The sequence below is a fragment of the Rhinoderma darwinii genome, chromosome 3 (assembly GCF_050947455.1).
Source record: "Rhinoderma darwinii isolate aRhiDar2 chromosome 3, aRhiDar2.hap1, whole genome shotgun sequence".
Lineage (NCBI taxonomy): Eukaryota > Metazoa > Chordata > Amphibia > Anura > Rhinodermatidae > Rhinoderma > Rhinoderma darwinii.
The window spans coordinates 188,420,402-188,542,297 of record NC_134689.1 but is presented as its reverse complement, the minus strand read 5'-3'; the positions used below and the strand labels follow the sequence as shown (position 1 = coordinate 188,542,297).

The 121,896-nt window shown below is 42.3% G+C and overlaps 1 protein-coding gene across 1 annotated transcript; it reads left to right on the top strand.

Annotated features, from left to right (window-relative positions):
* Window positions 1-2,021: 2,021 nt before the first annotated feature.
* Window positions 2,022-81,151, top strand: SLC13A1 (solute carrier family 13 member 1). Its single transcript, XM_075855053.1, has 16 exons — window positions 2,022-2,123; window positions 18,569-18,697; window positions 24,490-24,626; window positions 25,622-25,809; window positions 26,443-26,494; window positions 26,588-26,633; window positions 28,850-28,906; window positions 45,712-45,860; window positions 50,129-50,248; window positions 52,940-53,038; window positions 53,140-53,241; window positions 55,627-55,730; window positions 68,860-68,969; window positions 71,246-71,407; window positions 71,576-71,713; window positions 80,981-81,151. The coding sequence occupies exons 1-16, from the start codon at window positions 2,022-2,024 to the stop codon at window positions 81,149-81,151; spliced, it is 1,866 nt and encodes a 621-aa protein (XP_075711168.1).
* Window positions 81,152-121,896: the final 40,745 nt, after the last annotated feature.

Sequence of the window (121,896 nt, the reverse complement as noted above, 5' to 3'; positions counted from 1 at the left end):
GTCAGTGCGGAATACCCATGGAAAATCTGCAACAAATCCACCATGTCTGAATGTGGCTTAGAAAGTTACGTAGCTTTTCATTATTCAATGATTAAGCTTTCTTTACATTAGATTAAAAAACGACCGCAAGCATGTATACCCAGAAAATGTTTTACACATTGCAAAGTATAAGTCAGGAGAAAAAAAATGCTACTCATTGGAAATCACAATGCATAGAAAGTTATGATTTAACAAGCAAATTTTGGTTCTACCATAACACTCTATGGGTATCCACAGAAGATTGGGCGCTGATTGGCGAGTGTCCCGGAGTTCGGCCCTCACCGCTCTAGCATTAATAGGCCATCAATGTTATTGAAACCCCTTAATGCCTAGTATTTCTGACTCCGATAGTCTAGGGTGATATATATATATAATTTATTTTGATGTTGGTCTAGGATGGGTATAGGTTAATAAATGAAGTCTAGGGCTTCCTAGTCACAGAAATTTGAACCAAGCACCCCCAAAGATACATACCGTTGCGATCTTTAGCACATGTACGCAGCTGGCAGCATATTAAACTGCAATGTTACCTTATTGCTACCACCTAGAAACAGTACAATTCAAATACCAATGTATTGCACTATTTGTCTAAAAACACAACAGCGGTCTCACAATACAGAATATACACTTTGACTGGGACAATAAACCTATCAAACTGTAACGCAGGTGTCCTCAAGGGAACTCAGTGCCTGACTTACAAACTGTAATGAAGAATATGAAGAGTTTGCAACAAGTTTCTTCTTTGTTAAGTTATTGTCAATTCTCTCCGTTCCTAGATTTGACTTCCTATTAGGGAGTCTAATATCTTATTCCATTTAAATACGGCAGGCATATTCAACACAAGGGAATGGAATGAAAGTATCTTCACTGCACACATGAACAGAAGAACCTGGTAGTCCTAAACTATACCAACGTCTTTGTTATATTGACAGCAATTCGTTTTCATTCTTATCATCATTAATAATCCCACGGCGGCACAATGAGTTTTGTACAGTTCAATACAACTAAACAATAGGGGCCTCCATGTGCCGCCACACAATGCACTGTAGGGCGCCATATGTACAGAGTTGTCTCCTCTAAAAACAATGCTCTGAGGGGAGAAAGTTCTGTACCTATGGAATGTGGTGGAGCATGTCACAATTTTTTTCTGTCGAATTTGCAGAGAATCCAAAAGAAAAAAAAACTATGACTTAAACCACAAAAATGGGTATGTATAAGGCAAAGGACGTAACTGTCAAAAAATGACCATATGAGTATACGAAGAAAATTTATATTTATTAAATAAAGCACACTACACAAAAGTTAAAAACCTATGTATGCCTCCATATGAAATACACTTGTACGTGCACCATATTACGGCTTAATATTACTCAGAGGCTCAGATAGGCGTAACAAAGCTCAATGAAGGGAATGTATATTGAATTATTCGACTTGGATCGGATCCTGTCAGAACAAAGCAGGGAAACTTTTCCTAAAGGTTTTATTTGGGAAAGGATTCCATCCTTTGCCCTAATAGATCTGATCCATTCTTGGCACTTAAATACCCCTCCCGCACTGAACCGTGTTATGGCCGGTTATTTGCAGCTTTAATTATATGATAGGCAGGTTTAGGAGTGAGGGAATATAAAGCTGACATGGTATCCACCTTAATGGCTGTTTCCTTTTTTGGCTTCTCTTTTTACAATAGATAAATGATATATAAAGTCATTGCAATCTACTGACTAATCTTCTTACTGCAATGTTTGATTAACAGAAAAGTCTGTGGAAAGTCTGTAGCTGTTATTTTCAATTATTTCTCATTTGATCAATACTCAAATTCCTGCAGTAAAACAATAAAACTTTATTAGTAACTAGGTCTGAGAAATGCCTGAGAGTGGTTAAAGGTGATTCCGTAGAGAAACATTAATCAAGTTTGTCTATTTAAAGGTCATCTAAGTTTTTTTTGTGTTCATCAAGGTAAGCAGAACCGGCACACCAGTACAATGCGGCTTCTTCTCAGTTACATATGGATGTACCGCAGGCTTCTACTGATTGTGGTAACCCCGCTACTTCTTTTACCCTTACCTCTCATCATAAAAACAAAAGTAAGTAGTGCTCTCTGTCCACACTCATTACTGCTATTTCCCTTTACAATCTGATATACCGTAGTGTGTCCGATGTGAAAGAAATGTATCATTGCTTAGTAGTACAATATAAGACTTATATTATTTCATAGACATTTTACATTTCATTAAAATGTCCCAACGTAGGAGGATCTTTATACACTGTAGTCTGCAATTTATAGTAAACTGTCCACACTGTCTGTAGGTATTAGATTCTTCGAAAATCACATAACTAGCTTTCCCTAAAGTAATGTAATCATTAGGATTGTTCCCATTAGTGGGATTTCAAGTTTCAGACAATTCTTGAAGATCTGTCAGTAACACCTATACTGATGGATTTGCAGGGCAAGCAAGAGGAATTTAGCTGAATGTCCTGCAGTGAAAGGCAGCACATCTTATTATAACATTAGATCAAGATCTACTACATATATATATATATATATATATATATATATATATATATATTTCCCACATATAATTCAGCTCTTAAAGGGATATTCCCATCTAAGACATTTATGGCATATACAGCTCTGGGACCTGTACTTATCTCCAGAACATGGGGCTCCACTTTAGGCCCTATTCACACTGTACAATATTTGATGCATACATCTTCTCCATTTAGGGTCAATTCATGGTTTTGGCTTAATAAAAAAAAAAGAACATAGTGTAAGGATCCATGAACACAGCAGTGCATTACAGGTACATTTGGCGTTGTATGGTGCCTCCACGAGGTACTGGACTCTGCCCTAAAAGCAATTCTTCTAGGAAAGAATAGCTCCATAAAATGGCATGCAATTGAGCATGTCACAGGTTTTTCCCTAGTGGGTTCTTGTGGAATCTGAAAGATAAAAACCCATGTGTGCCTCTGTGTAAAATTGGAAGTACACCGGGTACAGTATGGGCCCAGAGCACTATGGGTGCAGTATTCCAGATCTGCGCAACAAAGATCCATAATATAACTATGTGCATGAGTTAGGCTGAGGGCACTTCAGTCTAATGTTCTATTTTGCTTCATTACATTTCTTATTCTCCTATATGATGCTATTGCACTAAGATTTAGAAAACATAAAAGTCTGTAAACCTGGTTCCTAATGGCTTCATCTACCGACTTCTTCATATTTTGTAATAAATGAATGGATTTTATTATGATATATATTGAGCAGATTGTGCACACCTTTGTTGAATGGTTCCATAACTGAAATTTTAGATGAATCATATTTAGCTTCATCACAAAACTTAATGTGCGTTATATTTTCTCACATTCTTTGTACTAAGTGGTACAATCATGGCTTTTGTTCTGTGGAAATTTACTTTATTATACATATGATAATGGAGCATATATTAAAGCCTTCACTGCCTTTAAAATAGTGAAGCTGTATGGGCTTACGTTCACTGCCATTTTTGTTGACTAAAAACAAAATCAAGATGAATCCATGAAGTGGGTTTTAAAAACGCCCTGTAGAGAAAAACAGATTCATCTATAACAGTTACTGATTAACAAAATAGCAGTGTTTTGCATTCTATTTTCCAATCAGTCACCATTATCTTTAATGGGATGGAAAACTTGTATTTTGCATGGCACATATTCTGATATTGCCAACTGATGCCATTTTTTGATCAACAGTCCACTTAATTTACATTGGAAAGAAGTCTAAGGGCAGGTTCAGACGTGGCAGAGTTTTTCCGCTGCAAATGTGGGTTCAGATTTGGGGCAATTACGCAAAGAATCTGCACCAACATTTGCATATTTGACAGGTAATTCAGATGTTGCGGATGTCACAGCAGACTTGCCACAGATTTCAGTTTTTGCATTGCAAAGGCTGAAATACGCAGTGAAATTCCGCTTCTTCTCCGCAACAGTCAGTGCATGCTACGGAGGGAAAATTCCGCACCGCAGCCTATGGTGCGCAGCGGAGTTTTCCGCAACGTCTGAACTAACTTGCCTAAAAATGTATAGAAACAAATGTAAAAAACGGCCACTGGAGAATTCCACTGCGGACTGCCGCAGCGGAATTCCACAGCAATTCCGCCACGTTTGAACCTGCTCTAAGGCTGGGTTCACACACCCTATTTATGGACGTAATTCTGGTGTTTTAACCTCGAATTACGTCCAAAAATATGGCTCCAATGCGCCGGCAAACATCTGCCCTTTTATTTGAATGGGTTTTATAATGTTTTTGTGCCTGTCACTTTTTGGGACGTAATTGGAGCCGTTTTCAATTGACTCCATAGAAAAACAGCTCCAATTACGTCCGTAATTGACGCTCCGAAAAACGCCTGCACATGCCATTACATCTGAAATTCCAGAGCTGTTTTCTCCAGAAAACAGCTCCGTAATTTCAGCCGTATCGGACGCCTCTGTGTGAACATACCCTAAGTGTGAATCTTGCTTTATTGTAAACAGTTTAAAAACTAAACTAAGGAAATGCCTCTGAAACTTTCTGTCAATGGTCAAAGGTACATCTCAGTAAGATCTTGACAACTCATAATGAAAAAAAAAAGCAAAACTGTAAGCATTATTGTTTATAAAGTAACCAAGGTCATGGTTATTAATACGCTAAGTCCCATGACAAGTATCAAAAAAATTAATCACCCTACAAATATAAAGTGGAACCTTTAGAGCAGAGTATAAAACACAAAGAAAGAAGTAAACATGTCTCTTGTTCTCTTTTGAGTGAGCAGTCTGCCTGAGACATGCAGGGTAGCTACGGCCCAAGAAGAAGCATACACATAATTTATGGTCAACTTCCATCAAAGACAGTATTTCCTGTATCTCGGTCGAGAGGCTATTTCGAGCGAGCATAGATTATCTGTTTACTCAGACGTGAAAAGCCTTCCCAATCCTGTACAATATCTTCACAGGAAGTAGCTGCTTGCTTGTGAGAAAGCGTTATTCTCAAGGCAAAATATTCCCACCGTATTTCTTCTTTTGCTTGTTATATCGCAACCAATTTATTTTCATTGCTCAGATGCATGGGTCGTTTATTGTTTATGGAATGTTTGCATTGGGGACAGTCATATTGTGTTACACCCAGCACTAGGGGATCCGATTTATTCGGAAACCTGTGCTTTATTTGGGGATTGTACTACTGGTGTGCCCTGGATATATGTTGATTCCAGACAAAATATCGTAACAAACACCGAGATATATGCATCATAATGACTCAGTGTTTTTTGTTTAATACATTTTTTAATAATCACGGTGGGGCTTATGTCACAGTGGTGTGTTACCCCTGTTTTTAACAAGTTACTATTAAAAGGTATTTTTTACTCAATTGTTACTTCAGTGAACCTTATAATTTCTTTCATATTGTGGGAGCACAATTAAATTTTTATCAAACTATACAGTGAAATCTCAGATGCATCTCACAGCATTACCAATAGCTCTTACTACCCCGATGACGCCATTTTCTCATGGCGAAATAAGTCAGGAAGCTAATGGCTTGTTTATATTTTAACAATTTTTTATCACATTGAGGTTTAGTAGTAGGGTTTCAATTAATATCAGAGCAGCAGGAGCTTAGTGTAATTGTACTGGAGTGAGTTTGAGCTCAGCTCGTCTCCTCTCTTTATTGGCGCAGTGCCAGAGCAGGGATGCAGAGCAGCGCTAGGTGTACAGACCTAGAGTAGCAATTTAGGGGCTTATCCACACGTAACTGATTTGCTGCAGAAAATTTATGCACAATTTTTGCTAAAACTACCAACATTCCGCTGCGGAAAAACCGCACCATTTCCTGTGTTTTTTTACTGCAGAAACTGGTGTGGATTTTGCTGCGTTTTTTTTCAATGATGGGAGATGGTGATAGCTAATCTGAAAAACGCAGGAATTCAGTCCACTCTCCGCCGCAGGAATTGACATGCTGCGGAACAAAAAATACGCATCGCAGGTGAATTTCAGAACTAACATTTTATGCAGCGTGTGGATGACATTTGCTCATTCATACCCACTTTCCTGCTACTGTATTCTGCTGCGTATTTTCCGTCTGCAATTTCGGACAAAAAATATGCAGCAATTCGGTTATGTGTGGACAAGCCCTAGCAGTCTTCATAGACAGTCAATCAAATACAGTCTAAGGCCTCATGCACACAAACTTATTTTTTTCCTCCCGTAAAAATACTGGCGTAAATACGGGTCCTTGGTCACACGTATTCGACCTGTGTTGCACCAGTATTTACGGACCCGTGCACGTAAATACGGGTCCGGTGCCACCAGTATTCCACCCGTATTTACACTGCAAAATTGCACTGCACTAATCGGCAGCCCCTTCTCTCTATCAGCGCAGGATAGAGAGAAGGGGCAACCCTTTCCGTAGTAAAAGTAAAAGAAATTCATACTTACCCGGGCGTTGTCTTGGTGACGCGTCCCTCTTTCGACATCCAGCCCGACCTCCCTGGATGACGCGGCAGTCCATGTAACCGCTGCAGCCTGTGATTGGCTGCAGCGGTCACATGGGCTGAAACGTCATCACGGGAGGCCGGACTGGAGGAAGAAGCAGAGAGTTCTGGGTAAGTATGAACTTCTTTTTTTTTTTACATGTTGATCTATATAGTGATCGGTAGTCACTGTTCAGGGTGCTGAAAGAGTTACTGCCGATTGTTTAACTCTTTCAGCACCCTGGATAGTGACTATCCCCTGACGTCGCCTAGCAACGCTCCCGTAATTACGGGTGCACACACGTAGTCACCCGTAGTTACGGGAGCCCCATAGACTTCAATGGGCCTGCCCGTGACGTTATTACAGCCTGAAATAGGACATGTTCTATATTTTTCAACGGCACGGGCACCTTCCCGTAAGCATACGGGGAGGTACCCGTGGCCAATAGAAGTCTATGGGCCCGTAGTTATGGGCCGTAATTACGGGCGTTTTTACGTTCGTGTTTATGGGGCCTAAGGGCCTGTTCACATCATGTATGAGCCTCCTGTCAGATGGATACGTCGGGAATATTGTTCGATTTATACCTCTGATGGAAGGCTCCGACATATTCCATTATATAGGCATACAGTGGCATACATCGCCCATGTTAAAAAAATATATATATACCGCGCGGAATGCCTCTGCCTAGAAAATCTTAGTAGATTACTCTTCGCTATCTGGGAAACAAATTCATACCAACGAGACGGAGGCTAAAAGGAAACCCTTTTTGGCCTCAAGTAAATGGAGCCCTATGGATACGTTGCACAATATCTAGTGCTGAGGATTAAGCTCCTTTTATTTAAGCCTCCAAAGCCTCTATCTGCAATCCCCTTTTTAATATACATGTTATAGCACATTATATTTTTACAGCATATATTGTTTTAATATTAGGATAAATAAACGTTAAGTTTTAACAAATTAATAAGCCACAATTAGTAGGAGTTTTTTTTGTATTGGATTAACATAACATTAGTTATACATATTTTTTAAAATTTAAAATTAAGCAACTTTGCAAATAGACTTTAAAGGCAACCTGTCACCAGCATTTCACCTATTAAACCAGCAATACCTGGTTGTATAGGGTGAAAAATCATTTCTATATAACCCATAATTGTCTTCTTAGTCGGCTCTGTAGCTTTAGTATTCAACTTTTTAGTGTTTCCACACTGTATGCTAATGAGCAGGAGAGTCAAATCTTTGTTTGAGGAGAGTCATATCTTCATTCCTCAATTCTTTCTGAGTTTACCCGCCTGCTAACTTTTGATTGTCAGCTCCTCGTCTCCCCCCAGCACACTAAATCCTGCGCTTGTGCATTGATGTCCTCTTCTGGTGTGTGCGCACAAAGGGACACCGGATTATTACGATAAAAGGCACAAAATGTTTGCAGACCGTTATTTACAGTCGGAGGAGGGGTTTAGGAGAGGGGATAATGGCAATGAACTTTTTATAGCAGAGGCCAGTGAGGGATAAGTAAAGTTCAATAGGTGAAATGCTGGTCCCTTTAATAAACATTTACTGCCATTTCACCTCTATAATTGCTATGCAGACCTCTGCTTCTCCATGGTAACAGACAACAAACAAACCCTGTGTAGTCTGAACTTGCAGTCATGTTCGCTTCATTTGCACCCTTCACCTTGTTAAAATAACACATATATGTTAAGAAGAAGTAGGGTACAGATAGAAGGGAGTATGACTGCAAGATCAGACTATAGTCTGTTGTAGTCTGTTACTGTATGTCTTCATTATATTAATATAACAAAACGAATGCAAATGATATAGTACTGCAGATTATATGTATATGCCAGCCTTAGGAAATGTTGCAGTATTATTGACATTGTCCATGAACGATGTTGCTTTTATGTACTTTTCTGTGATTTTCCATTCTAAACCACAGAATATCAGTCCTAAATATATGCTGTCCACTGAGTGCATTAAACTTTCATATTGCTTATCGTTTTTAAATCTTTTATGCAAATAGAAGCAGACAAAAAACAGTCTCATATATTTGTCCTCTGTGTACAAGTGCTGGATTTATTAGAGCCTTATTGTTGCCAGGCGACTAGACACAATGCAATGCTATGGCCAACTTGCAGCTTCCATCAGTGTCAAATTTCCTCTCAGCATTTAACAGGAAGCTACTTAAAAATGAACATTTCATTGTAGCCTATTCTTACATCATGAATGCCTAAACAAGATTAGCTGCCTAATGAAAATGTTAATCTCTTAATCTCCTAATAAATAAATTGTTTAATACAAGTAGGCTGGTGGGTACCGCCATCCATGGCTATGAAGAACCTAACAGAGTACATTTCCTATTTGTGAAATATGAGATGTAGGTTATAAGCTATATACATTTGTATATCAAAATTATCAGCTAAATTTGACTCATGCCCTTAAAATTACAAGAGCATTTTGTTAAAGGAGATGGCCGCTGTCACTCTTTCTGCTGCCATCTTTATCAGTATTGTCCTTCTTGTCCTTTCTGTGCTAGTTGGAATGGATCCTTTTTTTCCCAACCGGCTGGACCTCAGCTGAGGGACACTGACGTAAATACTTTGGATCACACTGCGGTCTGCGTCGTACGACTGCCGACGATTCGATCACCATAGAACTGCACGCAGATGTTGTTGAAAGCAGATAGATAAAAAATAATTTTTTCAAATTAGGTTAGCTGTTTTTAATTGGTGTTAAACCTTAAATAAAAATGTGCTACCCATTTGAACTTCGAGTGTATAAGCAGACAGTATAATACAACACTACACCGTGTACATGTGTTACCTGTCCACGCTTATCCGCCTAACTTCGTTCATGGTAGAACACAATGTACACAAGAATAAATAAAAAACAGTTTGGGACTGGCTCGCCAATGTAAAAGGTTGTGTGCTATTTGTAGAGTTCTGTCACTAACTATGACTCACTCCATTTGTACTAGGCTTTCTAGGGTTATGCCTCGTTTCCCTATTTTTTTTTTTCTTGTATACCAGCTTTCTATTACCTTACTTACTCTGTGTATGTGTCCGCAGTGATTCATGACACAATGGTATAGTAAATAAAACTAACACTAATCACACTAGATATAAAACACATTACGTTGCAGAACGTATAAACACGGTATAGCATCATATTTAACAACTATATGAATAGTACATGTGGCCCAATATATTAACAATACATTAATAATACCAATACAATACCCTTCTATACTATTACCCACCCATGTCCCTACATATACATATATACACATATTTTCTAATAGGCTGTAGTCATACAACCTAACAAAGAGTCCACCACTAGCTGAGGGCTAAATAATTAGATTATACAAATTTACCTTTATTCCAGCCTTTTAAACAATCATTAACTACCTGCTAGTATCTATTCTTGATATCTACCAAATGTATGGAGTATCTTAGTCCTTAAAGTGTAACTAGACATTACATAGTGTCCAAGAACTTAGACCTCCACCGATCGCTAAAATGAAGCGACAGAAGTGCTCAGTGCCATTTCATTTCTGATCAGCTTTCCCCGTAAATCCGCGCCAGCGGTGTACGGGTTCAAGAGAAAGTTAGCCTGTACATTGCTGGCTCAGCTTTCCGAGAAAAGCTGATCAGAAATGAAACGGCACATTGCTCACCTGATCAATTCTGCCACTTCGTTTTAGCGATCACTGGGGGTTTCAGTGCTTGGACCCCAATTGATCAAAACCTCTGACACCAAAGTTCATTTTTTATATGTTATGTCATAGATTATCACCAAAGTTCATTTGTTATATGTAATCACATAGATTAGCACCAAAGTGCCAATTGTTATATTATTTAGTACATCAAGCACAGCTGTGTGCATTTTAATATATTTATATCCACATTTTAAGGATTGATTTGGGTTGTTTGACTCTATTCCATGTTTCAAGAAGATGCAAGATCCTATCTAACAGTCTTTATTTGATTTACATGAGAAATAATTTCTCATATAATGTTCACATTCTTTCGGACAAAAGATTTGTTATATATTATTCATATATAAAATAATGTTAATAATATATAAGAAATCTTTTGTCTGAAAGAATGTGAACATTACATGAGAAATTCTTTGTCTCATCTAAATCAAATAGAGGCTATTGGATATGATCTTGCATCTTCTTAAAACAAGGAATAGGGTCAAATAACCCAAATCCTTCCTTAAAATTAGGATATAAATCTATAAAAATTAACACAACTGTGCTTGATATGTTAAATAATATAACAACTGTGACTTTGGTGCTAATCTAAGAGATAACATATAATAAATGAACTTTGGTGTTAATAGAGGAAATACCATATAATAAATGAACATCATAAGAGGAAATAGAGTTTTGCATTAATTTGCTAATGCCCTTGAGTACTTTTGAATAATGTAGTGCATAGTGATCTGGAAGAAGTATAGTCTAACTAAGAGATGAGGATGCATTGTTATGACAATCTTTCTCCCCTAAAATATGCAACTAAGCCGCTAATTGTTGTGGCCGATCATGTGATTGATGACACTGGCACAATAAGATGCAATGAACATGTATTATTCGCTGGGATTGGCTCCGCCGGTCACTTGATTGGTGACGAAGCGTAAAGGTGGTCACCTGATCAGTAACGTGGCGATGAGGCAGCCAACTTCATTTGGCAGAAAGGCGGTCACCTGATCAGTGACGCGGCGGTGAGTTAGCCTATGAAAGTTTGAGTGGGTCGTGAGTTGGAGGTTAGAAAAGGAAATGCCGAGTGGGCTATAGGCGCCATTCTCATTAACCATCTATCCCCTAAAGACGCTGCTATATGCAGCAATACGGGTAGGGAGGCTGGAATGTGAATGCACATTTTAAATGAGAAATCATGTTAGACTGCTGCTTGTGAAATAAGGTTTAATATACAGTGTAGTAGTTGTAAAAGATTTGCCTGACACAGCTTCTGTGTCGATGCCCGTGGTTAATGAGTCTGCATCTGCTCCCAGGTCTGATAGAGTGACTCGATCTGCTACCACTCAGGCTGGTAGGCTGAGGAGTGGGAGAACCTATCACAGTCTGGCCAGACGGAGCTAGCTCCCGCCCTCGGTCTATTTATACCATCATTTCCTGCTCTTCCTTTGCTTGTGATTCTGTCTTGTTTCCTGGCTCTGCTGTTCCTGCTAGTCTATTGACCTCTGCTTCAAATTGACCCTGTCTTTACTGACTACGCTCCTGCTCTGCGCTTGGTAGCTCGTACACTCCTGGTTTGACTCGGCTCGTTCACTACTCTTGTTGCTCACGCTGTTGCCGTGGGCAACTGCCCCATTTCCCTTAGCTTCTGTGTATCCTTGTCTGTTTGTCTGTCGTGCACATACTGAGCAAAGGGACCATCGCCCAGTTGTACGCCGTCGCCTAGGATGGGTCGTGCAAGTAGGCAGGGACTGAGTGGCGGGTAGATTAGGGCTCACCTGTCTGTCTCCCTACCCCGTCATTACATAATCACAGGCCCATGTACCTTTTCTACCCTGGTTCCTACTACTATGGACCCCCTTGAGACCATGGCTCAGAAAATGCAGGGTCTCTCCCTACAGGTCCAAGCCCTGGCTCAGAGGTGCGACCAGCGTTATGCTAACCAGCTAGTGCCCTCCACCTCACCTCTTGAACCCCATCTCAAGTTGCCTGACCGGTTCTCAGGGGACCGGAAGACTTTTTTCTCCTTTCGGGAGAGTTGTGGACTCTATTTCCATCTAAGGCCCCACTCCTCAGGTTCTGAGAGCCAGCGAGTGGGTATAATTGTCTCCTGGATCCAGGACGGCCCCCAAGAATGGGCCTTCTCCTTGGCTCCTGACGCCCCTGAACTTTCCTCTGTTGACCTTGTTTTTTCCGCTTTCGGGCTCATCTATGACGAGACTGACAAGACTGCCTTTGCCGAGAGTCAGCTGGTGACCTTACGTCAGGGTAAAAGACCCGTTGAAGAGTACTGTTCTGACTTTAGGAAGTGGTGTGTAGCTTCTCGCTGGCTGCCTTGAGGTGCCAGTTTAGAATGGGTCTGTCGAACACCCTGAAAGACCTGTTAGTTAGCTATCCCTCTTCTGACTCACTAGATCAGGTTATGGCTTTTGCGGTACGTCTTGACCGACATCTCAGGGAACGAAGACTTGAACGTTTTTGTACCTTCTCCTCTGGCTCCCCCATGATGGCTCCCGAGGTTCCGTTGCTTCGTTCTTCCAAGGAAAACTCGGATGAACCAATGCAACTCGGGGCCTCCGTGTCTCCCCAACAACGTAGAGAGCTCCGCAGGAAGAATGGTCTCTGCTTCTACTGTGGGGATGACAAGCATCAAGTGAACAACTGTCCAAGGCGTAAGAATAAGCAGCCGGAAAACTTCCGCGCCTAAGTGACCATCGGGGAGGTCGCTTGGGCGCACAGGTATTTCCCGTAAATATGAAACCTAATAAGATCTTGCTTCCCTTTCAGGTCTCTTTTGAGGGTAGGTCTGCCACCGGCAGTGCCTTCGTGGATTCAGGGTCTTCTGCTAATATTATGTCTGTGGAATTTGCTATGTCTCTAGCTATGCCATTGATTGATTTGCCTAAACCTGTCCCGGTAGTGGGTATCGACTCCATTCCACTTGCTAATGGTTATTTTACGCAGCATACCCCTGTTTTTGAACTCATTGTTGGCTCCATTCATTTGGAGCAGTGTTCTGTACTGGTGATGCAGGGAAAATCGTCCGATTTGGTTTTAGGCTTTCCCTGGTTGCAGATGCATAATCCCACGTTTAACTGGAGTACTGGGGATCTTACTAAATGGGGTAATGAATGCATGATGTCCTGTTTTTCTGTTCATTTTATTTCTCTCCCTGAGGAGGTGAACACTATACCTGAGTTTATTCAGGACTTCGCTGATGTTTTTTCTAAAAAGGCCTCCGAAGTGTTACCTCCTCATAGAGAATACGATTGCACAATCGATTTGGTACCAGGGGCTAAGCTCCCTAAGGGTAGGATATTTAATCTCTCTTGTCCCGAACGTAAGGCCATGAGAGAATATATCCAGGAAAGCCTGGCCAAGGGTTACATTCGTCCCTCTACTTCGCCAGTAGGTGCTGGCTTCTTCTTCGTAGGGAAGAAGGATGGTGGTCTTAGGCCATGCATCGATTACCGAAACATGAATAAGGTCACTGTAAGGAACCAGTATCCCCTTCCTTTGATTCCTGATCTCTTCAATCAGGTTCAGGGAGCCAAATGGTTCTCTAAGTTTGATCTTCGGGGGGCTTATAACCTTATCAGAGTCAGAGAAGGGGATAAGTGGAAGACTGCGTTTAACACGCCCGAAGGTCATTTCGAATACCTCGTCATGCCCTTTGGGTTGTGTAATGTTCCCGCGGTCTTCCAGAATTTCATAAATTAGATTTTAAGAGACTACCTGGGGGTATTTCTTGTAGTGTACCTTGATGACATACTTGTGTTTTGCAAGGACTGGTCCTCCCACATTGAGTATGTCAGGAAGGTGCTCCAGGCCCTTTGGGAAAACAAACTCTTTGATAAATCTGAAAAATGTGTGTTTGGGGTGCAGGAGATAGCATTTTTGGGTCAAATCCTCACTCCTAATGAATTCCGCATGGACCCTGCCAAGTTTCAGGCTGTGGCTGAATGGGTCGAACCGGCCTCCCTGAAGGCGTTACAGTGCTTCCTGGGGTTTGCTAATTATTACAGGAGATTTATTGCTAACTTCTAGGTCATCGCTAAGCCTCTTACGGATCTTACTCGCAAAGGTGCTGATCTCCTCCACTGGCCTCCGGAGGCGGTCCAGGCTTTTGAGATCCATAAAAAGTGTTTTATCTCTGCCCCAGTGCTAATTCAGCCTAACCAAATGGAGCCATTCATCGTGGAGGTTGACGCCTCCGAGGTGGGAGTGGGTGCTGTCTTGTCCCAGGGTACCAGGTCCCTCACCCATCTCAGTCCCTGTGTCCTACTTCTCCAGGAAGTTCTCGCCCACTGAGGGTAACTATGACGTGGGCAACCGCAAACTCTTAGCCATTAAATTGGCATTTGAAGAGTGGCGCCACTTCTTGGAGGGGGCTAGGCACCAGGTAACGGTCCTTACCAACCACAAGAATCTGATCTTCCTAGAATCTGCCCGGAGGCTAAACCCGAGACAAGCTCGATGGGCGTTGTTTTTTTACTAGATTTAACTTTGTGGTCACCTATAGGGCTGGGTCTAAAAATATTAAAGCTGATGCACTGTCGCGTAGCTTCATGGCCAGCCCTCCTTCGGAGGAAGATCCTGCTTGTGTTTTGCCCCTAGGTATAATAATATCCTCTGTTGATTCTGACTTAGTCTCCGAAATTGCGGCCGATCAAGGTTCAGCTCCCGGGAACCTTCCTGAGAACAAGCTGTTTGTTCCCCTGCAATTCCGGCTAAGGGTACTCAGGGAAAATCACGACTCTGCACTATCTGGCCATCCATGCATCCTGGCTACCAAGCACCTCATTGCTATAAACTATTGGTGGCCTGGGTTGCCTAAAGACGATAAGGCCTACGTCGCCGCTTGTGAAATTTGTGCTAGGTCCAAGACTTCCAGTTCCCGACCAGCGGGCTTACTATGTTCTTTGCCCATTCCCCAGAGACCTTGGACCCATATCTCCATGGATTTTATCACCGATCTGCCTCCATCTCAAGGCAAGTCGGTGGTGTGGGTTGTAGTAGACCGCTTCAGTAAGATGTGTCACTTTGTGCCCCTCAAGAAACTACCCAATGCCAAGACATTAGCTACCTTGTTTGTCAAACACATCCTGCGTCTCCATGGGGTCCCTGTCAATATTGTTTCTGACAGAGGGGTACAATTTGTTTCATTGTTTTGGAGAGCATTCTGTTAAAAGTTGGAGATTGATCTGTCCTTCTCCTCGGCCTTCCGTCCTGAAACTAATGGCCAAACTGAGAGGACTAATCAGTCTCTAGAACAATATTTAAGGTGTTTTATCTCTGACTGTCAATAGGATTGGGTCTCCTTCATTCCCCTTGCCGAATTTTCCTTTAATAACCGGGTCAGTAACTCGTCAGGGGGAACTGTGCACAGTCTGGGCCCAGGTTCAGAAGAACCTAGAGGCGTCCCAGAGCATACAAAAGACTCAGGCAGATAGAATACGTTCTGCTAACCCTTTGTTTGTGGTCAGGGATCTGGTGTGGCGGTCTTCAAAAAATGTGCGCCTTAAGGTTCCATCCCAAAAATTTGCTCCCCGGTTTATAGGGCCGTACAAGGTCATTGAGGTCCTTAAGCCTGTCTCCTGTTACCCCGTCTTTTCAAATACACGACGTGTTTCCTGCCTCCCTCCTGAAACGCTGCTCCCCGTCCTTGGTTACCTCGAGGAAACCTCCGGTCCCTGTTCTCACCCCTGAAGGGGTAGAATTCGAGGTGGCCACGATTGTGGACAGCAGGATGCTCCAAGGCTCCCTCCAGTACCTGGTTCATTGGAGAGGATACGGGCCTGAGAAGAGGACTTGGGTACCCGCCCGGGATGTTCACGCTGGGGTATTGCTTAGGAGGTTCCATCTTCGGTTCCCCAATAAGCCATGTCCACCTAGGAATGGTCCAGTGGCCCCTTATATAAGGGGGGCTACTGTAAGGGATTTGCCTGACACAGCTTCTGTGTCGACGCCCGTGGTTAATCAGTCTGCACCTGCTCCTAGGTCTGATAGAGTGTCTCGATCTGCTACCACTCAGGCTGGTAGGCTGAGGAGTGGGAGAACCTATCACAGTCTGGCCAGACAGAGCTAGCTCGCGCCCTCGGTCTATTTATACCTTCATTTCCTGCTCTTCCTTTGTCTGTGATTCTGTCTTGTTTCCTGGTTCTGCTATTCCTGCTAGTCTAATGACCTCTGCTTCAAATTTACCCTGGCTTTACTGACTACGCTCCTGCTCTGCGCTTGGTACCTCGTACACTCCTGGTTTGACTCGGCTCGTTCACTACTCTTGTTGCTCACGGTGTTGCCGTGGGCAACTGCCCCATTTCCCTTAGCTTCTGTGTACCCTTGTCTGTCGTGCACATACTGAGCGTAGGGACCGTCGCCCAGTTGTACGCCGTCGCCTAGGACGGGTCATGCAAGTACGCAGGGACTTAGTGGTGGGTAGATTAGGGCTCATCTGTCTGTCTCCCTACCCCTTCATTACAGTTGTAGTGCGGGAGTAAGGGCTATGAGCTCAGCTTTTCTCCTGCAAGGTTCTGTATTGTATTCCTTTAAGGAGGGAGGATATTTAGTACTACGATATTTCATACATTTGGTAGATACGAAGAATAGATACAAGTAGATAGTCCATGGATGTCTTTTAATCACGAGCATGTTATCTATGATAAATTGACATAAAGAAATTTATACCTTTTAAAAAGATTAAATAAAGGTTACATTTTATAATTAAATAATTTAGCCCCCAGCCAGTAGTCGGGTCTTTATTGGGTTGTATGACTACAGCCTATTAGAAAATATTAGTATATATTTATGTACATCCCCTGAGTGACTAGACACAATTTACGAACTTGTTTGGATATGTATACATATAATATACTCACACTTACTTGTGACCCTCCCCCAGCTGGCATTACTGTCACTTTAACATAAAGGGGAACAGAGGTATATAGCTGTGAATGTGTAAAAAGACTGGTGCAAGGGGAAACTCACTTCTGGGACCATACCTGTGAGTCCTTCTCTTTAGTGCTGGGGGTCTCAGCTGTTAAGACTGCCAGCGCTCAACTCAACTAACTGAGTGCACCAGCGCTGGGCTTTATAAGCACAGCGGGTGTACTCGTTCCCGAGCCAGGTGCAGGCACAATAGTGAGATCCTCTGCTCCCCTTTACTGGTAAAACTGGAAAGGATAGCTGGCAGGAGGCACATCATTCTGAAACTAGAGAAGTATGCAACAATCCGGGATTCAGAGGGCGTGTTCTCACATACTCCTTCATCTTTAGCTCTATAATGGATGGGAGCCGCGGGCGGCAGGATGATACAACTGTAATAATAAGAGGGCATGGCTTATGACCTCAGTAAAACAGCGCTGAACTGCATATAAAGACAAATGAGTTAGTTTTATAAAATAATGCTGATAATGCACTCCTGCTAATTTTCCTAAAGCGACAAACCCCTTTAAGTGAGATGATTTCATTGTATGGACCACGAGCTGTGGAAGATTACTAGCATCTAATCCTCTCCATGTCATTGTATGATAATTGTTATATTCCTTCTGCATATATAAATTAATATTGGTTATACTTTACAAAAGTCACAAAGGCCTATTTGCCACATAAGAATATAGCAGTTTTATAAATGGCACATGGTAGGTGCAGGGTCCTGTTACAGATTTTGCATTGGGACCCTAGAGCTTGACGTTATGTCTCTACTTAGGCCTGTGGGCAGCTAATATTTTTACATTATCAAAATTCCTTCCTTTAAAGCAATGGGCAGCATTTACTAAGGCTGTGTATTTTGCACCAGTCAAATTAGAGAGTGTAGCTGGCGGTGGCTTAATAAATGGGGCACATTTTGTGCCTTTGAACCGGCTAAAAAAAACTTTCTACGCTTGTTATGAGCAGATGCAGATTTGTGCCAAAAATGTGCACCATTTTCCTTTAATCCATTTAATAAATGTGGCCTTAACTATGTCTCCTGGGAGACCACGCACACTTTTGTAGTTACTTTTCAAATCTGGCGAAGAAAAGTTATAAAAAAATGGTGCAAATTTGTTGCAAGTTTAGATGTAACATTTATTAAAGTCACATTATACACAAAACTGGCATCACACTGCCCACATTGATAAAAATGGGGCCGTGGGTTTTCATTGTGTGCTAAGGTAACGTAAAGTGAAACGCATGAACTAATTGGGGAGCCTGAAAATGAGCAGTTAAACACAATGGAAGATGAACCGTGCTGTATAAAATAAAGAACTGTGAAAAGTTATGGAACTGACAGAGTAACCCTGATGTAAAAAAATCAAGCTCCACCTGCATATTTTATGGTTCTAACCTGCATTTTTGGTGTTTTTCTGTTTGCAGGAAGCAGAATGTGCATATGTACTCTTCATAGTAGCTGTGTTCTGGCTGTCGGAAGCTTTGCCTCTTTCAGTGACTGCCTTTATTCCAGCTTTAATGTTTCCACTGTTTGGGATCCTACCATCTAAAACAGTAAGTGCAGAACCCATTGTGTTGGTCCTTCCGTCTATGTGTTGATTTTGCTCAGAGTGATCTGCACAGTCTGTCAGAGCGATGTATCTTGGAACCACCAGAGAAGATCATTTTGTGGGTCCACCATACAGTTATACAGAATATTTACATTTCTCTCTTTACCATACACTTTGAAATTGTATGCATAGGATTATTAGACTATATTTAATATAACCTAAAACAAGTGATAAATCCCAGCAGCAAGTAATATGCTCAACTGACAGCCTTAGAAGCTTGTCCTGTGCTGGATCTCATCTGCCCTATAGTCATGTTCCAGCCTAGGTCCATCAGAGGATCCTTTGGTGAGCCAGTCTGACCAAATGCATGCACATTTATACCTTATCTAAACAATGCAATGCAAAAAATAAAATTGCCCATATATTAGTAAATCGGAAGTTAAAGCAATAGCTAAAGTTTGGCAATTACTTTGTTTTACCTGCAAAAGATGTTGGCTTGTTTCCATTTTTACAGGGCATATTTCTGAAAAGCAACAGTAAGTGCCGCCATAATGGTTGGCACTTTAAATTAGTTTCTTAGAAAATGATGACCAATTGTCATTTTGTATCTATGTTCAAGCAATAACAAAGTGACATTTTGTCATCAGTTTCGGAGACGCTAATTGAAAGTGACAACCAATATAGCATCACTTCCTGGCTCTGTCCTTGTCTCATGAAGTTATATGTTGGCATTGATATCCTACAAGCCTGAAGTCAGATGATGGTATTCTCACTGCTGTACATAAATTGCATCCTGTCTTGGTGATGGTTTCCCTTGGGGGTTCCCATAAAATTGTTGCTATAATGGAAGAATGTGCACAGAAGAAGGGTACATTTTCACCATTGGACTAATGAGAAATGATAGCCACAGTTGGCCTAAGGTACTGGTCAGATAAAAAGTTGGGGGTCAGGGCAGGTGCATATTGTAGGCTGTGCTATTGTTCAATGGCTTTTGTTGTCTTATATCATGCTGCAGCAAGTTATCAGAGTCAAGATAAACTTGGCTATATCTGTAATTTAACAACAGCTCAGTGATACCCATGTGGAATCAAATTCTTTTTTTATTTAACTGATTTTAATTATATGCTAGAAACATAAATATTTGTTTCCGCAGATCTCTCTTTGCCCTTTTTGGTGTTCACATTGTCACTGTAAAATAAGTTCTGACGTCACTGAATATGAAAGCTTTTACAATGGTTTAATGGTTTAAAGCAGGGGACTCAAATTCGGCCGGGTAAATGGACATTACTATAATAATACCGCTAGGTTTAAACGTAACGGAAATTTGCGCGTTTACTACACGTGCTTATTTTAATAATGCAGTTTTCCAGTTCAAGTGATGCTAAATGCAGTCTGGCGGCTCAGTTGGCAGCGTTTGGCAGACACAAGAATGTCAAGATTGGGAAGCCCCTTCTTAAATAGTGCCACAATGCCTAGATATTGTCACAGTGCCCTCTGTAGACATTCCCACAGTGCCCTCTGTAGATACTGCCAAAGTGCCCTCTGTAGATACTGCCACTGTGCCCTCTGTAGATACTGTCACCCCCCATAGATAATACCACACACCTCCTAGATAATACCACAGTGCCCTCTATAGACAATGCCACAGTTTCCCCTATAGGTACTGCCACACTGCCCTCTGTAGATATTGCCACGGTGCGCTCTGTAGATACTGCCATAGTGCCCTCTGTAGATACTGCCACCCCCATAGATAATACAACACCCCTCCTAGATAATGCCACAGTGCCCTCTATAGACACTGCCGCACTGCCCTCTGTAGATACTGCCACAGTGTCCTCTATAGATATTGCCACACTTCCCTCTGTAAATAATGCCACAGTGCCCTCTGTAGATACTGCCACAGTGCCCCTCTGTAGATAATGCCACAGTGCCCCTCTGTAGATAATGCCACAGTGCCCTCTGTAGATACTGCCACAGTATCCCTCTGTAGATAATGCCACAGTGCCCTCTGTAGATAGTGCCACACCCCCTTGAAGATAGCGCCACCCCCCTGTAGATAGCGCTACCCCCCATAGATAGCAAATGTACAAGATCACGTCACTTAGGTTAACGGTGAAATAATAAGAATTTTATTTTGCAATCCACTTATTATAAATGTTTTCGGCCCACATAGGCCTTTGTCAGATACACATATGGCATTGATATACAAAACAAAACAAAACAAAACAAAAATAATATAATAGTACAACATCCATAATATAATTGATATTATGGATGTTGTTGTACTATTATATTCTTTTTGTTTTGTATAGAATTATCTGACAAAGGCCTATGTGGGCTGAAAACATTTATATTAAGTGGATTGCAAAATAAAATTCTTATTATTTGACCATTAACCTAAGTGCTGAGTTCTTGTGCATTTACTATTAAGGAGTGGAGTCCTACTTGAGCACCACCGTATACCAGAGTGCCGTACATTCCCTAGATAACCCCAAAGATAGCGCCATTGGGACTCACTCTAGAAGTGGAATCCCCAGCCAGAGCATGGGCCGGTGATTCCGCTCCTAGAGGGAACCCCTGATGTTACTGTCCATATATGGGACATATATATATATATATATATATATATATATATATATATATATATATATATATAGAGGAGCTCCCTCTTCTTCTCTGCTCTGAACTAATGCTGAAGCAGGGAGCTGACGATTCCTTACTTCAGCATTTGGTTCGACTGTATCTGCGTCCTGAGGACACAGATACAGTTCACAGCGGTACATACCCAGCTTGCCATCAGATACATCCCTAGCAGCTTAGTTAATACAGTGGGACAGCTAGTTTTTCTTATATCAGAATATTACATAGCAACTTGTGTAGAGATGACGCGCTCTGTGCAGACAGTAAGCTATCAAGGAAGGCTGAGAGATTGGACTTGTTTTCCCAGCACATCCCACAGATGCTTGATCGGATATAGAACTGGGAAATTTGGAGACCAAGTCAACACCTTGAACTCTTTGTCATGTTCCTCAAACTATTCCTGGAGAATTATTTCAGTATGGCAGGGAACATTATCCTGCTGGAAGAGTCCAATGCCGATAGGGAATACAATTGCCATCAAGGGGTGTACTTTGTCTGCAACAATGATTAAGTAGGTGGTACATATCAAAGTAACATCCACATGAATACCAAGACCCAAGGTTTTCCAACAGAACAATGCCCAGAGAACATGGTGCCATTTCTCCACCAGGTAAGCGACACACATGTACCCACAGGGGCATTGCTAGGGTCATAAAAGATATGGGGCACAAGCCGCATGACATATGCCCTCCTTGATAGATAGACAGATAGATGATAGATAGACAGATAGACAGACAGACAGACAGACAGACAGACAGACAGACAGACAGACAGATAGATAGATAGATAGATTCAAACAAGATATCGTATGTGGGTGCCAGCCCGCCCAGGTCAGGGCTAATAGACCTGCTGCAATGAGATCCAAAAATCTGGCTGCACAGCAAAGTAGAAAAAGGTGCTTTATTGGTCCATAGAAAACACGACGTTTCAGCTCAATGCAGGAGCCCTGTTGATAGTGACACACAGCCCACACCCCTGTATATTGCCACACCCCCTGTATAGTGCCACACAGCCCTTCCCTGTATAGTGCCACACAGCCCTCCTCCTGTATAGTGCCTCACAGCCCTCCCTAGTAGATAGTGCCACACAGCCCCCCCTGGTAGCTAGCACCACACAGCCACCCCCCCCCAGTAGGTAGCGCCACACAGCCACCCACCTGTTTTAGATCCCCCAAAATAAATAAATTGTACTTATCTAGCCCAATTCTTGCGACGGGCGGAGCGCTCCACCACCTCTAGACAGAACCTTTTTGTAGGCCAGCGTGATGCAGTGACTTTGTCACGCCGGTCTGCGCAGGGACTCCGCCGAACATGGCCTGCAGCCTAAAGTATTAAATTCTATATACGTACTGAGGACACAGATACAATTCAATGTAGCTGTCACTAGCACCGGAGCCACCGGGCATGAGGGGGACTGTGCCGCCCGGCCCATTAATGTTATGTGCCGGGCGACGCGGGCCCCCTCATGCTGCAGGCCTCGTTGCAGCCGCTATGGCTGCTATAGTGGGCAGGGGGCCCTGAGAGGATGGGGGCCCTGGGCAATTGCCCAGTTTGCCCCCCCTTAATGCTGGCCCTGGCTGGAGATCCGGGACACTAGGCAAAAAAATCCAGCGCATGAGCCCCGAGTACCTGGTGCTAACGACGTCCCTGCACACACCGAGCTATCCACATGATGCAAAAGAATATGTAATTCATTGGACCAAGCATCTTTCTTCCTTTTCTCTATGGTTCAGTTCTGATGCTCACGTACCCATGGTAGACGCTTTCAGCAATGGACAGTGGTTAGACTTGCTGTTTTAGAGATGCTCTGACCCAGTCATCTAGCATCACAAAAAGTTGCTCAGATCATTACACTTGCCCATTTTTTCTTGTTTCCATCACATCAACATCAAGAACTGACTGTTCACTTGCTGCATTATATATCCCACCCCGTGACAGGCACCACTGTATCAAGATAATCAATGTTATTTACTTCATCTGTCAGGGGTTTTAGAGTGGGTTCACACTGTGCATTTTGGTTGCATTTTTGAGTGGGCATTTTTTGTTTTGGTTGCCTAAATCTTATTGAGAAACATGGGAGTTCATCTACCCAAAAAAAAATGCATGCTAAAAACTAAACAAAAACGCAGTGTAAACCCATCCTAAATGTTATGGCTGATCAGCTAATAAAACTATTTTGAGCCTTACTTTATGAATATATAGCACTGTGATGTTTTTGAGCTCTCCATGATGTATTAAAGAGACTCTGTCACCACATTATAAGTGCCCTATCTCCTACATAAGGAGATGGGCACTGTAATGTAGGTGACAGTAATGCTTTTTATTTAAAAAAATGATCTATTTTCACAACGTTAGGAGCGATTCTGTGTCAGGATTGTCAGGATTCTGAGTACACATGACGTCCAGGCTGGATTTCATGTGTATTCATTATCAGGACACTAGTAATGTTAGGGCTTGTGTATGAGGCTGCACATAGCGATATATCTATATCGCTAGTGCAGTGTAAATGAATGAAGAGGAGTGCATGATGCCGATTGGTCAGCGTCATGCACTCCTCTGTACAACGCCCACTTGGTCGAAAGTAAAAGTACGCCCACTTGGGCATTAAGAAAGCTCATTAGCATAAACCAAAATCGCTCCTAACGTTGTGAAAAAAGATCGTTTTTTAAAATAAAAAGCATTACTGTCACCTACATTATAGCGCCGATCTCCTTATGTAGGAGACAGGGCACTTATAATGTGGTGACAGAGTCTCATTAACTAGACATAAACATGTTTCCACTACTGAGAAGCAACAATGTCAGTTGTAGGCAGTAAGCACAGGTGTAATATTATCTGCTAGGATATCATATTCTAGACATATGATAGAAGTTAGGTATTGGGATAAATTAGCCTTACATATATTGGAAATTCCAACACATACTTAAATGGCCAAGTGTACAGTATATCTAAAGGGTCCTTTAGCAACAAAATAGACCATACTGCAAAAACTGTGAGCTGTCACCACAAGGAAAACGGTGACCAGATGATTTAGAAATATGACACACCATGCAACAGTTTCTTTGTGATCCCTTAAAAATTGTCATACTGAATCAGATCTAAAATAGATACATGTCAAGTGTACATGAAGATCATTTTCTATATATCTTGTCTTCAGATTGCGTCTACATATTTTAAAGATTTTCATCTCTTGCTGACGGGGGTGATTTGTTTGGCAACCTCAATAGAAAAATGGAATTTACACAAAAGAATTGCCTTAAGGATGGTGATGCTGGTGGGAGTAAATCCTGCATGGTATGTTTTACACAGTTATTGTAGATAATAGGAGTGACATAACTGTACTCAACTATATATATATATATATATATATATATATATATATATATTGTTCAAAAAACAGGCAGCACTCCGTAGTAAATGTGAATAAAGTGGGTACTTTTATTGCCCCCTTGTGCAATATATATGACTATATATATATATATATATATATATATATATATAAATATAGCGCAAACATAGAATGGTGACAGCACCCTGCGACACTAATGCCACCTAAACCACTAAATATAAATAAATATGCACTAAAGCTAAATCTACTTACAAATAGGGAGGTTCTTAGTGCACATTTTGATCAAAAAGTGTTAGCCCACCTGCCACGACAAGGCGACCTCTGTAAGGTGGGAACCTACGCTGCACATACACCCAGAACTGGGACTAAGCCTACATATATACCTGGGGATGGTAGGATCCAGCATTGAACTGATTAAAATCACCCAGGGCAGAATGGGAGAAGTGCAAGAACAACAAGTGGAGGCAGTCACTAACCCCACATATATGGATCACATAAACACAACAAAAAGTTGAACAGCACATTCCAACTAAATGATACAAAATGTATGCAGGTGCAAGAACACCCATGTCTGCAGTCATGGGTGTTCTTGCACCTGCATACATTTTGTATCATTTAGTTGGAATGTGCTGTTCAACTTTTTGTTGTGTTTATGTGATCTATATATAAATATATATATATATATATATATATATATATAAAAATATATATATATAGAGATAGATATATAGATATATAGATATATATATATATATATATATATATATAGGGGATATATTATTTGCTAGGTGCATTGGAAAGTGTTTACTACTCTCTTGTAATAACTCGATTATCTATTATTTCATTAGAACAGGTTAATGCACACTTTCTGTATGTAAGTTTGAATATATGAAAAGGACGGTAAATCATTTTTATTTTAAACTTGTGTTCTCATCTATAGGTTAATGCTCGGATTTATGTTCAGCACTGGCTTCCTTTCTATGTGGCTTAGCAACACCTCCACAGCTGCTATGGTGATGCCAATAGTGGAAGCTGTAGCTCAGCAAATCATTAATGCCGAGGCTGAGGTTGATGCCATGCAAATTAATTCATCAGACGGCATTCACAATGAAGTATTTGAACTTGACGGTACATACGATTTCCCACTTAGATAAGACCAAGGTGCATTTATTGTCATTATGTTGCATCTCAATCAGTCTATTTCTTTCTTTCTCACTATACTGAAAGACTTTTCAACGCTTTCCTTCTATGGCTCTAAAATCTCAGTTTTAGGCCTTATTCACACTAACGTAATTTACGTCGCACGGACCTATGTTAGGACTGTCCGTGAATTTCACGCAGCGTGTGGCCGCTGCGTAAAACTCACGACATGTCCTATACTTGGCCGTTTTTCGTGCAGCACACACCCATTGAAGTAAATGAATGAAAAAATAAAAGCACCTCCTGCTTTTATGTTTGTAAACATAAAAACAGAGTGTCATAACGATGCCATATGCGCGAAAATCACGCAGGCAAGCACCAAATACTGATGCCACACGAAGCTGCTACGCATGCAAAAGGCACACGCTCGCGTGAATAAGGCCTTAGGCTGATGTTTAGAATGTGATGATCACAGCATTCACTGTCCACTGATTTAATTTAATTTCTGAGGCACCATTGATAAATACCAATCAACAACGTTTCCTGTTCCTGTTAAAGAACTAAAGAAACACCTCTTACTATTCAATTCACAATGTTATCCTTTGTGTTGATGACTTACAGAAAACCACACCGAAATGGATACAAAATGTGATCCAGAGAAACACGTTAATGGGTAAGGGTCCGAATTTTACAGCTCCTAGTACCTGTCGGCTACTTTTTACTTCTGTCCAATACAGCTTATATTCATAGTAAATATTTCTTACAGGTACAATAATGGGAGAGTGACAATATACAACAATGAAAAATGTACGGTGAGTTTGTCTTTCCAGACTAATTCATTTTTCAGAAAGTATTACTGAAAACTTATAACACTGGACAGGCGGTGTGCAAGTGTTTCTCTCTTATTGTTGTATGGTTTCGGGTATGTTCACACGACTTATTTTCATAAACGCCCTGAAAAACGGCTGAAAAAGTGGAAGCTGAACGTCTCCAAACATCTGCCCCTTGATTTCAATGGGAAAAACGGTGTTTCGTTTCAACAGGTATGTTCACACGCTAAAGTAAAAACGGCTGTAAAATACAGAGATGTTTTCAAGGGAAAACAGCCTCTGATTTTCAGTCATTTTTTAAGAATCAAACGTTTTTTGATACGTTTTCTTGCGGCTGTTTTTGGAGCTCTTTTTCTATTGACACAATGAAAAACGGCTCCAAAAACAGCTCAAGAAGTGACATGCACTTCTTTTTACAGGGTGTTTTTTACGCACCGTTTATTCAAACAGCAGCGTAAAATTACGCCCCTTTGGAACGAAACGCTGTTTTTCCCATTGAAATCAAACATACTTACCCTCACAGCGAGTTGCCATGGTTTTGCAATGCTGTTTTCGGCCACGTAGCAAGTACTGGTGAAGCTCATAAAAATCATGTGCTTTACCTGTACTTGCTGTGCAGCCAAAAACCACAAAGCTAATTTTTGAATAGACTCTTCATGGTTGCATGATTATGCAGGTAAACAGCATTATTGGGGCTTGTCCACACGTAGCATAACTGCTGCGTATTTTCCATCCGGAATTGCGAACGGAAAATACGCAGTAGAATACACTAGCATTTCAGAGGAGATATCTCCATCTCCCAGCATTGAGAAAAACGCAGCAAAATACGCACCATTTTCGGCAGTCAAAAACGTATGTAATGGTGAGTTTTTGCTGCAACGGAATGTCTGCTACTTTCAACGGAATTGCTGCAGAAATTTTCTACAGCAATTCCGTTACGTGTAAAACCGTGTAGCCATTTTTCAGCTCTGACTAGGACGCCTGGTGGCCGCTATGTGGTGCTGTATACCGAGTCACACATATTAGACTTAGGGCATGTTCACACGTGGCAGAATTTTTCCGCTGCAAATGTTGGTGCAGATTTGGGGCAATTACGCAACGAATCTACACCAACATTTGCATATTTGACAGGTAATTCAGACGTTGCAGATATCACAGCGGACTTGCCACAGATTTCAGTTTTTGCATTGCAAGGCTGAAATCAGCAGTGAAATTCCGCTTCTTGTCCGCAACAGTCAGTGCATGCTGAGCACTGATAATTCTGCACCTCAGCCTATGGTCCGCAGCAGAGTTTTCTGCAACGTCTGAACTAACTTGCCTAAAAATGTATTGAAACAAATGTAAAAAACGGCTGCTGCAGAAATCCACTGCAGACTGTCCGCAGCGGAATTCCACAGCAATTCCGCCACGTCTGGCCGGGCGCTTAGGGTATGTTCACACGTCTTGACAAATTACGTCTGAAATTACGGAGCTGTTTTCAGGCGAAAACAGCTCCTGAATTTCAGAAGTTTTTGCAAGTACTCGCGTTTTTCGCGGCGTCCATTACGGACGTAATTGGAGCTGTTTTTCAATGGAGTCAATGAAAAACGGCTCCAAAAACATCCAAAGAAGTGACATGCACTTCCTTGACGCGGGCGTCTTTTTACGCGCCTTCTTTTGACAACGACGCGTAAAATTACACCTCGTCTGAACAGAACATCGTAAAACCCATTGCAAGCAATGGGCAGATGTTTGCAGGCGTAATGGAGCCGTTTTTTTCAGGCGTAATTCGAGGCCGTGTGATCATACCCTTAGGTGTGGGGGTCATTAGTAACTTATCTACAGGCATAGAGCGCTGCAAGCACAGAGCAGGCAGACTCAATCTCTACGCATTATACCACCCAGCCTGCCTACAGTTCTCAGCTAATTCTTCCTATGAGCTATGAGAAATAATACAGTACTTTATGACTTGGGAGAACATATATTACTATAGTATTAGATTTACATTTATAAACTGCAAACATGATAACTGACTTATATAAATATCATTTGACTTTATTTATACCCTGGCATATTAATCCTCTTTAAAGGGGGTTTTTGAGCAAAAAAAAAAAAAAGCCACTGAAAATTTATCAAAATGCTGTGTGTGAATCCAGACTAAATCTGTTAAAAATTCATAAGACCATATAAAAAATAAACAATTGTTTTCCTTTAACCAGGCTGATGAAGAACATCAAGGTGATACCTGCAGTCAGCAAGAAAAAGAGATACAAGAGGTTAGAACTATGTTTCACTATAATGCTATGTTCACACGCTTAACAAAAAACGGCTGAAAATACGGCGCTGTTGTCAAGGGAAAACAGCCCCTGATTTTCAGCCATTTTTTAAGCAAACTAGCGTTTTTTTCGGACGTTTTTGGAGCTGTTTTTCTATTGAGTGAATGAAAAACGACTCCAAAAACGGCTCAAGAAGTGACATACACTCTTTTTTACAAGGCTTTTTTTTTTTTTACGCGGCCGTTTTTGGAAACGGTCACATAAAAAATGCCCCGTGGGAACGGAGCGCCATTTTTCCCATTGAAATCAATGGGCACATGTTTGGAGGTGTACAGCCGCCGCATTTTTAGCCATTTTTCGGGCTGTTTACAGCCCGTAAAACGGCTGAAAATAGCCCGTGTGAACATACCCTAAAGGTAATTTTTGGAGAGAATTCCCCAACTTATGCTGTCCTAGGATACATGGGAAAATTTTTATAAATGGAAGCCGCAACACAGATGGGAACAGAGCCTTACTGATCTGTACTTAAAAGGGGTTAGCCAGTTTATGAAAAAAATAGCTGCCACATGCCATAAAATGAAAAGTTATCACACTTACTAATAGCATGCGTTATGAAATTATTCTTTCCTTGGCAATCTGTAACCTGATCTATGGGGCAGGGACACATGAAAAGAATAGGAGTGGCTGTAATGTGTGGGTTGGGGATCTATAGAATTTTTTTCAAGAGGCTAAAGTTTTTTAATGTAGAGGCGTAATTTGAAGCTCCTTGGCCTCAATGCAAAATCTGTACCAGGGCTCCCGCACCTACCATGTGCTATTTATAATACTGATGTCCTCTTATGTGGCAGTGGGGCCTTTGGGTCAATGAAAAACGGCTCCAAAAACGGCTCAAGAAGTGACATGCACTTCTTTTTCAAAATGGCTGCGTAAAAAAATGGCATGTCGGAACAGAACGCAGTTTTTCCCATTAAAATCAATGGGTAGATGTTAGAAAGTAAGCCGTGTGAACATACCCTAAGGCTTTATTCAGACGAACGGGAAAAACAGCGTGATTCGCGCATTAGCTGTCAAAAGGATGAATGAAAACAGAAAAGCACCACGTGCTTTTCTGTTTACAAACATCCAAATGGAGTGTCATAATGATGGCGGCTGCGCGAAAAGCATGCAGCCGCGCATCATATGTTGCTGCCCCACGGAGCTGTTAAGTGGTATTTGCGCACGCAAAATGCCACGTTTTTGCGTGCGCAAAAACGCCACGTTCGTGTGAATCCAGCCTAAGGGGTGTACTTTTTAACCTCTTCTCGACGTATGACATATATTTACATCATAGCTGGGTAGGCTAAACCAGCTTCATAAAACGTAGGTATCGACTGTATAAGGGCTTGTCTACACGTACCGGAATTGCTGCGTACTCTCTTTCCAGAATTTCAGATGGAAAATATGCAGCAGAATACAGTAGCAGCAAAGTGGGTGAGATTTAACAAATCTCATCCACACGCTGCGTAAAATTACTGACCAGAAATTGACCTGCGGTGCGTATTTTTCGTACCGCAGCATGTAAATTCCTGCTGCGGAAAGTGGACTGAATTGCTGCGTTTTTCAGAGGAGATGTCACCATCCCCCAACATTGATAAAAACACAGCAAATTCCGCACCATTTTCTGCAGTTAAAAACGCAGGATATGGTGCGGTTTTTCCGCAGTGGAATTTATGCTATTTTCTGAAGAATTGCTGCAGAAAGTTTCTGCAGCAATTCTTTTACATGTGGACAAGCCCTTATACAGCTGACACTTCAATGTATCAAGCGGGCTTTGGCTTGTTTTAACCCCTTAGATGCTGGGGTCAAAAACAGGGCTTAATAGGAGACTGTCAGAATAGTACATTACTATTGCAGTATATACTACAATCGCTGATTCAAGTCCCCTAGAGGAATAAAAGAGTAAAATAACGGGCTTTTTAAAAAAATATAAAAAAATAACGCATTTTAAACGCCAGAATCACTGATTTTTAGTCACCTCATCTTCCACAATTTTTTTTATTTAAAAAGTGATCAAAAACTCCTATGTACCCCAAAATGGTAGCATTAAATACTACAGCTCGTCATGCAAAAAAATAAGTTCTCACACCGCTCAATCGACGGATAAATAAAAAAGTTATGGCTCTCAGAATATGGCAACACAAAAGAAATAATTTCCTCGTAAAAGTATAAAAACTATATAAGTTTGGTTTCGACGTAATGGTATTGACACACAGAATAAAGTTAACATGTTGTTTACATTGCTCGATGAACAAAAAAAATCATGACATTTTTCATCCCAGAATGAAAGGCAAAGTTGTTCCAAAAAGTAGAACATAACATTCTACCTGAAAAAAAAAGCTGTCTTAGTTGTCCTGACCCATTCCCGACATCCGCTTCCCTTAATCCCTTCCCGACATCCGCCGTATATGCAACACCTGACACTTCAGTGTAACTAGCAGGATTCCGCTCCAGTGACCCTTTAGATGCAGCGGTCAAATGCGACTTCTTCATCTTGAGAAAGGTTCAGGTGTGAACCGAAACGTTGCTCATTCTTGCACCTGGTGGTGAATAAACCAACATCTCCCCAACGCTGAAGTCCTGGTGCTGTTACTTGTTCTTTTGTTTTTGGTATTCTAACCTAAGGAGTTGATTCGTCCTTCTACTGGTAACGTGCACATGGCCTGATGTTCAGTCTGCATTGAGTGCTGTGTTTTCCTCTACTCTCTCTATATATATATATATATATATATATATATATATATATACACGGCTTTAGTGATTTAAAACTTTTCAATTGACTTTAATTACATCTTTTTTAATTTTTAAGGTCCAGTCAAAAGTAAAAAAAAATAATTATCAAACTCGATTTGAAAGTTGTTTGGAATCACTAAAAACATTGATTTATTAAAAACATTTGTTCAAAAGTGTACATAGCCTTTTAGATATAACATGAACAAAATCAACATAAACATAAAAGGTACTAGTCTGATGTAAACTGGTAAAGTATATTTTTTATTTAAATTTGGAATTTGGATTCCAACGGCTTTTTTTTTCCATAATGATAAAAAAAAATCAATAATCAACTTTAGACAAAATTTAGCTTTCCCTGTAGTACATCTAACATCTAAAGTAACAATGCACCATCCAGCAAGCATAACTAGACATAGCAAAACTAGATTTAAATATAAAGAGCAATGCATAGATATATCATATTATTTGTATGTAGTCTAATCAATAAATATACAACAGATCACACCGTCAGTTGAGGCCACTAGAAAACCCTGTGTCCAGATGTAAAAGTCTACCTGTTTAGAACATGACACTTCCAATCTCCACCTCTATTGGAGATTGTTGTCCAGTCCCTAAAATTGATGACCTATCCTCACGAGCGCTGCTTCCACTTCATTCCCCACCTGCTCATACTGTTAATCGTCGTCACACTTGTAGCGACGGTTCACAGTACTACAGCCGTCTCGCATAAGGAGCGCTGTGGCCCCTTTAAAACAGCTGATCGGCGGGGGTCCCGGAAGTTGGACCTCGACCGATCAGATATTGCTGGCCTATCCTGAGGATAGACCATCAATTGTTAGGGACTGGAAAACCCCTTTAACCCTTTCCAAACCTGAAAAACAAAAGCCTTCTAGGCCACCATTATGTACGTCTATGAATCGATTAGCGGCACCTGACACATTGGTAAGTTTCTTATTAATATCTGAAATATGCTCAGATATTCAAACCTTCAGCTTTCTAAAGCATTTGGTGTAGTAAATGGAATAAATTACAAGATTGGAATTGCAATTTATGAACGAGTTGATTCTAAAACTGAAACCCCCACAGGGGGACTCAAAGGTGCCTCTTTTCATTGCATTGGCACATATTACAACTGATGCCTCCTCACCTGAAAAATCCACATTGTGATAAGCAGATGTTGCCCTTGGTACTTCTCTGAAAGAAACTGGGGGAAAGCATATGCTATTGTTTTTTTTGGGTTTATGATATGAAACTCATCTCTGTAAATTCCATTGTGTTATAATATTTTATTATTTTGCCATTATAATGTTAAAAGACTTTTTGGTTCCTCTTTGTCCTGTTCCTATCTGCCGGACATTACAGACTAACTTGTCATTGGGCGCACATTAAAAATATCTTATTTTTATATTTTACAAATTCTGCTGCTGATTGGGTTAAAAAAGTGGAGTACATGATGTATGCCAAATGTATTATGTGTTTTAGACTTTTCAGTGGGTGTGGCTAAGTGAAATTGTTAAATGTGACAAATTTATTAAAGACGGGGATAAAATGTTGGTGTTAATGTATAGCAGCCATGAGGTGGCATAATTTATAAATTGGGCACATTTTTGTGTCATTTTATTCCAACTTGTAAATTCAAATACACTACATTATCGATAAATCTCCCCCAAATGGCCCAATTCTTCTAACCCAGAAAATACGTTTTAAGTGTTTTTCAGCATTATTTGTAAATGTATAGATAGCCTATTTACTTGTGTCCTTTAACTCCAACTATCATTAAGAGAAGATTAACCCCTTTGTTTTTGGGTATATGATAGAAGTGAACTATGTAGGTCCTGCTTTGCTTTGCTAAGGTTAAATTTCAAAATGAAATTCTATTACCCTGGATGTTCACAGCTAATCATTAATATCCCAGAAGTAGAAGCATTGTTATACAACTGTAATCATTACATGATTCCTGCCACTTTGATCAGTAATAAGGGCACCCACATCATAAACTTGATACCATTTGACCAGCAGCAACAGCCAGCGACAGTAGACGTATGCAATTATTTTGTTCTCATATATGAGCATGCAATTTATGGAGCTGGTTAATAAAAGGTTAATGTGCAAAGTCCATTGACATATTCCTGTGTATCAGGATGTATGAAAACCAATGAAATGTCTTTTGTACTCTAATGTCTCTTCAAAAGTGAGAGTATCTGTGTATTCTCTAATCACAGTAAAACACTAGGTCTATATTCACATGCAGCAGATTTGTTGCAGAAATGTATGCCACTGTCTAATTTATTTGAATGGATTTTGCAGAAATATAAAGGAATGCCTTATAAGCATGTTCTACTGGATCCAATTCTGGTTTTGGGTTTAAAAAATGCATGCAAAATCTTCAGCAAATTTAAACTGTGGGAACAAGGCGTTCCCCTAAATTACTAGCTGAAAACACGCAAGCACTCTAGGGTCAACTATAGGGATTTCATTTCCTCCTCAGCTGCCCTGACAGAATGTAAGTGTTTGTTTACATGTGGCATTCTCTTATTTGTTTGTTTTTTTTACAAATTTCGGTAATAGTAAATGGAATATATATATATGTATATATATTTATACAAGGCCGGCCATAGAGGTGTGCGACCTGTGCGAGTGCACAGGGCACTGCACCCTCCCAGCATGTAAGGGGCGCCACTGGGCTCTGCCTCTGCTCTTAGTTACATGCACGGAGGAAACAAGAGCAGAGGCAGAGAAAAGGTGGAAGCTCCGCCCACAGCCCTGCTTGCAAGAAACCTGTGAGCAAGTGAGCATGTGTATATATGTGTGCGTGTTTATATGTGCCTGTGTGAATAAAGGTACCAGAGTGTGTTATCTGTGGTGTTACATAGGACTGCAGATAACATCCACTACATTATCTGTACTCAGAGAGTTATTACTGTGTGTTATCTGTGGTGTTGCATAGGACTGCAAGTAACATCCAATACATTATCTGCACTCAGAGAGTTATCACTATGTGTTATCTGTGGTGTTACATAGGACTGCAGGTAACATCCACTACATTATTTGTACTCAGAGTTATCACTGTGTTATCTGTGGTGTTACATAGGACTGCAGCTAACACTACTACATTATCTGTACTCAGAGAGTTATCATTTTGTGTTATCTGTGGTGTTACATAGGACCAGGGTCAGACTGGCCCATCAGAGCCAAAGGATCCTTCGGTGGGCCCAGGCTCTAACACAATAATGGGCCTTATAAGTCCAGCAGAAGACAACCCCATTTGGAGGTGACTTTGGAGCAATAACTTGCCACTAGTGTCTATTTCTCATGAGTTGATTCAGAAATAACCTATTAGACCTTATTGATGATATGTCCTTTGTGTACAATGATAACAACAAGGACTATGATTAAATAGAAAGTAGACGTGTTCTATATAGATGGAGGGTGGGCCCTCCAATCATATCCTCTGATGGGCCCAATGAACCCCAGTCCGACGCTGCATAGGACTGCATGTAACATCCACTACATTATTTGTACTCAGAGAGTTATCACTGTGTGTTATCTGTAGTGTTACATAGGACTGCAGGTAACATAACTACATTATCTGTACTGTGTATATATGTGCCTGTGTGGGTATATATGGGTCTGTATGTGTACAGCGCTCTACTAAATTCACCTTTTCTTTATTATTATTCTATTTTATAGGAATTTGCATTATCATCCAGCATTCTATTCTGTGAGCTAATCAATTTAGAGAATTTTCTCTTCTTAAAATGATACTGATTGAATCATACAGTACTTTATCCTGTAAATACATCTACAGAGCTGTCAGTTTTGATACGTGCTGTTTTGTTTATAGCTCCCCCTGCATTTAGTAGTGTTGTACACAGGCTCTGACATGCACAATAGAAACTTAATAACCGGTTTGCGCATGCGCAAAAGCATAGTGCGGTGTTATGCGTTCCAGTGACGTATTGCCGATACTGCGCCATCTTGGACATGCGCAGTGGATGTCTATCGACACCAATATGATGTTGTTATGTTATTCATAAAAGCAAGGTAAGTTACATTTGTATAAATTAATTATGGTTATTGGCATCTGCACCAGCCTAATTAGTCAATTTATCACCATTTACAATACAATGATTGTTCTCTATGTGATATTGTGATATTAAGTTTTAAAGTTCATGGTTGAATTAACATGCATTGATTTTAGGTACTTTTCTGTACTTTCACATCTTTTTACAACACATGTTTTGATGTATTTGAGTCGTCAATTATTATGTATACTAATTGCTGTATGTACCTCCTATACAGTGAAGGAAATAAGTATTTGATCCCTTGCTGATTTTGTAAGTTTGCCCACTGTCAAAGACATGAACAGTCTAGAATTTTTAGGCTAGGTTAATTTTACTAGTGAGAGATAGATTATATAAAATAAAAAAAAGAAAATCACTTAGTCAAAATTATATATATTTATTTGCATGGTGCACAGAGAAATAAGTATTTGATCCCCTACCAACCATTAAGAGTTCAGCCTCCTCCAGACCAGTTACACGCTCCAAATCAACTTGGTGCCTGCATTAAAGACAGCTGTCTTATATGGTCACCTGTATAAAAGACTCCTGTCCACAGACTCAATTAATCAGTCTGACTCTAACCTCTACAACATGGGCAAGACCAAAGAGCTTTCTAAGGATGTCAGGGACAAGATCATAGACCTGCACAAGGCTGGAATGGGCTACAAAACCATAAGTAAGACGCTGGGTGAGAAGGAGACAACTGTTGGTGCAATAGTAAGAAAATGGAAGACATACAAAATGACTGTCAATCGACATCGATCTGGGGCTCCATGCAAAATCTCACCTCGTGGGGTATCCTTGATCCTGAGGAAGGTGAGAGCTCAGCCGAAAACTACACGGGGGGAACTTGTTAATGATCTCAAGGCAGCTGGGACCACAGTCACCAAGAAAACCATTGGTAACACATTACGCCGTAATGGATTAAAATCCTGCAGTGCCCGCAAGGCCCCCCTGCTCAAGAAGGCACATGTACAGGCCCGTCTGAAGTTTGCAAATGAACATCTGGATGATTCTGAGAGTGATTGGGAGAAGGTGCTGTGGTTAGATGAGACTAAAATTGGGCTCTTTGGCATTAACTTTACTCGCCGTGTTTGGAGGAAGAGAAATGCTGCCTATGACCCAAAGAACACCGTCCCCACTGTCAAGCATGGAGGTGGAAACATTATGTTTTGGGGGTGTTTCTCTGCTAAGGGCACAGGACTACTTCACCGCATCAATGGGAGAATGGATGGAGCCATGTACCGTCAAATCCTGAGTGACAACCTCCTTCCCTCCACCAGGACATTAAAAATGGCTCGTGGCTGGGTCTTCCAGCACGACAATGACCCGAAACATACAGCCAAGGCAACAAAGGAGTGGCTCAAAAAGAAGCACATTAAGGTCATGGAGTGGCCTAGCCAGTCTCCAGACCTTAATCCCATCGAAAACTTATGGAGGGAGCTGAAGATCCGAGTTGCCAAGCGACAGCCTCGAAATCTTAATGATTTACAGATGATCTGCAAAGAGGAGTGGGCCAAAATTCCATCTAACATGTGTGCAAACCTCATCATCAACTACACAAAACGTCTGACTGCTGTGCTTGCCAACAAGGGTTTTGCCACCAAGTATTAAGTCCTGTTTGCCAAAGGGATCAAATACTTATTTCTCTGTGCACAATGCAAAAAAATATATATAATTTTGACAATGTGATTTTCTGTTTTTTTTAAAATATAATCTATCTCTCACTGGTCAAATTAACCTAGCCTAAAAATTCTAGACTGTTCATATCTTTGACAGTGGGCAAACTTACAAAATCAGCAAGGGATCAAATACTTATTTCCTTCACTGTATATACCTTGCACTTTGCGCTTTGTAATTGCTTGAGATAGGTTTCGATGTGAGCCAAAACTTCGCTCACTTTGTGGTGAACAAACCAACACCTCTCCTTTTGGATCTGAAGTCCTGGTGCTGTTACTTGGTTCTATATTTTTCTTATCCATTACATGTCAAGGAATGGATTCATCCTTTTGCTGTAACATGCACAAGGCCTGATTTACAGTCTCTTGCGAGTGCTGAGTTTGTCTATTTTTAATCTACATATATATATATATATATATATATATATATATATATATATATATATATATATATAATGTTTTTATTTGAAATAATAATTTTCTCCTTCAAACTTTGCTTTCGTCAAAGAATGCTCAATTTGCAGCAATTACAGCATTGCAGACCTTTGGCATTCTAGCTGTTAATTTGCTGAGGTAATCGGGAGAAATTTCACCCCATGCTTCCAGAAGGCCCTCCCACAAGTTGGATTGCCTCTTCACTGTAGACATTGACACTGGCGTTTTGCGGGTACTATTTAATGAAGCTACTCTGGTTAGAGCCTGTGTGTGCTGTCCTCTGAAGGGAGTAGTACACACCGTTGTAGGAAATCTTCAGTTTCATGGCAATTTCTCGCATGGAATAGCCTTCATTTCTAAGAACAATAATAGACTGTCGAGTTTCACATGAAAGCTCTCTTTTTCTAGCCATTTGGAGAGTTTAATCGAACCCACAAATGTAATGCTCTAGATTCTCAACCAGCTCAAAGGAAGGTCAGTTTTATAGCTCCTCTAAACAGCAAAACTGTTTACAGCGGTGCTAACATAATTGCACAAGGGTTTTCAAGTGTTTTCTAATCATCCATTAGCCTTCTAACACAGTTAGCAAACACAATGTACCATTAGAACACTGGAGTGCTGGTTGCTGGAAATGGGCCTCTATACACCTATGTAGATATTGCATTAAAAAACAGACGTTTGCAGCTAGAATAGTCATTTAGCACATTAACAATGTATAGAGTGTATTTCTGATTAATTAAATTTTATCTTCATTGAAAAAAACTGTGCTTTTCTTTCAAAAATAAGGACATTTCTAAGTGACCCTAAACTTTTGAACGGTAGTGTATATATATATATATATTAGTCCTCAATGAATTAGAATATCATCAAAAAGTTCATTTATTTCAGTAATTCAATTCAAAAAGTGAAACTCATATATAATATAGAATCATTACACACAGAGTGATCTATTTCTAGCATTTTTTTTATTTTAATGTTGATGACTATGGCTGACAGTTAATGAAAACCCAAAATTTAGTCTCTCAGAAAATTAGAATATTGGGTAAAAGTTCAAGATTATAGACTCATGGTGTCACACTCTAATCAGAGAATCAACACAAAACACCTGCAAAGGTTTCCTAAGCCTTTATATGGACTGGTCTGTTGCTCAGTGGTCCAACGTCCTGTTTTCAAATGAAAGTAAATTTTGCATTTGATTTGGAAATCAAGGTCCCAGAATCTGGAGGAAGAGTGGAAAGGCGTCAATCCAAGTTGCTTGAGGTCCAATGTGAAGTTTCCACAGTCAGTGATGGTTTGGGGAGCCATGTCATCTGCTGGTGTTGGCCCACTGTGTTATATCAAGTCCAGAGTCAACGCAGCCGTCTACCAGGAAATTTTACAGCACTTCATGCTTCCCTCTGCTGACAAGCTTTATGGAGATGCTAATTTCATTTTCCAGCAGGACTTGGCACCTGCCCACTCTGCCAAAAGTACCAATACCTGGTTTAATAACCACAGTATTATTGCTGGATTGGCCAGCAAACTCACCTGACCTAAACCCCATAGAGAATCTATAGGGTAATGTCAAGAGGAAGAAGAGAGACACCAGAGCCAACAATGCAGACAAGCTGAAGGCCGCTATCAAAGCAACCTGGGCTTCCATAATACCTCAGCAGTGCTGATCGCCTCCAAGCCACGCCGCATTGATGCAGTAATTCTTGGTTTTCATTAACTGTTAGCCACAATCATCAACATTAAAATAAAGAAATTCTGGAAATAGATCACTCTGTGTGTAATGAATCTATATAATATTTGAGTTTCACTTTTTAAATTGAAATACTGAAATAAATTAACTTTTTGATGATATTCTAATTCATTGAGAAGGACTAGTATGCATATATACATATATATATATATATATATATATATATATATATATATATATATATATACACAGTAAAACAGCAAATGTGAATATACCCTTGAGAAAACTGTTACAAAAATGGTAAAATTATTAGTATACATAAAGGAACAGATAGATTAGGAAATGTTTGCCAGTATTCTAGCGAAAAAAAATTAAACGTTTTGGTTCAAATGTGCAAAAATTGGCAACTTTTTGGGTTTTTATGAGGCTCTCCCCACTTTTCTAAAAAGTCAGTGGGAGTAGCGGGGCCATCCAGGCCCTGACAAATTTACTATACGTTACAGCAAAAATTGGCGTAAATAGCAGAAATCTACGCCAGCTCATAGTTTTAGTAGATATCATTTTGTAGCACACAGACAGTCCAAGATGTGCAAATTTTATTAAGAGGCATGCGCATGTGCATTTTACTTCAGCGAGTTCCTGTTTAAGACTAGCGTATGGTACGCCAGTTTTGGTAAATTACCCCCATTATGTGTGCATTGAGATGGTAGGTATACTTCAAATTAGTTGTACAGCATGTCACGGTTTGTGGGTATGTGGACCCACTAGGCCGTAGCGGGGAGGCAGCTGGCAACGCAACAGAGCACCGAAACAATACTTAGTCCCGTGCTAGGGTACCTGAATAGTCCAGACAGTGGCCGAGGCTTTAGCATGGATGGAGGTGGGTGCAGCAGGTTACGCCAGACATGGCGGATGACAGCAGGTGCAGTAGGTTGTGCCAGACGTGGCGGATAACACTGGACGTGGCGGATAACACTGGACGTGGCGGATGACACTGGACGTGGCAGATGACACTGGACATGGCAGATGACACGACTCCAACACTAACAGGCTCAGGAACAAGGATACAGCACGGGATACAGGATACAGGTAGCAAGGCACGGGTAACAACAGGAACAGGATAACACTAAGGGACCATTTGCAAGACTGACATGGGAATACTAACAACGCTCAGGCAATGAGTAAAGGGGCAGAGCCCTTTTTATAGTCCAGGGTGATCTGGGAGCAATCAGTCAAATCTAAAACATGTGTGTGCTCTGGCCCATTAGGGCCGGGAATGAGCTCGAGCGCGCACCCTAGTGGTCACTGCAGGACAGGATGGCCGCATGTGCTGGCAACTCTGGGACGTCTGCAGGATGATAGGAGTCTGCGGACGTTACACAGTACTTTTAGGCCTCTTGAATATAAGTCTCTTGAGCTAGAGGCATAGCTAGCAGGGGGTCTGTTGGCCCCGGGCCACTGAGATGGGGGCCCAGGACCCTCTCTAGTGGTGCCATGTCTCGGTTTCAACTGTATTTGAGTCCTAAGGATTCACAGCTCCAGCATTCACTATGCAATGCCACCTGTGAGCAGACAGACAGGCACGATGTAGTGATGTCATCGCAACTGTCTACGCCGAGCCACACACTGCACATACCGGAGGAGCAGAGGGATCTCCTCCACTCGTCGTGGGAATGGGGATAAGTGAGTATTTTATTTTTTTTAGGCACTAAGGGGGCATTATACTGGATACGGGGCAATATACCGTATAGAGGCAGCTATTGAGGCATGAAATTGTGTGGGAACACTACGGGGCATGATACTGTGTGGGAAGCACTATGAGGGCATAATACTGTGTGGAAGGCACTATGGGGGCATAATACTGTGTTGGGACAGCTATAGGGGCATTATACTGTGTATGAGTAGGAGATAAATTGTTGCTATTTTTATTTTTATATTTTTTCTGTAATAAGTCACAGTGTTTCCTACCCTCACTTATACTAATGACTCTATCTAGGGTCCATTGGGGATATTCTCGGTCCCTTAAACAACAACATATTTTGTTGGTTTCGTCCTTATACACCTGTTCAGATGAGCAATTTATTTTTGCCCTAAGTTTCTCTCCAATTAAATCTCCCCTAGATAGTATGATCATGATGGCATGATCTGCCATGCAAATCATGGGCAAAGAGCCCATGAATCTGACTTATGTTGGGTGCACGAGTCGCCCACTTAAAGCTAGTATCAGAGAACTCCTCAATGGAGCTACTAACCACGGGGTAAAAAATCCTTCCAATGCATCCAGACGACATTTTTTTCTTTATGCATCAGAGGAATACTAGCAGTTTTCAGGGATTGAGAGGATTAACAAACCAGTGCACGACGGTGATCACAGGAGAGCTTTATTAAACCTTGAGGAATACTGGATTCTCATGTTAAATACTATAGTCCCCAATGGTCTTAATGTAAGAAATTATCTTATTATGAACTATTGAATTTATCGTATATATTTTGTATTTTTTTTTAAAGATTTAACAAGTGTGTTGTTTTTCATGTTTTTATCTTTTCTATGATTGTGTGCACCGGTTTATGTAATTTTTACATTTTGCCTGTTTGTACCTGCTGGCTATTGCAATAAAGAAGAATACTTCTCTATTCCACAAGGAGTGCTGATCCTTTTCCTCCTGAAAATAACTTTCAGCTCACTGAAGGATTAGTGGCACTAACAACTGTTTAGCTTATATTCTGTATTAGATATTTTCCTAGAGGAAGCCATAGAACGGTTATTTATGTCTAAAAGGGTTAATTCTCTGAGTGCTAATAATGAAGGTGTTTAGTTCTATTTTTATGAACGTAATAAGAAGCAGATTACATGTTTATGTACTCATCTTATCAATTACTAATTGCACTTTATTTCCTTAAATAACTTACATAGACAAAGTCCATATATGAGTCATTGAACTTTATGAACTTATACAAGTTAACTTACTCGGAGGCAGATTATTGTTTTAGTACTATTACATAAAATTTCACTGTATAGTTTGATAGAAATTTAATTGTGCTCCCACAATATGAAAGAAATTATAAGGTTCACTGAAGTAACAATTGAGTAAAAAATACCTTTTAATAGTAACTTGTTAAAAACAGGGGTAACACACCACTGTGACATAAGCCCCACCGTGATTATTAAAAAATGTATTAAACAAAAAACACTGAGTCATTATGATGCATATATCTCGGTGTTTGTAACGATATTTTGTCTGGAATCAGCATATATCCAGGGCACACCAGTAGTACAATCCCCAAATAAAGCACAGGTGTCCGAATAAATCGGATCTCCTAGTGCTGGGTGTAACACAATATGACTGTCCCCAATGCAAACTTTCCATAAACAATAAACGACCCTACGCGTTTCAGATACTCATCCTCAGGGGTCCGTATCTTGGTAACTCTGGCCTCTTCACCAGCGATAGTGATATTCAACAGCAGATATTCTGCTGTGCGTCACGGCAAGATGCACGTATCGATGTCAATGTGAGGTAGTCCACTTGCGGTGGGTAACTGTCCCGCAAGATATACTTACAAAATTAATTATCGTTTTGCGCTTACCTTCCTCTTGCTTGGCAGTCCGGGCGACACGTCCTTGGCTTCTACTGCGCCTGCGCGTTCGGTATGATGCGGTCGATGATGACCCCTGGCTGTCAGCTGACGGCGGGGGGTCACATGGGCAGGTGTCACGAATCGAGAGGGTGTTGTGATTGGTCAGTTCAGGTATCGCCGCCAAATACGAGGGGTGGAGTTTAGGTGTTTATAGTAACCCAGCGCCTGCAATGAAGTATGCCGTTGACATCGATACGTGCATCTTGCCGTGACGCACAGCAGAATATCTGCTGTTGAATATCACTATCGCTGGTGAAGAGGCCAGAGTTACCAAGATACGGACCCCTGAGGATGAGTATCTGAAACGCGTAGGGTCGTTTATTGTTTATGGAAAGTTTGCATTGGGGACAGTCATATTGTGTTACACCCAGCACTAGGAGATCCGATTTATTCGGACACCTGTGCTTTATTTGGGGATTGTACTACTGGTGTGCCCTGGATATATGCTGATTCCAGACAAAATATCGTTACAAACACCGAGATATATGCATCATAATGACTCAGTGTTTTTGGTTTAATACATTTTTTAATAATCACGGTGGGGCTTATGTCACAGTGGTGTGTTACCCCTGTTTTTAACAAGTTACTATTAAAAGGTATTTTTTACTCAATTGTTACTTCAGTGAACCAGTACTATTACATAACAATGAACTTTATGCTATATATATATATATATATATATATATATATATATATATATGTATATATTTCACAGGCACAGGCCAGCACAAATATAGCATAGCATTTTTTTTAACAGGGACACGAATCAATTAGCTGATGATTATTTTGTTGCAATGTAAGGCGTCATGCACACGACCGCACATTTGCGGATGTATACTATTCGAAATTGCGGAGCATTAATTGCGGATAGTTTAAAACACATGTTAACGAATGGGCCAATGCACACGACCATGGTTTCCACGGTCCGTGCATTGCCCGGAGCCAGGACCGCCAAAAAAAATAGGACATATCATTATATGGTCTGCATTTGCGATCCGGTCTCATTGAAATCAATGCACATTTTGTGTGTGCACGGTCCGTGATTGCGGACGGCCCACAGATGACACTCCACGGCCCGTCTGTGCCGTTATCACGGATGGTGCACACAGCCACGGCCGTTTGCATGAGGCCTTACAGAACTGCCTCAAAAAGTGTCCGTCAGGCTGATGAGACGTTACCTTTGTGAGGCTGCAAACAGCGATGACATGCTGCTTGGTGCCGTTTTTATTTTGATTGTTAATGGCCACGTGGTTTTTTAAGTAAAACTGCTGTTTACGTGCAAAATTGTGTGACCATAAATGAATAGACTTCCATGGCCACACGATTTTCACGTGGCCATTAAGGGTATGTTCACACACCCTATTTACGGACGTAATTCGTGCGTTTTAGCCCCGAATTACGTCTGAAAATACGGCTCCAAAGCGGCAGTAAACATCTGGCCATTCATTTGAATGGGCTTTACGATGTTCTGTGCCGACGGTCATTTTTTTTACGCGCCGCTGTCAAAAGACGGCGCGTAAAAAAGTCGCCCGCGTCAAAGAAGTGCCTGTCACTTTTTGAGACGTATTTGGAGCCGTTTTCCCTTGACTCCATGGAAAAACAGCTCCAATTACGTCCGTAATGGACGCAGCGAAAAGCGCCTGCACTTGCCATTACGTCTGAAATTGCGGAGCTGTTTTCTCCTGAAAACAGCTCCGTGATTTCAGCCGTTACGGACGTGTACGTGCAAACATACCCTTACAATCAACTTGAAAACCACAGCAACATGCTGTTTGGTGCGGTTTTCGCCCACACCCTGGCTGCTATGTGAGACCGTGCCCTCAGATTCCCGGAAACTAAAAAGAAGCAGAGTGTTACATTTACATTATAGAACATCAGATGTGTTTCTTAAGCTGTTAGCATTCTGTCCTAAGTATCTTTGGTACTACATGTGTAAAACTGTCGACCAAAGCCTTCTTTCAGTAGCATTGTCAGTAAGAAAAAAAAAGATTCCGCCACGGTGCAGTGTAAAGTCTGTAATGTATTCAGAATTGTATTTTTTGGCGTTGAAATAATTTAAAAACAAAAGTTGCTACTACTACTGAGGTACTCCTTGTCCATTATAATAAGAGACCTTGTTCATAGCCATAACAAAAAGGTGTTTGGCTGATAGTTCATACTAAGGCCTCATTCACTCCATTGTGTTTTATGTCCATATTAATACCTTAATATTCGGAAGGTCATGAATACAGGGCCAATGTTAGTCAATGTAACTGTTCACAAGGCCGTATTTTCCATGTTCATATTTCAAATATTAATCAATCACATTCCATCATTGTCCAGATTGGCACTGTATTTTCTCCACAAAAATCAATGGAGCCTGAACAAATATATATATATGTACACTTTGATCCATGTTTATGTCTGAATATGTATGTCCAATGTTGGCAGAGCATAGTTCCATGCAGTATGATTTTTAGTATAAATTGGTAATGCATAAAATATCATTAACTAAAGCACATATTGCAATTTTTTTTTGTTATGTTGCAGATTCAGCCAACTTCAGAAAAAAGATACAGAACTAAAAGGGACCACATGATGTACAAAGCAATGGGTTTGTGCATCGCATATTCATCAACAATCGGAGGACTTACCACCATTACTGGAACATCGACTAACTTGATTTTTGCTGAACAATTTCAAACGTAAGCCCAGTTTTATTTACCTGATCTTTAGTCCATAGGTTAAAAAGCATAATAATGAATTAAGAGATAATATTAGATAATAATTAAGTGGAAACAAGGAAAAACTTAGCTTGCAGCATAAATGCACTGAAATAGAAAGGAATGTTGCATTGGGGGACCTCCTTTCTACAATGAGGCAGATTTATCAAAGTATTGACACCAGTTTTCTGCTGTAAATACTTGAAAAATGTGACATTTTGGCCAAATGGCATCCGCACGAATGCATCTCTCACTCTATATCTCTCTCTCGCTCTCTCCATATCTCTCGCTGTCCATATTTATATATATATATATCTGTCTATACATACTGTATATATCTATATCTACAGCATGGATATCTATACACATCTGTATATATATATATATATGTATAGATATCTATCTCACTATATACGGATGTAGCCATCTTTATCTTGGCTTTGATAACTTGCTGCAGCGTAATATCACAAAACAAAAGCCTTTGAATAGTCATTGAAAAAGTCAAGATAAAAGATCTTGCCACTGTGTATTTAATGTGTTAATAGTCATGATAAAGACGGCTTCATCTGTATATAGAAGCCTCTGCACTACATTTTTCAACATGTACAATGGTATATAAAAAAGTAGATGGGGCACAGGGCGTACCCCTGCTGATTAAAGTGCCGATTGCTGCACAGGGGAAAGATACTGGTGCTTCACCAGGAAAGTGTGCTATTATTAATAAATCTCCCTCATTTCATTTTTTTATAAAGTGTCCTAGCATGCACACTGTAAAAGGGGGTGGAGTAACAGCGGAGCTCACTGGCTAGTGTCACCCACTATTACTGCCTCCTTTATATCAGGGTCACCGTTTTCCTGTATTAGGCTGGGTTCACACTGAGTTTTTTGCAGGCAGAAAATCTGCCTCAAAATTCCATTTGGAATATTGAGGCAGATTTTGCTCTGCCTGCACGCCGATTTTTGCGGCATTTTTTGCTGCGTTTTTCGACCGCGGGCAAAAAACGCAGCAAAATACGCTTTCTCTGCCTCCGCCTCCCATTGAAGTTAATGGAAGGCATTTTCGGCCGTTTTTGTAGCGTTTTTTGACGCGCTTTCCTTAACGTTAGTCTACTTGTTTTGCTACTAATTAAGGGAATACAATTGCATAGTAGAAATAAAGGTAATATTTATTAATACAAAATAATCCCACCTAGATAAAATACAACAAAGACAGTAAATAATCCCAGAATAGTATCAGTGTATCCCAATACACATAACTTAATATGTATTGAATACACTAACACTACACGTGGTACAATATAAACATGGTGTTACAATCCTAATCTATACCGCCACCCACTTACCTAAACATACATATAAGTTACATTACAATACACACACGTTTACTATTTCTGTCCCGCTCCCTCCTAGATATAACTGTCCCTGTACAATAAGGGTTAACAAGGGATGTGGAGGATAAAGGGTTACCAGGGGATAATCAGATAAAGGGTTAACAATGGGAATGTGAAGGCAGGTGGGAAAGGGTTAACCAGGGATGTGTAGGTAGGTTAGAAAGGGTTACCAGGGGATGTGAACAGAAGGTCGTTGGTGGAGGGTGAGGTCCCACTGGAGAGGTGAGCTCAGTTGGTTGTGTGGGAGGCAGAACTCAGCTGAGGTGAGCTGGACATTGGTGGAGTGGTGAGGGCAAGACCCAACTTCGCTCCGAGTGTACCGACGCAGGGCTATTTAAACCCTGCCGGTACGCTCGTAGTGGGGCAAGTGGCACTCGCCCCTGCTAACATGGGTCAGCGCGTTGATATGACATCACCGGCCGACCCATGAGCGAAGGAGCGGTGCCGGGCGCGCGAGAGTGCCCGCGCGCGTGGGAAGTTTAAAATGCAAAGCAGTATCTCCTGTCTCCATCGCTTCCAAGCAAAGCAGGACAATAACTAACTGTCCTGCTTTGTTATGAAGCCGTTGCTTATGACCAGGGCTGCGTCTCTGCAGCCCTGGCTCATGAGACATTACATACACTATATAAATATATATATATATATATCCATATATATATTAGGGGACAATTTCCTTTACAAGCCCCCTGTTGTCTGGGACTCGACAATGCAATTTAGGGAAGTGTTTGTGGGGTTGCATTTACCCCCCTCAACCTCCCTGGTTACTGGTAATTGTCTGAGATGGAAGGTAGTATATTATTGGACCTAGGTACTTGACATCACTCATCTCCTCAAGGCCACCTTCCCGCCAGTCCTTAGACTTAGGAGTCTAGTGTCCACAGTCGAAATAAAATCTCACAGTCCATGGAAAGAATGGCATGCTTGAGAAAGGCCCCATGGAGTAGGGCTGAAACGTCGCATGTGGTGAATGAACCCACTTTTTCCACTAACTTAGGACTGCTGTCTCGTATTTTGGAGGATTTGAGGTATACATATATATTAGGGGACTCTTCCCTTTACACACACAAATGTATGTGCTTTAAAAATATGTTCTGAATTATTATATTTTAAATTTAGTTAAAATAAAAGTTAGATGAAAAGCAGTACAACATATTTAGACATTTATATATGAATAGTCTTAAAGCGACTTTTGAGTATAAGCTGTCATATGTGTGTACATAAGGAATAACACTATTTTGGGCAATTATATGACTTGTATGTGGCATTATGTAGCAGTTTTCCCCTCTGCAGGATCTAATTCTCAGTTGTCTCAAAGATAGTGGGCAGAGCCTAACTGCTATCATGTCTGCTATACACTGCACACATAAAAAAAAGGAGCATCCTGCTCTCCTATCGCTATTATATATATATATAGAAGCTGCAGCAGCATAGCGGACATTATACAGCAATAATGAGTCGTGTAGCTGAGAATCCAGCACTGGGGTGAGATTTACATCTTACCAGCAGCATCTCTGTGTGTTTCTGCTCCTACTTCCTCTACCTGCTCATCCCTCCCTCCTCCATAGACTTTCATGCAGCGTGTCTGTGTGACACACACTCTCTCTCTCTCTGCTCCCTTCTCCTGCTTCCCCCTCCATAGAAAGTTATAGCAGGCAGGGAAGAGACAAACCCCCACCTTCTGTAGCCCATCTGTAACCAGGGACAGCCAATGCTTGACAACCGGAGGTTGACATCAAATTGCAGGAAGGGAGACAACTAGCAGCAGTTTCTTCACAGAGAATTCGCATGGATAAAACATCTCCATTTTAACAGTAAATAAATTACAAAATAGTTTTATATCAGATATACTATTAGACTAGCATAAGTTGTTTGAAAGGTTAGTGTCCATATAAAGTCGCTCCAGCAGGGGAAGATTGGGACTTTAAAGTGGCCCTGGAAAAAAATCTAAAAGTGGCTTTATGTTGTAGGCGGGTTCAAGAAGCCGAATCGCGGCTCCCTTCTCTTCTGCATTATAAAGCAACTGAATACTTTTAGTGGGGCAGCTAGGACACTTATCCAAGGGCCCCCTAAGCTCTGGGCACTAAACCTATACCTCCCAACTTTTCAAAAATAGAGAGAGGGAAAAATCGGCATGCACAGCGCACCACAGAAATCAATTTTCTATTAAGCTACGCCTCTAGACCCACCCAAATGTCTCACATGATTCTTGGAGAAATACAACTTCCAGCATGCCCTGAAGGTCTGCTGCTTTAAGGGGAATGATGAAAGTTGTAGTTTCCAAAAGGAATAAATAAAGGGCTACAGGTACTGTACCTCAGATTGGCTGCGTACAAGCTTAGCCACCTCTCTACTGACTTCTATGGGAACAGCGGCTGGCTGTAATTGGGAATCACAGGACCCTCTTTTTCCCGATAGCTGAGAGTCTCAGGGGTAGAACTCACAACTATCAAGCATTTATGCCCCATAGGTTATGCCATACATGTTTCTGATGGGAATACCTCTATAATTAGTACTACTCCACTCTTTGCACCTCTGGTACTGGTGCTGGTTACCAAGGAACCAGTGTAACCTGAAGAGATCACCTCCCTGTGCCTGACACATTAGTTCCTTCTCCGACAATGCATGGGAATTCTATATTGTGAGAGGAGGCGTAGGGATCTGGGACAGTATTGGAGTTAAGCCCAATTAGACGCCCCATTCGGTGGCTTTTTGACTCGACTGTAATTTCTTCTGGTAGAACCAACGAGCGATTCGCCACTGGGCTCCAGTGATCAAGACATAATAAGGACGTATACCATACTTCAATCCAAAAACTTTTTGTTACACATAATGTGTTTTCTATGTGGATTTCTCTTTTAGGCGCTATCCGCAAAGCACAGAGATTAATTTTGGAACATGGTTTCTTCTCTGCATTCCAATCACCATCATTTTGATGATACTTTCATGGTTATGGCTCCAATGGCTCTTCTTGGGATTCAAGTAAGGATAACATTTTCATTTGGTGAAGAAAATTCTTAGTTTAATTAACTTCCTACAAAATTTATCATAGCATGTGTATGTACAGAAATAATTCATTAGCCCTACAGGAGATTGAGACCTACTGTATGTGAGAGAATATATTCTCACTTTAGCACTGTAGAATAGGTTGATGCGATATAAATAACATAATATAATATAGCACTACAAGTATAAATGAGACATAGTAATGTAACCCTTACAGTATATTATAGAACTCACAGAAAAGGTCTGCAGCCCTGGGATGGCGTTTCATTCCATGTGACCGCTGCAGCCTGTGATTGGCTGGATTGGGATGAAACGTTATCCCAGGAGGCCGTCCTGGAGGAGGAAACACAGACTTCTGGGTAAGTATATATTTTTTTCTGAATTGTGCTTTTTACGGCGGAATCGCAGCGATTCCGTGGAAAAAATGCAACTTCTGCTATTAGTTGTGGGTTTTACTTCCCCAGTGAATTCAATGGGGAAATCGCGCAACAAATATGCAGCGATTACGCAAATACTATTGACATGCTGCAGATGAAAAAACCTGAAATTATTTTTAACGTGTTTTATAATTCAGCAGCGTAAAATATGCTTTGTATGAACTACACAGCATATTTCCCATTGAAAGGTGAATTTCGGAGAGTAATACCAGCATTTTACACCATGAAATAAACCTGAAAATGTGCAGTCTGGCCTTAGGGTATGTTCACACGTAGCATATACGCTGTCTGCAGGGCCGATTCTAGCTTTTTTGCTGCCTGAGGCAAACATTTAAATGGCAACCCCCCACCCATCCTGTTCTATATCACTAACAGCCTCACAAATAAAAAAAAAATCATACCACCAATCATCTCGCTGCAGATCATACAGTGAATACATTACTGATTAGAGGCAGAATAAAAATTTACATTAAGTGACTCACCGGTGACGTCTCAGATTCTAGTTATTCTTTTTCTCTTTTCTTCTCCATCCGGTCCAGACCTCTATGATGACTTCTACCGGCCACAGCCCATTTCAGCAGTTTTCCGCTCAGCTGTCCTCAGCTTCTCACTTTTCAAACATTTCTGCACCTATAAACAAAGATACAATTCTTATGGTGCCAGACACAACGCCCCCAAATATAATAGCACAATATACTGCACCTCTAATTATAATAGTACCATACACTGTGTTTCACCCTGTCGATAGTGCCCCACATAGAGCCCCCTGTAGACAGTGCCCCACATAGAGCCCCCAGTAGATACTGCCCCCCAAAGTGCCCCTGTAGATAGCCCCCTGTGTATAGTGCTCCACATATAGCCCCCTCCCCTGTACATAGTGCTGCACATATAGCCCCCTGTAGAAGGTGCTCCTCATATAGTCCCTACATACAGCCCTACCCTCTGTATATAGTGCAGCAAATATAGCCCCCAAATACAGCCCTATCCCCTGTAGATAGTGCTGCACATATAGCCCCCACATACAGCCCTACCCACTGTAGATAGTGCTGCAAATATAGCCCCCCACATACAGCCCTAGCCCCCTGTAGATAGTGCTGCACATATAGCCCCCTCACATACAGCCCTACCCCCTGTAGATAGTGCTGCAGATATGGCCCCCCCACATACAGCTCTACCCTCTGTAGATATTGTTGCACATATAGCCCCCACATATCTGTATCTGAGTCCTATAGACGCAGGTACAATTATAGTGCAGGAGGGGGTGGCGGCGGCTGGTTTCAGTGGCGCCGCCGCTTGCTCAGAGAGGTAGCAGGGCGCCAAATGAGGCAAGATGCTGATCTTGCCTCATGGACGGTGCGGCCCTGGCTGTCTGGATTTGCGGATAAAAACATCTGCAGCGTATTACTGTAGTAGCAAAAGTGGATTTAAACAAATCAACAAATTTGCTGCAATAGCACTACACATTCGCAGAAAATTACGCAGGTTAAAAAAACTAAAAATTCTATACTCATCTCTCACATTGCTGCCATAGCAGCGTGTCCCTTCTCTTCCGGCTGCTCTGTGGCCAGGCTGCTCCCTGGGATGTCGTTTCATCACATGTGACTCATGCAGCTAATCACGGGCTGCAGCAGTCACATGTGATTAAATGTCATCGCAAGGGCTGTCTGGACATAGAGCAACCTTATGGCCGAATATACAAGTCAAATTAAAGCACCATTTGGTGTGAATATTTGGCCGGATTTTCCTGCGTGTTCTGGATCAGATACGCTGCTGATTATTTTAATAATTATCATTTTATATAATTATTATAATTATTTAATTCATTTTTATTAATTATGTCACTTTGCATTAGTTTTTCAATCAGTTCTTTTGGGACCCTGTAAAAAAAAATCCTGGCTAAAGTGATGCAAACCAATATATTTTTGCATCAGTTTGCATCTCATACAAATTCATGGGATGCATTTCTTTATATTTTATTGATGGTAAGAGCAAGTTCTACTCAAATTTCTCCTAATAAAGGTAATAAAGACCCTTTTGCTGCTATAATTTTCAAAGTATGTATGTGTATTTTTGCAAACTCTTTCACAGGCTTGAATAGGTGTTGAACATGTGTATATTTTTTTATATAATGCAGTTTATAATTATCCTTTGGGAGATAAGAAAAAAACAAGCTAGTACTCTACTTGAGAAAAATATATACAACATTTTTGGTTTTTTTGTTCTATTTAAGCTTTAGAGAGATGTTTAAATGCGGCAAAGCAAAAACAGAAAGAGAAATTGCTTCTGTAAAAGTCATCTTGGACGAATACAAAAAACTTGGCCCCGTGAGGTATGATATAAAATAGATATATACTCTGTATAATTTGCTGTTTGGTAAAATATGAAGAATATCAAGAACCAAGAATACAAAGTACATGTTGTTTTATCTAGCTATCAAGAAATTATGACCTTCATCCTTTTTCTTCTTATGGCTCTACTGTGGTTTACAAGAGACCCTGGATTTATACCTGGGTGGTCTACACTATTTCCTCAGTAAGTATTTGCCTTTTCTACCTACTAGTTTATTTCAGTATATTCCTTATACAAAAAATATGTCCACACAAAACATTTGTACATTTATACAATAAAATATATAAATAAATTGTTTGTATACACAGCTCTCCCTCAAGTTCCAATATCAATTTATGTCTGAGACAATTAATGTTGAAAAATTGTAACTTGAGACCATACATTTTTAGGAAAATAGCACTTGATTCCGAAGCCCCAAAAACGTCAACTCAGAGCTATACAAAATGAAGATTAACCCCTTAATGACCGCCGATACGTCTTTTTACGGCGGTCATTAGTGGGCTTTATTCTAGAGCGCCGCTATTCTACATCGCTGCTGTAGAATAAAGTAAACAGAGCAGGGAGCCGTGAAATCTCCCTGCTCTCAGCTGCCAGAGGCAGCTGAGGGCTGGGGGCGTCCCTGCTCTGCCGGGTGAGATCGATATTAGTATCGATCTCACCCGTTTAACCCTTCAGATGCGGTGCACAATAGCGAGCACCGCATCTGAATGGTTTTGGAGAGAGGGAGGGAGCTCCCTCTCATCTCGCTGACACCCGGCGATAAAATCGCCGAGTGTCTGTGTCTTCTATGGCAGCCGGGGGTCTAATAAAGACCCCCAGGTCTGCCTGGAGCGAATGCCTGCTAGATCATGCCGCAGGCATGACCTAGCAGATGCCTGTCCGTTTTAAACGGACAGGCAGTAATACACTGCAATACAAAAGTATTGCAGTGTATTATAATAGCGATCGGAGGATAGGGAAGTCCCCTAGTGGGACTAGTAAAAAAGTAAAAAAGTTTAATAAAGTTAATTAAAAAAAAAAGTGAAACAAAAAAAATGAAAAACCCACTTTTTCCCCTTACAAAATGCTTTACTATTAAAAAAAACTACAATAAAGCAAAAAAGTTACACATATTTGGTATCGCCGCGTCCGTAACGACCCCGACTATAAAGCTGTTACATTATTTAACCCGCACTGTGAACGCCGTAAAAAATAAAATAAAAAACAATGGAAAAATTGCTGTTTTCTGTTAATCCTGACTTTAAAAAAATGTGATAAAAAGTGATCAAAAAGTCGCATCTACTCTCAAATGGTACCAATAAAAACTGCAAGTCGTCCCGCAAAAAACAAGACCTTATACAGCTATGCCGACGCAAAAATAAAAAAGTTACAGCTCTTCGAATGTGACAATGGAAAAATTTAAAAAATGGCTTGGACATTAGGGCTCAGAATGCAAGCAGGGGGAAGGGGTTAAAGAAAAAATATGCAGATAACTAATAAGGATAAAACATGTAATTACATACTGTATGAAAGTTAGAAAGAGCTGCAGGAAGCTGGTGAATAACTTTCTATGTTGAGACAGCAGCTTCTTAAGGGTATGTTCACACGGCCAAATTTCTGTCGTATACGAGCCGTATTATGCCTCGTTTTACGTCTGAAAATACGGCTCCAATACGTCGGCAAACATCTGCCCATTCATTTGAATGGGTTTGCCGACGTACAGTGCAGACGACCTGTTATTTACGCGTCGTCGTTTGACAGCTGTCAAACGACGACGCGTAAAAATACAGCCTAGTCAAAAGAAGTGCAGGACACTTCTTTCAGACGTTTTTGGAGCTGTTTTCTCATAGACTCCAATGAAAACAGCTCCAAAAACGGACGTAAAAAACGCCGCGAAAAATGCGAGTTGGTAAAAAAACGTCTGAAAAGCAGGGTCTGTTTTCCCTTGAAAACAGCTCTGGATTTTCAGACGTTTTTGTGGACTACGTGTGAACATACCCTAAGGGCTCTGTACAGTACACAAAGCATAAAGATAAAATGTAGCCACCCTCACTTGGTGTCCAAAGGAACAGCTGGTTGAGACCAGTACAGTACATGTAACATACAGGCGCTGCTACCCAGCATAAAAACACATGCACTACAATAATACAGCATCCACTGATTGCCTCTCCTTGCCCCAATGTGATGTCCTGATTGACTATGGCAAGCATTTTAGTTCCGCAAGAAGAAAAACCTCTGCCCCTAAGAGTTCAATCTTCCATCAGATTTATCTAGTTCTGAAACATTGACCCATGTTAGACCCCTTTCCCACGATTTTCGGAAGATCCGCTCTCATGTACATCTTTTTTCATAAAAGAGTATTGGATCTCGACAAAAGTATACATTGCCTAAAAGTGTGGATACATTCCCTAAAATTTCAGTGGGAATATTTTCCCTTGTGCTGAAATCCGATCCTCTATTTAATTAAAAAAAAGAGGTGTGGGAAAGCAAATCCTCCGAACATGATGTGAAACGGGCCTAACTAACTAAATGTTTTATGTTTTTATAGCATTGTAGATGTCCAGAGCCTTTTATAATCTTTATTTCTAGGTACATGGGCTATGCTACTGATTCAACAGCTGCTTTGCTTTTGGGAATGCTTTTCTTTATCATCCCTGCATATCCGTGGAAAAGAGAGACTGCTGGCAAAATCAGTTGAGTATTCTCTATAAAATTTATAGACAAAATGCTTTGGACAAATGCTTGACAAAGATCCCATAGAGACGGATCGAAACGTTGCCCGCCTGGGGTGAATAAACACACCACTTTTTTTCACCAATTTCCTTGGAGTGCTGCCTCTTCATTTTTTTGGATTTTATATATATATAGAGAAAGATGTAGAGCGCAGTAACGGCACCAGGACTTCAAGGTAGATGAAAGCAAAAGTGGATTTATTTCACCTCAACACAGCAACGTTTCGGTTCAACAGGAACCTTTCTCAAGCCAGATGGCTTGAGAAAGGTTCCTGTTGAACCGAAACGTTGCTGTGTTGAGGTGAAATAAATCCACTTTTGCTTTCATCTACCTTGAAGTCCTGGTGCCGTTACTGCGCTCTACATCTTTCTCTATTGGATTTTGGGGAATTGATTCACCCCCAGGTAACGAGCACATGGCCTGATTTGTTGTAGCATTGGAGTGCTGTGTTCATCCACCCTGGACTGTATATATATATATATATATATATATATATATATATATATATATATACAGTGAAGGAAATAAGTATTTGATCCCTTGCTGATTTTGTAAGTTTGCTCACTGTCAAAGACATGAACAGTCTAGAATTTTTAGGCTAGGTTAATTTTACCAGTGAGAGATAGATTATATAAAAAAAAAAAAAAAACAGAAAATCACATTGCCAAAATTATATATATTTATTTTCATTGTGCACAGAGAAATAAGTATTTGATCCCTTTGGAAAACAAGACTTAATACTTGGTGGCAAAACCCTTGTTGGCAAGCACAGCAGTCAGACGGTTTTTGTAGTTGATGATGAGGTTTGCACACATGTTAGATGGAATTTTGGACCACTCCTCTTTGCAGATCATCAGTAAATCATTAAGATTTCGAGGCTGTCCCTTGGCAACTCGGATCTTCAGCTCCCTCCATAAGTTTTCGATGGGATTAAAGTCTGGAGACTGGCTAGGCCTCTCCATGACCTCAATGTGCTTCTTTTTGAGCCACTCCTTTGTTGCCTTGGCTGTATGTTTCGGGTCATTGTCGTGCTGGAAGACCCAGCCACGAGCCATTTTTAATGTCCTGGTGGAGGGAAGGAGGTTGTCACTCAGGATTTGACGGTACATGGCTCCATCCATTCTCCCATTGATGCGGTGAAGTAGTCCTGTGCCCTTAGCAGAGAAACACCCCCAAAACATAATGTTTCCAGCTCCATGCTTGACAGTGGGGACGGTGTTCTTTGGGTCATAGGCAGCATTTCTCTTCCTCCAAACACGGCGAGTTGAGTTAATGCTAAAGAGCTAAATTTTAGTCTCATCTGACCACAGCACCTTCTCCCAATCACTCTCAGAATCATCCAGATGTGCATTTGCAAACTTCAGACGGGCCTGTACATGTGCCTTCTTGAGCAGGGGGACCTTGCGGGCACTGCAGGATTTTAATCCATTACGGCGTAATGTGTTACCAATGGTTTTCTTGGTGACTGTGGTCCCAGCTGCCTTGAGATCATTAACAAGTTCCCCCCATGTAGTTTTCGGCTGAGCTCTCACCTTCCTCAGGATCAAGGATACCCCACGAGGTGAGATTTTGCATGGAGCCTGTGACGATCGCCGATCTCAGGTCACGTCACAGGGGTGAACTACACTACTGAGTTTATTAATTTACCTCATAAATCCACGCCCACCTACTCTAGATGACAGGATTATGCTAAATTACTCCCGTAGTTTCCAACACCCCAATAATTTATACCACAGTATGCTACCACCACCTATACTTATCTAGGCAATAGGGGCCTAAGTCTCTATGTTCCCTTAACACCAGTTCCTATAACACAGGTTATCTAAATTGCACCTAAAATACAGGTAACGTTCCTCACCTTCGGAAGATTAAGTTCTGTAAGACTACAAGGAAGAGACTTATAAATATTTCAGATTTAATACACAATAGTGCAGTGCAATACATAAAATAGTTGTCAGAATAAAAGATAAAAAATATACATACAGTTACAATGCAATCAAACAGTTTATGAAAATAAAAGGGATAAAAGAAACAGAACAAAACCTTACTGATGTACAGCGGCGATATCCTGGCTGTGGGGACAGCTGAAAATATGGGCAGTCACTCCAACCGAGATATGGATCCCCAACGACTGACACTGACCCTCACTTCTCATGGCATTTTAAACCCAGTTTTTTCCCTCCAGTTCACTGGCTGGTGATGTCACTGAGAGGAGGCTGTTCATATGATAATGAAGGGTACTCCTCCCATTACACAGTTGTATTTCTATAGAGAAACATATAAGTGGTCATGTGTCCTTGCAGGAATCCCCTAGAAATATAATATTACCTGCATTCACCTGTGCAGACATTTACCAACCAGGGCATATCAAACACCACTATAATAGGCCCATGTTTTTAGCCAATAGCCAATCCCAGGTAGTTCCTCTGAGTGTAGGGATCTGAATTTGACATATATATGAGGGCTATTTTCCCTGATCATAACTAGCTATGTGGGTCATTACAAATATAAATTATGACGGGGTTTGCCTTGATGTATCATACTTTCTTTGAACACCATGCCATTCTCCCATGTTTCTCCTGGTCCACAGACAGACACACCACAGGCAACCATTTGCATAGCTTTAGATGTTTGGTCAGGATGTTTGGTCAGCCCTAGTGACAAATCCTTAATCAGCACATCTCGCACCTTGGTGAGGAAAGAGCCAATTAAACATTTGTCAGACAGTGGACATCCTTTGATGGCCAAAGATCTGCATTTCCTATGCAAATCAGATGTATCTTCTGTGTCAGAGGGAGTTATGAAATTACCTCCTAGTAACCTACTTTTGATTCTCTTACCTATAACACCACACCTCCCCCCTTAAGACATGGCATGGGATCATTGATATAGCCATCAATATCCCAAGCCGATCTCCGCAGCTTCCCCCTGGCGCGATAACCCATCTGCGTTGCCATGCTCACTGCCCTTTTTGTGCTGGATAGTGAAATCATATTGTTGCAAGGCTAAACTCCATCTCAGCAGCTTCCCGTTATCACCTGCTACCCTGTGCAACCAACTAAGTGGGTTGTGGTCGGTCACTACGGTAAATCTGCGCCCATAGAGGTATGCCTGTAATTTCTGCAAGGCCCATACAATGGCCAAACATTCCTTCTCTACAGTGGCATACGCAACCTCCCTCGGTAGAAGCTTTCTGCTCAAATACATTATTGGATGTTCATGCCCTTCTGGATTTACCTGGCTGAGCACTGCGCCTAGCCCATAGGCGCTGGCGTCAGTCTGCACCACAAACTTACGAGTGAAATCCGGGCTTTGCAAGACTGGGGAGCTAGCAAGGGCAGCTTTTAAAGCTGACAGAGAACTCTCGCAGTCGGCAGTCCAATTAACTATTTGAGGCTGTTTCTTCTTTGTGAGGTCTGTCAAAGGTTTTGCTAGGGAACTATAGTTAGGAACAAACTTTCTATAGTATCCTGCGGTCCCCAAAAAGGACATAACCTGTTTTTTGGTCTTAGGAGTGGGCCAGGCAGAAATTGCATCAACCTTTCCTGGCTCTGGCTTTAGTGTCCCTCCACCCACCTTGTGCCCGAGGTACTGCACTTCGGTCATGCCGATTTGACACTTTCCAGGCTTGATGGTCAGTCCTGCATCCTGGATACGCCTGAGCACCTGTGACAGGTGGGTCAGGTGATCCTCCCAGGTCTGACTGAATACAGCAATGTCATCCAGGTAAGCGACAGCAAACCCTTCAAACTTCTCTAACAGCTTGTTCACCAAGCGCTGGAATGTGGCAGGAGCATTTTTCATACCAAAGGGCATTACCTTGGACTCATATAGTCCAAAGGGGGTGATGAAAGCGGACCTCTCCTGCGCTTCCACGGACATAGGGATTTGCCAATACCCCCGACTTAAATCCATAATTGTTAGGTACCGGGCACCGGCTAGCTGATCCAAAAGCTCATCTATGCGGGGCATTGGATACGCATCAAACACAGTGATGGTATTCAACTTCCTGTAGTCCACGCAAAATCGTGTTGTCTTGTCCTTTTTGGGGACAAGCACTACAGGTGATGCCCAGGCACTTTGAGACTCCTGGATCACGCCCAGCCCTAACATTTCCTCTATTTCTTTCTTCATGTCAGCCCTCACTTCTAGGGAAACTCTATAAGCTGCTTGCCTAACAGGTTGGTGATTCCCCGTGTCTACATGGTGAGTTGCTAGCGGAGTTCTCCCAGGTCTCCCTGTAAAAGTGGCAAGGAAGGGGTTAAGTACCTCCTGCAGCTGGAACTTCTGACCCTCAGACAGCTGTGAATTGACTACGGCATCCTCAATGGATCCTATCTCCTTTGCGGAAGCCACTAAATCCAGCAGTGTTTCACTTTCTCCCTCCTCTGGCAAACTGCAGACTGGCAGAGCGCACATATCCCGGTCATAATGCGCCTTGATCATATTCACATGAAAAACTTTGTGTTTCTTGCGAACATGATCGATCGTGACTACGTAGTCCACATCGTTGAGGCGTTGATGAATTGGATATGGGCCTTCCCATGCCGCCTGGAGTTTGTTTTGGGTCATAGGGACCAGTACCCATACCTTCTGACCCACCGCATACACTCTCTCTCGGGCATTCCTATCATACCACCTCTTCTGACTTGCCTGTGCCTGCACCATGTTCTCATGTACTAGGCCTGTCAGTTCCTGCATCCTCTCTCTGAATTTCAAGACATAATCTATCACAGAGACCTCTGGTGTAACCAATTCTCCCTCCCATGCTTCTTTCATGAGATCTAGGGGTCCCCGTACCCTCCTTCCATACAGGAGCTCAAAGGGTGAGAAACCGGTTGATGCCTGCGGTACCTCTCTGTAAGCAAATAGCAGGTGCGGGAGATAACGCTCCCAGTCTCGCCCTTGGGACGCCACAAGCATTCGTAGCATCTGCTTGAGGGTCCCGTTAAACCTTTCACACAGACCATTAGTCTGAGGATGGTAAGGGCTGGCCACCAGGTGTTGCACCTGTATTTTCTTACAGAGGCACTGCATCAAATTTGACATAAACTGGGTCCCCTGATCTGTGAGCATCTCCCTGGGAAATCCTACACGGGAAAATATGGTCAGAAGGGCGTCTGCTACCTTATCAGCCCTGATGGAGGATAATGCTATGGCTTCTGGGTAACGTGTGGCATAATCCACTACCGTCAGGATAAAGCGCTTTCCAGAACTGCTGGGTATGGCCAAGGGCCCTACCAGATCCACAGCAATCCGTCGAAAAGGCTCATCAATTATGGGCAAAGGAATGAGGGGGGCCCGGTGCACAGGTCCCGACTTCCCCATCCTTTGGCACACATTACAGGAACGGCAGTAATCTGTCACATCATTCCCCAGGCCAGGCCAGTAAAAGTTGTGTTTTAGGCGACTCTTAGTCTTACTTATCCCTAGGTGACCAGCTAGTGGTATTTCATGAGCCACCCGCAGGAGTTGTTCCCTGAACTGACGTGGCACCACTAGTTGCCTGTCTTTTAATACATCCTGCTGGGGGTCAGTGGAAATACTTTGTCTATACAGTCTCCCCTGGTCCCAGGTTATTTTTTCAGTGTCCCCCTCCTCTGGGGTCCGATCAGCCAGCTGTCGCAGCTTCTGCAGACTATCGTCAGTGTGTAGGGCCGTCTGAAACAACTGACATTCTGCGTCTGTACTGGCTGATAGCAACACATTCTGACTAACTTCTGCCGCTGGCTGCGGGCTGTCAGCTGTCCCCACTTCCTCTGCAGCAGACACAGTAGGGGGCCCAGAACCCAGGTTTGTGTTACAGGCACCCTGACTGCGCGTCACAGGAGAAATGGACACAACCTTCTCCCCGTCTTGGTGAACTGGTGTGTGTGTGCATGTGACAGGGATTTCATGCATGTTTATGACGTTTCCCGCTACTAAATCTACACACAAATCATTATCTGACGCTATACAATCACCTACATCATTGCTAGTTATACAGTCTATATCCAATGCATTGTTAGATGAGTCTAGGCTATCACTAAGCACAGTAACATTATGTAAGTCTATAACATTGCTGGACACAGGGTCATCACATTCCATAGTATTGACAGTTTCATTATTATCATATACTACCTGCGGTGACACACATGGGGCAGCAAGTACGCTAGAGTCCTCCTCAAGGTCTGAAGAAATATATCTGGAGACTAAACGTCCCAGATCGGTTCCTAGTAACACATTAGTGGGGATTTTATCCGTCACTCCCACATCCATCATCCCTCTTCCCGCCCCCCAATCCAGGTAAACTCGTGCCATGGGTAAGGCCGGGATCAGACCACCAACTCCAGAAACAGTTAGAGTTTTTCCTGGGATAATGTCTTCTGAAGAAACAAGCTCTGGGTGGACAAGAGTCATTTCGGCACCAGTGTCCCTCAGTCCCATGGTAACCGTCTTGCCCACAGTGACCGCTTGTAAATTGTCACAAGATGCCCTCTCCCTCCCACCCACAAACAAAACTGCTGGGGACAAAATAGATGGTTTGGGCAAAGGGGTAGTTTTCCTCTTCTCTGGGCAAGCAGTGCTGATATGCCCCACTTGGTTGCATCCAAAACACCTGCGATTATCAACAGCAGGCCTGGGAAGTGGGGCAGGGGCAACACCTCCTGGTGATCTGCGAGTAGGGGCAAAAGTGTTAATAGGGGGCTTTCCCCCTTTCCAGCCTGGAACAGCAGGCTTTCGCGCCTCTGGCGCTCTGTTGGCGGCATATACATCCGCTATCTGGGCAGCTTTATCCAGGGTCTTGGGCTCACGGTCCAAAATAAACTGTCGTACTTCCATAGGACAGGTGTGGAGAAACTGGTCCATGATCATCAGATCCTCCAAATCTTCAAAAGTGTTGACAGCTAATCCCTGCGTCCACTGCCTGAAGTGGATCTTTAGTCCATCGGCCAGGTCTGAGTAACTGTCAGTACCCGTGCGCTGCAAAGCCCGAAATCGTTTCCTGTATACATCTGGGGTGAGGTTAAATCGTTGGATTAAGGCCTTTTTAATAGCCTCATAATCTTGATCGATAGTTGTGGGCAGGGCTGCAAACACCTCCAGAGCTTTGCCTTTCAGCCCTGGAGTCAGATACTTAGCCCAGTCTGCAGGTGGCAGTTGGAATTGTCGGCAGACCTTTTCAAAACCTTTTAGATAAACATCCAGATCGCCGTCTTTCTCCATGACAGGGAAACGCTCTAGACGGGGTTTAAGGTTTACGGTGTCCGTGGGCTCACCCTGAGGTGAGGATGAAGCACTTGGCAGCTGCATTTGGGTCAACTTGAGCTGGTACTCCCGCTCTGCCTGGCGTTCTGCATACTCTCGCTCCGCTTGACGTTCCGCAAACTCTGCTTGGCGTTGTGCAGCTTCTCGCTCTGCTTGGCGCTCTTGCATCACCAGTTGCATCCGCATATTCGGATCACAGTTGCCAATCTGCTGGAGGATTAGAGAAAGAGAAGACTCCATACCGTTTTGAGACCTGGTACTGCTGGTACTGCCATGCCCAGCCAGTTCCTGACTGGAGTCTCCTGTCCGTTCCTCTGAAGCTGAAGTTTCCTGCTCTGGTCCCTCGGAATGGTGGAGCTGTGTATCATCTGCCACCAACGCTAGGATCAGATCCGCTTTACTTTTGTTCATTCCGTCCAGCCTTCTCTCCTCACAGAGGACTAGCAGTTCATCTTTCCTCTTATTTCTATACACCTCTGCCATCTTATCAGTGGTTTTTTCAAAATAAAAGAAAGAAAAGAAAAAACAAGAAGGGGAAGGGAAACTGTTTTGCACGTGTGTATGTTAGCTGACAAATAGTATGCACTGAGTTCTTCCTTGTGGACTGTTGTATTATTTTCAAAGATACTCCAGCCCTTAAGTGTAAAGGTTAATTTCTTAAACAAAACACTTAACGTCTTTAACAGTGTAAATGACAATAACACTATCCCACCGCTGTGCCACCAATCTGTGACGATCGCCGATCTCAGGTCACGTCACAGGGGTGAACTACACTACTGAGTTTATTAATTTACCTCATAAATCCACGCCCACCTACTCTAGATGACAGGATTATGCTAAATTACTCCCGTAGTTTCCAACACCCCAATAATTTATACCACAGTATGCTACCACCACCTATACTTATCTAGGCAATAGGGGCCTAAGTCTCTATGTTCCCTTAACACCAGTTCCTATAACACAGGTTATCTAAATTGCACCTAAAATACAGGTAACGTTCCTCACCTTCGGAAGATTAAGTTCTGTAAGACTACAAGGAAGAGACTTATAAATATTTCAGATTTAATACACAATAGTGCAGTGCAATACATAAAATAGTTGTCAGAATAAAAGATAAAAAATATACATACAGTTACAATGCAATCAAACAGTTTATGAAAATAAAAGGGATAAAAGAAACAGAACAAAACCTTACTGATGTACAGCGGCGATATCCTGGCTGTGGGGACAGCTGAAAATATGGGCAGTCACTCCAACCGAGATATGGATCCCCAACGACTGACACTGACCCTCACTTCTCATGGCATTTTAAACCCAGTTTTTTCCCTCCAGTTCACTGGCTGGTGATGTCACTGAGAGGAGGCTGTTCATATGATAATGAAGGGTACTCCTCCCATTACACAGTTGTATTTCTATAGAGAAACATATAAGTGGTCATGTGTCCTTGCAGGAATCCCCTAGAAATATAATATTACCTGCATTCACCTGTGCAGACATTTACCAACCAGGGCATATCAAACACCACTATAATAGGCCCATGTTTTTAGCCAATAGCCAATCCCAGGTAGTTCCTCTGAGTGTAGGGATCTGAATTTGACATATATATGAGGGCTATTTTCCCTGATCATAACTAGCTATGTGGGTCATTACAAATATAAATTATGACGGGGTTTGCCTTGATGTATCATACTTTCTTTGAACACCATGCCATTCTCCCATGTTTCTCCTGGTCCACAGACAGACACACCACAGGCAACCATTTGCATAGCTTTAGATGTTTGGTCAGGATGTTTGGTCAGCCCTAGTGACAAATCCTTAATCAGCACATCTCGCACCTTGGTGAGGAAAGAGCCAATTAAACATTTGTCAGACAGTGGACATCCTTTGATGGCCAAAGATCTGCATTTCCTATGCAAATCAGATGTATCTTCTGTGTCAGAGGGAGTTATGAAATTACCTCCTAGTAACCTACTTTTGATTCTCTTACCTATAACACCACAGAGCCCCAGATCGATGTAGATTGATAGTCATTTTGTATGTCTTCCATTTTCTTACTATTGCGCCAACAGTTGTCTCCTTCTCACCCAGCGTCTTACTTATGGTTTGTAGCCCATTCCAGCCTTGTGCAGGTCTATGATCTTGTCCCTGACATCCTTAGAAAGCTCTTTGGTATTGCCCATGTTGTAGAGGTTAGAGTCAGACTGATTAATTGAGTCTGTCGACAGGAGTCTTTTATACAGGTGACCATTTAAGACAGCTGTCTTTAATGCAGGCACCAAGTTGATTTGGAGCGTGTAACTGGTCTGGAGGAGGCTCAACTCTTAATGGTTGGTAGGGGATCAAATACTTATTACTCTGTGAGCAATGCAAATAAATATATATAATTTTGACTATTTGATTTTTTTTATTTTTTTTTAATATAATCTATCTCTCACTGGTAAAATTAACCTAGCCTAAAAATTCTAGACTGTTCATGACTTTGACAGTTGGCAAACTTACAAAATCAGCAAGGGATCAAATACTTATTTCCTTCACTGTATATATCTTTAAATAATATAATTTGTAGCAATTTCCAAAGCAAATAGAAGGAAAATTATGTTCATGGTGTTGGTTATCTGGTTCCTGTGTTAGAAACCATGCACCATTAATATATTGCAGTGATTTTTGTTAAATAGAACTGAAAAAACTTTGCAATAAACTTTATTTGCATATTTTGTCCTCAAGCTGAGATATAACGCTAGAAGGATGTGTTTGTTTACACACAAATCTTTGTTTATGCAGCAACCCCGATATTGAGCTGATCGCCAGGGGTTTGGATGCTATTATTGCCAGGTGAACCTGCCAGTGACTACACATGTAATAGATGGACACACTTTTTTTTTTTTGCATTATTTAATCCCTAGTGAAGTCAATAGAGAAAATTGCACAAAACACAAACATACCATGACATGGAAACTGAATTTCTTTGTATCCTATTGTGTAAATGGAAATTCTTGAAATCTTTTTCACTACTAGAACACTTTTGAATACAGTGGCCAATACCTGGGAAAGCTAGCAAATCGTAATTTACCCTTAAATGCTACTGTATGTACAACTTCACAACCACATTTTTTTATTGTCTCAATGCATCGAGGGGCAGCATTGTCTGGTTTTATTAAGAACATTAAAAGGTTGCGAAAGTGAGTAATTTTATACGTAGCTTGGCACAGGGGTGTGAGTACATAGAGAAAAAAGAGTTTGCAAATGGATGAGGGAATTTGAAATGGTCTAACACTTCTCTGATTAAGGTCCAGTCCACCCTGTCAAACGCTTTCTCCACATCTATGCCTAAGAGGACAATTTGTTTCTTGTGATGTTTGGCGATTTGTAACACATGTAAAATGCGCATGGAGTTGTCTTTACCTTTCCTCTTTGAAATAAAACCAACTTGTTCAGGGTTAGTTAGTGCGGGTATGAGATCTCATAATGTCTGAGCTGGTAGGTTTGTAAACATTTTGAGCTACAACAAATATTCTCTATAAATGGAACCTGGCTAAATTTTAGGATATATTTTAGTTAAAAAAACGTTCATACCACAAATCCAACTTCCCTTTCCAATGACCTGCATCATCGATCACCATCTTGGCATTAAAATTAGCTCCAATTGGAATGACATATATGTAAACCACTTCTCCCCAAAACAAAATCTATTATAGACTCGTGATCAGCCCCTTGAGACACTTCCGATCCGTTTATCTTCTTTCTTCCTCCAACTTCAGAGAATCTCTGGTTTGACAAAAAACGCTGCAAAAGTTTTACCATACTCACGAAACACAAACATCAAGGTTTAATAGGCTTCCTTAGCATCTATATCATAAACTACACAAATTGTAGAGTGGGATCGCACAGATCCCAATAAATGCTCGGTTTATTTATAAGAAAACATTTCACCTGTCCCACTTTGTTTGCTCCTGTGGAAGCTCCAATCCTAAATGACATTAACAAAGCCAGTTCAGAATATGGGAACCTCTTAGAGACAAACTAAGTCACACCTCTTCATCTATCATGAAAGTAGCAGATTTCTTTGAAATGCATTTCCCTAAAAACTCCCTCTAATTTCCTAGACACACCAACATGGGTTCTCAATTAATTTCTTCTTTTTATGACCATAGCTCCATCTGACTCAAGTATACGAGAGATGACAAACATGGAGAAACGGATAACATGAATAACCCCTTAAGACACTTGTTAGCCGCGGTCTACAAACACTTCCAATTGCAAAGTCCTCAAGATAAAACACCTTTTATTTCCCGCTGGGTAGAAGATCTTAATATTTCCTTTGCTAAAACAGAAATAACAAAGCTATCTACATTTTTCCATTGTCTCTCCTGTTATACCAGTCTTCAGGAAAAATCATACAAGATAATTTCCAGGTGGTATTTTACACCTGTCAGACTTATCTCATGCTGGATATTTTCAAGAGAGCCTGGTACATATATTCATATATAGTGGAACTGCTCTGTGATTTCTACATTTTGAACTGATGTTTTTGAATTTAATCATAAAAATCTGCTCCTTATCCCAAAACCCAACCCCCATAATGATTTAACTTAACCTAAAAATACAAGGCATCCCTAAGAACTAGAGCAATCAATTTAGATTTCATCCATATTAGGATTAGATTGTGTATCAGAGTCACAGAGGAGCCGCTCTCACCCGAACTGTCAGTCTAGCTCACTGACGGATTCGACTTACGGTGTTCTTCAGCTAAATTATTTCTAAATGTATAATACAAAAGTGTTTGTAAACAACATCTACATACATTACAATAAAAAAAATTGTCAACAAAGGTTTCCATGATACTGTCACATTCCTGAGGAAAATTAACTTAGTTAAGATCTCATTGATTTCATTTCTATTCTAGCATCATACCTGTATTACCAGATTATATATTTTTCATATTTTGATCTCAGACCATACCAACTCCTGTTGGCCTAGTACCTGTTGCGCTGCCCCTATGACATCCGATTAATACAGATTTTGGTTCCCCTTGACTCCAACCCCGTTCAATAAAAAGACAAATAAAAAAATAAAAAATCCCTATTGTTTTGTGTCTACAGCTCTTACGCAGACCAATGCATCTCCATGGTAACAGACCACAAACCCTGTGCAGTCCAGGGGCGTAGCTGGTGGAGGTACCATGGCACTTTGCCTTGATCAGGGTTAGGGCAACAATCTGAATCTTTACCCTGAGTGAAGGAAAGCCTAGCTATGGCTCCGGTGTAGTCTTTGTAGTCATACTACTTTCCACATGTCCCCCTACTGCTTAGTAATGTGCATTCGGTAGGTTGGCACTAAGCAGGGGACAGATGGAAAGGAGTATGGCTATTCAAAAGAGAGAATAGACTATCAGCTCACCAAGCCCAGCTTCACAAATTGTTAGTACTTTCACAGATGCGCCAAAGGTATTGAATCCAAGTTCACAGTACAAGACTGTCCAGCACTCTGTTACAAAAATACAAACTTCTATTGTTCAATCCAATCCCAACATAAAATAGACAATATATATATAATCATAGCATCACTGCAGAAGTATGACAGTAGGATACGGCTACACAAGGTTTGTTTGTGGTCTGTTACCACGGTGAACCTTAGATCTGCATGTGTGTAGGATGCAAAATAATAGGACATATTTAATTAAGACTACTTGCAAATTTGCTTAATTTTATTTTATTTTATAATAATTGGAACAATGAGTAAAAACTGTCTGGAAGGGTGGACATAAAGAAAAGTTAAAAAAAAAGCTCTTAAGGGATATCTAAGCAAACACTATTACAAATGTTTTACTTCTTTTTCTCATAGATACTTTTGATTATGCCCCACTGATTACATGGAAGGAATTTCAAGCATGCATGCCTTGGGATATTGCAATTCTTGTTGGTGGCGGATTTGCACTGGCTGAAGGATGTGAGGTAAAGAAAACAGAACAATCTCTTTTAATTATGTCATAATTTTATTTAAAAAAAAATAAACAGCACAAACCCGCACTTCATAAGTGATTGCACATGTACAGGAAAGGATTGAGTCATCACAGAGTGCAAGCTGATCATCACAACTACTTGGTATATTCACCTACATGGCCCAAATCTCACCTTGATCCACCATATTAGGCTAAAATATTGGGTGATATGACCAGCATTAAAATAGCATTTTCCATTGTACTAAGGATAAACATTGTTCAAGAACTACATAATAAACTGTTATGGCTCATGTTCATGGCCATAATAGTATAGAGGATGGAGGTTTCTGTACCTCTGTGTGACGCGATCCGTAAAAAAAAAAATTGTGGAGTTTTTGTAGACAGTGTGTGCCACTATATGAAAAAAAAAATGGTGCTATGCTCCAATGTATGTCATATTGGCGTTGATTTTTTTTCCCCATAGAAGTCAGTAGAGACTGAAAAATTGCATACAGATTCAAACATAATCCTACGAGTACCGTATGAGTACAATTTATCTCACCCTAATCTACTAACAAGAAGTACTAGACTTCTTAACGTTAGAATGAAAAAAGCCTGATATGGGGATTAGGGTCCTTTTACACCGGCCAATTTCAGCCTTAAAAACGAGAGCTGGTCAATGAGACAGCTCATTGATCGGCGCTCATTTACACCTTTCACAAGGAGCTATGATCATTAATGTATGGGGATTGTTACTGCGGACGCTCGTGTGCCCGAACATTGACCCATGTAAAAGGGCCTTAAAGAGGCTCTGTCACCAGATTGTGCAACCCCTATCTGCTATTGCAGCAGATCGGCGCTGCAATGTAGATTACAGTAACGTTTTTATTTTTAAAAAACGAGCATTTTTGGCCAAGTTATGACCATTTTCGTATTTATGCAAATGAGGCTTGCAAAAGTACAACTGGGCGTGTTGAAAAGTAAAAGTACAACTGGGCGTGTATTATGTGTGTACATCGGGGCGTGTTTACTACTTTTACTAGCTGGGCTTTCTGAAGAGAAGTATCATCCACTTCTCTTCAGAACGCCCAGCTTCTGGCAGTGCAGATCTGTGACGTCACTCACAGGTCCTGCATCGTGTCGGCACCAGAGGCTACAGTTGATTCTGCAGCAGCATCAGCGTTTGCAGGTAAGTAGCTACATCGACTTACCTGCAAACGCCGATGCTGCTGCAGAATCATCTGTAGCCTCTGGTGCCGACACGATGCAGGACCTGTGAGTGACGTCACAGATCTGCACTGCCAGAAGCTGGGCGTTCTGAAGAGAAGTGGATGATACTTCTCTTCAGAAAGCCCAGCTAGTAAAAGAAGTAAAAACGCCCCGATGTACGCACATAATACACGCCCAGTTGTACTTTTACTTTTCAACACGCCCAGTTGTACTTTTGCAAGCCTCATTTGCATAAATACGAAAATGGTCATAACTTGGCCAAAAATGCTCGTTTTTTAAAAATAAAAACGTTACTGTAATCTACATTGCAGCGCCTATCTGCTGCAATAGCAGATAGGGGTTGCAAAATCTGGTGACAGAGCCTCTTTAAGTCTTAGCAGACACGGTTTCAATGATTTATTTGAACTGGTTGATTAAGAAGTTCCTACTAACATCATAGTTAAAACAATGATAAAAAAAATTAACTTCAGCCTTTAGTATACAGCAAGCAGATATGTTCATTTTAGTGGTGGCTGCAGGCAGGTAGCATGTTATGTTTTAAATCTATATTTATGCAGGGAATTTGGAGTTTAAAAGTATTATAAGCTATAAAGATATATTAAGAAATAAATTAGCACATCATTTTGATCCTAATTAGATTTAAAAAAAAAAATAACATTCAGTGGTAGACATTCAATCACTACACATAAAGGGGCACATTTATAACAATTGTTCCTTATTATTTTGCAATATTTTGTTATTTTTGCTACTATGGACGAAATAAGTATGTTGATGAAATGGCAAATTGAAACTTTTTATGTGTGACTCAAAATAAATCTGAAAAGTATTCCAAGCTGGCGTTTACACTTTATGGCAGCTCCAGTTACAATGGAAAACTTTAGTGTAAAGTCATGTGTGGGCCTTCTTTAACATTTTGGGAGATTTACAGTATAAAATAGTATAAGTTAAAAAAATAAAAAAGTGTTTAAAAATAAAGTGATAACGATGTGAGAAAAAGGTTATAGCAATAAAAGCAGTACATACCATATATATAATGCATGATTTGTGCCCGATTTTCAGGTCTCTGGACTGTCTCAGTGGATAGGGAACAAGATGACTCCACTTGGCTCACTCCCTATATGGATTGTTGTGCTCATTGCTTGTATAATTGTGACCTCCGTGACTGAAGTAGCCAGCAATCCTGCAACAATCACAATATTCCTACCTATATTAGCACCACTGGTGAGTATCTCAACCCATATTTCAACTTTATTTACAGTGGTATAGAATTAATTACAGTGAAATTATACATGCTTCATGTGGAAGAGTTATTCACGTAACAGAAATCTGTGTCATAGGAACAAAATTATTAATGTAATCTTAATGTTTTCTTTTTTTGTCTTTGCACAGGCTGAAGCAATATATGTGAATCCACTGTATATACTCATCCCCACAACTCTTTGCACCTCTTTCGCCTTCCTTCTTCCAGTAGCAAATCCACCAAATGCTATTGTCTTTTCTTATGGCCATCTGCAGGTCATAGACATGGTGAGTAGATATTCCACTGTGGTGTACATGTTGTGTTAAATGAAGCAGTAACCATGAAGTGGATATAAAAAGTCTACACATCCCTGTTAAAATGACAGTTTTTGTCATTTAACAAGGTCAGAACTTTTTCCACCTTTAATGTGACCCATAATCTGTACAATTCCATTGAAAAACAAACTGAAATCTTTTCGGGTGAGAAAAATAAAAACAAAAAACAAAAATAATCTGGTTGCATAAATATGCACACCCTTAAACTAATACTTTGTTGAATTACGCTATGACTTTGACAGCATTCTGTCTTTTTGGATGGAAATCTATCAGCATGACGCATCTTGACTTGGCAATTGTTGCCCACTCTTCCTTGCAAAATCGCTCCAAATCTGTCAGATTGCGAGGGCATCTCCTGTGTACAGCCCTCTTCAGGTCCTGCCACAGATTTTAAATGGGATTCAGGTCTGGGATCTGGCTGGGCCATTCCAAAACTTTGATATTCTTCTGGTGAAGCCATTCTTTTGTTGATTTGGAGGTATGCTTTGGATCGTTGTCGTGCTGAAAGGTGAAATTCCTCTTTATCTTCAGCTTTTTAGCAGAGGCCTGCAGGTTTTGTGCCAATATTGACTGATAATTTGAACTAATCATAATTCCCTTCACGTTGACTAAAGCCCCAGTTCCAGATGCAGAAAAACAGCCCCAAAGCATAATGCTGCCTCCACCATGCTTCACTGTGGCTATGGTGTGCTTTAGGTGATGTACAGTGTTGGCATTGCGCCAAACATACAGTACCTTTTGGAATTATGGCCAAAAAGTTCAACCTTGGTCTCATCAGACCATAACACGTTTTGCCACATGCTTTTGGCAGTTTTGATGTAGGTCTTTGCAAAACATAGCCAGGCTTGGATGTTTTCTTTGTTAGAAAAGGCTTCCGTCTTGCCACCCTACCCCACAGCCCAAACATATGAAGAAAACAGTAGATTGTTTTCACATGCACTACACAACCAGTATCTGCCAGAAAGTCCTGCAGCTCCTTTAATGTTGCTGTAGGCCTCTTGGTAGCCTTCCGGACCAATTTTCGTCTTGTCTTTTCATCAAGTTTTGAGGAACGTCCAGTTCTTGGTAATGTCACTGTTGTGCCAAATGTAATCCACTTCTTGATGACCATCTTCACTGTGTTCCATGGTATATCTAATGCCTTCGAAATTCTTTGGTACCCATCTACTGACTGATGCCTTTCAACAATCAGATCCCTTTGATGTATTGTAAGCTCTTTACGGACTATGGCTTTTGCTGTCACATGTAACAAAGAAAATGTCAGGAAAATCCTAATAGAACAGCTGAACTTTATATGGGGCTACTCAGAATCCCTTTAAATAATGGTAGCTGTGTCCTGACTACTTTTTAACATGAGTTTGAATGTGATTGGCTAATTCTGAACACAACCACATCCCCAATTATAAGAGGGTGTTCACACTTATGCAACCACATTATTTTTGTTTTTTATTTTTATTTTTCCCCTCCTAAATGATTTCAGTTTGTTCTTCAATGGAATTGTACAGATTATGGGTCACATTAAAGGTGGAAAAAGTTCTTAAATTATTCATCTTGTACTGACTCTGTTACATGACTGGCATTTTAACAGGGGTGTGTAGATTTTTTTTATATCTACTGTATATGGAAGCAACAATCAGTGATATAAGTAACTGAAATGCAATAAATATGTAAGAAATGTATCATGTAGCTATTGAGTAAAGTAAGGATGAAATTCATTTATTTCAACTCGCCCACACATCTTACAAATGTTATACCAATCATATGACAGAAGTGTCAGAAATGTCAACTTATCTTTACACCAAGAGGTGCTCCCAGAAGATGACACGACTGTCGAAGTTGAACCCATAACATTATTGAATAATTGCACGACCTTTATGAGAGGTCCTTGAACGGGGCAGGGAACCTCAATCTCCGTCAGAGGTCCCACCTAGTCAGGTTGCGCCAGGTGATTGTCGGCTTTTAGCTCATCCTACTGTGCCCCCATGACTCTCAGAGTGGCCTCTCTGCCACAACTGCCCTACCTTTGCATTAAACCAGTCACTTACTTCTGAATAGTTCTGCAACTTCGTGAGTCACAGTGGCTGCTGCTACAATACCTTTCTTGGATCTCAGCTGTAACCATGCAGCGTGCACAATAAACTGCTCAAAAGTGGCACAGTCCCAAAGCCACAGAGTAGAACAAAAACAGTTCTTAGTCAAAGTCCTTTTGAAAGGGGCTGCCATCTCTTTAAAGGGACCGCTCTAAACAGTTCGCAGCAGCAGAATAACAATATTTCACACGATAAACGCTTGATGTTTGCAGAATAACTGCTCACTACTCTTAAACATGCGGGTTACTTGCACTGGTTACTTAAACTTTTAGGTAGGACTAGTCACGAGTTCCCGTTATGTCCCAACAGTCCACTCACTCTTTAGGAGGATTAGACCTCTTAGCAGGCCTCAAGTCAGCCTATCTCTTCTCAACAGTTATCCTTTGTCCTCCCCCTCAATTCAACTGCCTCTCTCCCCCCCTTACTGAGCCTCAATGCTCGATGGGCTGTCGGCTCAGCCCAACTCTTCTCTCTGTATCAGTGGTCTTGTGGTCGCTATACAGGAACAAGTGCCATCCTGATTAGTGCACAACGGTGACACTTGTCATAGCAGTAAAGAAATTTTTCCCCACCAGAGGCAACAAGACTGTTATGCGGTGCACCTGTGGCGTGGCAGATGCCGAGAGTCGGCTCCAGCAGGGTCCAACTCTCCAAAGTTAATTGAATGGTTCAGTTCATGTGTCTCGAAAATACTGGGACACAAACTTCAATACTCAAAAAAAAAAGGAACAGTGAGCAAAAGTCCATTATTTATTTTTTACATGTAGAAAAGTGCATAAGCAAGACAAAAAAAATCTCAACGTTCTTAATTCTAGCATTAATTCTGTGATTATAATCATAATGCTATGATTAAGAGCTTGTGAAGTTCGAAATGCGCAAGCGTTATTTTACTTTATCACATGTAAAAAATAAATATTGGATTTTATGGTCGCTCACTGTGCCACATCCCCTCCTTCTTGAAGGCTGTGCTGTGGACACAGCCAGGGCCGGCCTTAGGGTAGATGGCGCCCTGTGCAAAATTATCTTTCGGCGCCCCACGCCATTATAAAAAATGCCCCATAAAAAAAGCATAATTCCTCCCCACAGTATAATGCCTTATATAGTGCCCCCACACAGTGTAATGCCCCTTTAGTGCCCCACACACAGTATAATAATATAATATATTATAACGCCTTCAAGGACAAGTATTTTGTCCTCTAATTGTGCCCACACAGTGTTATGCCCCCTAAGTGCCACACACATTATATTGCCCCCTGTTGTGCCCCTACTCAGTATGATGTCCCCTTAGTGGCCTCCACAGAGTATAATGCCCCCACAGCCCCCCTTGTAGAAAGTGCCCCCTGTAGATTGTGCCGTACAGCCTCCCTGTAGACAGTGCCATAATCCCCCACCTCCTCCTTGTAGACAGTGCCATACAGCCCCGACTTGCCCCTTGTAGAGTGTCATACAGCCCCACCTCCCTCTTGTACACAGTGCCCCCCACCTCCCCCTTGTAGACAATGTCATACAGCCCCCACCGCCCCTTTGTAGACAGTCTCATACAGCACCCACCTCCCCCTTGTAGGTCGTGCCACACAGCCTTCTTGTAGGTCGTGCCACACAGCCTTCTTGTAGGTTGTGCCACACAGCCCCCTGTAGGTCGTGCCACACAGCCCGCTGTAAGTCGTGCCATAAAGCCCCTTTGTAGGTAGTACGGATGTCACGATACCTGAATTTGGACTTCGATACCGATACTTTGTGTAGTATTTGCGATTTCGATACCAAAACGATACTTTGCCAACAGTAATAAAAAAAAAAAGTTCTTCCATTTTCTGATGTGAGGCGCGAGCTGTGATGCTGAATTTAACCTCCATTTGCCTCACATTAATAGTAATTAACCCCATGTTTCTCAGTCATAATGGATTAATGTGTGAGGTACATGATGGGGTTAATTACTATTAATGTGAGGCACATGGTGGTTAAATTCATCACACCTTGTGCCTCACATTAATAAGTGAAAGAAGTTTTTATTTTATTTTTTTTACAGCGTACACATCATAAATTACGCAAAAAAATTGTTGTGCAGGTTATTACGGCCGCGCCAATACCGAATATGTGTATATTTTATGTATTGAGACTTATTTTAATGTTTATTGTAAAAAAAAGGCGTATGTGTATTTTTTTAAATTTAATATTACTTTATGTTTTTACTTTATTTTTAAACTTTAATATACTGGCATATATCAGATATATGCCAGTACATTAGCCTGTGTATGTATAGTACACAGGTAGTTGTTAGGACATACCTAAGTATGCCCTAACAACAGGAAATATGGTAAGACAGCCCTGGGGTCCTTCAATAGACCTTGGGCTGTCTGCCCATATATGGTATGGCCCTCGATAGCGTCACAGGAATTCCCTGTGACGCGATCCAGGGGCATCCCCCTTCCTTACTTTCCCTTAAATGCTAGAGTCAGCTTGGATCGCAGCATTCAGGAGAATAGCGGCGGAGATAAGAGGTTTCTCTGATCTCCGCCATTATAGAGCGGGGCTGCGGATGTGTAATAGTCATTGCCCCGCTCCTGACATTAAGTGTACGCGCGGTCAGCATGAGGAGATGCGGCCGGCGCTGCACTAATGAGCGGCGGCGCAGACACCGAAGACAGAACACGGGGGTGTTTTGCAGTGCGGCCGCCATGTTCTGTCTTCAGTGCCGCCGCTCATTAGTGCAGCGCTGGCCGCATCACATCATCCTGACGGTGCGCACATGTCAGGACTCCGGAGCGGGGCAATGGCTGTATTACACTGCCGCAGCCCCGCTCTCATACATCATGTATTACTATACTTAGCTGTGCGGCCGCACAGCTTAGTATCGAAATACATGAAACAACGGTATCTAAATTTCGATGCATTGTGCATCCCTAGTAAATAGTGCCACAAATCCCCCCCTTGCCGCACAACCCCCTTGTAGGTAGTGCCACACAGATCCCTTGTGGTGCCACACACCCCCTTGTAGGTAGTGCCACACAGCCCTCGTGTAGGTAGCACTCCCTTCCTGTAGATAGCGCCACTGTAGCTCCCTGTGGCTGGGGATTCCGCTCCTTGACGGAGTGCTTGATGTCTCTGTCCATATATGAACAGTGACATCAGGGGCAACTAACTCCTGAAGCGGAATCCCTGTCCACAGCGTTGCCGATGCTGTGACCGGGTATTCCACTCCAGGAGAAGCCCCTGACGTCTCTGTCCATTTAGTCGAGGGGTGCTATGTACAGGGGTTCTGCAAAAAAATCTCCTCCTCCTCACATCCACTTCGTGCTATGAGGAGGAGGAGAGAAAGCACGTCCGTGGCAGTGGTCCAGAGGAGTGTCGCGGCACCCCTGGAGGATTCTCATAGGAACCTCATGTTGGGAACCACCAGCCTAGTAGATCACAGAGCAGGGAGATACCTCCCTGCTCTGCTATAGTGTTCAATAGTATCTGCGTCTTTAGCAGGGCCGTATTTACAACTCACGCTGCCCTAGGCACTAAGCCTGAATATACCCCCATTAAAGGCCTATTTAGTTTAGCCAATTATCATCATGATTCGCTAGTTTCTGACCAATTATAATGATATTTGGTCAGTGTTAACAAAGGAGAAGATCAATGATAAAAACTTTGCTTATCGTTAATCTCAAATGAGAAAAAAAAAAGTAATACACCCGGCCGTAGTCATAGCGATGCGTATTCTGTTCTGAGCGTAGCCCGGCATCCAGGGATGATGATGCATCCTATGTGACAGCTGCAGCCAATCAAAGGCTACAGCGTCATCGCAGGAGGCCGGGCTACGCTCAGAGAGAGAGAGAGAGAGAGAGGGACTACGGCTGGGAGTAAATTTATTTCTGCAGTCTTTCCGCCCAAAAAACTGCACCAAAATTTGGTGCCATTTTTCAGGTGAAATTCCCTGCGGTTCTCAGGACGTATACACTGTGTAGTTTTACGTATCCACCCTGTGTGTTCCTACCCTTATAATCAAGTTGCTCTCCCCCACAAATATTATCTCTAAGGGTAAGGCCACACGGAGCGGCCCTGACACGGTTGCAACGCAGCTAACAACCACGCCGGAACCATGTTCGGTGCGGCTGTCAAACAGCCTGTTAGTGGCCGCACGTATTCCAGTTACATTCGCATGCGCACTGCCGCTCCATTCATTCTCTATGGGAGCGCCGGAGATAGCCGAGTGCAGTGTTCGGCTTTTTCCAGCGCTCCCATAGAGAATGGATAGGGGGTAAGCTGTTGTAATTTGCAAAATCGTGCGGCCATAAAGGGTGTATTAATTCATGGGCGCACGATTTTGCAGATAAAGGGACGGTTTACCCGCGTTAACGTGCGGCCATGAATTAATACACCCTTTATGGCCGCACGATTTAGCAAATTACAACAACTTACCCCCTATTCATTCTCTATGGGAGCGCCGGAAAAAGCAGAACACTGCACTCGGCTATCTCCGGCGCTCCCATAGAGAATGAATGGAGCGGCAGTGCGCATGCGAATGTAACTGGAATACCCCTTAACGAGGTATTTGACAGCCGCTTCTACATAGTGCCAGCGCGGTTGTTGGCCGCGTTGCGACAGTGTGAGGGCTGCTCCGTGTGGCCGTACCCTAAAGAATCCTTTCTCCCCATACATAACGCTAAGTTCCCCTCCCCATGATTCATAATAAGCTCCTACACCACAAAATAAACTATACAGAAGTCCCCCTCCTCACAAAATACATTTATAAAGAATCCCCCACACTCCTATAGCATTTAGGGCAATGTGCCCTCACCTTCAAAATCGATCTGTAAAAAATACACACACAAAGCACCTATAACCACGTCTCCCCTCCCCCACAAAATCGATCTTTGCAAAAAAAACAAAAAACATCCTGTTACACATCACTTAAAGCTCCCTCTTTCCTCCTCCCTCACACAGCACATAAATAAATACAGATTAACCTAAAGCTGCTGCTCTTACCTGACTCTGGAGCTCCGTGGAGGAGTCTTCACTGTGGCAGCAGCACAGCAGGAAGGAGCTGGGGGAGGTGCTGAGTCTGTGTGACTGTGCAGTACAAGCTGTGCTGATTGGTGGAGCAGACAGAGGCACCTGCTGCTCCTCCAATCAGCGCTCACTTCACACAGCAGTGCAGAGGAAGGAACATTTCTCCTCTCTGATGTGCGGCTCGTTGGCGCCCCCTTACAGCATGGCGGCCGGCGCCCTGTGCGACCGCACGTGTCGAACATAGCTAAGGCCGGCCATGGACACAGCACAACTATTATAAATAAGACCCCCCTCTACACTTGCCGCCAGGCTTTTCAACTGCAGTCCCTTGCACTAACAGTTCTGGAGGTGAACCAATTTGTGCTACGGTAACAGTCCCCCATTCTTGCAGAACTGGCTTTTCCACTCCAGCCTCACTACAGGCTGCGCATCCGCTGGTAGTAGCCAAACACTTTTGACTGGAAGCTTCTGGCATGGTGGCTCCTCTACCCTGATTACCTGTTGAGTCTCCACTGCATTCTGAACTACTGTTGGTGCCTGGACAGCTGAACTAATGTACTTGGGAGGGGCATCCTAAGCTTGTTAGTGGCTACAGGTCCTTGAATGCTAAAAGTCTCTGTAGCGTTATCTTCCTTTGGCCGAGAGGAGTGTAAACGAGATTGTTCATGGTTGGTGGCAAACCCATTCCCCCTGTCCGGGACCCACCTGGGACTCTTCTTCAGTGTCACACTGGCTGATGAAACCATACTCCTGTGGACATTGAAGCACTTCACCGTCCCTTTCACTCAGGAGGCTTGCACTCTTTCCAACACTCGACTGTCTTTCAAGCATGCCTGCCGAATAGTTTGTACCACCAAGTGGCAGGTCCTCCTGAAACAGTTGTGGAGCCATGAGTAAGGGCCCGGCATTCCCTGACAAAATGTCCAAGCCTGTTAAACCTCCAGGCACGGCTGTGTTATCTCAATGAACACGGCCTCCGCTGCTTCTACTTTTTACCTCTGCAGGATGAGGCAACCAGCAGTAACAAGGCTGTGCTGAGGACACTGCCCCACCAATTTTAACACGACTCCTCCTTACAGATCTCACTCGGTCCATGTGGCTGTAAGGGGGAACCAAGTTCTCAGATTCTGAAAGGGAGACTTGCCATGGCTATGAAAGTATAAATAGTAGTTTGTGACACAAAACGATCATGGGCCAAATTTTGGGAACATAAAAAAAGCATCAGGAGTAAAACACAAAAACAACCACTACAAACACTTTGGTTATATTCACACGTGGCAGATTTTTTGCAGAAATTACTGCGACTATCCAATGAATCTGAATGGGATTAGCAGAAATCCATGCAAATTCCCAAAGTCTGCCACGTGTGAATTTACCATGTATATATATATATATATATATATATATATATATATATATATATATATATTTATTTCACACTTTGCCTTTTCACCATTTCCACTACACATTTCTTAACAATTTGTGTTATTAATAGCTATTGATTTTACAGAATAAAATTAATAAGAATAGTAAAAAAAAAAATGGATATCCTTTGACTTGCATGTTCTGCATACTGGCACAGGCCAGCACAATTATTCCGTAACATTGTTTTAACAAAGTTCAGGGAGCCGGACTCCTAGCTTTATAGTCATCCATCACTGCCTCCGCGTGGGAATACTGTCCCATACTGTAATCATGTTTTCAGCACAGGGGCGGTTGTCCCACGGGAAGGCAGTGACTCACAGTGACATGGATGACAAATATCCTAATTCTCCGGCCCCCTGAACTGTGTTCGTTCAGGGAAATGTGGCCAACATACGGTCCATATATCATGGACTGAACACGGTCGTGTGAATAGCCTCTTAGAATGCACAAAACCCAAATACAATCCACGGGTCTGGTTAGTCCTATGATAAACTGATATTCATAACAGCTTGGGATGCTTTTCACACTACAGGGTGGACATTATTTTCTCAAGAAGGAGCTGTCATATCTATATAGTAAATATACATACAAATAATACAAAAGAACCTTTTTAAAACTTACACATTTTGTCTTGCAAAATTGAATTCTATTATTTCTTACAAGATTTTATGATATTGTTACCCATTGTTTTTTGTTTTTTTTAATCTAGGTAAAAGCTGGTTTGGGCATCAATATTTTAGGAGTCCTTGTAGTAATGCTGTGTATATCAACATGGGCAATACCAATGTTCAGTCTTCACACTTATCCATCCTGGGCACCTATTATTGTGACTACAAACAGCACAGCGCTTGTTACAACAGCTTTAACTACAGCAATATGAAATGGAAAGTTACCACATTTATAGCAGTGTAAGAACTTCTATCTATACAATATTGTTATTTCATTATGTATGACTATGGGGAGCAGCTTACAGGCTTGAGAGCCTCATCCTCCATGAGAATCTACAATACAATATCAGCTCTTTTTTGTTGGAGCCCTGCAGGCCAACTGAGCTTTGTGTATTATAAGGATTTTCTCCAAAACATCATTTCTTTAAATGTAGTCCTGCATGTATTTGGGATGGATGGATGGATAGATGGATGGATAGATAGATAGATAGATAGATAGATAGATAGATAGATAGATAGATAGATAGATAGATAGATAGATAGATAGATAGATAGATAGATAGATAGATAGATAGATGTGTGTGTGTGTGTGTGTGTGTGTGCGCCACTTGTAATTCATAATAAACCTTTGACTGGCCACACATTTACTGAGGGAAGATTTGGTAAATTACATGTGAAATACGTACGCTTTCCATATCTACCTTCTTGTAACTAACCTGCAGAACTGTGACTTACAACAACTAAACCAAAGAGAGCGCGTCAAATAATTGGTTACTCTAATCTTGGAGCTCCTCGACCCACCCCCCTCTCTTATTCAAGCAACCCCAACATAAGAAGTAGAAAAAAGAAGAGGCCTGTTTTTTATTTCAGTGAGTTTGGCAGAATATCTGAAAACACAGATCCACCATATTGTTCTGCATCATAAGGTTTAGGATACTTTAGGCAACTGAAGAAAGCATGCTGCGCTATTTTATCCTAATGGAGCATCCGACGCAGATGTGAATGCAGCCTAAGCACTCTAATATTTAAATAACCATTTATTGCCTTTATAGAATATGGTTTGTAATGTATATATGTACATAGAGAAGGGCTTTAAGATATTTTAACATAAACCATGTAAAAAAAATCTAGTGTAAATATAAATTGTTTTAAAGCATTCGAGTAATTTTCGATTTTAAACATTAAAAAAAGGTTACTGACAATTTCAACTATACACATGACCTTGTGCAATAAAAAAAGGCTAGTGTGCAATTTTTTATTTATATATATATATATATATAGCTACATTTGTAAAGTATAATTATATTTAATTTATTGTCAACAATATATTTTCCAGTGTATACATTTTCTGACAATCATGTAATATTTGTGCATATGTCATATTAGGGCAAGTTTAGGACTTCCGCAGCAAACGGCAAATCCGCAGCAAAATCTGCATGTGTTACATGTGGAGTTTACTGCAAGTTTGCAGTGGAATTTACCCTTCACTTACAAAAGCGCAATGAAAATCCATGGAAAACGCTCGTTGATCTGCTTGTTCATGCTGAAAAAAAATGGTCGCTAGTCTGCAGCATATCTCCCCATGTAAAAAGGGAGATGTGCTGCCGATATGATGGAAATGTATGGGGACGAAGGATCGTAGTAACTCGAAAGTTAGAAAGCTTTTCAATCAGTGCTCTTATACACGGCCCATATAAGGCCGTGTAAAAGGGTCTTAACTATCACAATCTAGAAATGCAGTAGATAAATGCTAATTTCCATTAGTAGGCTGGGTTACCACGTAGCGTAAACACTGCAGAATTTCTGCAACAGAATTCTGTGCAGATATTCAGCAGCATTTACATTAGCAGCAAAGCGAATGAGATTGAGAAAATCTCAGGCACACCCAAAAAAACACAGAAAAGTCGTGCGGAGAGTGAGTAAAAAAGCTGCGGAAAAACCGCATAGTTTCAGCAGCAGCATGCACTATTTGCAGCAGATTTTTGTGACCAATTACTTACGTTTTTATAGATTCCTCTGAAGATTTTCAGTTACAGAAATTCTGCAGCGCCTACTGTGTGTGGGAACATATCCATAGAATAATTACTGCCAAGCAAACCTTTAAAAAAAAAAAAAATAATAATAATATATATATATATGGTGTATTCACACTGTGCAGTTTTGCAGAGTGCTTTGCAGATAGCGCGGAGATCGCATACATTTTTTTCGGTACAGTTTTCAACCACGTGGCAAAACCACACCGTGTGAATACACCCTTAGGGTATGTGCACACGTAGTGATCAAAAACGTCTGAAAATCCAGAGCTGTTTTCAAGGGAAAACAGACCCTGCTTTTCAGACGTTTTTTGACCAACTCGCATTTTTCGCTGCGTTTTTTGCGCCGTTTTCGTGGCGTTTTTTACGTCCGTTTTTGGAGCTGTTTTCATTGGAGTCTATGAGAAAACAGCTCCAAAAACGTCCAAAGAAGTGTCCTGCACTTCTTTTGACGAGGCTGTATTTTTACGCGTCGTCGTTTGACAGCTGTCAAACGACGACGCGTAAATAACAGGTCGTCTGCACAGTACGTCGGCAAACCCATTCAAATGAATGGGCAGATGTTTGCCGACGTATTGTAGCCCTATTTTCAGACGTAAAACGAGGCATAATACGCCTCGTTTACTTCTGAAAATAGGTCGTGTGAACCCAGCCTGAGGCTGGGTTCACACGTTCATGTTACGTCTGTAAAGGACGGTACATATTTCGGCCGCAAGTCCCGGACCGAACACACTGCAGGGAGCCGGGCTCCTAGCATCATAGTTATGTACGACGCTAGGAGTCCCTGCCTCTCCGTGGAACTACTGTCCCGTACTGAAAACATGATTACAGTACGGGACAGTTGTCCTACAGCGAGGCAGGGACTCCTGGCGTCGTACATAACTATGATGCTAGAAGCCCGGCTCCCTGCACTGTGTTCGGTCCGGGACTTGCGGCCGAAATACGTTCCGTCCTTTACGGACGTAACATGCTCGTGTGAACCCAGCCTTAGATCAGAGAATTTGAATTGCTTTTTTGGGTTTTCTCTTGTGATGTTTGGCTTGGTATTAGGCTGGGTTCCCACGTAGCGTAAACGTTGCAGAATTTCTGCAATGGAATTTTGTGCAAAAATTCAACAGCATTTACAGTGGAAGAAAAGTGAATGAGATTTATAAAATTGTATGCCCACGCTGTGGAAAAAAACAGCAGAAAAGATGTGCGGAAAGTGTTCTGCGGTGTGACTTGTCAAATCATAAATTGACATGCTTCGGGTTCTGTATGGAGATGCTGTGTGTTTGTCCCATGTACTTCAACAGATTTATTTAGTTGCGATGTTTACACAGCAGAAACGCAGTAAAAAGCGGTGAAAATCCGCAAGTGCACATATATTTTGCTATAATCCATGTTTAACACTAAATCCACAGGTAAAACAAGCAATATGCGCGGCAAAAATAACTATTTGGTGTGAATTTATGTCACAGACTTACCAGCGTTTTTTGGGGATTCCACTGCTGATTTTCTGTTGCAAAAAATCTGCCACGTATCCTATGTGTATGGAAACATACCCTAAGGGCATGACCAGACGTGGCGGAATTGCTCTGGAATTCCGCTGAGGACAGTCCGCTACAGAAATCCGCAGCATACACGTTTCTCCATTGCCTTTCACAGCTTTGTGGTTGGGTTCGTTTACACGTTGCGGACAATTCCGCTGCGGAGCATAGGCTGCGGTGCAGAATTTGGTGTCCGCAGCATACACTGGTTTTTGCGGACGTGTAGCGGACTTGTTGCGGACTCATTGCGGAATTTCTCCATTGACTTCAATGGAGAGTCAATATTCCGCAATGAAGTCCGCAGATGTTATGTGTGCTGCGGAGCGTATTGATTTTACTAACATGACATTTCTTCATTCTGGCTGGACCTATTTATTTCTAGGTCTACAGCCAGACTGAGGAAGTCAATGGGGCTCCCGTAATTACGGATGACTACGTGTGTGCACCCATAATTACGGATGACTACGTGTGTGCACCCGTAATTACGGGAGCGTTGCTAGGCGACGTCAGTAAATAGTCACTGTCCAGGGTGCTGAAAGAGTTAAGCGATCGGCAGTAACTGTTTCAGCACCCTGGACAGTGACTTCAGATCACAATATACATCAACCTGTAAATAAAACAGAAGTTCCTACTTACCGAGAACTCCCTGCTTCTTCCTCCAGTCCGGCCTCCCAGCATGACGTTTCAGTCCAAGTGATGGCTGCAGCCAATCACAGGCTGCAGCGGTCACATGGACTGCCGCGTCATCCAGGGAGGTCGGGCTGGATGTTGAAAGAGGGACGCGTCACCAAGACAACGGCCGTTAAGTATGAATTTCTGTTACTTTTACTAGGGAAAGGGCTGTCCCTTCTCTCTATCCTGCACTGATAGAGAGAAGGTAAGCCCTCTTCCCCTCAATACGCAACGGCTAGTCCGCATCAATTTAATGCCCATTTTAGGCAAAGCCGCAACAGAATCTGCAACGCAGATTCTGTGCGGCATTGATGCGGACAGTGGCGGAAGAACTCCGCCATGTCTGGGCATGCCCTTAAAGGGGTTAAGGCCTCATGCACACGGCCGTAGTGTTTTTCTGGTCCGCAAATTCCAGGACCGTGTTCCGTGAAATGTCCTCCGCAGTTCATCCGTATGTAATCCGCAGTTCATCCGTATGTAATCCGCAAAATGCGGATAAAAAAAAAAAGCCTAGGTAAAACAGGATGACGACAGAACACTTCCGCAAATCCGCAAACTGCGGTTGACACACGGAGGTGTACCCGCATTTTCCACGGGCCCATTGACTTCTATGGGCATGTCCGCATCGAATTTGCGGGTCGTAATAAGACATGTCCTGAGTTTGTGCGGCACGGATTTGCGGACATGCGGGGACCCGTGAAAACACGGATAGTGCGTATGGGCCCATAGAAATGAATGGGTCCGCAATTCTCCCGTGGATTTTCGGGGGAATTGCGGACGCAAAAACACGTTCGTGTGCATGGGGCCTAACCAGTGCCATAAAGTTATATGGCAATCATCCAATAACTGTATATTAAGTAACTTACTAATATACTTCTTCTTATAAGGGCACATTCACACATGGCGGAATTGCTGTTGAATTTCGCTACGGACAGTCCGCAGTGGAATTCTGCAGCAGCCGTTTTTTACATTTGTTTCTATACATTTTTAGGAAATTTAGTACAGACGTTGCAGAAGATAACTGTGCGGAAATCAGGCTGCGGTGCAGAATTTTCCCTCTGCAGCATGCTCATTACATTGCGGAGAAGAAGCGGAATTTCCTTGTGGATTTCAGCCTTTGCAATGCAAGTCCGCTGTGATATCTGCAACGTCTGAATTAGGGCTTATCCACACAAACGTGATATACGTCCGTGCTACGCGCGTGATTTTCACGTGCGTCGCACGGACCTATGTTAATGAATGGGGCCGTTCAGACTTTCAGTGAATTTCACGCAGCATATGTGCGCTGCGTAAAACTCACGACATATCCTATATTTGCCCATGTTTTGTGCAGCATGCACCCATTGCAGTCAATGGGTGCGTGCAAATCGCACTCGGCACACGGAAGCACTTCCGGGTGCCGCGCGTGTTGTGCGCTACAGTAGTAAAAACAATGAATGAAAACAGAAATGCACCACGTGCTTTTCTGTTTGTAAACATAAAAACAGAGTGTCATCATGATACCGGCTGCGCGAAAATCACGCAGCCGCGCACCATATGCTGATGCCACACGGACCTTTTGCGCGCGCAAAACGCACACGCTCGTGTGAATACGGCCTTACCTGTCAAATATGCAAATGTTGGTGCAGATTTGTTGCGTAATTGCCCCAAATCTACACCAACATTTGCAGCGGAAAAACTGTGCCCGTTCGTAGATTGAGAACACAGTCACATGTTCACAGAAATCCTGTAGTTCATTCTGCAGTGATGACGCCGCGATAAAGACCCATGTGACCAAGAGGGTTCTTCGAGTCAGCGCGTCATCAAATCACATGACCGCTATGGGGCTGGCACAGTGATGCTGTTGAGGAAGTAAGCCAGCCCCCTTCTTCCACTCCGCGCTCTCGGCAACACACTACCTAGTTCATGCACAATGTGGGTGGGGATAGAGGAGCACATGGGAAAGAAGGGGATCCTGGCATATGTACAGTAGTATAACAACGCAAGCCGAAACTGAAAGCCCCGCCATATTTCCAGAAGATAACAATTGGCTCTGGTGTTGCATCGGGGTACTATAAGTAACGTAAAATTATGTGTTTGGCCACTCAAACTACTAGTAGCCACCTGTCATAATGTTTACAGGTGGTTTGTGGAATTGTTTCTTTTTCGGGTCCCCTGGATAACCCCTATTAGTATTACTCCTTAGGGTATGTGCACACACACTAATTACGTCCGTAATTGACGGACGTATTTCGGCCGCAAGTAGTGGACCGAACACAGTGCAGAGAGCCGGGCTCCTAGCATCATACTTATGTACGATGCTAGGAGTCCCTGCCTCTCCGTGGAACTACTGTCCCGTACTGAAAACATGATTACAGTACGGGACAGTTGTCCTGCAGAGAGGCAGGGACTCCTAGCATCGTACATAACTATGATGCTAGGAGCCCGGCTCCCTGCACTGTGTTCGGCCCGGGACTTGCGGCCGAAATACGTCCGTCAATTACGGACGTAATTAGTGTGCGTGCACATACCCTTAGGGTATGTTCACACGAGGGCGTCCGTTACGGCTGAAATTACGGGGATGTTTCAGCCTGAAAACATCCCCGTAATTTCAGCCGTACCGGCATGTGCAGGCGCTTGAACGCCGCGTCAATTACGGCCGTAATTGGCGCTGCTATTCATTGGAGTCAATGAATAACGGCTCCAATTACGGCCAAAGAAGTGACAGGTCACTTCTTTGACGCGGGCGTCTATTTACGCGCCGTCATTTGACAGCGGCGCGTAAATATACGCCTCGTGTGAACAGACAAACGTCTGCCCATTGCTTTCAATGGGCAGATGTTTGTCAGCGCTATTGAGGCGCTATTTTCGGGCGTAATTCGGGGCAAAAACGCCCGATTTACGTCCGTAAATAGGCCGTGTGAACATACCCTTAGATTCATAGCAGCTGAGTTCATTTCGTTTATTTTTGTCTTGGGATACCACATGTCTACTCTGCTTTCTGTATTCGACACAAATGTAGACCAGGATAATAAAATGAAGCATCTCAGATTAATTAATCTCATGTCTATATATCACATGAGGAAACTTTAAATTGTAAATGCTGTGCGGATTATAAACTGTGTGATTTTATTTGACTTGTTTGAAATGTCAAGGTAAACTATCAATTTAGGAATGAATTATTGATTATACATTTTTCTACACAATGTTTTACACATTATACATACATACATAGTTATACACACATATACACACACATACACACACACATATATGTATATATATATATACTACAAATTGCATCTCTCCTGACACATCTGCTCGTTACACGGACAGTCCATTGATTCCTGTGCTTGTGATATACGTCCGTGCATCACGCGTGTCGCACGGACCTATGCAAGTCTATGGGGCAGTGCAGAGTGTCAGTGATTTTTGCGCAGCGTGAGTCCGCTGCGTAAAACTCACGAGAGGTCTTATATTTCTGCGTTTTTCGCGCGTCACGCACCCATTGAATTCAATGGGTGCGTGAAAATCACGCGCACCACACGGAAGCACTTCCGTGGGACGCGCGTTATTCGCGCAACAGCAGTCAAAAGTATGTTTGGAAATAGAAAAGCACCACGTGTTTTTCTGTTTATAAACATCCAAACGGAGTGTCATAATGATGGCGGCTGCACGATAATCACACAGCTGCAAATCCTATGTGATGACACACGGAGCTGTTAAGTGACTTTTGCGCACGCAAAACGCCGTGTTTTTTGCATGCGCAAAAACGCACATGCTCGTGTAAATCCCCCCTAAGGGCTAAGGGTATGTTCACACGCCCTATTTACGGACGTAATTCGGGCGTTTTACGCATCGAATTACCTCTGAAAATACGGCTCCAAACCACCGGCAAACATTTGCCCATTGAAATCAATGGGGTTACGATGTTCTGTGCACACGGGCCCGCGTCAAAGAAGTGCATGTCACTTCTTGAGACGTAATTGGAGGCGTTTTTCATTGACTCCATTGAAAAACAGCTCCAATTATGTCCGTAATTGACGCCGCGAAAAACGCGAGTACGAGCAATTACGTCTGAAATTCAGCATCTGTTTTCGCCTGAAAACAGCTCCGTAATTTCAGGCGTATTGGACACTGCCGCGTGAACGTACCCAGACGAACGTATAATAGGTCCGTGCAACGCGCGTGATTTTCACGCGCCTCGTACAGACCTATGTTAGTCTATGGGGCCGTGCAGACTGTCCGTGAGTCCACTGCGTAAAACTCATGACATGTCCTATATTTGTATGGTTGTGTTCAGATGGCACTGGTTTCTTTGGGTGCTCGAGGTAGGGTCCCAACCCGGGTATAGGTTAAGAATTTGTACTCGGCACACCTTGCTTGTGTTACAAAAATATATTTTTATTTTTATTATTATTATGGATGCCAGAGGCTGTATGTGCATCCATAATAAAAATAAAAATATATTTTTGTAACACAAGCAAGGTGTGCCGAGTACAAATTCATGTCCTATATTTGTGCGTTGTTCGCGCATCACATACCCATTGAAGTCAATTGGTGTGTGAAAATCACGAGAAGCACACGGAAGCACTTCCGTGTGACGCGCGTGATTCGCGCAACAGCAGTAAAAACTATGAATGAAAACAGAAAAGCATCACGTTCTTTTCTGTTTACAAATACACAAACAGAGTGTCATAATGATGGCGGCAGCGCGAAAATCACGCAGCTACGCATCATACGCGGCTGACACACAGAGCTGTTAAGTACCTTTTGCGCGCGCAAAAAATGCACAAGCTCCTGTGAATCCTGCCTTAGGGTGGCGCTGCAAGATAATTTAACATTAAGGGTACGTTCACACGGCCTATTTACGGACGTAATTCAGGCGTTTTACTCCTCAAATTACGCCTGAAAAGACGGCTCCATTACGTCTGCAAACATCTGCCCTTTGATTTCAATTATGACACCTGATCATTATGACACCTGATCATTATGACACTCTGTTTGTATGTTTGTAAACAGAAAAGCACGAGGTGCTTTTCTGTTTTCAATCATACTTTTTACTGATGTTGCGCGAATCCACGCGCGTCCCACGGAAGTGCTTCCGTGTGGTGCACGTGATTTTCACGCACCCATTGACTTCAATGGGTGTGTGATGCGCGAAAAATGCATAAATATAGGACATATCGTGAGTTTTATGCAGCGGACTCACGCTGCGCAAAAATCACGGACTGTCTGCACGGCCCCATAGACTAACATAGGTCCGTGCGACGCGCGTGAAAATCATGCGCGTTGCACGGACGTATTACACGTTCGTGTAAATAAGCCCCTACTGCTGGGTTCCCCTGCAGATTAAGGAACCTTTCACTGCAGTATTGTGGTCAGTATTTTGCATCTGTATTTGAAAAGGAAAAACCAGGAATAGAAAATAAATAGAAAGTATAAGGCTGGGTTCACACGTGGCGGAATTTCACTTAAATTCCGCTGCGGACACTCCGCAGCGTTAATCCGCAGCGGAGCCGTTTGTCCATTGACTTACACTTTAATTTAGCAGTGTTCGTTTAGACGAGGCGTAAAATTCCGCTGCGGAGCATAGGCTGCGGAGCGGAATTTGGTGTCCGCAGCATGCTCTGTCTGTTGCGGAGCAGTGGCGGACTCATGGCGGAATTTCTCCATTGACTTCAATGGAGATTCTAATTTCCGCAATGAAGTCCGCAGCTGTCATGCACATGTTATGTGTGCTGCGGATGCGTCTTGCTTTTTTAACTTGACATTTCTTCATTCTGGCTGGACCTATGTATTTCTAGGTCTACAGCCAGACTGAGGAAGTCAATGGGGCTCCCGTAATGACGGGAGCGTTGCTAGGAGACGTCAGTAAATAGTCACTGTCCAGGGTGCTGAAAGAGTTAAGCGATCGGCAGTAACTGTTTCTGCACCCGGGACAGTGACTACCGATCCCAATATACAGCTATCTGTAAAAAAAAATGAAGTTCATACTTACCGAGAACTCCCTGCTTCTGTCTCCAGTCCGGCCTCCCAGGATGACGTTTCAGTCTAAGTGACGGCTGCAGCCAATCACAGGCCAATAACAGGCTAATAACAGGCTGCAGCGGTCACATGGACTGCCGCGTCATCCAGGGAGGTCGGGCTGGATGCCGAAGGAGGGACGCGTCACCAAGACAACGGCCGGTAAGTATGAATTTCTTTGACTTTCACAAGGGAAAGTGCTGTCCCTTCTCTCTATCCTGCACTGATAGGGAGAAGGGAAGTACTTTTACCGCAGTCCGCAGCAGCTAGTCCGCATCAATTTACTGCACATTTTGTGCAGATCCGCAACAGAATCTGCAACGCAGATTCTGTGCGGCATTGATGCGGACAGTTGCGGAGGAAATCCGCCACGTGTGGTCATGCCCTAAGGGTATGTTCACACGGCTTAATTTCGGCCGTTTTTCGGCCCATAAACGGACGAAAAACGTCCAAAAAAATCGGAAGCAGAACCCCTCCAAACATCTGCCCATTGATCTCAATGGGAAAAAGGGCGTTCTCTTCCGATGGGCCGTTTTTTTACGCGGCTGTTTTGAAAAACGGCCACGTAAAACAACGGCCGCAAAAAAGAAGTGCAGGTCACTTATTGGGCCGTTTTTGGAGCAGTTTTTCATAGACTCTATTGAAAACAGCTCCAAAAACGGCTCTAAAAAATGCTGAGTGGCTTAAAAAACACAGTTTTTCGCGCAGCCGCCATCATTATGACACGCCATTTGGATGTTTGTAAACAGAAAAGCAAGTGGTGCTTTTCTGTTTACATTCATCCTTTTGACAGCTGGTGCGCGAAACAGGCAGTTCGCAGGGAAGTGCTTCCGTGCGACCTGCGTGGTTTTCACGCACCCATTGACTTCAATGGGTGCGTGATGCACGAAATACGCGGAGATATTGAACGTGCCGCGCTTTTTACGCAGCGGACAAACGCTGCGCAAAAAGCACGGACTGTCTGTACTGACCCATAGACTTCTATTGGTCCATGCGTGACGCGTGAAAATCACGGTCGTCTGAATAAGCCCTTACATGAACACTTGGTCTCCGTGGCTTATGTCCCTTTCTTCTTCCACCTACCATAATGCGGTGATTTTAGCTACACTGCATATCCTCTCCCGTGGGACTCCCTCGGGGCGGGGACTATATACAGATGTGTGGGGATTTGCTTGCTCTATTCGTGTCTCTGCAAGGTGCGTAACTGCTTCTTATTTACTCATGATTCATCGAAGCCGGAGTGCAGGTTCACCATGAACGCCCCCCCCCTCCCCCTTGCCTTTTCTTTGCCTTTGTCTGTCTCCCATTCTATCTTCTCCTTCCCTTCTTGTGTCTGTCTCAAATGGTAATTGGCTTCCTGTGATTGCGCTCATCCACTTTTGCCAATGCATTTTAGAACGTATGAGAAGCTGAACTGTTGTACTCTTATTTTCTTTCTTAAGCAATGCTTCTTTCTCATATGCTTCCTTAGACTACTGTAGTATTTTGCGCTTTCTATAGGATGTGATGTTCACCCTTATGTTTGGGCTGTGCCCTCATTTGTCATGTTCTTTCTATTGTGGGGACATGTTTTCCCTAACTGTATTTGTACCTGTGTGTCTTAAAACCAATAAAAATTTGCTGCCAAAGTTGTTGCTGAACTGCCTGCCTTTTTGCTAACAGTTCATTACAATGCAATGTAATGACCTATATACAGGAAGCACCTAACAAACTTCAACACGGGTGAAAACCATGTCCATCAATTATTTCCTTTAAAAACGCAACACAATTTCAGCATTACAGAGACAAAAAACGCATGCAGTTGACAGTATGCGGTTTTCAAACGCAACAAAACCGCATCAGTGGCCTTACCCATAGGCCTTATTCACACGAACGTGTTTTACGTCCGTGATACGAGCGTGATTTTCGTGCGCGTCGCACGGACCTATGTTAGTGAATGGGGCCGTTCAGACTGTCAGTGATTTTCACGCAGCGTATGTGCGCTGCGTAAAACTCATGACATGTTTTATACATGAAGTCAATGGGTGCGTGCAAATCGCGCACGGCACACGGACGCACTTCCGGGTGACGCGCGTGATTCGCACTACAGCTGGTAAAGAAGAGAAGGGAAACATAAAATCCCCTCCTTCTTTACTGCGTCGTCACATAAAAAGGGAGTGTAATAATGATGCCGGCTGCGCGAAAATCACGCAGCCACGCACCATATACAGATGCCACACTGAGCTTTTGCGCCCGCAAAACGCAGCAGTTTTTGCACGTGCAAAACGGACACGTTCGTGTGAATAAGGCCTAAAGCTGAATATTGGGAGTCCCAGCAGTGTACGATATTCTGTGATAAGTTTATTTTTGGAGGACCCTTTGAACAAAAAGACAATGACCAAAACAAGCTGGTTTGATGTAAAATACATAAGTAATTAAATTAATCTCCATAATGAAATTTATGAAATAAAGTTTTACAATAATAGTTGCTGACTTTGTGTAATGGTATATTTTCTTCCATGTACCATAAAATTGCAATCTGTCATATCAGTACTATACATTGGACCACTAAATCAGAACCGGATGTGTACTGCATATTCTTTTTTTTTTCTGCTGCATCTTCTCAATTCAAGGATTTCTTTAGTAGCATGTATAATAATAATAATAATAATAATTGGTGCCCAGGAGCATAACATAAATGAAAAACATGTTGTCATAAAAGGACAACTGTGCATCAGAAATAGAAACAAATATTTTTGTTTATGCCGGAATCAAATCATATGTGCAGTTTTGGTGGCAGTTGTTCTATTTAGCCAAACACAGGAGTGGATATAAAAAAGTGGAGACACATTAGGTTGGGTTCACACAGAGTTTTTTTACAGGCAGAAAATCTGCCTCAAAATTCCGTCTGGAATTTTGAGGCAGATTTTGCGCTGCCTGCACGCAGATTTGTGGCGTTTTTCGCCCGTGGCCATTGAGCACCGCTAAATACGCTTTCTCTGCCTCCAAATTGTTGTCAATGGGAGGTTAGAGACGTAAAAGCCTGAAGATAAGGCATGTCCCTTCTATTTCCCGCAAGTCGTTTTTTCCACTCGCGGGAAAAAAACGCCTCAGCCTCCCATTGAAATCAATCGGAGGCATTTTCGTATGTTTTTTGGCGCGTTTACTGATGCGGTGTCCGCGTCAAAAAAACGTGTAAAAAAAACTCTGTATGAACTGACCCTTAGACTTCCCTCTATTTTATTCCTTCATTTTGGATCCACTCCTGCATTTTAAAGCATGTAAAAACACCAGCATTTTTTAAATGTGGCGTCTTGATAAAATGCTGTGTATGTAGGCTGTCTTGTATTTCCTTAAACAATGAAAATTAACATCTGGCTGCAGCATTTTTCAAGAAAAACAAAAAAGCTAAAAAATGAACACCAAAAACTCTGCAAAACATTGCAGGATAAGGCCCCCTGCACACGGCCGTAGCCGTAATCACAGCCCGTGATTGCAGGCATGGACAGCCGCAGACTTTCACCCGCATTTGTGGGCCGTGCTTCTATTATAAATTGTAGGAGCACGGTCCGTAAATTCAAAAAATAGCACATGTCCTATTTTTCGCAGATCATTTCCACGACCCGGACATATTCCCGTAAATATACAGGAAGGTATCTGGGCCATAGAAATGAATGGATCATTAATGGTTCAGTAATTGCGGATCAAATTTACTGTCGTGTGCATGAGGCCTAACACACACCACTCACGCCATGTAAAGCATCATTTTTTGTGTGTGCGTGTGTATCTAAATTAGATAGAAATACAGTGCTGATAACTGAGCAGGGGTTGTTTGTAGTCTGTAACCATGGAAACACAAGTACACATAGGAGATGTGTATACACAAAATGGTAGGACATTTTTATTCAAGAGTATTTGCAACGTTCTTTATTTTTATTTTAAATTCATTGGAACATTTGCTGCAAAGGTGTCCATACCCCTTGATTTCCAAAAAATCAATATCTTTCTAATAAATGACATAGCAGTAAAGTTACACATGTGTTTATTTAATATGCAATGCTTTTCATTCTTAGCTCAGCTGACAACTGACATCATGTTGAAGAATTATGAGCTCATTTCTTCAATTAGCATACTGGCCATATGTCATATTCTTGTATAATATTTTAAAATGCATTTCAATTGGATAGCAAACTGAGCTGACATTTGTTCTAGCTATTAATACATGGCTCTTTGCAAATAAACTTTTATGAGAACCTTTAAAATTATAAAGTATGAAAATAAAATATAAATAGTTGGTCAGTGTTAGAAAAAATTATAGTCAGTATTATTCTAACTCTTTCTATGCTAATATTTAGCCTGACACTGTCATAAAGCACATTTTAGTTCTGTGTACATTTTATTAGCACTCGACAGTTTAGGGTATGTGCACACACACTAATTACGTCCGTAATTGACAGACGTATTTCGGCCGCAAGTACCGGACCGAACACACTGCAGGGAGCCGGGCTCCTAGCATCATACTTATGTACGACGCTAGGAGTCCCTGCCTCGCTGCGGGACAACTGTCCCGTACTGAAAACATGATTACAGTACGGGACAGTTGTCCTGCAGCGAGGCAGGGACTCCTAGCGTCGTACATAAGTATGATGCTAGGAGCCCAGTTCCCTGCCCTGAGTTCGGTCCGGTACTTGCGGCCGAAATACGTCCGTCAAATACGGACGTAATTAGTGTGTGTGCACATACCCTTAGTGGCTAGATATGACCCCTCAAGCAAAAAGAACTGCAATGAAACATGTTGAACTGAAAGGCTCCATTTTGCAGCTAAAAATAAGCCTAACATAACAAAGCACATCTATCGTTCTAACATTGCATAGTTGGCAACAGTCCCGAATTTGCCGGGACTGTACCGAATTTACAGAGACAATCTCGGCAAATTACTGTCCCGGACCGTGTCCCGGCAACTGGCGACTGCCATATTCAATTGTATCTGCGTCCTCAGGATGCAGATACAATTGAATACTAGGGCCTAGCAGGAAACGATCACTAATGGTGATTCACGCAAGATGAGTAAGGGAAAGGAACCAATTCAGCAGCTCTGTGTTGAGTCCACTCCTTTCACATTTCCTCTGCCCTGTTTCTCCTCATTCCAAGTAGGTGGCTCATCATTGCAGGCTTATCTAAGGGTAAGGCCACACGGTGCGGCCACGTTGCGTTTATGTTGAGTTTTTAAACTGCAGCAAGTCATTTTTCAATAGAAGTCAATGGTGATATTTTGGTTATGGACAGACTGCTGCTATTATATTACAATGTATTCTTTGTGCAGTTAACTGCATCTTCATAATGTCTGACCGCACGCAGTTAATGACCGCGCTGCCAATGTTGTTGCTGAACTGCTTGCGTTTTTGCGAACAGTTCTGCAATGCCTTATATACAGGGAGCACCTATCAAACTTCAACACGGGTGAAAACTATGTCCATCAATTATTTCCTTTAAAAACGCAACAGAACTGCAGCATTACAGAGACAAAAAATGCCTTGCAGTTGACCGTATGCGGTTTTCAAACGCAACAAAACCGCGTCAATGACGCACCGTGGGGCCTTACCCTAAGGGAAGGGGCTCAAGCTGAGTAGCAAGGAGTTGCTGCTGAATACCTTCCAGTATAGTAGTTGGGTCAGGCGGATCACATCCCGCCCTCATCCCTACAGCAACCACATATAATCTATAACTACTCCCCAAATCCCCACTTGTGTCTATCTCCCAAGTAGCTGCACTGCATGATGATAATTTCAAGCAATCTCATCTACATGTTGTGGAATTTTTTTGCATGTAAATTGACCAGCTGTGCGTATTTTAAAATCCGCAGAATGTCAATTTATATTGCGTATCTGACAAGCTTATAAATAAAACACATCAAAATCCGCAGCATAAAACCGTTTGTTTTTCCGCATCAAAATGTAAAATCGCACCTAAAAACGCATTTAGGTGCGGATTTTACCTGCGATATTACCTGCGTTTACCTGCGGTTTTGATGCAGATTTTCTGCACCAAATTCCGCAACTTGTGCATTTTGTCTTAGACGTCACCAGCACAGCTGCTGATTGGCTGACGGTGCTGGCGATGTCTGAGTTTTTTGCAGGCAGATTTTGATCTGCCTGCACGCCGTTTGCCGTTTTTTTTGCAGCGTTTTTCATGGCTTTTTCGCCCATGGCCATTGAGCGCCGCGGGCAAAAAAAACTGATGTCAATGGGAGTTCAGAGACGTAAACACCCGAAGATAGGGCATGTCGCTTCTTTTTCCCGCGAGATGGTTTTTCCGCTCGTGGGAAAAAAACGATTCCGCCTCTCATTGAAATCAATGGGGGGCATTTTCTGACCTTTTTTTGGCGCATCTGCCGACGCGGTTTCAGCGTCAAAAAATGTGTAAAGATATACTCAAATCCTGTCAAACATCCTTGCGGTTATTTTCTGAGGGCTAACATTTATGGGCTGATTAGGAGACTCAGGACCTGGATGGTAGCCCAGATTGCCCTTATTATAATCTGCCCCTGGTAATACATGTGTAGTGACCCACTAGGACCCTACTAAATTATAGAAGATTCATGTTTAATTGATTCTGCACTGTTCACATTGTTTTCTGTTTAATGCGGTGGTATGCCTTTGAGATGGCTCATGGATGAGGTTGCAACAGGTCTGGAAGCTTCTGGAGGGAGGCAGGAGCCAAGTTAGAGTAGGCGGAGCTTCCCCGTCTTCCAGGGCAGTTGAAGGTTGGCAGTTGAAGAGTGAGGTTGTTGGTGGCTGAAGTAAAGTCTGTGAGGAAAAGTGATTATCTGTAGTCCTCGCAGCAATTGCTTGGGTTATAGGTCTCCGGCTAAACTCAGCATTTTAGACTTAGTGTGCACCCTGCAGTTGGGAAATGCACAACAGAAGAGTTGAACTATAGAGGTATAGTAAACGTGTCTCAGAAGATATCTATAGCTGCCACTCAAAGAACTCAGGAAGACTGGAAACCAGCTCCAACCCTGCCGGAGTCCTCTTAAGACCATTTTCCTCTAAGCTGCAATAAACTGTGAGTTTAACCAATTCAAATGTTGTCCAGCCTCCGTCCCCTGACTGGCGTCTGTACCCCAACACCATCAAGGGCAGCTTCCATCTGGGCGGGAGACATTAAACAGGGAGTGCCCCGGGGGAAGAACTACTACCACCATCATCCCAGGTGCGACCCCCTCATCACTGCTCCGGCCCTATGGAGTGAGGCAAGGTTTGGTGGAGGTAATACCAGCCACCGTGAAGACCCCAGACAGAAGGACAATCACCACCCACGTCACTGCCCCTACTACTAACTCCCTTCCTCTCCTACTCTCTCACTGGGTCGCTGCACATGGCAGATAGGTACAGTATACTATGTAAGATAAACAAACAAACAAACTACAGCTCACTTACTTTAGTTAAATGTTTGTTTGATTATTTGTCTGCCTTTCTGTCTTCTCCCAAATATCCTCACCATGTTCACTGCCTCTGTCTTTACTTGAGCTGCTGTTTTCTTTCAAACTTACCACCTATTTATGCCTTTGGTGGATTCTATCTACATCTCTGTCTCCGTTCTTCGCCCATGATCAGCTCACATGCATTATTTACTTTCCTGAATCACCTTAAGGGGAACCTGTCACCAGCATTTCACCTATTAAACCAGCAATACCTGCTGGTAGTGGGTGAAAAATAATTTCTATATAACCTATAATTGTCTTCTTAGTCGGCTCTGTAGCTTTAGTATTCCGTTTTTTAGTGTTCCCACACCGTATGCTCATGAGCATAAAAGAGTCATATCTTTGTTTGAAAAAAGTCATATCTTCATTCCTCAAGTCTTTCTGAGTTTACCCCGCCTCCTTACTATTGATTGACAGCTCCTCGCCTTCCCCAGCACACAAAATCCTGCGCTTGTACATTGATGTCCTCTTCTGGTGTGAGCGCACAAAGGAACACCGGATTATTACGATAAAAGGTGCAAAATGTTTGCAGACCGTTATTTACAGTCGGAGGAGGAGTTTAGGAGAGGGGATAATGGCAATTAACTTTTTATAGCAGCGGCCAGTGAGGGATATGTAAAGTTCAATAGGTGAAATGCTGGTGACAGGTTCCCTTTAAGCTCTCCTGCACATGTGTCGGATTTGTTTTGGAAAATGTGATGCAGGGAATTATAACCAAAAGTCTGCACCAAAACATGTTTTATTTGTTACAGACTTCGGCTGGAATGGTCGCTGTGGACACCAGATGAGGGGGGAGGAAAAAAAATTACTTAACTCCCCCGGGTCTCTCCTAGCGACTTGTCACTTCTCCCAGGGCTGGTGTCAGTGCTGCCAGCCTCCTGGGATTCACAAGAAAACAAGAAAATATATTGCAAGTCGAATAGATTTATTTTTTCACAAAGCCATATATCATATATTATTTCATATGTAATCAGCGTCTTTATATGAATACATGAGTTGAAGCGACTTAATAATGACGTTTCGGCCAATCCACGGCCTTTATCACTGTCGCTGAAAATGTAGTAAAGAATCGTATATGGACGTCTGCCAGACTAGATTACGCTGTAAATGACAGCCCAGAGTGATCTCGATGTGCTGTGCTGTAAATGACACACAAACGTTAGCGAAGTGTCAGGATTCTGAATAGACATCACCTCCTGGCTGGAGGTAATGTATATTCACTGTCAGGACACTTGAGTAACGTTAATGTGTGTGTATGTGGCTGCCCCTAGTGATATAGCTATATCGCTATGTGCTGCGTAAATGAATGGGGAGAAGTGTATGACGATGATTGGTCACTAATTGGTCAGCGTCATACACTTCTCTCCACAACGCCCACTTGGTCAAAAAGTAAAACACGCCCAGTTGTCCATTAAGAAAGTCATTAGCATAAAGCCAAAATTGCTCACAACTCCGTCAAAAATGATAGTTTTCTAAATAAAAAACACTGCTGTAATCTACATTACAGCGTCGATCACATCATGTACAAGATAGGCCACTTATAATGTGGTGACAGAGCCTCTTTAAAGTCACACATCTAAATCGCCCCTCCCCCATTGGGTCTGCAAACATTAAGGAATTACATAGTGATGAGGAGTTCTTTTTTTTAATGAATTCTCTTTTTATTAAATTCTTGATACATAGAAAATAATAACAGAAAAATACAAGAGCACACAGCAATTGTGAGAAACAAGCTCACAATACAGTGAACAGACAATAGTCAAACAGCAAATAGAAAAACACAATCAGGATCTTAAATTGAAAATTGGAATGAACCTGTTATAAGGCTATGATAAAGTAGACACAACTCTAAACTAAAAATCCCAACACAGCAGCATACGTTTACTGGAATAAACAAATACAGACATATGTGAAACACAAAATAGTTACTAGTTAACATTTCCCATATATGTTGGTATAATTTTTTGAACATCCTTTTTTTTTCTAGGACTTTAGCAGCGATTTTCAAGAAAATTTCCAAAACCTTTTTTTTAGAGGGATCAGTTCAGTTCTGAAGTGGCTTTGAGGGCCTTATATATTCTAAAGACACCATAAGTCACCCCATTTTAAAAACTGTACCCCTCAAAGTATACAAAACAGCATTTAGAAAGTTTCCTAAGCCTTTAGATGTTTCACAAGAATTAAAGCAAAGTGGAGTGTAATGACAGGGTAGGGAGACAGACAGGTGAGCCCTAATCTACCCGCCACTCAGTCCCTGCCTACTTGCAACGACCCGTCCTAAGCGACGGGGTACAACTGGGCGACGGTCCCTACGCTCAGTAAGTTCGAGACAGACAAAACAGACAGGGGTACACAGAAGCTAGGGAAACGGGGCAGCTGCCCACGGAGACACCGTGAGCAACAAGAGTGGTGAACGAGCCGAGTCAAACCAGGAGAAAGTGAGGTACAAAACGCTGAGCAGGAGAGAGGTCAGAAAGCCAAGGTCAATAACAAGCAGAGGATCAGTAGTACAAGCAGCAGCAGCAGCAAGCCAGGAAGCAAGCATAGAAGAATAACAGGCAAAGGAGGAACAGGAAAGGCAGGTATAAATAGACAGTGGGCGGGAACTAGCTCCGTCTGGCCAGGCTGTGATAGGCTCTCCCACTCCTAAGCCTGCCATCCTGAGTGGTGGAAGATGGAGTCAGTCTCAGAGACATAGGAGCAGGTGCAGACTGATTGCCCACGGGCGTCGACACAGAACCTGTGTCTGGCAAATCCTTTACAGTACCCCCCTTTTATGAGGGGCCACCGGACCCTTTCTAGGTGGACCTGGTTTATTGGGGAAACGAAGGGGGAACCTCCTGAACAATACCCCAGCGTGAACATCCCGGGTGGGTACCCAAGTCCTCTCCTCAGGCCCGTATCCTCTCCAATGGACCAGGTACTGGAAGGAGCCTTGGACCATCCTGCTGTCCACAATCTCTGCCACCTCAAATTCTACCCCTCAGGGGTGAGAACAGGGACCGGAGGTTTCCTCGAGGGAGCCAAGGACGGGGAGCAGCGTTTGAGGAGGGAGGCATGAAAGACGTTGTGCACTCGAAAAGACGGGGGCAACTCCAGTTGGAAGGAGACAGGGTTAAGGACTTCAATGACCTTGTATGGCCCTATAAACCAGGGAGCAAATTTCTTAGATGGGACTTTAAGGCGCAAATTTTTAGAAGATAGCCACACCAGATCCCTGACCACAAGCAAGGGGTTAGCAGAACGTCTTCTATCTGCCTGAGTCTTTTGTATGCTCTGGGACGCCTCTATGTTCTTCTGAATCTGGGCCCAGACTGTGCACAGTTCCTGATAAACGACATCTACCTCGGGATTGTTGGAACTACCAGGTGAAACAGAGGAGAACCGTGGATTAAACCCAAAATTACAGAAAAAGGGGGAGACCCCTGACGAGTTACTGACCCGGTTATTAAGGGAAAATTTGGCGAGGGGAATGAATGAGACCCAATCATGTTGACAGTCAGAGATAAAACACCTTAAATATTGTTCTAGAGACTGATTAGTCCTCTCCGTCTGGCCATTAGTTTCAGGATGGAAAGCCGAGGAGAAGGACAGATCAATCTCCAACTTTTTACAGAAGGCTCTCCAAAACAATGAAACAAATTGTACCCCTCTGTCAGAAACAATATTGACAGGAACCCCATGGAGACGCAGGATGTGTTTGATAAACAAGGTAGCTAACGTCTTAGCATTGGGTAGTTTCTTGAGGGGCACAAAGTGGCACATCTTACTGAAGCGGTCTACTACAACCCACAGCCCCGACTTGCCTTGAGATGGAGGCAAATCGGTGATAAAATCCATGGAGATATGGGTCCAAGGTCTCTGGGGAATGGGCAAAGAACATAGTAAGCCCGCTGGTCGGAACCTGGGAGTCTTGGACCTAGCACAAACCTCACAAGCGGCGACGTAGGCCTTAACGTCTTTAAGCAACCCAGGCCACCAGTAGTTTCTGGCATTGAGGTGCTTGGTACCCAGGATGCCTGGATGGCCAGATAGTGCAGAGTCAGGATTTTCCCTAAGTACCCTTGCAGGGGAACAAACAGCTTGTTCTCAGGAAGGTTCCCGGGTGCTGAACCTTGATCAGCCGCAATTTCGGAGACTAAATCAGAATCAATAGAGGAAATGATTATACCTGGAGGCAAAACACAAGCAGGATCCTCCTCCGAAGGAGGGCTGGCCATGAAGCTACGCGACAGTGCATCAGCTTTAATATTTTTAGACCCAGCCCTATAGGTGACCTAAAAGTTGAATCTGGTAAAAAATAACACCCATCGAGCTTGTCTCGGGTTTAGCCTCCGGGCAGATTCTAAGAAAACAAGATTCTTGTGGTCGGTAAGGACCGTTTCCTGGTGCCTAGTCCCCTCCAGGAAGTGGCGCCACTCTTCAAATTTAATGGCTAAGAGTTCGCGGTTGCCAATATCATAGTTACTCTCAGTGGGCGAAAACTTCCTGGAGAAGTAGGCACAGGGACGGAGATGGGTGAGGGACCTGGTACCCTGGGACAAGACAGTCCCCACTCCCACCTCGGACGCGTCAACCTCCACGATAAATGGCTCCATTTGGTTGGGCTGAACCAGCACTGGGGCCGAGATAAAGCACTTCTTAAGGACCTCAAATGCCTGGACAGCCTCAGGAGGCCAGTGGAGGAGATCAGCACCATTGCGAGTGAGATCCGTAAGAGGCTTAGCGATGACCGAGAAGTTAGCAATAAATCTCCTGTAATAATTAGCTAATCCCAGGAAGCACTGTAACGCCTTCAGGGAGGCAGGTTGGACCCATTCCACCACAGCCTGGACCTTGGAGGGGTCCATGCGGAATTTATGAGGAGTGAGGATTTGACCCAAAAATGGTATCTCTTGCACCCCAAACACACATTTTTTGGTCTTAGCAAACAGTTTGTTTTCCCGAAGCACCTGGAGCACCTTCCTGACATGCTCAATGTGGGAGGACCAGTCCTTGGAAAACACAAGTATGTCATCAAGGTACACTACAAGAAATACCCCCAAATAGTCTCTTAAAATCTCATTTATGAAATTCTGGAAGACCGCGGGAGCATTACACAACCCAAAGGGCATGACGAGGTATTCAAAATGACCTTCGGGCATGTTAAACGCAGTCTTCCACTCATCCCCCTCTTTGATGTGGATAAGGTTATAAGCCCCCCGTAGATCAAACTTAGAGAACCATTGGGCCCCCTGAACCTGATTGAAGAGATCAGGAATCAAAGGAAGGGGGTACTGGTTTCCTTACAGTGACCTTATTCAAGTTCCGGTAGTCGATGCACGGCCTAAGACCACCATCCTTCTTCCCTACGAAGAAGAAGCCAGCACCTACCGGAGAAGTAGAGGGGCGAATGTAACCCTTGGCCAGGCATTCCTGGATATACTCTCTCATGGCTTCACGTTCGGGACAAGAGAGATTGAATATCCTACCCTTAGGGAGCTTAGCTCCTGGTACCAAATCGATTGCACAATCGTATTCTCTATGAGGAGGTAACACTTCGGAGGCCTCTTTAGAGAAAACATCAGCGAAGTCCTGAACAAACTCAGGTAGAGTGTTCACCTCCTCAGGGAGAGAAATAGAATTAACAGAAAAACATGACGTCATGCATTCATTACCCCATTTGGTAAGATCCCCAGTATTCCAGTTAAACGTGGGACTATGCAACTGCAACCAGGGAAGGCCTAAAACCAAATCGGACGATAATCCCTGCATCACCAGTACAGAGCACTGCTCCAAATGCATGGAGCCAACAAGGAGTTCAAAAACAGGGGTATGCTGTGTAAAATAACCATTAGCAAGAGGAGTGGAGTCGATACCCCCTACCGGGACAGGTTTAGGCAAATCAATCAATGGCATAGCTAGAGACATAGCAAATTCCACAGACATAATATTAGCAGAAGACCCTGAATCCACGGAGGCACTGCCGGTAGCAGACCTACCCTCAAAAGAGACCTGAAAGGGAAGCAAGATTTTATTAGGTTTCATCTTTACGGGAAATACCTGTGCTCCCAAGTGACCTCCCCGATGATCACTTAGGCGCGGAAGTTCTTCCGGCTGCTTATTCTTACGCCCAGGACAGTTGTTCACGTAATGCTTGTCATCCCCACAGTAGAAGCAGAGACCATTTTTCCTGCGGAACTCTCTACGTTGTTGGGGGGACACGGAGGCTCCGAGTTGCATAGGTTCATCCGAGTTTTCCGTGGAAGAATAAAGCAACGGAACCTCGGGAGCCATCATGGGGGAGTCAGAGGAGAAGGCACAAAAACGCTCAAGTCGTCGTTCCCTGAGACGTCGGTCAAGTCGTACCGCTAAAGCCATAACCTGATCTAGGGAGTCAGCAGAGGGCTCGCTAACTAGCAGGTCTCTCAGGGCGTTCGACAGACCCAATCTAAACTGGCACCTCAAGGCAGGGTCATTCCAGCGAGAAGCTACACACCACTTCCTAAAGTCAGAACAATACTCCTCTACAGGTCTCTTACCCTGACGTAAGGTCACCAGCTGACTCTCGGCAAAGGCAGTCTTGTCAGTTTCGTCATAAATGAGCCCGAGAGCAGAAAAGAATAGATCAACGGAGGAAAGTTCAGGGGCGTCAGGAGCCAAGGAGAAGGCCCATTCTTGGGGCCCGTCCTGGAGCCGGGACATAATTATACCCACCCGCTGGCTCTCAGAACCTGAGGAGTGGGGCTTTAAGCGAAAATAGAGTCTACAACTCTCCCGAAAGGAGAAAAAAGTCTTCCGGTCCCCTGAGAACCGGTCAGGCAACTTGAGGTGGGGTTCAAGAGGTGAGGTGGGGGGCACTACCAGGGAAGCATCACGCAGATTGTCCCTCTGAGCCAGGGCCTGGACCTGTAGGGAGAGGCCCTGCATCTGCTGAGCCAGGGTCTCAAGGGGGTCCATAGATGTGTCAGGGACCAGGGTAGACTAGGTATATGGGCCTGTGATTATGTAATGACAGGGTAGGGAGACAGACAGGTGAGCCCTAATCTACCCGCCACTCAGTCCCTGCCTACTTGCAACGACCCATCCTAAGCGACGGGGTACAACTGGGCGACGGTCCCTACGCTCATAGGGGTACACAGAAGCTAGGGAAACGGGGCAGCTGCCCACGGAGACACCGTGAGCAACAAGAGTGGTGAACGAGCCGAGTCAAACCAGGAGAGAGCGAGGTACAAAACGCTGAGCAGGAGAGTGGTCAGAAAGCCAATGTCAATAACAAGCAGAGGATCAGTAGTACAAGCAGCAGCAGCAAGCCAGGAAACAAGCATAGAAGAATCACAGGCAAAGGAGGAACAGGAAAGGCAGGTATAAATAGACAGTGGGCGGGAACTAGCTCCGTCTGGCCAGGCTGTGATAGGCTCTCCCACTCCTAAGCCTGCCATCTTGAGTGGTGGAAGATGGAGTCAGTCTCACAGACATAGGAGCAGGTGCAGACTGATTGCCCAAGTGCGTCGACACAGAACCTGTGTCTGGCAAATCCTTTACATGGAGATTACATTTTTTTCTGTTTTCTGTAACACAGACTGTTTTACCAGAAAAACGCAATTTAATATTTATTGCCCAGGTTCTGCAGTTTTTAGAAATATCCCACATGTGGCCCTAGTGTGCTACATGACTGAAATACTGGCCTCAGACGCAAAGGAGCACCTAGTGGATTTTAAGTCCTTCTTCTTATTAGAATACATTTTAGGCACCATATCAGGTTTGAAGAGGTTTTTTGATGACAAAACAGAAAACACCCCCAAAAAGAACCCATTGTGGAAACTATACCACCAAGGAATTTATCTAGGGGTATAGTGAGCAATTTGACTCCACAGGTTTTTTGCTAAATGTATTGGACTTAGGCCGTGAAAATCAAAAATTTTTAATTTTTTTCTCAGATTTTTTTAATTTCAATAAGGAATAAAGGAGAAGTTCTCATTAACTGTTCTTGGGACACAAGTCAGAGCTCAGAAAGGAAGGAGCGCTAATTGGCTTTTGGAGCTCAAACTTTGCTGTAATGGTTTTTGGGTGCAAATTTGTATTTGCAAAGCCCCTGAGGGACCAAAACAGTAAAAAAAAACAAAAGTGATCCCATTTGGGAAACTGCACCCCTCAAAGTATGTATCTAGGGGTATAGTGAGCATTTAGACCCCACAGGTCTTTTGCAGAACTTACTGGAATTAGGCCGTGAAAATGAAAATCTATATTTTTTTCCTTTAAATTGTAGAATTTTTCATTTTTATAAGGGATAAAGGAGAAAAAGAATCCCAACATTTGTAAAGCGATTTCTCCTGAGTATGGAAATACCCCACATGTGGTAATAATACCGCCATGTTGCATTTGCAGGGGTACGAGTACAGTAGAAACCCCTGAGAAGTGACTCCATTTTGGAAACTGCACCCCCCAGGGCATTCATCTAGGGGTGTAGTGAGCATTTTGACCCCACAGGTGTTTCATAGATTTTATTAGAATTAAGAATTGAAAATGAACAATTTATTTTTTTCAAAAAATATGTAGATTTAGCTCCCAATTTTTCATTTTCATAAAAGGGTAATAGGAGAAAAAGCACCACAAAATTTGTTACTCAATATCTCCCGAATATGGCAATACCCTATATGTGGTTGTAAACTGCTGATTGGGCACATGACAGGGCTCAGAAATAAAGGTGCGCCATTTGGCATTTGAAACTCAGATTTTGCTGATCGAGCACTATGCCACATTTGCAAAGCCCCTGAGGTAACAGAGTACAGTGGAAACCCCCAATAAATGACCCCATTTTGGAAACTACACCCCTCAAGGCATTTTTTAAGGGTTTTAGTGAGCAAATTGACACCACAGGTGGTTTTTTTATTAGAAATGAATGCACAGTAGATAATGCAAAGTGAAAATATTTTTTTTTATACAGATATGTCATTTCAGTGCTCATTATGTGGTGCCCAACTTGTGCCACTATGAAAAGACAGCTATCTAATTATTATGCCGGGTTTCCAGGCTTCAGATACACCCTACACGTTGCCCTAATCTTTTGCCTGGACATATGGAAGGGTTCAGGAGTGAAAAAGCACCATCCGCATTTGAGGTAATTTTTGCGATTTATGCAGCATTGGCCGACAATTCCAGGGCTCTAAGGTCAAATAGTAAAATAAACCCCAAGAAGTGACCCTATTTTGGAAACGACACCCCTCAAGGCATTTATCAAGAAGGAATTGTGTCATCATTTTCTGAGAGCCATAACTTTTTTATTTTTTCAACTGAGCTGTGTTAGGGCTTATTTTTTGCGGGACAATCTGTAGTTTTCATTGGTACCCTTTTGGGGTATATAAGACTTTTGAATCACTTTTTAGTAAATTTTTTGGGAAGCAAGGTGACCAAAAAATAGCACTTCTGGTATTGTTTTCTATTCTTTTTTTACGGCCTTTATTAAACGCTATAAATGACATATTTACTTTATTCTGCGGGTCAATCAGATTATTGTGATACCAAATGTATATAGTTTTTTTTATGTTTTACAACGTTAGCATTGTATTTTGCGGGAAGAGCTGTAGTTGTTTTGGTATTGGTATCATTTTTGGGTATCTGTGACTTTTTGATCACTTTTTATTCCATTTTTCTGGGAGGCGAGGTGACCAAAAAATAGCATTGTTTTTTTATTATGTTTTTTTACGGCATTCACCATGCGGGAAAAATAATGTTATAGTTGAAGTCGTTACAGACATGGAGATACCAAATATGTGTACATTTTTTATGTATTCCCATAATAAAATATTTATTATGGGAAAAAAGGCGTTGTGATTTTTTTTAACTTGAAACTTCATTTTTATTAACTTTTTTAACTTTTTTTTGTCCCACTAGGGTACTTGAAGGCCTGAAGCCCTGATCACTTTTCTAATACACCGCACTACCACGTAATGCAGGGTATTAGAGCTGTCAGTTATATACTGACAGCGAGCCTATTAGGTCCCGCCTCTGGCTTTCTTCATTGCTACAGGGCTGTACATTTTCTTCATTCAAGGCAAATATACAATTTGGAAGTCTTTATCTGTATCTTAATACCCTGGTATCCCAAGGCATAGTGGCTTATTGCACCCAGGGCACATGTTTCCTTAGCTCTCTCTAGCAATAATCCTTGCTTTACTAAAGAAGTTTTATGAAGCTGCCCACCATATGCCAAACTGCAATGTCATCATTTATTATTCATTGCTAGTCAAAGCAAATAAAAAATACATCACATCTACTGAAAGTACAATCAAATTAATCTACATAAACTGTGATTCAGTTTAATTATGATGTAATTCTTTAGTCTCGGTGAATGCTCAACTGTCAAATAGTAAAATCCTCAGCATATACAAAGAGATGATCATGACATAGAAAACCTCTCACATGATATTAATTTCTAGAATTTAATAGAAAAATAATTTTATCTTGTGGTTACAGGGTGCTTCATCCTGTACATGCCACTATTAGGATCACAGCAGGAGTTGACACAAGCACCATTAATTATCTGGAAATGATGGTCTACTGGGAGTTTAATGACATCACTGCTGTTATCTTCATTATCTTATCTATAGTAATTATAGGAACTCAGGACTCAACAGTCCTTTTATATTGGAATTTTGTAAGGAAATCAGGTGACATACAAAATACATTTTATTTCAATTTTATTAAAGCAATTTCCCAAACAACAATTTTTCTGATTGACATTAAACAATGTTGCAAGTCCCATGTGTTACAAAAAATGTACAGAGTGAACTGTGTGGAGTAAAGAGGCTTTCAAATATATTAAAATACTAGACAGAAAACTTTCAGATGGAGTAAGGCAAAACCCTATGCCTATGTCAACAAAATGAGTACGGCTTTCGCTATAAAATTGAAAGTGCCAGGCCTATAATGCCTGAAGAGGTATTAAAGAGGCTCTGTCACCACATTATAAGTGGTGGTATGGCAGCTGGCCAACAGGGTGCAGGTCACAGTTCACAGTTTGCATAAGGTACCTGTGGCAGCTCGGACAGTAGCAAGGCAGACTCGGCTGGGACTAGGCAGCAGGTAGACGTCAGGCGTGGAGCAGCAGGAGAGGCGTAGGTACAGCACAGCACGGCTACCGCACAACACGGCACTGGAACAGGATAGCACGGGATACAGGACACAGGATACAGGAACAGGAACACTGGAACTGGAAAACACTAGGAGGCCATTTGCAAGACAAACTAGGATACGACAAACAACGCTCAGGCATGGAAGTGGTCACTGCGGAACAGGACGGCCGCATGTGCAGACATCTCTGGAGAGAAGGGCGTCAACTGGATGAAAGGAGTTCGTGGTCAGCGACCACGGACGTTACACATATATTGTACATGATGTGATCGGTGCTGTAATGTAGATTACAGCAGTGTTTTTTATTTAGAAAAACAATCATTTTTGATGGAGTTATGACCTATTTTAGATTTATGCTAATGAGTTTCTTAATGGACAACTGGGCGTGTTTTACTTTTTGGCCAAGTGGGCATTGTGGAGAGAAGTGTTTGATGCTGACCAATCAGTGACCAATCAGCATCATACACTTCTCTCCATTCATTTACACAGCACATAGCGATATAGCTATATCGCTATGTGTAGCCACATACACAAACACTAACGTTACTGCAGTGTCCTGACAGTGAATTTACATTACCTCCAGCCAGGATGTGATGTGTATTCAGAATCCTGACACTTCGCTAACACAATCCTGACACTACAGCACAGCAAGCGCAATCAGCGAAAAGATCATTGGCACAAGCCCCAAGGCATATATCCCACCCCAAACATTTGTTTTTATATATATATATATATATATATATATATATATATATATATAAAATAAAATGAAGACCGCTTTTATAATACTTGATAAGCTAGGATGTCACGTTGGGTACGTGGACCCTCTGGGCCGTACCACACAGCAGGGCACAGGTCACAGCCTATAGTTCGTATAGGTGTACCTGTGGTAGCTCAGACAGTAGCAAGATAGGCTCGGCTAAGACTAGGCAGCAGGCAGGCACCAGGCATGAAATAGCAGGACAGGCATGGTACTCAGCGGAGCACGACTCCAACTCAATACGGCACTTGCACCGGGATAGCACGGGATACAGGCTACAGGTAGCAGGAACGGGAAACACTGGGAACTGGAAAACACTTAGGAGACCATTTGCAAAGACAGACTAGTGTAACGACAATAAAGCACAGACAATGCAGGGAGGGGCAGAGCCCTTCTTATAGTAAAGGGTGATCTGGGAGCAATCAGCTCAATCTCACACATGTGTGCGCTCTGGCTCCTTAAGGCTGGACTGAACTCGCGAGCGCACTCTAGTGGTGGCTGCGGAACAGGACGGCCGCATGTGCAGACATCTCTGGAGAGATGGGCATCGACAGGATGGGAGGAGTTCGTGGTCAGTGACCACGGACTTTACTGAGGATACAACGGGTCAGCAGTAAACTGTCCGTGGATATTATTTTGCAACAAATAGCAGTTCTGTTGGGACTGGAACCATTATCCATAGAAGATATAGCCCCAAATACTTTGCCTTGTTGTAAAAACTAATCTATGTATGATAGTATAACCAAGGTTTCTATCTTTTCTGCTGCCTGAGGCGAAGATTTAAATGTAGCCCCCCAGATCTTAATTGACATCCCACAGGCTGTTCTACATCAATACCAGCCTCCTCCAACTCTTTCAGATGCACCGTTGCGTTATACTCCCCTGGCATGCACGGTGCAGCAATGAAGCCGGGCAGAAAACACCTCGCTGCATGGTGCATGGCCATGCAATGGAGCATCCGAGAAAGTTGGAGGAGACTGGTAGTGATGTAGAACAGCCAGGGGGAAGTCAATCAAGCATGGAAAGGTGGGTTTGTAGTCAGGATTGTGTGACTTTTCAGAATGGCGGCACCACCACATGACAAATTAGCATACAGCTGTAGATAGTGCCCCTGTAGATATTGACCCCCCATACCCATAAAGCCCCCACAGATAGAGCCCCCTGTTGATAATGCCACTCACACTATTAACTAAAAAAAAGAACTTTACATACTCACCTTATCCCGTACCCACGCCATCCTCTAGCAACACAGACCTGCTCTCTTCTGAGGAGGTCTGCTGGAGCTGAATGGTTCAAGTGGCGCGGCATCATTGAAAAGCGCTGAGTGGCATTCAAGCGCCTTTCAATGATACAAAGCGCAATGATACGCCATTGAAAAGCACTAAATGGCAGGGCAAGGAACTAATGTTCCTTGCTTTTGCCAGCGCTAGTAATTGTATCTGCGTCCTATAGACGAAGATACAATCATAGTGCAGGAGGGGATGGTGGCGGTTGGTTTCAGTGGCGCTGCCGCCCCCTCAAAATGGCAAAAGGCCGGTGCCTGAAGCGAAAGTCTTACCTCGCCACATGGACGGTGTGGCCCTGAGTAGATACATACTTTATACATACAGTACATACATTACACATACCATACATACATACATACATACATTACACACTACACATACAGTACATACATTACACATAGAGTACATACATACATTACACATACAGTACCTACATACATTATACACTACACAAACACATTACATTTACCTTTTGTGTAGGCTGCTGCCTATATGTATCTTTCTCTTTCTGTGCATATAGACTTCAGGGAAAATCAGTAGAAGAGGTGGTGAGTCCATGGCAGAATTTCCCCTCAGCCTTTTCATGCCGGCCGCAGTGAAGAGCAGATACCGTTCTCGTCTCCCTCTCCATCCCGAAATTGAGCAGGATCGTATTACAATAGCTCTGCTATTGTAATGACAGGAGATTTGTAGGCAGGGGGGGTTATTAAGGTGGCATAGAAGAGATTTTTTTTTTAAGGACGCAGTACATCTTACAGCTGCTAAGTGGAGGGTACCTCGGCCAGCAGCTCTGTAATGCCGCCCCCTCTAAGACTCTGCACCCGCGGCCTAAGGCCAGAGGCTGAGCTATCTTCATGGTAGATGCGGCCCTGAGTATAACTCTAAATAACACAGTCATGCAGTTACTTTGTAATATCACTATACAAGGGTCAAATAATATCGCCACATCATGACTGCATATTACCACCACATAATGTCTAAATAATACCACCATACTGTTGCTGAATAAAAAAAAAACACTATACAAAGACCAATATTACTACCATACAGTGAACATATGGTAGTAGAAACCAGTTCTACACAGGAGTTCTGCAGACCATATAAGTGAATACAGTACAGTTGAATCTGGTGACTCATAGGTGAAGTATTCTCTGATTAGAGTCATTCACTCTCCCTTCTTTTCTCCATCTAAACTAGACCGCCTTACGACTTCTCCAAACCATGAGTTTGTTCTCCAGACGTCATTGACACATCGCTTTTCCATCACCCTCCCCAACTACTGCCCACCCTCTACACATTCTTCTCATCCTACGCTGCTTTAACAGTACAATCCTGCTGCTTCCCCATTACTGTGCCTGCTACTGCCCGAGGTGCCCACATTACTGTATCTGCAATAATGGTGTCATAACTAAAGTTACCCAAAAACGAATAGTATCAAACAGATAGTGCCCCATACGGTAATCCCTATAAATTAATGTGCCTGTCTTTGTGCCCCAGACAGCAATAGTGCCCTGTTAGTGACATTGGCACCTTAATAGGTCCCTTTTTGTGCCTCCACACAGTAATAGTGCCACTTTGTGCCCCTTCACAGTAGTCTTACTCCCTTGCTGCCCGTACGCACTACCAGTTACCCTTTACTGCTCCTAAACAATTATAATGCCTCCTTGCTAACCCTAAACAGCAACAGTGCCCACTTAATGTCCCCCACTTAATAAAAGTGCCCTTAGTGCCCTCCACACAATAATAGTCCACGTTAGTTGCCTCCACACAGTAATAGTGTCCCCTTAGAAAGCCCTTAACCCATTCCCGCAAAATCACATACAGTTACGTCATGAGCGCTAGTGTGTTAGCGCTTTTTCACATAACTGTACCTGATGGTGATGGAGCTGGTTTAGAAGCTGGGTGTCGGCTTTATATTACAGCTGACACCCTGCTGTAATGGCTAGGACCAGAGCTAGCCTCTAGCCTCCTGGTCTGCCAAGTATGGAAGCCTTTTAAGTGAATCCCGGAGGCTTGCTATCAGGGCCAAGAAGATGAGCCTGCGCCATCAGCCGCGGGTGTCAGCTGTTTGTCACAGCTGACAGCCTGCTGTAATGGCAGGGTTTAATCTGGCCAATTAATCCCTTAGCTGCAGCAATCGAAGGTAATCGATGCATCTAGCTGATTAGATCGCACCCGATGGCTGCTATGGCAACGATCGTCACCCGCATGGTTGCCGATGATTGCTATGGCAACCGGAGGCCTAACAATGGCCTCCTTGTATGGACACCTATTAGACCCCGCCCGGAGGCGAGGCATAATAGGCTTGCTGTCAGTGAATAGCTGACTGCTTAAACACACAGCACTATGTAGGTTAGAATAGCGATCAGGGCTTCATGCCTTCAAGTCCCATAGTGGGACAAAAAAAGTTCATAAAATTGTTGTAAAAAGTTAAAGAATAAAGGTTTCAAGCTTAAAAAACAATAACCGCCTTTTTTCACATAATTCTTTTATTATAGGAAAAAACTGTAAACATTATATAAAATGTACATATATTTGGTATCACCGCATCTGTAACGACCCGAACTATAAAAATATCACACTATTTTATCTGCACGGTGAATACCATAAAAAAATAATAAAACAAAAAATCATTGTAGAATTGCTGTTTTTTGGGCACCTTGCTTGTGATAACAAAAATCGCATGTACCCCTAAATAGTACCAATGAAAACTACAGATTGTCCCACAACAAATAAGCCCAAACACAGCTCCATTGGAGAAAAAAAAGCAAAATGTGCAGTGTTCCAAAAGCGCATAAGATTGGGCACCATTTATCAGTGCGACACTGGCCATATATCTGCGGATTATTATTTCATTATCCCATTATCATACCCTTTTCTTATCCCCTGATGCACTCTGCACAGCTTCCATATACCCTGATGTACTCTGCATAGCTTACATATGCCCCCACATTATAAACTGAAATACCAGCAAAACCCCAAACAGAGCTACCACTAAGCAAAATCTACGCTCCAAAAGCCAAATGGCGTTCCCTCCCTACTGAGCCCTGCAGCGTGCCCAAACAGCAGTTTACGTCCACATATATGGCATCGCTATACCCGGGAGAACGCGCTTACCAGTTTGAGGTATTTGTCTTCAGTGGCACGAACTGGGCACAACATATTGTGCACTAAAATGGCATACCTGTGGAAAATTGGGATCAAAATGCTCACTACACCCCTAGATAAATGCCCTGAGGGGTATAGTTTCCAAAATGGAGTTACTTCTCAGGGGTTTATAGTGTACTGGTACCTCAGGGGCTCTGCAAATTTGCCATGGCGCCCAAAAAACAATCAAGCAAAATCTGCATGCCAAGTAGCACTCCTGCCATTCTGAACCCTGCGGTGTGTTCAAACAGCAGTTTATGACCACATATGGGGTTTTGCTGTACTGGGGAGAAATTGCTTTACAAGCGTTGGGGCGCTTTTTTGCTTTTATTCCTTGTGAAAATGAAAAAAATTAAAAATTTTAGTGTCAAAAATGTAGATTTTCATTTTCACTGCCTAATTCCAATAAATTCAGCAAAAAAAAAACAGTAGGGTCAAAATGCTCACTATACCGCTAGCTAAATTCCTTGAGGGGTGTAGTTTCCCAAAGGGGGTCACTTTTGCAGGTTTTGCCCTGTTTTCGGCCCTCTGGGGCTTTGCAAATGTGACATGGCGCCGCAAACCATTCCAGCAAAACTTGAGCTCCAGAAGTCAAATGGAGCTCCTTCCCTCCTAAGTTCTACCCTGTGTTCAAACAGTAGTTTATTACCACATATGGGGTATTGCTGCACTCAGAAGAGTTTGCTTTACAATGTTAGTGTGCTTTTTCTCCTTTATCTATTGTGAAAATGAAAAACATCTGAGCTAAAACTAAATTTTATTAGAAAAATTGTAGATTTTCAATTTCACAGCCTAAATCCAATTAATTCTGCAACAAAAACTGTGGGGTCGAAATGCTAACTATATCCATAGAAAAATTCCTTGAGAGGTGTAGTTTCCAAAATGGGGTCACTTTTGGGGGTTTGCACTGTTTTGGTCCCTCCAGGGCTTTGCAAACACAACATCACATTGAAAACGATTCCAGCAAAATCTGCTCTCCAAAATCCAAATGGCGCTCCTTTCCTTTTTAGCTCTGCCGTGGGTCCAAACAGCAGTGTATTAGCACATATGGGGTACTTCCGTAATCAGGAGAAGTTGCTTTACAAATGCTGGGGTGCTTTTTGTCCTTTATTCCTTGTAAAAGTTAAAAATTTCATTTTTACAGACTAATTCCAATAAATTAAGCAACAAAAACTGTGGGGTAAATATGCTAACTATACCACTAGATACTTTTTTTTTTTTGAGGTGTGTAGTTTCTATAATGGGCTCACTTTGGGGGGTTTCCACTGTTTTGGCACAACAAGACCTCTTCAAACCTAACATAGTGCCTAATATATATATATATATATATATATATATATATATATATATATATATATATATATATTATTTTATTTTTTTAAATGAGGCCCCAAAATCCACTAGATGCTTTTTTGTTCTCAGGCCTGTGTTTCAGTCCATTAGGACACTAGTACCACATATGGAACATTTCCAAAAACTGCAGGATCTGGGAAATAAAGATTGAGTTGAGTTTCTCTGGTAAGTCCATGTGTTACAGAAAAAGATGTACTACAAATTATTTTTTGGCAGAAAAAAAACAAAATTGTAAATTTCACCTCTACTTTACTTTAATTCCCGTGAAATGCCTAAAAGGTTAAGAAACTTTCTGAATGCTGTTTTGAATGTTTTGAGTGGTGCAGTTTTTAAAATGGGGTGAATTATGGGGACTTTCTTATATATAAGGCCCTCAAAGCCACTTCATAACTGAACTGGTCTCTAAAAAAATAGCTTTTTGAAATTTTCTTGAAAATTTGAGAAATTGCTGCTAAGGTTATAAGCCTTGTAACATCCTAGAAAAATAAAAGAACTTTTAAAAAGCTATGGCAACATAAAGTAGACATATGGTACATGTTGACTAGTAACTATTTCGTGTGATATTACTATCTGTTTTACAAGCAAATACCTTTTACATTTACAAAACTGCACATTTTTGCAAATTTTCTCAGAATTTTGGTGTTTTTCACAAATAAACACTAAATGTATCAACCAAATTTTCTCACTAACATAAAGTACAATGTATCATGAGAAAACCATCCCAGAATCGCTTGGATACATAAAAGCATTCCAAAGTTATTACCACATAAAGTGACACATCAGATTTGAAAAAATTGTGTGTGTCCTTAAGGTAAAAACAAGCTGTGTTCTTAAGGGGTTAAACTGTAAAAATGCCCTTTTAGTGCCACCACATAGTCTTCAAGACAGAATAAGTGCCTGTTTAGTGCCACTGCCCCCACAAAGTAATAGTGCACCCTAAGTAAACCCCACAGTAAAATTAATAAACGTATTACTCACCTAACCCCACAATGAACAGAGCAGCTCAGGCTATGGGCCTCTTATGGCTTGCTGCCAGTGGTGTGACATAGGCACGATTAAGTTAGCATCGCACTAGCCTTCGCCGAGGTCCTAGTGCCACATAGGCTGCAGGCTATAACAGCGAACAGCAAGGCAGGGGGGCAGCGGCTCAGGACGCAGATACAGTTGAAAGTGGTAGGGAGCAGAAGTCCTCTATTAAGAGTGCCCTGTCTGCCGAAAAACATGCCAGGGTGTTGCTCTGTTGCACCCTGGCACTATGAAACCCCTGGAGGTAAACCTATTTATAAAATTCACACTCCTCAGGATGAATTAAGATTTAATCCCCTACAAATTATGGATCCTCAAATATGTCTTAAATTGTATCAGGTTCCTTTGACTATTCTGGCTTACTACTTTGCACCTCGCACACCTTTCTTTTGCAGATAGTGCCTCCCTTGGCTCCGCACTTACAGAGGTCGCAGATGCCATAAAACCCTGGGTAAATTCAAAAAACCCTGACCCGCATGGCTTCTCACCTCTAAATTTTTTTTATTCTTTTTTAAATGCCCCATTATGGATCCCTTGCCTTACTAAATTATAGTAATCCATCCTCTGCAAAAATTCTTGGATGTCAATATCTCTATGATCCCAAAACCAGGGAAGTAGGACACCCATTGCCAGAATCTTCACCCCATTTTAAATATTGATTATAAATTATTACAAAGATCCTATCGGTTCATCTGGCATCTCTCATGCCCTCATTAATTGTCCCAGATCCAACAGGTTTTGACTCTTAAAGAAAAACAATAGATAACATTTGCCTGACTATCAATATACTACAACATGTCTTTTCTACTAGATGGGAATTGATATTGCTTAGTTTAGACATGGAGAAAGGATTTAAATCAGTCCAATGGAAATACCTGATGGAGTCGACGGATATACAAGGCCCCTTTCTGCAATCCCTTCAATTCACCTTTACCTTAGCAGAGATAATTGTTGCCTCTATCAGTATAGAACGAGGAACATGGCAGGGATGCCCACTTTCATCTTTCCTCTTTGCCATCGCCATAGAGCATTTGGCACAAGCCATACATTAGAATCATGTCATTTTTGGGTACAGTTTGCTAACATACTTAGTATGTATGCTGATGACATATTATTACTCAAAACCCCACTTAAATCTCTCGCAAATTGATCATTATTTTAGCACACTTTGAAACCTGTTCCAATTTGAAAGTCAATCCCTCCAAGTCAGAAGCTATCGGATTTGAACATCTTACACCAATTTCAAAAAGCTAATTACACAGAATTTAGGCTTTAAAGTGGTTTTCCCATGAGATACATTTATGACATATCCACGGGATATGTCATAAATGTCAGATAGATGCAGGTCCCACCTCTGGGACCCGCACCTATTTCAAGAACGGGCCCCCTAAACCCCATTCTACCTTTGTCTGCTCTCGCTGCCTCCCGGTCACTTCCTAGTTATATGGTCGGGAGTTCCGAAAACAGCCATTCAGTTCTATGGGACTCACGGAAACAGCATAGCTCAGCGAGCTACGCTGTTACGGGAACTCCCGACCATATAACCTTTTTCATGGTTGGAATTCACCTGCTTCAGCCGCAACATAAAGCCTCAGAACGGGGTTTAGAGGGCCCAGTTCTGGAGATAGATGCGGCTCTCAAAGATGAGACACGCATCTATCTGACATTTATGACATATCCTGTGAATATGTCATAAATGTCTCTCATGGGAAATCCCCTTTAAATAGAAACCAATTCACATGTCATATTTAGGTGTTGTACTTCCTAAAGATCCTGCCTCTTTTTACATACGCAATAACCCTAACATTTTTTCTGGTATCAGAAAATTACTACACATATCATGGCTGGGCCGCCTTGCAGCTATTCAGATCTAGAAACAACTCTATTATTAGCACATTAAAGGGGTTGGACACATTTTTACAAATGTGCAGAAAACAGCACATAAAGAAATTTACTCAGATAGATTGTTACCATTATTACTATATGTTATTAATACAGCATATGAGAAAGGTAGGCTCCCAAATTAGCGGAGATTATGGTAATTCCCCAAAAAAAGAAATATCCTTTGTTGATTGAATCCTATTGACCAATCTCTCTTTAAAATACTGATGAGAAGTTATAGGCGAAAGTTCCGGAAAAGGTAGGGGAACTAGCCATAACGCTAGTGACTCTGTTTATCAAAGAGGTAGTAATGGTGGGAGACACAAGCAAGTGAAATCCACCATTACACCAGCCCTTTTACATATGGCGAGCCAAGGTCCAAACTGTTTTCAATTTATTTCTGTGTTTTGTACAATAAAATTGGGTTAAAACGTGAACTAAGATAGGTGGAGAGGCGTGGACTGATAACATACGTACACGGTGAAGTGTTGTGTTATACTGTGCGCCCAGACCTTGAAGTTTGGACAAGTAACACAGTTTTATTTAAGGCTTAATACAGGATACAATTGAGAACAGCGAACCTAGTTATTTTTTTGTTTTTTTTTCTAAGGTATCAACGTTTTTATTTTGCTTTGCGGCGTGCTGCTCTACAGCGACAAATCATCGGGCAATCGAGCAACACAGAGTCTTCAGCAGTATCGACGTCTGTGTCCTTCGTGTGAAATACAGCTGGTCGGGAAAAAGCGTTCCGGCGTAAAAGGACCTTTTTCATGCAGCAAGGAACAAGGAGGACAAAACTAACCAAGATGACTTCTGATAGAGTGAGTATGGACTTCTCCACTCTCAAACACCTTGCTAACCATAGTTCATTCAACCCAGTAACACCCACAACATATGAGTCAGCAGGAATGCTGTGGCCCACACTGCTGAATGAGGTTTATGCGCATGATAAGATGTGCATCAACAAGAGGAGTGTTTTTAACAAAACCTCCAAAAGGTTCCACATGCTTGCTAAACTTATATGTGTGTATGAGGAGACGTAGAAGCCTGAGAACTCAAAAAGGAAGAGTGATTCCCAAAATCTTCACTGCCAGTGTTGTGTCAACAATGTGAAGCAGGTTTGTGCTTTGCAGACACAACTGGCAGAGAATGCCCAATGTAAAATTGATAGAGATAAGCAAATTTGCATGCTGGAATCGCAGGTGATAGATTTGAAAAATCATGATGATAATATTGATGCACAGCTGACTGGGTCTTATGCTGTGATCAATGCATTTAAAGAGGCTCTGTCACCAGATTTTGCAACCCCTATCTCCTATTGCAGCAGATCGGCGCTGCAATGGAGATAAGAGTAACGTTTTTGTTTTTTGTTTTTTAAACGAGCATTTTTGGCCAAGTTATGACCATTTTTATATTTATGCAAATTAGGCTTTCTAAAGTACAACTGGGCGTGTTTACAGTAAAAGTACAACTGGGCGTGTATTGTGCTCGTTACATCGGGGCGTTTTTACTTCTTTTACTAGCTGGGCGTTGTGTATAGAAGTATCATCCACTTCTCTAAACAACGCCCAGCTTCTGGCAGTGCAGACACAGCGTGTTCTCGAGAGATCACGCTGTGACGTCACTCACTTCCTGCCCAGGTCCTGCATCGTGTCGGACGAGCGAGGACACATCGGCACCAGAGGCTACAGTTGATTCAGCGGTTGCAGGTAAGTAGCTACATCGACTTACCTGCAAACGCTGATGCTGCTGCAGAATCAACTGTAGCCTCTGGTGCCGATGTGTCCTCGCTCGTCCGACACGATGCAGGACCTGGGGCAGGAAGTGAGTGACGTCACAGCGTGATCTCTCGAGAACACGCTGTGTCTGCACTGCCAGAAGCTGGGCGTTGTTTAGTGAAGTGGATGATACTTCTATACACAACGCCCAGCTAGTAAAATAAGTAAAAACGCCCAGATGTAATGAACACAATACATGCCCAGTTGTACTTTTACTGTAAACACGCCCAGTTGTACTTTAGAAAGCCTCATTTACATAAATATAAAAATGGTCATAACTTGGCCAAAAATGCTCGTTTTAAAAAAAAAAAAAACGTTACTCTTATCTCCATTGCAGCGCCGATCTGCTGCAATAGGAGATAGGGGTTGCAAAATCTGGTGACAGAGCCTCTTTAAGGATAATGCGGCATCTACAGATGCCATCATTACCAAGTGGAATGATGAGCTTGCTACTAGGTCACAATTGGTTGGCAGTATGCAAAACATCATAAAAAATTTCTCAAAAATGTTACCGGCATTGTCTTTTTCAAGGCCTGATTCTGCTGTAAGTTTGCCCTCTACAGGGCAAAAAGGGGGGAGTAGAAACAGTGATGGATCAGATGTCCCAAATCGGGATCCCATCCAGAAACCTGAAGGTAACATTGTTATGAAGTGTTACGCAAATGTAAGCGTACGATAATCAGAAGTGCGTGCCTAGCCATGCAGAACTTGAAGAGATCATGCACTGTTGACTGCCCTAAGTCCAGCAGAGCATGTACTGTTAAATGTTTTGCATGTGCCGACTCATACCATATTGCGAAGTACTGCAAGTCTTTGGGTACTAATCAATGTGGTCAGATGGGACATATTGCTAGAAACTGCCATGGTATGAGCAACAGTGGAAAGCCTAGTAATGAAACAATAGAAAATGGC

Coding starts and splice junctions, on each gene's coding strand:
- SLC13A1 (XM_075855053.1), top strand. CDS start 2,022: ATGCGGCTTCTTCTCAGTTACATATGGATGTACCGCAGGCTTCTACTG. Junction 45,861..50,128: donor TTTGCTGAACAATTTCAAAC/GTAAGCCCAGTT, acceptor TTTCTCTTTTAG/GCGCTATCCGCAAAGCACAG. Junction 53,039..53,139: donor AAAAAACTTGGCCCCGTGAG/GTATGATATAAA, acceptor TGTTTTATCTAG/CTATCAAGAAATTATGACCT.